The following is a 131,372-nucleotide window of genomic DNA, read 5'->3' as shown; positions in this document are numbered from 1 at the left end:
TTTGGAGGGCTGGTGAGTCACTCAGCAAGTCCTGGGAAACAGTCACAGGTATGCACTTTACGAACTGGAAAATGTCGCCATGGTAGTGAGGGCCCAGGGCATCAGGGACTATTGGATAACTGCCCTATGCTGAGAATTTGGGGGAAACTGCTAGATTCCCTGCCTTCGCTGCCCTGGATCTGGGCAGGAGCCAGGGTCTCTGTTCTCACCAGCTCCCCCACTGGGCGAAGCCCCCGCCCCACCTCCAATGAAGACAGAACCGGTTTCCCTGGCTTTAGCCCCAAGCCACTTGCCAAACTGCTCTGGGATGTTCTGGACAACACCGCCAAGCCTCTGAGAAGCACAAGGTGTGCGGTTCAAAAAGCAGAACTGTGTGCCACGTGATGGTCCCTGTGGGCCAAGGGCGTGGACGGCGATCTCCCACCCTTCCTGGGGCATCTACGCTCATTCCTGAGTAGGCTGTCTCTGCCCCAAATGCCACCAATTTCCTGAACGTCTTGTGCGTCGACTGCTTGAATCTAGAGCTGTTTGTTCCTGCTGACGAAAGAGCTCCCGGAGTCTGGAGCGGGATGACCTCGGCCAGGGGACAGAGGGCTTCAACGAATGGACGATGAAAGCATTAGGGCCCCTGCCCCCCACGACAGCGACAGAAGGACATAAGGAGGAGTGGGGAGGGATGACGGGCACAGGCGAGGGACCACCCACCCTGGGCTGCAACTGGGCCGAGCAGAACAACCGCGAGAGCCTGCTCAGGCCCAGAGGGCCAGGAAAGCTGGCCAGAGCGCTTCCTGGTTAGCGGAAGAGAGACACGCATCAGTTAATTCCACAAACACCTTCTGCCACTTAAGCCACAGAGAGTGGAGCAAATTCCCCAAGTTCCCCAAAGTCTCCACTTTCTCATCCGTCACATGCTGGTGGGCGGCGGGGGCCCCCACTTCAAGGGAGAGGCTGGGAGAGTTGAGGGGGAGACTGTCAGCCCTAACTCCAGGACCACGAAGGGGAGGCCAGCCCCGCGGAGAGCCAGGCTGGCCCCAGCTCTGCCGGTACCAGCTTGGGGCGAGGGACAGTCTCTCAGGGCCTCCAGCTGCTCATCCGTAAAATGGGCAACGACCACGGAGGGCATGGAGAACAGCGCTGGACTGTTGCAGGCAGGGCCTGGGCAGTGTCTCTCACTGAACTGCCCGCTGCCCCGAAGCTCCAAGCACACTGAGCACCTGTGCGTGTCCGGCAGCAGGAACTGGCCACCTTTAGCATCCTGTTTGCAGAAGGGCCCAGCCCCTGGAGCGGTGAGCTAGAGCCAGGAGGCACAGCCCCATGAGCACCTGCAAACCTGGGGTCAGGGTTTAGTGACTAAGTGACTCAGGTGACAGGAGCGGGTCATGGAGCCAAGAGGCTGAGAGCCTGTTACGCAGCATCTCTGAGCCTCAGGTCCCTGCTGGGGAAGAAGCAGGTGTGAGAGGTAAGTGAAACCCACAGCACCCCACGGAGCGCAGTCCCGGAGCTGTTGACCCTGCACTGCGGTCTCCGCCCCCTTCCGGGAGGACAGAGGGACCTGCGGTGAGAGGCGGACAGGCTGCCGTGCTCTGCTGACCTCTGCTGTCCGCTGTCCACTGCCCACTGCCCTTCCCAGGAAGGAGCCACCTTGGCGTCAGCCCACCCCTCCTGCGACCCCTCCTTCTCACCCGCACCCCGGGCTCACCTCCTTGGCCTCGCGGACCCTGGCCAGGAAGGCCCGCAGCTCCAGCGTCTCCAGGAAGAGGGCGCGGCACACGGCCTGGTAGTGGGCCTGGGCGCCCCGGGGGTCGGTCAGGCGGGCGGCACAGAGCCGCATGGCCTGCGCAAAGCTGCGCACGGCCCGCGGGCCGCCCTCGGCCTCCTCCTCCTCCTCGGGGCCCCCGTAGCCCTCGTCGGCTGCCCCGCAGCCGCCGTCCTCGCCGTCGTTGTTGGCCATGAGGTCGATGAGCTGTTCCAGCTGCGGGCTGAGCTCCCGCTCCTCGCTCTCGTCCAGGCCCCAGTCCAGCGCGCGATAGATGGCGAAGCCCAGCGACTGCACCATCTGCGGGAAAGGCCCAGACCGTCAGCAGCGGGGCAGGGGCAGCAGGCCGGGGCTGGATTGCAGGCTTCTCAGGACGGAAGCAGCCAGCGGTCGCCCGGAGGCGGCACAGCACGGGGTCCCCGAACATGGCACCAGAGCAACAGGGCGCTCGCCCAACAGCCCAACAGCACAGCCACTGAGGGAGGCGGCGTGGCCACTTCTCACAACGGGACGTGCCCGGCACGGGACCGCGGCTCCTCTCCCAGGCACTGACTCAGAGAAGGGAAATGGTGCGTCCACACAGGCCTGCACTGGGAGCACCCAAACCTGCAGGGCCCACCTGCCATCCCAGGGGATCACACACAACTGTGGACCCCCTCCCAGCGGAGAACGAGGCAGCTCTATGGGGGAGCAACCACGCACAGTGCCCCCCTCGAACGCGGTGACGGAAGCCAGCCCAGTCTCCCCACTGCGTGGTCCCTCGACCGAAACGCCAGGCAAGACGAGGCTAACCAATAGCCACAAAAAGCAGGTCAGGGTTCTGAGCCAGGGCGGGGTGGGGAGCAGAAGGGCACAGGAACTTTTGGGGTGATGGGAGAGGTCTGTGTCTTTGGTGCTGGTGAAATGGGTTACGCATTTGTCAGGACTCAGCAAACTCAGGTGTAAAGCAGACCCCAGTAGATAGGATTACAGAACACAGACACGACCTAATAAATGTCAGCTTTTCACGCACTGTGAGAGTGGATCGCAAAGCAGAGGACAAAGGCTCGCTCATTCATTAGAGGCTCCTGGAAAAACTGCGTAACTATACATGATGAAGTTGGGCACCTGAACTCATAAAAATTGACTTCTTCTCACCTAGATATTTTAAACTGCATGTAAGTTTCAGTATGTGTAAATTTAACCTGAAAAAGAGAAACCTAAAAATAATTGTACCTGAGTGGGGGGAGGGCAGAGGGGTGGAGCTTCTTGGGAGGGGGCAATCGGGCTGCTCCTGTTTGCTCCTGTAGACTTGAAATGCTCCATAGTGAGTTTTTTTCAAAGTGCATTAGCACATTAAAAGTCCGTGAGTCTGGCAGGAGAGAGACCTCTTAACTCAGCATTTCTCAGCTTTACTTGGCAGGGAACCTCGTTTTCACGGACTACCACTGACGTCTGGGGAAAGTGCTCCTGTTTGAAAGCCATCTCTGCACCCCGACACCCTGCTCGCAGGGGGTCTGCTCGGACAGAGAAGCACCGTGTGGGGTGCGGTTTGATGAGGGCCAGTGGTGCACCTCAACACAGGGAGGGGGGACAGTGACCATGACGATGCTACTTCCAGTTTGCACAGAGCTCTGCATTTGTGCTTTAAGCGGCTTCAGTGTTTTCTCTTTGTGACAATGACCCAGAAGGACAGCTCTTCCATGTGTGGCACTAGCCGAGCTCCCTGCCGCTCACCCTCGCAACGATGCACAAGATAACCACTCGTGTCGTAGGCAGGGGACAGAGGCACAGAAGTCAGGTCGCTTGACAACAGCTGGGAAGTGGTCTGTCTGTGGCCTGTGTGGCGGGTGGAGCCACGCCCTCACCAACACGCCTTCCCGCCCCCGTCTACCTGACCTCAGCGGTTCCCGGCCTCTCCCCGCATTTCCTGTGTCCCCGCCAAGCGAAACCCAGGTGAGCCAGCCTAAGCAGAATGGAAGGACAGGTGGTAAAAGCCAACTCTGAGCGTAGACAGGGTGCAAGAATAGGGCTCTCTGTCCTATAGAAATGCCTTAGAAAATACCCTGAAACTGGAGGCCTGGCGGGGAGGGTCCGTGGGTTCACGGGGACCAGTGGGGAGAGCAAGGGTCTAGCCTAAAGTCAGCAAAGTCCCAGACCACTCTTGGTGGCGATGTCACCTCTGCTTCAGGAAGACAAGGTCACAGACCCCGCTCCGAGTCATGCCCAGAGATCATGAATCAGAAGGCAGAGGCCTGAAGGCTGGTGACACTTGCCAGCAAGTGCAGGGCCCTGGCCAGGGCCGAGCGGAGCCTCCCAGGCAGTGCGCGAGAGCAGCACGATGCCCCTCAGCACTACTGGGCTGGCAAGAGCCACCATGCCCGCAGATTCCCACCACGTCTTCCTTGGCCCCCAGGTAGGTGCCAGGAAGGAGACGAAGCTCACACTGCCAAGCGGGCCCCACAGGCCCTGCTGGCCCTAGTGCTGGCTCTGACCGTTCTGTCAGAGGGACAACCCTGCCACACGCAGCAGGACAGGTGGCGGGGGTCGGGGGGGCACAGGAAAGCCCCAGCCCCCGCCTCTCCCTTTCTCGGCCCGCTGGCCTCAGCCAGCGGCACAGCAGGGAGAGAGCCTCCTAGCAGACAGCTGGCGTCGAAGCTGCTCAGTGTCCCGCAGGCCCGCACATCCGGGGGCCCGCGTACTCCCTCCCTGTAGGGAAGAGTCTGGGCAGCCAGCCAGAGTTTAGGACCTCCAGCCCTGCTGCCGGGGACCCAGCCAGTGGGGTCCAGCCCAGTGGCTGAAGGGGGTACAGAGAGGAGCTGAGGCTGCAGCCGCTCCAACCAGGAGCCAGTGGTGAGTCTAGGCCAGCGTGATCCGTGTCCCCTTCGCCATTTCCTGGGGTGGGGCCATCAGGTGGACTGATGGGCCGCCAGGTCGGACCCCGCCGACAAGTTCCCTGTGAGTGGCTTCAGCACCCATCACAGCAGACCTCTGCAGTGGCAGGTGCGGCTGTGTCTCCGTGGGAAAGCTGGACCACAGGACGGCCCCCGAGCACTGCCGGGGGCGCTGGGGAGCATCCCCTGGCTTTAGACAAATAAGGTTATCAGAACAGTGTGCCACAGCGAAAGAGAGCAACAGCCACGCAAAGCGACGAAGACGAATGTTGAAGACACGTTGTCCCCGCCACCAAATTCCAAGAAACGATGTATAGAACAATCCGGAATGCAGAGTGAGCTAAGCAGCGTGATGTTGAAAAAACCCCGGGGGACTTCGTCACGGACACTGTTCAGAGTCCCCGGCACGTGGTGACGACAAAGGAGGGCAGCTTCGGGACGGTTTTACTGCTGCGTTTAAGTTCTCGCGACAGATGCCGTAGCCTCCCTTGGCCTACGCCCACCCCTGGTGTAACACTGTTTAATGTGCACATATGTGCTGGCAGAGAACCGGCATCGAATATCAAATTGAGGACAAATTACGGGGGGCTGGGGGAGGGGAGTGGCTGGGAGACAGGCAGGCGTGTGCCCCGTGGCTGAGGTCCGAGGTTCTGCAGGTGGGGTCCGGGCTGATTTTCTTGCCGCCTCCCCCCCCCCCCCCGCCGACTTGTACCCAAGGGGCCAAGCCTTGCCGGTACCATTGCTTCCTGTCCCCTCAGGGCCACCAGGCTGGCTGGGGCCCTCGCTGCACCGAGGGCTCTCTCTCCTCACCCGCCCACTCTCAGAAAAGCCTCTTCATCAAGCCCTTTGAGAATTCCACCCTGTCCTGCCCTGTCCTGCCCACAGAAACAACTGTATTACTTTGCAGCTTCCAATTTACATTACGTGATGCACAGAAGTTCTAACATGTATCAAGCAAACCTAAAAATGGTTTTAAAGTACCTGGGCTTCCGAGCTGGCCAGCGACAGCACCATCGTCGTGGGCTCTGCAGGAAGACAGACAGGCAGTCAAGACATGCCTCCCACCCTCAGACCTGAAGAATGGGGCCGCCCCCACACCCAGAAACACACCACACACCCCCAAACCCTCCGTCAGACACCAGGAGCTTGCAGCAGGCCGAGCCCCTGGGACAGACGCCTACAAGACTCAGCTCCAGGCTGGAGGCCCAGGTGCAGGGAGGTCAGGAGGGCCCCACAGGACCCTTGCCCAGCTCACACGGAAGTCTCCCCAAGTCTGCCCGCCCCCACCAGGGTGAAGCGAGGCTGCAGGCAAGAGTGGAAAAAGCCAAGAGGAGGGAGGAGGGGGCGGTGGATTAAGTCGCCCCTGCGTGACTCACGGTCTAAGGCTCTTGGCGCAAGAATCGCTTGGGCACCCCGAATCGCTCAGACGGAGCCCAGGCTCAGAGCGAAGGGCTGGCTGGCCTTCCGGAGCCGAGCCGGGCAAGTTGGCCGCAGCCAGCACCCTGGATCCGGGGCTTCCCCACAGACCGTCAGCACCTCTGCCAGACCCAAGGTCCCTAGCTGAAGCCCAGATGCTAAACTGGTCTCTTGCACTTTATTATGTTTATTATTAAACATGGCACTGAGTTAGCATGTTAGCGAAGGCCATTTGTGTAACCCACGTCCAGCTTGGGAGGTAGGTGCTTCTGGCACCCATTTCACGGATGAGGAAACAGAGGCCCAGAGGGCCGAACTTGTTGGCTGGAAGGTGTCACAGCCGGGGGACCCCAGGATCTGTGCTGCAGCTGCTCCCCGAGCTGCTCCCCAGGGCCTCCCAAGCCTCCAGGCTGGATGAGACGTGGACTCCCAGCCTGTCCGAGCCCGGCAGACCCGTGTTAGGACGGGGACCTCGGCTGCCTTAAACTGTTTCTGGAATGAGGTGAGATATAAAAAACACAAACCACGAAATTCCTTGCTAAATGAACCTGCTAACTATACAAATATTTCCACAATGCCATCAAGCTCCAGCAAGGTTGCCAAAGGCAAAGGGAGTTTGCGTTGGACGGATCCATTAAAATAATGGGATCCTGCCTGCTCCTGGCATGGGCGGAGTTAACAAGACTGAGCAGCCAGCAGCTCACTGTGGCCTGGCTGGTGGCCCCCCGTTGTCCTCGCTGTGACTGGGTGGAGGCGGGGCAGCTGGGGGAGATCAGACCCTGAGCTGAGGTGCTTGCTGGAGGGGACCAGATGACCAGGAAGGGGGCCTCCAGTGCTCTGAGCCGAGCCAAGGCCTCCGGGCCCCTGCAAGTGTTCTGGGCGGAATGACTGTATTGCTTCCGTCCCTGGCTGATGCAGCCCACATGTTAACAAAAGTAGGTGTTCTTGGGCATAACTGTACGCCAAGTTGCAAGAACTTGGGGAGTCTGGGTTTTGGTGAGCGAGCTGCCCTTTGGTGAGGCTGGGGGCAGATGGAAGCTGTGCCAGCTCTTTGGATGACTTATTGTGGCTCCAATCTGCACAGCCACCGCCTGGAGGTGGGTGCTGTGACCTCTCTTTACAAATGAGGAAACAAGCTCAGGCAGATGGAGAGATGGACTCAAGACCATGTAGCTAATAAACGGCTGAGCTGGGACCCATGCCAAGCACTGCCAGACCCCAAAGTGTACCCTCCTACCCGAGAACCCCGGAATGCCCAGGTGTAACTGAGGGGGCTACCATAACTTCCCAACGTGGTCACACAGCATTGTGCAAAGTACCTTTTGCTTATTGAAAAAGTATCTGGGGAGCGAAGACCCAGAGAGAAGCGGATGGCGGCAGCTGGGACTGAGGGGCTGAGGGCACCCCCTCCCCCGGCGAGCACCTCTGCGCCAAGGTGCACTAGAAGGGGAAGCCTCTCCGGTTTCTTTTGTATAAAATAACAAATGAGGAGAAATCAAGAAGCCAGAGAGTTTTCTTTGATGTGCTCCTGTGTCTCGTGGTGAAAGACGAAAGACGTCACTCGGGAGAGCGAAGTCCTGGGGACTTTGCAGCCTGGAGTCCCAGCGACTTTGAGAGGAAGTGCTTCCGGCTGCCGAGCAGGTGGGCGACGGGAGGAGGGCACCCGGCAGGTTCAGCCCGGCTGCCTGGGGGGATGGGTGCAACAGCCCTGTTGAGGGACCTGCCCACCTGTGCCACCTGCGGTTGCGGCTCTCTGCCCTCATTTCCTCACCTGCAGATCGAGGACACCTGCCCAAGCTAAGCGAGAACAAGCAAGGTAGTGAGTGCAGACCCTTCCCACGGCACAGTGCTCTTCAGGGCTGTGGCACCCACGAAACTGTCAGGGCCTCCCGGCCAGGGTCCCAGGAGACCCCTTAAACACAGACATGAGTGGGCACTGTGAGGGCAGAGTGGCCTCCGAAGCCCAGGGGCTCCTGCCTTTCACATCTCAGGCTTGGGGTCGTCGGATGGCAGGGGGACGGTTGGAGGACAGTCCCACGCGATGACCGCCCGGGCGGTACCCGCGGCTTCTCAGAATCCCACCCGCTCACCCCCCCCCACTTGGCAGGGGGCCTCGGAGGCGAGCCCACGTGGCGTGACACTCATCGTCACCTCCTTCCTAACAGCGAAACACCTGAGTGTCCACTGAGACATGTGGAGACATCCACAAGGGGACAATGGACAGCCACTAAGAAGAGGAGGTGTCTTTTGTGATGAGGCGAGCTGAGCCCCCACTGGGAACAGCCGAGGGCAGCCCCTATACTGACAGGGTGTGCACACAAAACGTGGGCCCTGAGCCTTCTGCCATGGTGACGAGGCTGGCGGGATGCCTGTGTTCCCTTCATGCTTTCTGAATTTGGAGCATGGGGCGTGCTACAGAGTCAAGATTAATGTGTGTGCGTGTGTGTGTGTGTGTGTGTGTGTGTGTGTAAGCAAAGGGACAGCGTCACCTCCTCACTTGGCTCAGAACAGGAGCTTGGCATTGGACAACCTGTGTGACTTAGAGCAACTTACCAACTTTCTCTGAGCCCTCCTATAAAACAGGGCTGTCACCCACCATACAGGTTACTGCACAGACTAAACACAACACACCTAGAGTCTGGCGTCTAGTGAGCCATCAGTAAATGCTTGTCGCATCACTGAGGAACCAACGTTACAGCTTGCATTAAGTAATGCCCTAGACGGGGTGCTGGTCTCCAGAAGTGAGCGGCGGCAGCAGGGAGGGAGACGCCCGCCCGTTGCAACCACAGGGGCTGTGCGTTTGCTTAGCAAACCCAGAGAGCTCTCTGAGTCAAGGGCACCTGTGTGTCTGTGGCGCGGCCGCCACCCTCCACCTCACTTCCTCTAGAGCACACCTCACACATCACCCACAGGGTGTGGGCTCCTCCCCCTCAAGGAAGAACCCAGGAATCGAGTGAATCCCAGTGGAGACCCCAGTCGGGGAGACGTGTGCTGTCCAGAGCAGCCCTAACCCCAGCAATAAACGCTCAGTTCATCTCTGCACCTTCACACAGTCCCGATGCCTTTCTGCTCCAGCGAGTGTGTCCTGGGACAACCTCAGGAGACCCCACCGCCGGCCCCAGCAGGCAGGCAGCAGCCCTACAAGTCGTCCATGACAGTCCAACGACTGGGCGCCCCCTACCCCGCTCAGCTAAGGGAGGCCCACTCGGGCTTCTCGAGGGCTTTTCGGGGGCTGTTTCATTCAGCCCTCTCTGTTGACCCACAATGCAGCCTAGAGAGGGCGAGGGCCCTGCCCAGGTCACCTGGCTGAGCATCAACCCCTGGCCCTGCAGCCAGGCCTTGGCCCCATACTGACTATCTGAGTCATCCTGGCTTTGGGGGTGTCCTAGCAAGGCTGGGGGCCCCTTCTTCAGGTGTGGCCCAGGGAACCCCACACAGTGGGCCCACGGACCCAGAGGGGCCCCAGGAACTTGCCAGACGTCACTGTCAGGCCCGCCCCAGACCTGGGTGGACCAGATGCTCCCGGCGGGCCCCGTGTCAGCGTGTCTGTGCAGGATGCCCAGCAGGGGACCCAAGTGTGTGAACTGCCCCCTCAAGTGCTGGGTGCGGCTCCAGGGCCAGGGCCGTGTCCTGCTGATGTCGCCGAGGTGGGTCCAGGTGGGAGAGACGGCATCCCTTCCACCCGAGGTGTCTCCCCTGCCTGCTCGGCAGAACACCAGCCGCCAGCCCGCCACGGGGACATACCCCGCCCACGTGAGCGGACTTGGGGAGCAGGTGAGGTGACCCTGCGAAGCGTCCGGCCCGAGGGAGACCTTCTTAGGTTGTGACCTCTGACTGGACGAGAGTGAATATGCCTTGTTGTAAATCCGCGCAGTGTTCCGCAGCCAGGGGACACCACACCACTCCGCCTCCTCTGTCTCCAGTCCCTGGGAGAGGCCGCAAGGCGAATGCCCTCGAGAGGACACAGCGACGGGGTGCCCGGCGGCACTGCGGAGCGGGGCACGCCCTCCAGGCCTGGACGCAGCGCAGGCTGATCCGCCTGACCATGGGGACACCACTTCTGGCAGCCTCCCTGCTGGCCGCGGCCTCGCCCGGAGGCCTAGCTCCCTGAGGGGTCTGACAGGGTCAGAGCGAACCCCCGGTGTCTTCCCATGGCCCATACTCACGGGCGCAATCTCTTACGTGGCCACATCTCCAGTGTCCCTTCTGTGGGGCCAGTCACACACTTTGGGGTGAAGGCCGTAACCCTCACAAGCCAAAACTCCCGAGTGCACAGGGATCCCAAGGACACCTTCTCAAGTGGCACGGCCTCCCCTGAGAGCACAGGGCAAAGCTCAACAACAGAGAAGGTCAGGTGACACAGCCACACAGGCTAAGTTGCCCCCGGGGTCACCTGTGACATCTCCATAGAGACACAGCTGGCCAGGGACAGCCTTCCTGTGAGGTAACTCTTGCTCAGAGGTGAGGCTAAATCGGGAGTCCTATCTGCAAACACTCAGTCACAGGCACGCCCAGGGCCGCACCCTCCCCCACACCCAGAGCCCAGGCACCCTTGTGGGCCACCTGACCCTGGCACCTTTAGCCCTTCCCCGTTTTCTGAAGGGGAGTGCCTCTCGCCAGGGCTGAGAACAATATGCATCCCATTTCCTGAAAGCACCCTGCAGGTGCCGGCTGCTGTCACCTGGCCCTGGGCCACCCGGCTTCATGTCCACAGTGCGTCTGTACCAGGCCCCCCTCATGCGGTGCAATGAGAGCACAGAGCCCCAAGGCCTGAGCATCCTGTGTGATAGTGAGCGTGGGGACCAAGGAGCGGGAGACAAGAGCCACTTGAAGGGGGCCTGGCCGAAAGGGATACTGGCTGCCAGAGGAGGTCCAGGGAGAGTCATGACGGGGGCAGCATGGTGGGACAACGCCGTTCAACGCTCACCCGTATGTTCACCTGTGTTGAGAGCCATTTACAAAAATAGAGGCAAGCTAGGGAGACAGTCCCATTACAAGAGCGGACTTGCCCACTCCCGCTTGAGTGCCCGAGCCCACAAGACACACGGGGCTTCCTGGAGCACAAGTGGTCCAGTGACAGTCCTCACTGGCCGTGGACCCACCTCAGCTCCTGGGAGGGGACACACTGGGCCAGGACACATTCGTGTGGGCATCTACAGTGGGGACAGATGGCCCATTTACATGCACAGTAACAGTAGCCCAAGGTGGCAATGTGGTGCCCGTGTGTGTGCACACACGTGCCCCCTGGGCCCAGGGTGGAGGTGGGCCCCCCACCGACATTCCTCGTCGGCCCTCGCCCTCATCACCCAGTCTGTGGAGGACGGACAGGGGCACCTGCTCTCTGGCGCCGCTGTTTCTCTAGCCGCCAGGCTAGAGGGAAAGAGGAGGAAGGAGAGTTCCGGGCCCCACGGAACTCGTGACACAGGGGCTGCCATGCAGGATGACGCAGGACGGACTGGGTAGTTCACATATTTGGGACTCAGGGCTGCACCATGAGGCGATTGGGAAGGTCCTGTGTCGTGCAGTGTGGCTATACCGAGGGGCTGCCCGCAGGAGCCTGACACTGGAAATGGCACCTAAGGGTCAGCCGGCCTCAGAACTACAGGCGGGAGGGGCTAGAGGGCAGCTGTGACCCCCCGGACAGAACACGTGAGGCACCCAGGGGCCTGCGAAAAGTGTTAGCGTCAAAACTGACGAGAGAAAAAATCAGAAACGTGGGGCGGTGTGTAAATTGGCAGAAGCAGAACAGAGAGATGGGAGGTGATGGAAGGGACGAGGTGACAGGCTCGGTGACCTCCCAGGAGGACGTGCCCCTGTCAACACCCACCCCCGGCCCTCGCTGCTGCAAAGCCCGGGGCCTGGAGAAAGCATGTTTCGCTGGCAGGTGTGGGCCAGAAAGGCAGAGGGCTCTCCACTAAGGTGGGGCCGAGGCTGCTTTGTGGGTGAACTATCCGGGAGGGTATCAGGTGAACGAAAGCTACTGAAAGGGTTCCAGGGCCACCTGGTCACTGACTGAGCTGTAGTTAAGAAATCAGCTTTGCCCCGGGCAGTGGCTCAGCACACCAAGGCACAGTGACGCCTGATGGGGTTTCCTGCACACTGACACGAACAGGGACCCTTTCCCCGTTAGAAGGCTCAATTCCGGCTTCTTAAAAATAACGTCGCGCATTAGAGTTTTCCTTTCTCCTACTTCCAAACGATTATGAGGGAGCCTCCCCCACGTTCCTGGAACGGCGGGGAGGGTGTTCCCGCTTTGTGGTAAGATGCCGTTATTCATCTCCCCAAGTGTGGCTTAGTTTTGCTGCTGACTTTCTGAAAGTTAATTTAAACATATACTGAGGGTCCACTCGAATGCTTTCCTGATTGCAATTAACAGCAGGAAATAAGCACCCGCTTTCCTGTGAACTCACCAATCATCACTCAGGCCCCAGAGAACATTGGGTTACCTGCCTAGACAGACAGTTGGTCTAAAGGTCAGAGACAGGAAAGAAAGTTCAGGTAACCTACTTCTTAATCTTGAGAGAGACAGCAAGCCATAGGCCTCAGCCCTCACAAGGCACGTTTGTGAACAGAACCGAAGATCACATAGAGTGGAAAATGAAACTGGGCTCCCGATGCCACTGGCTGTGACCCCTCCCCCATAAAGGTCAACACGCGTGGCCGGGCTTTGAACCCCAGCCTGGAATTCCAGCCCAGCTGCCAGCAGGGAAACAGCAGGAAGTGCCGATGGATCTTTATGACCAGGAAAAAGGGACAGTATGTCCCTGAGGGCTGGGGAGCTGGGTAGCACCGGACAAGCACCACCCCTGAGCACGGCAGTCTTGGCCATTTAGGAGAGTCCCAATGAGAAACATGGTGTGACTCCCCTGGTTAGAGGGGTGCAAGGTGCGCCTCAGGTCTAACCAACTTCTATGATCAGTGGCAATGACCTACCACCCTGTGCCTCGGTTTCCCCATCTTTAAAATCAGAGGGTCAAAGCAGGACCCTACAGTCCTGCCCCGCTCTGCAGTGCCAGGAGCCAGAGCCTAGGTAGGTCATATTATCTTCAGGGCTGGGGAGGAGCACTCGGATGGTCTTTCAATAAGGAAAACACAGCTCGAGAGAAGATCTTTGTGAATGTGCAGACTCCGGGGCCCCACAGCTGAGTTGAGGTCATCACGCACAGGGCTCTGACCCCCACCTTTAAGGACAGTGTACTGAGTGCTGAATCCAAACCTTGCCGCTTTCTGTGTAACTTTGGGTCAGCCTGAGCCTCAGCTTATCCGAGTGTAAAGTGGGTTACCATCGGAGTGTCAACTCTTATATTTTCACCTGTCAAATACATTGGTGCTTTCTGTGCAAAATACAGCAACTCACAGGTGTCCCACAAAGAGGGAGGTGGGAGCAGGGCACAAGGACAAGGAGAAACACAGCGATGGCTCGGGGCGGGACTCCGCAGACCGCTCCTTGTTACAAAGCAACTGTCGCTTCTGTCCACCTCTGCCCTGGTCCTTCCCGGTCTTCCCTGACGCCTGCCCGTGCGGATTTGTGCAAACCCGCAGCTCTCAGGGCTAGCTGGAGAGAGTCCAGCCCTCCAGCAGCACACACCGCCAGCCTTTGTGCTTACCCGCAGGGAACTGGCTTTGGGGTAATATCATCATATACTCCATACCCGCACTCTGGTTCTCCAGAGAAGAAAGTAACTTTTTCCTGAAGAAGCTCAAACTCGCCTAAACTGTGAAACTAATAATAAAATTAAATAAATAAATAAAAACTCACCTAAACTCACCATCCTGAATAGACTTCACATACCTTTCAAGGGCATAAGTGTCGGCTCCTGTTAACGGTTACGGGCAGAGGACCAGGCAAGTCGTCCCCCAAGTTTTACACACTCTCCTTGTTCCCCATCAACACAGGACATTGGTGGCCATTTGGCAGGGATTCTGCGTGACGCACAGTCCTGTCCTCCTCCCACCCTCTTACCCATGAGAAAGAGCCCAGAGAAGACATGTGTCCCCTTCCTGCCTGAGGCACAGATTCCAGACCACAAATCACCGGCGAAGAGGACCGGCTGAGGGCTGCAGACCCGCAGAGCCCGGGGACCCGCCTCCCGCGGAAGAACCGGAGTGAGGAGAGGCAGAATCCAGCCTCTCCACTGAAGGTGCACAGCCATCAAGCCAAGGTCCCTCTCCTCTGAGCAAACATACCCAGCGGCAGGCAGCCAGCCTAAAGCAGCTGTCCCTGATGCGAAGTGATGGCCTCTCGGTTGGGGGATGTCAGACAGGGGGAGGGGCTTCGAGGTAGAGAGAGGGAAGGATGGAGAAGAGCAGGGGACTGCCAGGTCCAGCAGAGGGAGAGAGGGAGAGGCCGGGCATGGGACGGAGGTCTAAGTCCCAGCACAGAGCTTGGGGAGGGCTCCCAATCCAGAAAAGAGGGAGGGCAGAGAAGGCCCTTCCGGTCCCGCAGAAAGAAGGCGGAGGGGGCTCCAGGTCCAGGAGAGGAGGCAGGGGTCGCAGTCCCTTCCTCAAGACGGACGCCGGCCCAACCCTCGGCACCCCGACTTTTCGCGCGCTGCGCCGGAGCGCCCGGCCACACCCCCGCCGGCCTCACCTGCGGTGTCGGGCTCCAGGCGCGCGCTGACCGAGCCGTCCCTGCGCAGGACGATGTCGGCCGTGTCCCGGATGCGCCGCCGGCCGCCCGGCGCGCCCCGCAGCCCGCGGCAGCCCTGGAAGCACACGGCCCACGCCTGCTCCTCGTTGATGGGCTGCTCGTACGCCTTCAGCACCTCCTCCAGGGACAGCTCCCACGGCTCCGGCCGCCCCGCGCCCGCCGCCCGCGCCCCGGCCGCCGCGTCGCCGCTGGAGCTGCCGGCCCGGGCCATGGCCGCCCCATCATCGCCTCCTGCGCGCCGGGCCCGTTTCCATAACAGCCGCGCCCGGGCGGCCGACGCACCCGCGGAGCGCGGGGGGCGGACCCCGCGCCTCCGGCCGCTGCTTTGTCATCCTCGGCGGCCCCGCCCCGCGCGCGCGGCGCAGGTGAGGGCGAGCGAGGGCGAGCGAGGGAGGTGGCGCGCAAGGACCCGCGGGAGAAAGGGGGCCGGGAGAGGCCGGGGTGCGGTCGCGGAGCCGGGCCCTGGAAAGCGGGGACCCAGAGCCGGGGCGAGGGGAGCGGCGCTCCTGGGGGAGGCGCGCACCGAGACACGGTTCTCTGCTCCCCGGCGCTGCCGGGCAAACCCAGACGGCGGGCGCCCACGCTCTTACATGCGTATTTAGGCCGGCATCCAGCCCCAAACAGTGCGGTGATTGCCGGGCTTCGGGCACGTTGGACGCTGAGATGCGGAACGCAGCCAGGAGGGCTGTGAATCAACACCCCGCGCCCCCCCCCCACAGAGGCTTACAATGTTGGAGGAGCACGTGATGCCTGTTGTGGCCTCTGTGGAGGGCCGGCTAGCAAGGTGACCTTAGGAGGTTACTATAGGGTCATGAGAGCGAGGGAGACCCCACGGTATGAAGCACTTAATAAACGACCCTTTCCAGCAGGAGACCTGTCTGCGTTAAATGCTCTCGTGTCTCCAGGAAAAATAAAACAGGCACAGTTCACCAATGCGCCAGCGCATTCCCCTTTGCTCACTCCCTCCGTGGGAGGGGTGGCCCCTGGGCACCCAGGTCGCTTTGTTCAGGCTAATCTGGAGACCTCTTGAGCCAGTTTTATATGGACAGAATAACAGAGACAAAATGCAAATAGAGAATAAATGGCAATAAGGCAGTGGGCCCCCAGCCTGGGCCCCCTGGGGAGCACGCAAAATGCAGATTCCTGGAGATTTCAACCTGGCTGGAGATTCTGTGACAGGTCGGAAGTGAAACTTGGGATTCTAAAGTTCCCTGGTGATTCTGAACAGCCAAGTGTAGAAGCAGCCACAGCCATGGGGCAATTTCATCTCATTTGAAGGAAGATCGAGGTGGGGGGTAGGCTGTCGCCTGGGGCCTGAGTGTCAGGTTATCCCATCTGGATTTTTTGAACAAAAAGGAGTTTGATAAAGACAGATTGTGCCAAAAGTTTCTCTACTCAGTACCCAGGCCTCCAGGCGACACAGCCCCAACAGCGGACCGCTGGCACTCCAAAGGGGGAAGGGGCGGTGGGATGGGTGCTCTCTCCTGAACAAATGCTGTGCAGAGCTTGGTACTGGATGAATCTTTTTGCCTAGTCTTCGCGTGCACACACGTGCACACACGCACACAGGCCATCCATAGTGGTCAGTGAGCAACTTCAAGGTCTGCCTTAGAGCAGAGGCGGTAAGAACCCTTAGGTAGGGCACCCTCGCATGCAGGAGCAATGGCGGTGGCAGTGGTTCAAGGAAAGTCCCTCCTGACTCACGTCACGCAATGCCAGGTGTGTGTGATCCAGGAACTGGCCTCCCCCGCACGGCGAGCTTGTTCCTGATGGGCCCACAGGAGGGCTGGTTTCTGCTCTCAGACTCCACAGGGATAGGGCCTCCCTTTGCAACACCTCTGGTCACGAGAATGCGGCTCCTGCCGCAGGCTGAGCCACCCCTCCCCATCCTGGGTGTCCAGTGTGAGTGGGCAGACTGGAAGGTGGTGATCACCCTGGTAGAAGCTGGTTGGGTCATCCCAAGAAGCGCCTTCCCTGTTCTTCAAAGGGCCTCAAATTCCCTAACCGACCGCATGGCTTCAGGATCGCATTGGATGAGCAGGTAAGGACCTCCTGAAGACTCACACCTGGCTGACCCAGCAGCCCTTGAAGTCACTTGTGTAAGGGTACAATACCCCTTCTGGTCTGGCCTTGATCATTATTTTAGGGGTCCCTGTGCACCTTGTAGGACATCAGCCAGCAATATTTAGAACAGTGAGGTTTTACTAAAAGTTTTTAAAATTAGGTTTTACTTACTTATCTTAGTATCTGAAGGTTTATCCCCCTAGCCATGACCAAAATGAGGAGGCAGATGCATCAGTCAGCTCTCCAGATACTCCTAGAAACCATCTTTCTTTCCTCTCAGGTCATTTACCCCGCATGCCTCCAAAAGGTACCACATGAGACTTAGAAATGGACCCAAACTGAGAAGTGAGCCCGGTGCAGCCTGAGGGTGGTGGTGAGAGGCAGAGTCCAGCCTAGTAGACTGGAGCCCAAAGTAGCTAGTAAGCCAACACTAAGAAGCAAAGCTGGACTCTCCCGGAAGAGAAAACTGCCCACGTGGGCCCATGGCTCTGGGTTCTGATTGGTTCTGGGTACAGGGATAAGTTCCACCCACTTGTCACTAGCAAAATCAAGATAATCGTTTCCTTCTCGTGGTTGGGTCCCAAGCACGGCCCATACTTTTGGTTAAAAAGTCTAATCAGTATTTTAAATCAGACCGAGGGCTCCACTGTAAGCAACTCCTGTGAGTAGCTGATGGTTGTCTGGGCTGCACACCAGGGGAAGAGTGAACACTAGTCTCTTACACATGTGCACTGCATGTGGCACCTGGTAGGGATGGGAAATGGGGTTCATTCCATTGAACCTGGCACTAGGGTTAAAATATTTAGCTGTTTGTCCATGGAGTAGGCAACACAACATCAGAATCAAAGCAATGTTAGTTCTTCTCTAACTTGAACCTGCCATTTGGATTTTGGAAATAAGCACTGTATTTCTGGCTGTTAAAAAAAGAGACTCAACTGAAATATGGCAGGGTTGATTGTCAGCCATTAACTTGGAAAGCTCTGGGACAAGGTCAGCTCCACAATTCTGGGACCGCCTAAAGGCACTTCTAAAAACGCGTTCTTAGTACTTCATTGCCAGTAGTTGGGAAATCCCAGGGGCGGGATGTTATTCGTCACTGTGGGCTGTGCTTGGGGACAGAAGAGAAACGTTTAGTGCAATGACTAATCCACCAGTGCTTGGAATTGCAGAATTGCTTTGTCAGGTTATCACATTTGCAAAGACACTCCCCAAATACTCATCTTACAGTGTAGGCTGTTCATTCACACGTATTTGCTGAGCGCTGGGCACTGATGTCTTATGCCTGGGAAAGGCCAGTGAAACCCAGGCAGGTCCCACCATGGCGATGCAGTCAGAGGGTGGGTGGTGCATGACTGCACATGGCCAAAGGTTTAAATGCTCTAGGAATGATATCTGAGCAGCTTTGCAGACACAGAAGCTACAGAATCCTAACTTTAGGCTTCTGGAGGCCAAAAAGATAAATTGGGGCTGGATCGCCAGGTGTGCTGTGGGCTACAGTTATAAGATTCCAGGAGACAGGTCAGGGCTCCAGGGTGCAAGGTAGCATAGTGAGAGCACTCTGTGCTGAGACAAAGGGCACACTGAGTCAGGCACATGGGCAAGTGGGTTTAAGACCAAGGACGATTTGTGGTCAAAGGCCCGTCCGCTCCCCTAGACCCTCACAGAAGGCTTCGGCCACGGCTCTCTCGTCCCCTTACTGATTCCACTTCAGATCGGAAAGCAGGCCGGCTTCCCCCAGGGATGGAGCCGTGCACAGTAAGCAGTGCGCAGCCAGGCCCGTTGCCGCAGTGCAGAGGCTCCTGAATGCCCTCTTTGTCCCGCTCCTCCCAGCCAGGCCAGGCTCAGGGGTCCTGGAGGAAAAGCTGAAACTCGAGAAGCCCTGGTTTTGTGCTGTAGGTTTATTTTGGGATAATGATAAAGGCCATGAATCCCAAGGGATGCCAGATGGAGCCGGGCTGTACCTGATCTCTGAATGGGAGCCCAGAACGGGGACTGGGCAGCAGGGTTTCTAGGCTGGTGGTGGAGACAAGGAGGGAGGAGCCCCAGGGCACAGGACAGACAGTAAGGTCTTAGCGCCCAGTCAAGAGGATGACAGGTCTGTCCTGTGCGGGGGCAGGACAAGGGGAGGGGTGCTAACCCCAGGTTCCTGACCAGGAGTCAAGAAAATACCAGAGGACATGGTTTGCCTCCCATTGAAGACATTGGAGGTCATTTACATTGTTGCAACTTTTCGTGAACAGATAGTGCAGAGTGGTTAAAAATAAGCCAAACACTTTCCAGGTGCATGACTCACTGCAGCTGTGTCAGGGACCTCTGCATGCACCGGGGCTACCTCACGGCCTAGACTGGGGGAGGTTTATGTCACAGCTGACATTTTCATAATGTTACAGAAGTGACCACAAATCGGTGTTGGCTCACTTGACATGGCCTGATGTCCAGAAGTATAAACTGAGGGGTCTCCCACCCTAGCCCAGACACAGCCATGTCCACTAGCCTTTTATCCCTCTGGAGTTGGCATCTACCCAGCTCCCATACCCCCTTTTCACAGGGAGAACAGCACCTCGTCCACCCTGTCCTGTACTCAGCTTTGTCACTCCTCAGGTGTGTGTGTGTGTGGGGGGGTGATTGGTATTGGCGTGTAAAGAGCTTGTGTGTTCTCTACACGCCCCTGCTGCTGGGCATGTGGGCTGGTTCAGTCTTGAGTGAACACCCTTGTACACAGCATGAGCCCCACACGGGCAGGGTCTTGTTGGCTTAGTCTTGTCGGCTGCAGTCCCACGACCTTGGACCCTGGAAGAGAAGTGTTGTTACTTGACCTCATGTGTGTGCGTGAGGCTTTTTAAGATGTCAAAACATCGTAATGAAGCATACATAAAGTTAAATATATAAAAATATTCAACACGAAACCTGTATTCATATAGTGGACTACTATACAGCCAGGAAAATGAATGAGCTACAGCTCTGCACAACATAGATAAATCTTACAGATACAATCGTGAGGGAAAGACACCAACCACTGAAGAATACAGTAGGACTCCCCACCCAGAGCGCCGCCTTACTTTGTAGTTTTGACACCTGTGTATGCATGACCGAATGACAGCGCAGCGCTAGGAGGGGGGCGGGGGACGACGTGTGGCCATTTTAATTCAAATTAAGGTCAAATGAAAGTAAGCATTTAGTTCCTCAGTCTCACTGGCCGCCTCAGGAGCTAGCTACGGTATTGGACAGAATGGACACAGACCATTTCTGTCATTGCAGGTCTTCCTGGGCAGTGCCGGCAGGCTCAGTTCCCGTTTTCAGGTTTATACCGTATTGTTCTAAATGACGCTGCCTGCGGTTTTTAGCGTCTCTCTGGATTTGGGTTTGTCATGTTGTTTCTTCATGACCAGCTATGCGTCATCCTTGGTGGGAATAACGCATTAGGGATGCCACAGTTTTCTCACAAATGTGCCGTTTTGAATCCACTCGTAACCGTCAACTCGAAACCGAGCTCCACCTTGTGCTCGCTTGGGAAGCGCGCGCGCGCGCACACACACGCGCACGCGCGCACGCACACACGCACGCGCACGCACACACACACACACACACGCGCGCACACACACACACACGCACGCACACACGCACACCGAGCTCCACCTTGCCCAGGTGTCGGGTGCTTCCCGCGCTCTTGCCACCTTAGCAAGATGGCCGCAGTGCGAGGCCTCCGCCCCAGGGATGTGCGGTCAGGCAGCCGCCAGCCAATGGGTGTGCGCGTCGGGCCGCGGCCAATGGGAAGGCAGCGCGGGCCGCGGCCAATGGGAAGGCAGCGCGGACCCAGCCAATGGGAAGGCAGCGCGGGCCGGACGCTGGAGCCGCCAGTGGGGCGCAGCGAGCTTGTCATGTCGGTTTCCAGAGCGCCGGGCGCCGCCACACACCAGCGGCCCGGGAACCGGAGGAGGACGTTGCCCGAACTGCTAGGTATGTGGACGTGGGGGCCGCTGGAGTGAGCGGCGCCGGGCCCCGAGGCCCCTTCCCTCCCGAGACTCTGCCAGCCCGACCCGGGGTCCTCCGCGCGCAGGCTGCCTTCAGCTTTCACTGGCCCGGATCGCGTTCTCTCCGCCGCTCGGTGACAGCCCCTCGTCTTTCGTCGCCTTCCTGACCAGGCAGTGGGAGGAGTAGCCATTCGTGGAACGCCCCTCTTTGGTTGTGTCTGACCTTTCCGCGTGGTTAGGGGGCGTCTGGGCTCGACCCCCGCCGAAGCAGAGTACGCGTCAGGGGTACGCGATGTCACCAGGTCTCGTTTAAGTCGCGCTGTGGTTCTTAAAACTGATTTCTCCCCTTAGCCGGAAGGGCCAGGAAGATGAAGTTGGATCCCGAGAGGGAACAGAAGTTGAGAGACTCAGCAGTGCGCCTCCTGAGACGCCAGCTAAACCTGAGCCACCTTTTGCTTGAGGTAAGAAGAGGTTGGCTTGGTCTTTGCAGGTAGGTTTAGGGTTGGGGTTTTTGAATCCAGCCAAGGCATAACCTTGGAAAGATGCTGGGAGAGCCTCTATCAGGTAGAAGCCCCCACTTAATGTTAACTGGGTGAGAAAAAAATCGGGACCATTTATCTTTTGGGAGATAAAGTTCAGAAATGAATTTATTAATTCTGAAAAGGCTCTAGTAAGTTAAAATTTTAAAACGTTTTACCTCAAAATATCTGAGAACAGGGCGGTAAACAAGCATCATATACACGCAGGTGGTGTTTATGCACACACGGCTTGAATTTTAAAAACGGAGTTCTTTGTGTTTGGTTCCCAGGTGGAAGGTCCGCCACATAAAAAGTTGAGTCTCAGCCAGTTGATTGATCGTGACAGTCCTAAGGCCCACACGGGTCTTTCTAGTTCACTCATAGGTAAGTTAGAGCTGCTGCTGCTGCTGCCGCTGCTTCTTTCCTTCTTCCTTCTTCCTTCTTCTTTACATATTGAGTTATAGAAGAGCTTTATCTAAAGCGGCCTTGATTTGCTTACAACAGCAGAAATTTAAATTCCCCCAGATAATGGTTTTCTACTTATATGTGAAGTCATGAACAAGTCATGTTTTTGTGACTTGACTGGGGCTTGTTATGAGGCTGTTATTTTAAAACAATGTTTGACTCAGTGTGGGCCTCAGAAGCAGTAGGAACCAAAGTGTCCCTGGAAAAACATGGGACAGTAATGTGCACATTCATGGAAGTGGTGACAGCAGGTGACACTGGGTCGGGAGAGCAGGCAGGAAACTAGAAATATGTTTCTAGGCGCCCCACCCTTCCATTCAAGAATACGAGATAGGGGAAGTTCTATGGAAATAACATTCACATTTTTATGATTTAACGACTGTCATTTCAGAAAAATGTCAATTCATTAATTTGTTTTAAGTTTCTGTTAAAATAACCTTAAACAATAAGCTTGGTAAAATATATTAATTTTCACTGCCATAATTTTATTTGAATTTCACAAATTACACATCAGCATTCCAGTGGGCCAAGCTCAGTTACACACTTCCTTGTATGGACTTTTGGATCAAGGCATAGAGCTTACGTAAGAAGTTCTTAGCCTTGACCACAGAATATAAATAGCCCTTAGTTCATGAATTTTTTAGTTTTTCCTGCTACCATACTTACTTGTACTTATGTAGAAAAGATAAAAGCCTTGTCAATAAAGACAGAAATAACTTTCCCATGGAGACACGTTGGAAATAAATGACTAGAATTTAGCATTTTTTGTCTTTCTACTATGAATTATTTCTTGGCCACAGCAGTTGATCATTTCTAATGCTGTCGTTTGGAAACTATAACTACTGTGTTTTCACTTTACGTATTGGTCTGTGTTTTCAGGGTCTTGAAGTTAATTGGCATGTGCTACAGTTTCCTGTTTGTTTGTTTGTTTTTTAAAATAGTTTTGGAAGTTAAATAAATTAGAAAACAGTGTACTTGTAGGTACTATGTTTCCAGGCTGCCCAGGAGTTTTCACCTTATTGAGTGCAGACTAGACGTAGGTGGCTGCCTGCGCCCCAGCACCCAGGCTCCCCCGGTGCCCAACAGGGGTGCAGCACAGCCTGAGAAAAGCAGACCCCGTTTCCTCTCGGACATCATTGTAGACTCGGTGGGAGCCGTTCTGTCTTTGACACTGAAGCAATTAGAGAAACAGGAACTCATTAAAGAGCCTGCTGTAGTTTTCGATTTATTGTGCTCCTTTGGGAAAAGGTCGATAAAATTCTTAAGCAGAACATAGCTGCCAAGCTCCCTCGTTTGTGTCCCACAAAACACACAAATACGTGTGTGAACTACGGGCTTCGGGTGCTGCCCCTGATGGTCTCATGGGACACTTCGGTTGTGGAATTGTCTTAATTTTATGTCTTGTGTTTTTCCTGTAGATCTGTTCTGCCCTTCAAAGGGCACTTTTCTGTAGCGCTACAACTTAAGGCATTTTACGTTATAAGTCTTGTTTTAGATTTTGTGGTGCATCTCTCGTGTTTTGTGTCGTCTCTAAGGCTCTGCTCTGCGGGATCAAGCCTCGCAGCTGGGGGTTCCAGTAGCAGTCCTGTCCAGCCAGGTGGTTGCCTCGAGCATTGTGCAGATCTGTGAGGCAGGCACTGAGCCCTCCCATGGCGTGCTGTTGGACTTGGAGCAAAGAGTAAGACACAGCATGAATGATGAAACTGCTACTCGTTACTTTTAAGCTGTTTGGGAAAATAGGACATTTCTTTAATTTTGTTTCAAGTATTTGCCTATATCTAAAAAATGATTTAACCTCTCTTTTCAGAAGAAACTGTCTTCCCTGTTAGAGATCACTCAGTATTTATTAGCACACAGTATGTTCTCCCGTCTTTCCTTCTGTCAAGAAATGTGGAAAGTACAGGTAAATTTGAGATTGTAACTCTGACTCCAGAGATTTTTCAAAAAGTGTTCTGTTGATTTGGGTGAAGCCAACAGCTTCCCTATGTTTTCTTAGGGATCCCATGAAGCATCCCATTAATTACAGAGTGGGGGAAAGCTTTCAGCAAATGCCTCTGGGTGAGAAAGAAGTAACCTCTGTGACCCTGTTTAATAGTCACCCGTCATTAGTAATATTTATTAGAACATACCACACCATGGAAAGATGATGTTCTGCCCTCTTAGTGTTATTATTATGGACAATTTCTAGGGCAAGATAGTAAACTAGGAAAATAGAATTTAAAAAATTATTCTAACCTGTTCTTTCTTGAAACATCTTGAACTCATTAGGCTTAGAGATTTTTGAATAGTTGAAAGAACTCAAACTGCTTGGTTCTTAAATTAGATGAGTAGGTATACAGAAAAAGGAAAGAAAACACCAAGGTGACGGCACGTTTATGGATTTTCCCCATTCTTGTATTTAGCATACATTACAGAGTTCCATTGGTTTGTCAGGCTTCAGTATGGTCCCTGTGCCTGCTGGTGACTGCCTGCATGGGGGAAGGCAGCTAAGTGCACGTGAATTATGATGATGCAGGTGCTCACTGGCGCGCGGATGGGAGTGGGTAACTGACCAGAGCTGCGAGGGCTTCCTAAGAGAGCGGAAGGGGCGTGGAGTGCAGGGAGAGTGAGGGTCACTGCGTGAGAAGGCGACCGGGGGTGTCCGTGCTGTAGGGGGAAGTGCTTCATTGGGAAGGGACAGAACGAGAGATGGAAACCAGATCACAGAGGGCCTGTGCCATGTTGAAGAGGCTGAGCTTCGCCCTGAATACTGTGAGGAGCCACTGAAGGGTTCTAGGAACAGAAAAGATGGACATGGCCAGTCTACATTGTGTAATCTTGTGTTGACCGCATGGAGAAGGCGAGACGTGGATTAAGCTAGAGACTGGTCAGGGCTCACATCTGAGCGTGCAGCACACATGGTGATGGGGACGGGCTTGGTGAGTTTTAAAACCAGTGGATAAAATATATACTTTAGGCTGTGCTTATTACTCCGTTTTAATTTTCAGTAGAACGTGGCGGTTAAGTACACTGAACATGTAGGAAAACGTCGTAAAGGACTCATAGTACTGTTATTTTCTTCAGAATTCTTTGTTGCTTGAAGCTGTGTGGCATCTTCATAAACAAAACGTCGTGAGCCTCCCAGAGCTGCTGGAAAGGTAGTGTACCAGCGATCATTTAACATTGCCAGGGTGTTCCATGGTTTACCGTTTGTAATCTGGCCTAGTATGACTTCGTATAGCAAAGCCAAAAATCACCTGGAGAAACTATTACAATTCACGATTCAAACAACATAGGTTTGAATGGCGTGAGTCCACTTTTATGCAGATTTTTTTCCAGTAAGTACAGTCGGCCTTTCGTATCCATGGGTTTTGCATCTGTGGCCTCACCCAGCTTAGGATCAAAAATAGTATTTTGGATCCACAGCTGGGAACTGTGGATGCGGGAGGCCCATTGTACGCGTTGTTCTCTGTCACTTTACATAAGGGACTTGAGCATCCACGGATTTTGGTGTCCACGGGGAGTCCTGGAACCCATCCCCACAGACACTGAGGGACCAACTATACTTAAGTTTTAGGGGCAGTTAAAGTTATATGCAGATTTTCAACCCCTGTGTTCAGGGGTCCCCTGTACTTTATTACTTAGAGCAAATTGGAGTCTTACCATGCACAGACTTGGTAATGGTTTCTTTGTATAAGATATATCATGTGATAAAATATTTCTTAAAACTGAAAAAGAGATGTTCAGGTAAATATGGTTGCTAGAATGTGTGCTAGTACTTTTTTATTCCCTCCTCAAATCTCACTAAGAGTTAGAAAGGGGATTTTATAAAGAGGCATGACCTGTAGAGGCGGAAGGGTACGGGAGAGTTAACAGAGGCAGATGGGCCAGTGGGTAACTTAGCAAACCTGAGGTAGACTTGTCTCAAGCCAGTCCAGTTTATCCTTTCTTCCTAAAAGACTCAAGGATCTGTGCGCCAGGCACCTCTCGATCTAGGGGTGAGGGAGAGAGGGACTCGGAACTGATTGAAAGCATGTTTAAGAAGCATTTGGAACCTTAGATCGATCGCTGTCCTTGCTCTAGATATCCAGGCAGCTGTTCCTCCTGCAGCCAAGCAGAAGCCTGGAGGTTTCTGTTTATTTTCCGGTCAGGAAACCAGAGGGCGTCTGGTTTGGGGGACTTGAAAATGCCACGTTGAAACCACGAGTGGTGGTACGCGTGGGTCACATCTGGATTTAACAAGTTGGATCTTTATAACAAAAACATTCTTGATGAGTCAAAGAAGGGAAAAAAATGAAATTATAAAAGTGGTAGAAGAAATCATGGAAGAATGTTTTTATAATATTGAAGTGGGGGGGCTAAATAAACCAATTAAAAATAGATAAAGGATTTCAGTAAACATTTCTACAGAGAAGACATACGAATGGCCAAGCACATGAAAAGATGCTCCACGAAACTCACATCTGACAGGCGAGGCAGGCGAGGGCTTTCCCAGTCCAGGGCTCTGCTAAGCACACGGGTTGTTCTGCATGGCAGGTGCCCTTGGTGACAGCCTGTGGCTCGTAACTGCCGCTGTCCGTTTTATTTTTCTCTGATTATTATTAGCAAACTTCTCTCCCAGCAATAGTAAGCTACTCCAAGGAAATGAACTATTTGAAAATGATGATATTTAACATCAGTCGCAGCCGTCCCTGACAACCCTTCTATGTCAGCCGTGACTTCTTGGTGCAGAAAGGCTCAGACGATTGCTAGGTCATTCTCAGTGGCTTAGGCTTCCTAGTGAAATGAGTGGGAAAGACAGTGGCTGGATGGCTGTGGAACAGTGGGATCAGGGTGTGCTGTACGTTTGTGTCCCCAGCCACGCCGACGTGCAGGCTGTGGTGGCATGGCTCTTCAGGAACCTGCACGGTCTGTGTGAGCAGAGCGAGCAGATGGACACGTCCTGTCCCCAGGCCGACATCGCCAGGGCTGTGCTTTCCGGTGAGTTCACAGTGCAGACAGATTCTGGGGAAAATTCATTTAGATCAGCTTTTGCTATTTCGATCTGTAGGAAACAAAACAGGCTCCCCACGCCACGCAAGGTAGTTCGGGACAGAGGTCACTAACTTCAGGGCCTCTAATTGGTTATTTTAAAAGGTGCCCCAGGAAAAGCAAAGTGGGGACTTGGGGTGGGAATTCTAAGTTGAGTCCTTACCTACGTCCAGATGCACTGTCAGCAGGGTTGTCATAGGCACCTTTCCCTTAGAGTGGGCCCTGGCCTGCTGCTTTCATGCCAGCATACCCTGCCATCGCCAGTGAGCCCTGAGGGACGAAATCTATGTGTGTATGTAAGTGACAAATTAGAGGAGAAATGGAGTGTTCCATACAGATTTTCTTCTTTCGCAAATGATGCGTTCCTTTTTCCTAAAACTTCTTTGGTAATGTCAGCTACTTATGATTCCTGAAACCTGCGGGCGAGCCCTAGACAATTGAAGTTTAAATCGAAGATTAGACAGGAAATCTTTTTAATTTTAGCCCTCTTGATTCTCATAGTTTCAGAAGGTGTGTTCTTTTCCTGCTCGGTCTCCAGAATGTAAAGCTTTTGGGTCCTTCCATAAAGATTCTGGGTTGTTGGTGTAGGAGATTGGCTGGGGAGGCAGCCCACAAGAAACTCTTAGAAGCTGCTGCTTTAAGGGAGAAAAACCTTCACGTATGAACTTGACTGATTGTAAGCACAGTTTACCTTGAATGGCGCACGGTCAGAGGTGCCGACCCCTCACACTGCAGAAAGTCAGCGAGAACTAAAGTCGGCCCTGTGCACATGCGGGGTTCCCAGTTCTGGAAACAGTTCTGACCGGAGCTGGTTGTCTCTGCGGGTGAGAAGCCCGAGGGCTGGACAGAAGTCCGCATGTGAGGGCCCCGCGTCACTCGAGGGCCAGCTGTGTCTCTTTTACGTGGTATGGCAAGTCAGAGGGTCTGGCTTAGACAGCCATGTGGTTGGGCTGGGACACTTGTGTGCCTACCTGCTGGGCCGGAGCTGGCAGGCCCCAGGGCGGGAGCACGGTGTCCGGATGGCTCCGTGTGGGTCCTCGACCTCGAGCCCCTCTGAAGCAGGCGGTATATGTGATCCTGGCTGCTCAGAGACCAGTGTCTGTAAATGCCTGGCTTTTGTGGTTTTCAGATTTTGTGCAACTGTTGGTCTTGAAGGGATTTCAGACAAACTCGGGTCTGAGAGGAGAGGCGGAGCCTGAACGTATGCCCCAGGTAGGGGAGAAGCGCAGCGCGGCCTCAGGGAATTGCAGTGCGGCTGGGAGGGCGCCTGTCCCCCAGCATCATTGCCTGGGGGGTTCCGGGAGCGGGGGTGCCCTCTCACAGGGCGACCTGAGCAGGGTCATTCCCTAGGCCAGCAGATATGTGCGTGGGAACAGGCAGTGCCCCGAGTCTAGGCGGAGGCCTCCATCCTGGCCAGAACCGGGTCCGTGCTTTGAGGCCAGAGGCACAGGCAGGGTAGTGGCAGCAGAGCCCTGGCAGCACCGAGCGCGGGGCCGGCAGGCGGGGGGCCGGCGGGTGCGGCCAGGCCCGCAGTCTTGGGATATCACAATGGACCCTTCTGGAAAGCCCACCTCTGCACTCTCTCTGGCCTCCCTGGTGCTGGGGTGATGTCGTAGATCTAGGAGGGGGTCTCGAAAGTGTGTCTCTTGGAAGTCAGTTTCCTGTTTCACTTTCGGGTGACAGCTGGTTCTCTGTGTGGTGCAGGTATTTGACTGAGGTGACGGCAGCTCCATTCTCTCTTTACAGGTCGCCGTGGCGGTGCTTCAGAGAATGCTGGCTTGTGAGTCAACCGCTCTGCCCCAGACCGAAACTGACTTAGCTTGCTGACCAGGAATTTCTTGGTTTTTTCCTTTCCTTTTCAAGTGTTTCACCTGTTTGCATATTTGTCCCTTTAGAAATAGTCCCATGCCGGAGATACCTTTCTCGGTTGTAACTTGGTATAAAGTGACGCTGCAGTTTTTCTCCTGGCTCAGCTCCTGCTGGCTTCACAGTCAGTCTCCAGGGCTGTACATGGTCACGTTTAACAGGGATGTTTTATTGTCTGCATATTTCTATTGGTTTTAAAGTCTTCGCTGAGACACTTGTACACCTGAAGGACTTGTGTCACCTGGGGGTTTAGGTAGCCTGAGAGGTCTGTCTGTAGCTTGGAAATGAGGGGCTCGCACTCACCAGCACCTGACTTCCAGATGCGCTTAGGGTTGTTTCTGCGGGGCTGTGGTGGCTGACGTCTGTTTTCTGCTCCCCGCTCTGGCACCAGCCGCACTCGAGGCCTTGGCCGCTGGCGTGCAGGAGGAGTCCTCGGCGCACAGGGCAGCGAGGTGCTGGTAAGTTCCTGGGCCGGTTCCTGCTTCGTTAGCGGTCCTGGTGTTTTAGGCGCTCTGCATATACAAACAGGTGACTCCCCAGCACACTTCCCTGCCATCGTGTTAGCGTCAGGAGAGACGGCAGCTGGGGACCCCTGGAAACCTGGCCCACCCACTACTCCTGTGGACGGGGCAGGAGGCCGGCACCGTTTCTGTGGGCCCTGACCCCTCCAAGTCCGGGCTCCCAGATGGTGACACTTCCCCCCCCCAGCCCCTATAGTGGCAACCTCCTCATTGTCTTGGCTCTGCCCCTCGCACCTGCCCCCCTTGGCCCCTTTGTGGCTTTCTAGAGCACACGGCCGTGGTCACCCTCCTCTGACTCCGCTCCAGGGCCCCGCCCACACCCACGGTGGGCACGCTCCGACCTGGTTACTTACTTTCTTCCTTTCTTTTACTTTTTAGACCTACAGCACCTGGTCTTCCTAGGTCGTCTCCCATCCAAGTACTAACCAGGCCCGACCCTGCTTAGCTTCCGAGATCAGATGGGATCGGGCGCATTCAGGGTGGCATGGCCGTAGACTCTTGTTACTTTCTGTCTCTCGCTCCAGAGGTCCATGTGTACACACTGGATTGCACATTGGGGTGTTGGGGTTGCTTCAGTCCCGTGGGTGAGGCCAGCCTGGAAGCTGACTCTCCCCTGGGAAACCAGCATCGCCCAACCTTGTAAATCTCTCTGTTCTTTAATCGTTTTGCCCCTGAACTCCACAAGCGCTTGATAGTCCTTGACTGTGCTGTATACTTCAGTACTTTATTTCACCAGTGAGGACACTGCCTCGTTCTCTAAATTTTATGCGTTTTTACGATGTGCCTGACTAGATGGCTCAGACTCATGTTCCTGGAGTCGGATCACGATCATCGATCGCTTGTTTCTTTTAAAACTTTTTAAGTAGTTGCTGGTACTTCCATTAAAATCAGACGTCCCCTCACAGTCTGGGTGGCAAGCTGGGACCCCACCCTCTGGAAGCAGCAGGGCGCATGGGCCCCAAGTCTGCCCTCCTACCCGATACGTTCTTGTTGCCGTGTAAGCTGGGGCCGCTCACATCACTGCTGGGACCCTTGACCTTCTTCCCTGAGGAATCACGGCAGGGCCAGCCCTGGCACACACCTCACTGTCTGCCCTGGTCACCCTTTGTCCTTCCTGACCTGTTGGTGACGTCCTGCTCCCTCTGACAATGGCCCTCTCTTTCTCCCTCCCCCCTCTCCTATCATGGCACACTGTTGACTTCAGGAGCAGTCACTGCATTCGCGTGCCTGCGTGAGGCTTGGCACAGCCCTGCTGTCTCTGATCCCCATTTCACAGGTGGGGAGACTGAGGCTTTGTGGCATTGGCAGTTTGCTGGGACCGGGCCCTCCACTGGGTCCAGGTGACCATGATCACTGTGGCCTCTGTCCCACTGGGGCTCTGTGCAGGCCCAGCCTTCCCGATCTTCCTCTGACTTCTCCTTCGGGGCCTGACAAGTGTCTCTGTTGCCTGCTTGTGGTTTCCTTTCTTGTCAAAATGACACTTCCCTGGGTTCTGTTTCAAGCCTGTGGTATGGTGGCCCAGCAGAGAGAGTTTCAGGGTTATGGAAAGGGCATGCCTATGAGACCGTGAGCCGGGGGTCAGCGCGTCAGGGTCCATGCTTGCTTCGCTAGACAGAAGTGCATTTGATGAGCTGTTCTTGTGTGTGGGAACGATGCCATCAGCTGATGTGATGTTGGAACCTGGTGCCACCTCCTTTCCTGAGAGCCTCTTTCTGCTGTTTGCAGGTTTAGCATGCTCAGTGGACACACCTGCAGTATGATTTCAACAGATTCTCCAAAGAGCTTTTTCAGGCACACCCTTACTCAAATCCTCACCCACAAGCCTGTGCTAAAAGGTGGGTCCCAGGCCCGGTCTCTGGGGACCAGAGTCTTCTTTGGCAGGAGCTCAGGCCCCATCTTAATGTTTGGGAACCGGTGCCTCCCTCGATGGGTGCTCGGGCCTATCTTAATCTGTAAGACACTTTGAGATCACGAAGGACACATTGTCATTAACTGTCCTTTCATTTGAAAGTAACTCATTTTCATAAAGAAAACTTAGAATTAAAGAAGAGTAGAAAGAATGGTCACCCCTTTTGTCACCAAAATAGAATATCTTTAACAGAAAACCTTTCTTCCAGCCTTTTCTAAGTAGATTTTTGAAAACATAGTTATACTTTAAATTCCACAGTTCTGTTTCACTATGTCTAAATCGTAAGCATTTTCTTATGTATTTACATAGTTTTCATAGAGTGTTTAATGCTCATGTCATCTACCAGTGAGTACCCTTTGGCTAATATCACCACCCATCAATGACAGAATGTCTGCCCGTTTTCACTATTATTAAGACCGAAATGAACTCCTCGTCCACCCAGCTTCCTTGTGCGGTGGTACATCTCCGGGATGGGTCCTCGAGTGGGACACGGATGCCCCTGACAGGCTATGTTATATTTCCTGAGGGCCTTTCACAGCGTCCTCACTGATGGCTTATTGATAGTTAAAGTTTAAAAGCAGCACAACTAAAATGTAATTGATGCATGAGAAAATACAGCAAATATGATAAAGAATTCTCCGCAGGTAACTGGGCCAAAGACACAGGCACTTCACAACACAGAAAATGGTTAACAAACAAGGAAATGGTGAACTACTAATAATCGGAAAAATGCAAATTAATACAATGTAGTTTTTTGACATCGAAGCTTTAAAACACAGCTTTTCGATGATTGCTGACTTGACATCTTTCTGTTTTCCTTCTGAATGAAGTCTCTGACGCTATTCAAATGCAGAGAGAGTGGAGCTTTGCGAGGACCCACCCTCTGCTCACCAGCCTATACCGCAGGGTGAGTTGCACTGGTGTGCACGAGGTGTTGATCTGAGACCTGCTTCTGGAAAGCCCTGTGCTTCCTGGTCTTGGTAAAGTGAGGCCTGGGCTCTCCACAGATGGAGCTGTCCATGTCTGGACCACCAGAGAGTCCCCCCAACTGATACTGGCTGCTGCAGAGGGGAGAGACACAAAGTGTCCACTGTTTCAACACCGTGTCGTGTCGAACGGGAATGGGAGGGAGGTGAGGGTCTAGCTCCTACCAATGAGTGCTGTGTTTTGACGGCCAAGGGGGCCTTTCATTTCAGCTCTTCGTGGTAGTGAGTCCAGAGGAGCTGGTTGGCCATGTACAAGAAGTTCTGGAAACACACGAGGTGAACTGGCAGCATGTGCTGTCCTGTGTGTCTGCCCTGGTGATCTGCTTCCCGGAAGCACGGCGGCTGGTTACCGGTATGCTTTGGTAGAACTGTGGTGTACAGGTGCGTGTGCATGTGTGCATGTGTGTGCGATTCGTGTGTTGTCAGCATTTGGGGCGAGTCCATCGGGAATCACAGTGTCACAAAAGTCCTTGCCTACCCTGGAGGTGCCCTGCGTCCTGGGATCTGCACTCTGTCTGGCTGGCCCATGGCGCTGCCCACTGCCTCACAGAGCAGATGTGTGGCTCCCTCTGATCATCATCCGGTCCCTTGGAATTGGCACTGGGCATGCAGGTCCTAACCAGAACGCGTGCTCCCTGGCAGAGCACGCATTGTGTTTCTGCTGGATGCCCATCTACTAGCTGTGACTGGTCCTTCTCGCCTAGACTGGGCGGCCCGTTGGCTGGCCCGTGCGTTCGAGAACTTTGACCTGGACAGCATGGTCACCGTGTTCCTGCTTGTGCGTCAGGCCGCACTGGAGGGCCCTTCCTTGTTCCTGTCTTACGCAGACTGGTTCCAGGTGGGTCACCTCTACTGACTGGCTGGTGTTCCCCGTCGGTTGGTAGCATGTCCCCTTGACTTGCTGTCGGAGGAATGAATGAGTCCCAGCACCCGGGCCCACAGTGGTGGCCCTGGCCGAACCCTTATGTGCCTCTCAGCCTCCCTCCAGGCCCAGCCGCTTCCCAGGCTGCCACCTCACTTGCCTGGTCACCTCCTTCCCCATCTTACAAGAAAATGAGGGCGTTCAGGAGTGAAAACTATAGGGTGTGGGGGCGTTGGCCGTTTTCTGTCAATCTGGGAGGAGTGGTCTTCGGAGGCTTCCCGGGGTCTCCCTTTCTGTCCCCACCTTGTCTCTGCAGCTGTTTCCAGCTGTGAGCCTGGGCCTTGCCGCGGGTGGGGGCGTCTTGTGGACGTCGGCTTTGAGGGTGCGGCACGGCATGTGTAGGTCTGTCACGGCTCTGGGTCGAGTGGCTGTGCCACTTGGTAGGGCGCTTGCCCTCCCCGGTTTCTGAGGGTGGCCTTCCGTCGGCCTGCTGTGGTGGCGAGGGTGGGTGGTCACGGTGTTCATTCCTTTATTTGCCATTTCTTCTCTGCTCTGGGCAGTTGGCCCAGGGGTTCCAAGTGCATGTGCTGAGGGGTCCATGGCTGTGCCCTCAGGGCGCCAAGGGACCTGCCCTGAATCCAGCCCCGCACTCTCTTAGCAGCTGGGCAGACGGAGCCGACTGTTTCCCGTGCTTGCACGCTCCATCTGCTGAGTGCTCTGCCCAGGTGACTCGGCTACGCCCAGGTGTCTCTGAGCTTCACGTTTGTTCAGCTCTCAGGGCGGCACCTGTGGGAGAGGAATACTCTGCAGTGCTGTGTGGTTTTTGGCTTTGTTCATTTTCTTTTTTAAATCACATTTATTAAGGTATAATTTACATAAAACATACTCAATCTCAGCGAATAGGTGAGATGAATTTTAAAAGACATGCATCTGTTCAATATTTGAAGATGTTTTTAATCTTTTATTTTTGAAAATGCTTATGTAAATAGAACAATGTAATGACTGTAAATTTGAGCCTTTGGGGTATAATTCTTAGTTTCTCAGAGCAGTGATTTTACTTGACAAATTACTTGGGTGTAATTTTTTAATAATGGAAGGAACTGCCTTTTTCCTGGAGTGACACCCCTTCTTTGTAACCGCAATCTGGGGATGTGTGTGCTGCTCTAGACACTTTACATAAAAACATTAAATGATCTGCATGTTCTGTGGGCTCATTTCTGTTCCCGTTTTCAGTGACTCATTGAGGCTCACTCTCTGCTGAGTGGATGTTCCAGGACTCAGGGGCCCTCTGTGTAGACGGGTTAAATGGAGGGCAGCGACGCCCCTTGTACTCGGGCGGGAGCTGAATGGCGATGTGGGGGGTCCTCTTTTCATCGCTGGCTTTTGCATCTGTCCATACCGTCGCCACGTTCGAGAGAACCGTGGCCTCTGCGGGGAGGAGATGAGGCGGGGTCCCCTGGCGCAGCCCCGGCAGCAGGAGCCCGGCTTTGTGGCGAGGGGGCTGGGTCTGTTTGTGCTGTCAGTGATGTGTTCAGGGCCAAGGCCTGGTGAGAATCTCTGTCCCCCACAGTCCTCCCAGGTGCCCTCGGCTCCTGGAGGTCTTGCGTGTTCTGTGGTCAGGGCTCTTTCAGTGACGTGACGTCCCCCCCTTGGCCACCTCCTCTGCAGCGATGTCATCTACTGGGATGAGTTTGGAGGTCGTGTGTTTATTACTGTTCAGAAATGGCTTTGTCTCCCGAAAAGGATCCTTGTTGGGGTACAGAAGACACTATAGTGCTGTTTCAGCCCTTGGCTTTAGTCGGCTTGATGATGACGTTTGGCAGTGATCTGAACCAAAATGGCTTTGTGGTATCCCTTTCTGAGGCAGAGACAGTGGCAGCCGGCCGCTACGGTGACCAGCCTCTGCGTGGACAGCAGGGTGGCCGCCGCCGTGCCTCACGCCCCGTCCCCTCCAGGCCTCCTTCGGAAGCGCACGGGGCCTGCACGGCTGCAGCAAGAAGGCGCTGGTCTTCCTCTTCAAGTTCCTGTCGGACCTCGTGCCCTTCGAGGCCCCGCACTACTTGCAGGTGAGAAGCTGACCGCTGACACTCTCTGCTCGCACCCTCTTCAGGCCAAGGACGTCCTCCAGGGTACCCTTACACGACGCAAACCCTACGAGCAGTGATGTGTGCGCGCTCAGGGAAGGCGTTGGCATGGTAAAGTGCCAGCGGCCAGCTGCTTGGCCATCCCTGAGAGGTGGCCACGCAGGGCCGCGCCCGCCCTTCCCCAGAGCTGCTCCGAAGCTGCTCCGAAGGCTGCATGGAAGAGCAGCTTGTGGGACACACGTGCCGTGCGGTCGGTCCCGATTTTGTTTTTTAAGGATGCGTTTTCACACTGAAGGAGAAGAATCAGGAAGGGTTCTGCCAAACTGCCAGAGGCCATTAGTTCCAGGCTTGGGAAACTACATGTTTTACAACAAGTCTGTGGTGATCTCGAGTGAGCTGTGCCTTTTTGCGAGCTTTCTTTTTTAACCCGATAACTATACCCAGCGTGTGTTTTGGAGGTAGGGCACCTGGAAACTGATTCTCCCCATCTGTTTTTAGTTAAGGAGTTCGTAGAGCAGGCCGAGGGGTGCATACGAGGTAACAGCAAGGGCAGGACGAGCAGGGTGCCCATCATGGGGAAGCCCAGAGCCCCGCTCTCGCTCTCCGCGCCTCCCCTTCCCACTGGCCCTGAGTGCTGGAGCCTGGTCCCCCCGGGCACCACCTCCAGGCCCATATTTGTGGCTGCAGCCAGCACGCAGCCCGTAAGATGGAAAGGTGCCTCATGGGGGGATGTGGATCCCACCGGCAGCCAGAGAAGGCAGGAGGGGCGGGCCCAGGGTTTGGTGGCCACCTTCCCCCAGCCCGCCCACTCGTGGCGGAAGACCTGCAGGCGCCTGTGGAAAGCCTCGCCCAGGATTCCGTCCGTCACAGCTCCAGCTTTCGTCCTTGTGGTCTTTGGCTAATTCTTTGACTTTTCCGTCATGAATATGTGTCTCCCCAGAGAATCACCAACAGTTGACAGATGTGTCCTGCCCTGTCGTCCGCCTACAGGTGCACATTCTCCACCCACCACTCGTCCCCAGCAAGTACCGCTTCCTCCTCACGGACTATGTGTCACTGGCCAGGACACGGCTGGCTGACCTGAAAGTGAGCCCCGGCCTCCCCCCACTGCCCTCTCCCCGCAGCCGCCAGTGCCCCCTGAGCCCTCACCTTCTTGTCGTGCTGCTTCTGCAGGTTTCTATAGAAAACATGGGGCTCTACGAGGATTTGTCTTCCCCAGGGGACATCACGGAGGTAACTCAGGCGTCTCCCTGCGTTCCGCAAGCACATTCTTGTCCGCTGTGACTGGGTTGGGCGTCTGAGCCTTTTCTGTCTAGGACCAAGTTTGTCTGATACAGTGACCCTGATGGGTTTGCTCTGTAAAACTGTTCAGAGAGGCCCAAGGAGTCCCAGCGCATAGGGAGGTGTGTCTAGTGGGCTTGAACAGAAGGAGTGGTCTGTGGGACGGGGGGGAAGGTGCCCTGTTTTACCAGGACTGACAGAAAAAAGTGTTACCTGTTTATGTCACCCGGTGTCAGATGGCCATACAGTGTGTGTGTGTATTTTTAAAGACCCTTTTGCTTAAAAGTTGCGAATTGCTGGAGAGTGTTTATAAATGCTGTTAAAGTAAATAATTTACAATACTTAATTCAGTTTTTCCATTTAGGATTTATTGCTGTTCATAAATTGCCATTTCATAATTTTTTAAATATCAAGAATTTAGTCTCTGCTCCTTCCCACCTAAACATCTTATGTTGGAACCCTTTACTGTCCGGGAAGAGCAGCAGAAAGGAGGGGCAGGAAGGGCACACAAGGCTGGGACGGTGGCAGTGGCTTCCCAGAGCCGCTGCACTGTCGCCAGGCTGCTCGTCGTCTGCCTTGCCGGGGGCAGGCAGCAGCCGTTGACCCCTTTCTGCGGTTCTGCCAGCATGAGGGAGTTTGAATGTTCCCTGTGTGCCATGCAGCTAGCTTGTCACCTATTACCTCAAAATGACCAGAGTCTTTTCATTCTTCTGTTCTCTTTCCTGTCTACCTGCGTGGAGCCAGCCCCACAGCCAGGCGTCCCAGGACGTCGAGAAGGCCATCGCGGTGTTTGAACACACAGGGAGAATTCCCGCTGCCGTGATGGAAGCCAGGTAGTCAGTCCCCCCTCGTCTGTTCTCAGGATGTGTGGTGGGGACACCGAGGTGACAGTGTGAACGTCCTAGCTAGGGTCCTGTGGCTGGCTGGTGCTGAGTCCTTGCCAGGACACGCGTTTTCTTGAAAAGCATGTGTCCGTACCCACCCCCGTCAGCAGGCGGAGCGCAGTGGAGCCTGCCCTGTTCCCTGCTCAGTGGAGCCCTGTTTGGCTTAGTAGAGGTGGCTTTTTATGAATGCACCACCAGTGACCGGCGTGAGGCCAGTACTGGGCATCGAATAGCACAAGTTTGTTGAATTTGGTGTGATCCCACACGTCTTGAATTCTGGTTGCTAGCGGTGTGAGGTGCTGTCCCAAGGGTTCTTCTGAGAACTGTGGTCCCACCTCCTGGCATTTCGAGGTCAGCTCCAGGGAAAAACCCACAGTGACCAGCAGTGATCCTTGTGGCCTTGATTTAACCCAGATTTCATGGCCACGCCCGGGGCAGGGCATTGTCCCAGTTCCCTGGGACACGGGGTTATCACCAGCATAGACTGCCCTTTGCATGAAATATCCCAAAACTCGGAAAAGGGACTTAAAAATGTGATCTAACATAGCCGTGAAATAAGACAAGCCATGTGGTGCACCCTCGTAAATGCAGGGACTGACTGGAGGTGACGTTTTCGTTGTCACCGAGGCGTCCTGACGCTGCCTCTGTCTGAGCCTGCTCTTCTGTGTTGCAGCATATTCAGGAGGCCCTACTACGTGTCTCATTTCCTCCCCGCCCTGCTCACACCTCGCATGGTCAGTACGCACCCTCACGACCCGGGACCCAGGCAGCGGAGGGCGAGGCCTTCCTGTGCGGCGTCTCACTGGGTTCTCGTCCTTCCTCCCGCAGCTCCCGAGAGTCCCCGACGGCCGGGCAGCCTTCGTCGAGGCCCTGAAGAGGTGTGCGCGGATGTCTGTTTCTAGCAGGGTTTTTGAAATGCGAGAATTCCAGTTCTTTAGAGACATGTATTTTATCACATGTGTTTTATTTATAAAATACTGGCTCAAAATTACTGGTTAAGATTTTAAAAAGATAATTTCTCTGAATCTGAATATTATCACCTAGCATCATTTTTTCGTGAACATGTAGGTGATTGGTCTGGGAATGAAAGAAAGCGGTGTTACTGGCCCGTAATCATTGTGAAAAGAGGAGACTTTGAGCAAAGAAGGAACAGGAAAGGGGGACGAGCTGCCTCGGCTGTGGGGTTGAGTGGGCCCAGCCCGCCCGCCCGCCCGCCCACCTACCTAGCACCCTGGGACACCTTCAGGAGCAGAGAGTTGGCTGGATTGCAGGAGGTCACCTTGAGAGAAGTAGAAAACGATAAGTCCTGTCTTTCAGTGGCACTCATAAAGTGATGGGACCTGTAAGAAGGAAGAAAAAGAGGAGAAAATCAGCATTTTTGTCTTAGAATAAGACCATCTTTGAGATCCCTATTTTTATTTATTTTTGATATACAGTATTCCAGAAGTACAGAGGCCAGTTAACAAAACACCCGTGTGTCTCACCCACATTAATATTTTGCTTTTTTTGCCCCGAAGTGAAGTATACAGAAGAGTTGAGCCTCTCAGTCCAGCTCTCTGACCCCCTCCCCTTTGTCCTCTCCAAGGAGACCGGATCCCGAAGCGGATGTGTGATTTTTCCCTCTATTTTCTTACATGTGTTTGCAGCTATACATTGTGTACACACATCACAGTGTGGTTTCGTGTGTTTTTAAAGTGGAATTGATACAGTGTGTCTTTCTGTGATTGACACTGTCACCCGTCCTGTCCTCCGTGTGCTCTGGTCCGTTTATTTGACTGCTGTGCAGACTTCTGTCGTGTGACTGCTAGCTGCCATGTGCACTGCCCCAGCGTGCAGGTCACAGGTGCTACAGAAGTCACGCGGTAGGGCTGCGTGCTCTGTGACCGACTCACTCGTCCTCTGTCGTCGGACTCCTAGGTGATTTCTAATTCTGTGCTCTTCTTTCAGAGCTTCAGTGAACATCTTTGGGTATATCTCTATGAAAAGTCCGAGAATTTTGAGTGGAATTTCATTGATAGAGATTAATTTAAGAATAGTTGACTTCATTGTGATAATGAGTTTTTCCTTCCAGGAATATAATACATCTTTATTTATTCAAGTCCTTTAGGAGTGCTTTGTGATTTTTCTTTATGCAGATCTTACAAATTTCTAGTTAGATTTACTATACACTTAGGGGTGTTTTGCTGTTGTAAACAGCGTATTATTTTCTGTTGAACATTTTGTTGGTTATTGGGTCCTCATGTGCAGTGACTGCTGGACTTCGTGGTGGTGGCTGGTTAGATTTTCTGTGCAGATAATCACGTCGCCTACAAGAATGGTAGTTTGTCTCCTTACCAGTCTTTACGCCTCTTTCTCACACTGGGTAGGACCTTTGGCATAATGCGGAATTATAGGAGAGTGATAAGCTGGCATCTGGTCTTGTTCCTGACTAAGACAGGAATGCTTCTGAAGTTTACCATCAATGCCGTTTGCTGTAGTTTTTATATAGATGTTCTTTACCGCATTAAAAAAATGTTCTCTCTCTGAGTTTGCTCGGGACTTTCAGCATGAATCAATGTTTCTGCACCTCTCGGGGGACTCTGCTGTCCTGTACTCTTGTGTGACAGACAGATCACACTGACAGATCCCCACTGGCCTTGCCTTCCTAGGGCACCCCTGCTTGGTACCGACTTGTTCCACATCGCTGCTAGATTTGGTTTACTGATGTTTCACTTCGGGCTTGGCGTCTGTCTCTCTCGTATTCATCTTGCGGCTTTGGCGTCCGGTTTTAGCGCCTCAGGGAATGAATTGGGCGGCCTTCTCTCTCCTGCCCGCTGAAACAGTTTGTGTAACAGACCGCGTGGCCTAAGGTCTGGCAAAACTCAGCTGAAAAGTCATCTTCCTGGTGCCTTTCGTGGAGGCGGAGACTTTCAGCTGCTGATTGAGTTTCCTAGATGGTTATTGCTTTAGACAGGTTTATTTCTTCCTGAGTTAGTGTTTTTAACAGTTTTCTAGAAAACTGCCCATTTCATCTAAGTTTTCAAATTTATTGGTGTAACATTGTTCCATCATATTCTAGTCTGATTTTTAAAGTCTCCCCGCCCATCTATACTTTCCCTTTTTCAAAAAATTATTCCTGCTGGTGTTGATTTTGCCTTATTTTACAGCTCCCTCTTATTAAAGATTTGTTCGTTTTAGTGCATTTTATTAATTTTACCATGTGGCTACTTTTTGATATTGTCATCCCTGCCTTTTTAAAATTATCTATATGATTTCCTTTTTATTTTTGTTGGGTTTACTCTGTTGTTCTTTTTATAACTTCTTCAACTGGTTATTTAACTCATTGTTTTAAAACCTTTCTTGTGTTTTAATACAAGCATATCTTAATAAGTTTTATTTCTAAGTATCACTTTAGCTGCCTTCCAAAAGTTTCAGTATTCAGTTCTGAATAATTTACCATCTTTGTTGATTGTCTCATAATTTATAAGTTAGTTATAAGTGAATTCTAAAAATTTCCAAATATATAGGTGTTTGCTCCTGAACTTCTTTATTGTTTCTAATTTAATTGCATTGTTTTCAAAGAACATGATTTGTTTACGGGTTTTTTTGTATCTCTTACGACTTCCCCTTGGACCTGGTCTATGCTCAGCCTTTATAACATTCCACACTCAAAAACTGTACATCCTGTAAACTGAAATGTAGAATCTGTAAAATTGTGTTCTCTTCCAGTGATCAGTTTATTATGGAGGTGGCTGTGGTTTTGTCAGTTGCTCCTTGTAATTCTGTCAGATTTCTCTTTATGTTTTGAGGGCTACATCGTTAATTGCAAACAAGTTCATGATTGTTAAAATGTAACTTCAAACTGTAACCTTCTTGCTGGGTATTTTTTCATTCATTATCATGTAATGTCTCTTGGTCTTTTTACTTTGTTTTGTCTGATATTGATCCCCGCCAGCTCTGTGTGTGTGTGTGTGTGTGTGTTATTATTATTGATGATGATGACTGTATTATTAATATTTTGCATGGTATAGCTGGTTAATTTTTTGACATTTATCTCTAGTCTTAAAAAAGTGTTTTGTCAAAGTTAAATATGGATATAGATAAAAGAACCATATAATTCTACAACATTTCTTCAGAAAAACAGCTACTCCCCACCCCTCCCAGCTACTTCTTTCTCTCTGGGGGCAACTATTTTCAACTCTTAATTGATTTTTTGATATTTCTTTCCATTCTCTAAATAGCATTTTTATTTTGCTGCTTATCGTTTTTTCTGTTTTAGGCAATAGCAATTGACTTTTGCTGTGCAGGACGACGATCTTGCTTTCTTCCAACAACAAATAGCCGTCCTTCATATAATAGTTTTTAAAAATTCAGCATTTACTGTTTGTTTTTAAGGCTATATGAACACTATTCGGAGTCGACCATTAGGAATCCAGTTCCTTTGCCTTCTGTTTTCTCTGGGGTTTGTAATTATCTTTGTCTTCTTAGTTTTTCTCATATATATCATGATTCAGCTTCAAACTCTGCCAGTTGTCTAGATGTCCTGTCATTCAGAATCAAGCATTCTAGCAGTTGCATCTTGGAGAAATCTCTTACAGAGCCTCCGACCTGCTGCGGTCCGGATTGCCAGCTTTCGCCCTAGCATCTTCCTTTGACAGCACCTGGGGACATCTTGCCCTGACCTGTGCTGACCTGTCTTTTTTCTGTACTCTAGATCATCCTGTCTTGATTTACTCCTTAGTTTTGGTGGAACACATCCTATTGAACCTTCTTAAGAAAGGGTGGACAGGAGGCAAACTTTCATGGCCCCTTATTCAGCCCTCACATTTGCTAGGTAGTTGGGTTGGGTACAGAAACCTAGGCTGGAAGTGATTTTCCCTCACTTCCAATTTTGGAAAGTATTGTTTCATTGATTTCTAGCTTCTCGTGTTGCTGTTGAGATGTTAGAAGCTGTTACGATTTGCGATTCTTGGCACATGCCCCACGTTTTTCTCTCTCGAAGCCGGTAGTGTCTTTCTTTTTTTCCCCACGTTCTGAAATTTTACAGCAATGTGTTTTGGTGTGAGTATAATTTTATTTCTGGGCTGGGTACATGATGGGCCTTTTAACCTAGAAATTTGTGTCCTTCAGTGCAAAGAAATTTTCTCTGATATTTTAAAAACTTTTGTTATGAAAAGTTAAAAGACAAATAGAATAGTATCTATCACCCAACTTTAATAGTTAGCAGCACATGGCCCATCTCGTTTCCTCTGTAGCCCTCAGATCACCTCGCACACCTCTGCTCACCCTTCCTGGGTCCTTGATGCAACCCTGACGCTAATCATCCCATCGGCTCATTTCACGGCGGCTCCCTCCCCCGTGCTCTTTCTCTTCTTGGAAGCCCTGTGTTTCAGACACGAGGCCTCTCGGATTGTCGTCTGATGTTTCTTTCTGTCATTTTACACGTCTGGTCTTTGGTTTCTCTCTCCTTCCTTCAGGTTTACCTGCCTCTCCTTCCAGTGAGTGTTTTGCCACCGGATGCCCTTTTCCATGGCAAGCCATTCTCACGTCATCGCTGCAGCGTTTTGTCTCGCCTCTCTGAGAATGTTGACGACCGTGATGTCTGAAGTTTTCTTCTCTGTGAATTTCTCCGTTTCTGTGAATTCACTGTCCATATTTGTACTGGTTCCTGCTTTTCAAGCTAAAAGCATTCCAGTCCCTTGGGCAGCATCCTCCAGCTGTGTTCTTTGCCTCACTCTGGTGCCCGTGACAGGTCTCACCCCGAGCACAGCTGTGTCTTCCTTCCGTTTGTGTTGTCATCCGGGTGTGTGGCACCATTGGGTAGGGTACCCTTCTGCTTCGCTGTCCCTGTGAAGGCTTCCCGTCCTACAGGTCAGGCTGCTGTCCACGCATCCTGTACCTGGGCTGCCACTCCTGGCTCTTCCTCTGAGGGCGATGCCATGGTTTTTGTTCTTGGACTTGGAACTGTGTCTTGAGAAAGTGCCAGCTGCGAGTCTATGCCCTGCAAACGCCCCATGTTCTTATTACGTTACTGATTCTGTAATTCTTTGTATTTTTAGTGACGTTAATTGGGTGTTTTTTTAGTATTATTCAATAAAAGTAATAAAAATTCACTTTTAAAATTTGTAAGTTCCCCAAACTTGAATGAGAGAAGTAAATGTCATTTGTAATCTCTCTACCCAACTACACTGTTGGCAGATGTTTATGTATGACGTGTTATTCTGAAACAGTAAGAGCCATTTAAACCCACGTGTAGAATGTTTTTTGCAGAAACAGGCTTATGCTGTATGCAGTGTTGTATGATTTAGATTTACTATACGTATTTTTGTTTTATGATAGTCTTTTGGAATTGTAAGCTTAAGAATTAACTTGAGTTATTGTTGACTTGATTTTAATGATTTCTTCCGATCCAGAGCAGATAAAATTCCCCCATCTCTGTACGCCACCTACCGCCAAGCCTGCTCTGCGGCTGAAGAGAAGCCGGCAGGTAAGGTTAACTGGTTTTCAGCTACCAAGACGAGCACCTTCCTACCGCCTGACCACAAGATGTCTCCGTGACTCCTCAGTCCTCCCTAGTTTCGTTAGGTCATACTGGGTCCAGCCAGAGCTGCGGATTTAGAGACTGCCCAGCACTAGCACCAGACATGACACCAGGTGGGCCAAACGTGATGCCATCAGCTCCGAGGCTCCCAGTCGGAGGCCCCCAAGTTACCAAATGGAGCACTTTCCTAAAGCAGCACATGCTGTGTACAAAGTGCACTTTACCGTTTTTTACCTCAGCGCCCACTGAGGGTGTGACGGCCTTCTCTTTGCCTGTCCTGAGTTCAAGCTTTAAATTTAGGTGACCTCTCAGACACAGCAGCGAGGCTCCTGGCCTGTAGCGTTGACTGAAGCGTGTCGCAGATGGTGGTCTGTGACAGCTCTCTGACTGGACAGTTGGGTTCTTCGGTGGTGGATTGGAGATCTTTCTGCTTCTAGGGAACAGCGACGTAGACCCAGGTCAAATCTGAAAGGTTGCGGCAGTGAGGTGGTTGTGTTTGGAGCATTGGAGCAATGGGCAGACTTGTTGGTGTGTTCCGGCCCACTCTGCTCTGGCTGCTAAGGTGACTGAGAGGCATTGTCAGGCCTGGTTCCTCAGCAGTGTCACTTGACAAGTGGCAGGAGCAGCGCTATTGAAGCAGCTGGTGTCGGCTAGTTCACGTGTCAGCAGGGCCAGCTGTGCTCACAGAGGCAGTTGTGTTTTCTGTTTCGGTCCGGCAGAGCCCTCCTCTCACAAGCTGGGGCCACTTCTAGCAGCCATGGAGGCCCAGCGACCTGGGTGGGCAAAGGGCGGGTCCCAGACCTCACGCTGACGACAGCGGGGCTGGGGCTGCGGTGCGGGCCGCGCTCTCCCTCCCCGGCCCGTGGTCCCCATGTGGGGCCTTCAGAACGTTTTCTCCCTTAGAACCTGCTCCGATGGGCACAGAACAGAGCCCGAGGTTCTGTGTTGCCTGGTGTCACTCACGGGGGGGGCCTGTGTGAGGCCACTGCGCATACCTAATGTCCTCTCCAGTGACATCAGAACTTAAACTTGTTTTGTTTTAAAACACTGATTCTTGGTCTTTCATTTTTATGTTTTGTTTTTAACATCTCATGGCAAACAGTAATAGCACGGTGTTCCTCATCCCCGCCCTGCACCGTGCGCCGGGCTTCTGGCCTGTGTCCGTCAGGCACGTGCTCTGCACGCTGTGGCGCTGGACGCGCAGGACGCGCTTTTTCTGAAACTTGTGTACGAAGGCTTTGGTACCGAGCCTCAGGGCGGAGGGATCATCTCCTCTTTGTGCGTGGAAGTGGATAGGTGTGTGGGCAGCTGTGTGTGTTGCCTGTCTGGACTGGTTGTTGAAGTGACCCCCCGTCCCTCTGCTGCAGGTCCGGGAATGAAGGCGGACCCCAGCTGTGCAGAAGGACTGCTGGGACCGCTCACGGCCGCCCTGCAGGAGCTCAGAGCTGCCATGATGGACCCCGCCCAGTATGACGGTGAGGACGGGCGCGGGCAGGGCCGTCTACGTGGTGCTCGTGGGCCGGGCAGGCATGTCTGGCCATTGCTGGCGCTCAGTAGCCAGGCCACTCCCTCATTGTGCTAGTGGCCACTGCGTGTTCCCGCAATTCAGCATTTGGTCACAGAAGCCTGGCTGTGTGCGGGCGGGCGGGTTCAGTCAGCATGGGAGACCGCCGGGTTATTCAGGCCATCGCAAAGCCATGGTAGAAGGTGAATATTCTGCTGTCCGGCCCCCAGGAGGACAGTCGACGGGGAGGAGGCTGAGGGTCATTCCTGGGTGTGCGGTTTTCGCATCCCAGCTGCCTGAATCCCTGTGACACCCAGTGTGGGCCTCTGCTTCTGAGAGCCGGGAGGGCATGGCGGCTCTGACCACGGAGCTGGCACACCAGCGTGTGAAGTGAGACCAGTCCCGTGCCTCCTGGTTTCCGCCACGGAAAAGGCAGAACGCACAACACATGGGCCCCGCCTTTGCCTGGGAACTAGTCAGTTTTGCATGTCATGAATTCACCCCACCCCGGTAGCACAGTCCCTGTCCTATAGAGCCTCTCGGGGGAGACACAACAAACCGCCCAGTCCCGCTGCTCCCTGGGGCCTGGCCTCGGCGTGCCCCTTCAGAGCTGAGCTCCTGCAGAGCAGTGGCCAGCGGCCCCTCGGGTGCCCGACTTTGGCGCAGGCTCTGTGGCTCTCCGCGCTGGGCAGGCGCTGTGCAGCTGGGATGAGGAGCCTTTGGTTACAGTGAGGGGGAGTCGACAAGTGACTTCAGATGGGGAATTACCAAGTAAAAGTGCGCTTTGTGACAGTGAAGTGGTGTCTTGGCCTCTCACCTGGTGCAGGCGAGGCCTCTGGCCCTGGTCTGTCCGGGTCACATGCTCGTAGCAGTCTAGTCACAGCCGCCTGCAGGAGGGACCCTGAGTGGCCCAGGGTCCACGGCAAGTGGTGCCTCTAGGTGGCTGTGGTCAGCCGGCCCTCGGCCCCTGCCCCGCACGCCCCTGACCAGCTCCTGCATCTGCAGCAATATCTGCCCGAGTCGCGGTGATTTCCCAGAGACTCAGCTCTGCCTTGGGCCTCAGCGAAGACGACAGCAGCTCTGAGGTCACAAAGGTCCAGCTCAGTGTCCTTGTGCCAAAACTGGAGCAGCGGGAACAGAAGGTGTGTGCGGGACGCCAGCAAGGCACGGTGCGGGGAGGGTTGTGCGGGCAGAACGGAACACATGGGCCCGCTCTGCACTCTGATCGCCGTGTCAGGTGTGTGTGTGGAGACAGGACAGAGAGGGTCAGTGGCCCTGGCCTGTGTGTGTACTAACGTGACGTCCTTAAAGAGACCCAAAGCCTAACGTATTTACTCTTGGGCCTGCTTCCTGCTGTACAATTCCAAGAGTGGAGTTGGTGTGACACTTGCCTGTCATGTTCCTGGATGTGGGGATGAGGATCCTCGTACCAGTTTGCGCGGGAGCTTTCTCTCCGAATGCGGCCTGCATTGTGGTCTCCTTATTTCCGCTTTGGTCCTGCCCGTGTGGTTCGCGTGAACAATGCAAGGTCAGGTGCACACACGGTGCCCTCAGTGACATGTCTCTTCTCTCAGGTCGTGGATCTCCTGCTGACATCTTTTTGTCAGAACCTAATGGCAGCCTCCAGCTTTGCCCCACCAGACAGGTAGAGCTGGGAAGTTCCTGGGGACAGCCTGGTGCTCTGGGTGGGCCCTGTGTGGAGCACACCTCCTCTCCAGGCTCCAGGATGAGAGGCTGGCAGTCCCTAGTCCTCTGGCTTCCTGCTGTGCCAGTGACGTTTATCCGGTGGGGATATGGCAGAAGTGGAGCATTGCCACAGGAGACCCCGCTCTTTGGGGAATGGCCTGGTTCTTTCTGAGGCCTCCCATGCTGACTGTTCGTCCCCCAGACTCAGTGGGAGGGCTGGGCAGAACCAGGACTGGCCACTGTCTCTGCAGGCAGGGCTCCTGGGCCGCCCGCTTTGTGACGGCCACGTGTGGACACAGGCTGCTCCCCGCCGTGCTCACCAGGCTCTGCCAGTTGCTCCGCCACCAGGTAGGGCTGCCGCCTGTGCAGGGGGAAGCGGGCCTCGCCCCGCAGCCCGCACACCACTGGTCTCTTCTGCTCAGGGCCCGAGCCTCAGTGCCTCGCACGTGCTGGGGCTGGCCGCCCTGGCCGTCCACCTCAGCGAGGCCGGGCCTGCGTTCTCGGATGTGCATGTGAGCCCTCCTGCCCCTGCCAGGGGCTTGTCCATCCCCGACTTCTTCAGCAGCCTCCTGACCTGCGGGACCAAGGAGTCCACTCTCTTTTGCCTTAGGTGGGTGCGTCCTCCGCCTTGGCTGCTGGTCCCCACTCTGCCCACAGATTGTCACTCTTTACCATTTTGCTGTGTATCCTCCTAGAGTCTTGTTTGTGTGTATTTGTGTTTGTTTCTTTGTTTATAAAAATGAGATCGTACTTATTTGTTAACCTGCTGTTGAAGACGTTGACCCCGGACTGCAGTGTCCTTGTCCACTGCCCAGCATTCTCGGGGTCAGGGGTTGGCTTGCTCTACCCAGCATCCTGGCGCTGTGCTGTTCCCCAGGGGCAGACTCTACATGGGGGTGCCCTGTCCAAAGGCGCACTCTCCTAGAGGGTTCTGAGGTCACCCTGCGCATCTGCCGGCTTACACCCCACTGGGCCCTCACTGCGCCAGGCCTGGGGTGCAGCCAAGAGGCAGATGGCCCAGGACCCACCATGGTATTTTTGCAACACCAGTCAGTCCCCAGTGGGAGTCAGTCCTGTAGGGATTCCGCCCCCACTCTCTTCCTCGCCAATTGCCTGACTCCGCCCGCTTCTCTTCCCCCGACTTCACAGCCAACCAGGGCTGAGCAGGGGCTGCCGTGAGGCTGTGTGTAAAGCTGAGCATGCCTCTCTCTGGCTCCACGTACCCCTTTAGGAGGACGTGACTATTTGCTGACCCTGGGGGTCACGGAAGCCCTTTTACCCCCACCACTTCTCCCGACATCTCCTTTGTCCTCGTCGTGGGTCTTTCTGCAGAGAAAGCAAGCCCTTATTTGCAGAGTCCAAGTGTTCACACATCTTCTGAGTCTCTGCCTTCGGTATGGACAGAGCTCAGGCTGGACGCTGTGCCGTGGGGGCTGCTTCCCAGTGCTCAGAGGGCTGAAGCCAAGGACTGACCTCAGGCCACGTGGTTTCAAATGCTCTCAGTTCACTTGTGACATTTGGACTTTTTTTTCATCCCTTATTGTGCATGGATCACATTTGTGCGTTTTAATTTCTGCTTTCTATTTTCAGATTTTGTACGGCGGCAATTTCTTACTCTTTGTGTAAGTTTCCATCTCGGTCACACGACACTTGGTACAGCTGTTTATCGCCAGGCCTTATAAAAAAGGTAGGTCTGTCGGGTCCTTTCTTCCGTCCCCCTGTGAGTCTGCAGCTTTCTGCAGGAGTCCGAGGCCCTTGCTCTGTTATTCACCTGCTGTTTCCTAGGAGCAGCCTCAGCTGCCTGCTTGGGCCGAACGCTGCCTTTCCTCTGTTCTCTGTGTTCAAATGAGGGGTGTAAGACAACAACTACAGGTGCCCTCTCTATTCTTAAAGAAGCATATGCTAATATTTATAAAACAAGTGAATTAAAAAATAAATATTCATAAAAAGTATGTCCCCGTTTAAAGAATGCCAAATTTCCTTTAGAGTTCCCTCGTCTACTGAATGTTTGTTACATTCAGTAGAAGACGAGATACTGAAAGATGCATGCTAGAAATCTTAAACATCGAAAGTGAAGGCGAGGTCGTGGCGGAACCGGTGTTCCTCCTTCCGCGGGTTCTTAGGGAACGTCCCTGGTGAGGTTTAAACCTGGTTCTCGAGTCCAGGCTCCACAGTAGTATCAACTGAGAGGCTTTTAAAGGCACAGACTCTTGGTCGTTGGAGCTTAGTCCCAGATCTCCGAATTTTAAAGCATGGAGCAAAGCGTAGGAGTCCAGACGGGGAGGTCCCCAGCTCCACTTTCCAGTTCCACTTACCGTGTGACCCAGCGCTGTCCCCATGGTCCTCAGTAAATACGGGGCAATGTCACCTTAGCACATCCCCGGTCAGCTTATCCGATGGGCACACTTTTCAGTGCCAGCGAAGTCTGCGGGGCGGCACCACCCAGCAGAAGGGGCTGGGACCCAGCACTTCAGCTTCCCAGCGCGCAGCCCAAGAGGACTTGCCCGCATGCACCAAGCCCTCCCTGAGGGCTCCTCGCCTGGACGCAGTCTGTGACTGGACAGCTCGCCCCGCGCGAGGTTGCCGAGGCCCCAGCAGGTGACACAGGGTCTCTGCCGGGCCTGGCCGGTCGTGCGTGCGTCCTCAACCTCTCACAGCGAACACGTCGCCCCCTTTCAGTTTCAGTTCACTGTGCTCAGATTGTTCTCAGAAGCCCGAGACCCCCTCTCCTGGGGCGACGCAGCCAGCCCTCCCTGGAGGTCCTTGTACCCGCCCCCTGCAGACTGGCAGCAAGCTGCCCTCCGTCTCTGGAGACACAGAACCTTCCAGGAGCTGCTGAAGGAGAAAGGATTTCATGTAGGTCCCCTGTCCCCTCCTTGCTTCTCACCTCGCCGGCTCTCGGGTGCGCAGGTGCAGATCTGCGGGCTCCTGGCCTGGGGCGCCCGAGCAGCGCTGACGTGGCTTTGGTGGAAACTTCTAGGGATCATTGTTGGTTCATATGCCAGTGTAGGAGACCAGACAGAAAGATGCCCAGTTTCCCCCGACAGTCACAGTTTGCAGAGAACTTTAAGGGTGGATAAAAATGTCCTTTACATCCGCCAGGATCTGTTTGGTGCTGGCCTTTTGGAGTGCAGCCACTGGGAGCCCCTGGCGCGCCCCCGCCCACGTGCACACGCCACCCGTCCCTACCGCCTGTCACAAGCTTCACTTATTCTTGGATGGTTGCCTGCTTGTCTTAGTCTTCAGAGAGAAAGTTCTCAATTGGCTTATTGTTTTCAATTTTTTTCTATTCTCTGGCAACTACCAGTTACATGCGAGGTCCGACGGCCTCTATGGGGCGGCAATGACATGGAGCTCAGCCGGTGCCTCAGCTGTGCCGCCGAGCCCGCGTCGGCTCTGTGTCACCGCGGCTTCGCCCCTCCTGGTTTTACTGCACGTGTCCCTGAGCAGAGCGCTGCTGCGTGCCACCCACCCTTGGCCTTCACTCTGCTGGGACCTGCTGCATGCACGTTTCTACGACGTGCTTTCCTGCATGCAATGTGAGGTCCATGCTGATGTGTGCAACCGCTCCAAGAATTTTAAAACAAGAAGTCCGCCCTGTGGATGCTGGAAGCATGTAGTGTACCAAGTCTACTCTTTGGCTGGTCACTGAGCTCCAGGGACTAGGTGTCGCTGAGCAGAAGACGGAGGTCCGCGGACACCCGGGGGAACCACCCGAGCCAGCAGGACGCCCCGCCTCGGTCAGCTCCATGTCAGGGTTCAGTTGAGCAGCACGTCAGCTCTCCATCAGGCCCGGTGTCAGTGCCGCAGTCCAGCGGCGGGGACAGCTTGAGGACAGGGACCCTAACACGAGTGAGGGCACCATCCTGTGCGATTCACTTCGGCTGCGGCGTCGGCACAGTAGCGACACACTTGGCCTGTGTCTGTCATCGCTGTGGTGTTGAGCCGGCCCTTTTCTCTCAGTTAACTTACAGAGACTGGTTACAGCTGGAACTGGAAATTCGCCCTGACATGGATTCTCTTTCAGATATGGACAGGTAAGTGTTTAAAGCGTTCTGCCCTTTAAAACGTTGCATAGTTTCCTACATTGTCTTAAATCTCGAGTTCTGTCATATCCTCAATCAAACGTTTAGTTTAGTGTATTAGCTATGAGTACAATTTCATTCATCCATTCCTTTCTTCAAGACACATTTATTGACCTCCCATTTGCTGGACACTTCTAGGATGTTCTAGAAGCTGGGGATGCAGCATAAATGAGATAAGCCTGCTCGCGCGGCAGACAGGCGCGTGTGAGACACACAGGACTCTCCACTGGCACTTCCTCCCCCAACACTGCAAACCGGGCAGTCTGGTGCCGGGGCACACACACTTGTACACCTGTGTGGGCCTGGGGACAAGCAGGGGATGGGTTAGTGGGAGGGGCGCCCAGGAAGACAGCAGACTGGGCCGTGAGAGAGAATGCCTGGGGCGGGGCAGCAGGGGCAGCGAATACCCGTCCCCGAGGTGGGCGCAGGGAAGTCTGCGTGTGTGAGGGGCCGCGGCAGGGGGGCCCGACCGTGCTGAGTCCTGCTGCGGGAGCCCGCGAGCGTCCTCGTCGGTGGCCCTGGGTCCATCATCCGTATGGGAAGAGCAGACTCAGCCTGCTGAGGGGGCAGAGGGCTGGACACGTGCCACGTAGAGCACTGGCCCTGAGTGGTGGCACCAGGAGTAGCTAAATCAAGGCTGGGCCCCTGGATTTGGGGGTGCAGAAGTCAAGGTGAAGGGCAGGGAGAAAAAAATGTGCTACGGGGAGCCCCATGGGGGATAGGATCCCAAGGGGGCAGCCGCGTGCCCAGAGACCCTCCCGCACACGCACGTGCTGCCTGTCCCCACCCTCGTCTCCCAGGGTCAGGTTCTGGACGGAACAGGTAGAGACGGTGAGAGGGGGACACAGCTGTGGCGATAAAAACAGCAACTAATTGCTTTTTCCAAGAAAATGGCTTTTCGTTTTTCTGTTCTGGTTTGCACGCCCGCCGTGGGAGTGCTTTATGCACACGCTCACGTGTCCGGGGGTCCCCTCCCTTTCTCACCTCTCTCGTCTGATGTGAGGGTCCTGACCCTTTAACTCACCCTGAGCCCCTGCGTGTGAAGGTTGTGTTCAGACCTGGGCTGGCATTTCCCTCCTTTTCTTCTTGAGTCACAAGCAACACTCGGATGTGCCCCGCGTGGGTGCCGGGGGCAGCCCAAGCCCTCATCATCCCGGCCCCTCGCCCACTTGCCCCCTTGCGGTGTTGGAGCTGCGTCCGGTGCGGCCTTCCTCACACTGCAATGTGGGCGGTTTGCAGTCCGTCTTTCCTCAGACCTTTCCTGTGGGCTCCTGTCCAGACCTGACACCTTCGCTGTTGGACCTGGGGGCAGGTCACAAAAGCCTGGCGGACTCTTCAGCCTCTGTTCCCCAGCTCAGCAAGCGAGCCCCGGCAGTTGCCCAGCTGGGTGGCCCCAAGGGGACCATGATCGTGGTAGAGGGCCTTCCTGCAGCTCCGGCACCCCTGGCCCCCGTTGGTGCTTGCCCTCACTGTGGGCTCCCCTCCCGGCTCCGGGACCCCTGGCCGGTGGCCTTTCGCAGCACGGACCTCACTGTTCCCTGCCAGGTGGCATTTCCACCATTGGGCCATCCACGAGCGTTTCCTGCCCGAGCCATCTGCTGCAGGCGGCTGCGACGGCGACCTCGAAACAGCATGCACCGTGCTTGTCGACACGCTGCTGGACTTCTGCCACAGGTCAGGGACGCTAATGCCCCTTCGTGTTCCCAGCAGCCTGTGGGAGTGCCAGCTCCTCCTCGTTGTCACCAGCACTGGTTACTTGACTTTGCTTTTCCTAGCACATGTGCAGTGACGTACGTCATTTACGGTTTTGATGTGTTTTTTCTCTATGGCTAATGACACTGAGCACCTTTTCATTTGTTGAATTCGTGTGTTTTCTTTGGAAAACGTCTACTCAGATCCCTTGCCCATTTGTAATCGGGTTATTTGTTTTACTAAGTTGTTTTTTGTGTGTTCCGGACAGCAGGCCCTTGTTGGATGAGTGAGTCACATGTTCGCTTCCATTCTGAGTCACCTTTTCACTCCCTCGGTGGAGTAGTTTAATGCACAAAACTTTAACATTTTCGTGACGCCCAATTCACTTGTTTTTAGCCTTAGATCTTACACTTAGGCCTTTGACCCATTCGAGTCACGTTTTGTGGATGGCGCATGTCAGGGACCCAGTGCTGCTCCCGCATGGGGATGTCCACTTTTCCTAGCACCTTTCGTCGAGGAGACTGTCCTTTCCCCACTGAACGGTCTTGGCACCCTCGTCAGAAATCAGCCCAGCATGCGTGAGGGTTCATTTCTGGGCTCGCGTGTCGGTCCACGTGTCGACCCCACACTGTGTTGTTACTGTAGTTTCGCACTTAGGTTTAAATTGGGAAATACGAGGCCTCCGACTTGGTTCTTTTTCAAAATCGTCACGGCTATTCCGGGTTCTTTGCAATTCCATCTGAATCTAGGGTCAGCTTGTCAATGTCTACAAATCAGCCAGATTCTGATGGGGCAGCGTTGTATCTGTAGATCCATTTAGGTGGCATCGCCATCTTAACGCTCTTTTCCTATTTATGGACATGGGTGTCTTTACTTTTATTTAGGGCTTTTTAAAATTTTTTCCAACAGTGTAGTTTGAAGCATATGTCTTGCCCCTCCTTGGTTAAATTTATTCTTAAGTATTTTATTCTTTTTAACAGTATTGTAAATGAGGTTATTGTCTTAATTTCATTTTTGGATTACTTGTTACTAGTGTGTAGAAATATAACTGATTTTTATGTGTTGATTTCCTATCTACAATTCACTGAACTAATTGATTTGCTTTTATACTTTTTTATTGTGGGTTCTTTAGGGTTTTCTATATATTAGATCATGTCATCTGTGAATAGAGATGGTTTAATTTTTACTTCCTTTCTACCTGAATGCCTTTCCTTCTCTTTCTTGCTGGAACCTCCACTGTAGTGCTGAGTGGGAGCAATGAGAGGCGACATCTTTGTCTTTGTCCTGATCTTAGGAGGAAAGTTCCAGTCTTTCCTCGTTACGTGTGACGTCAGCCGTGGTTTGTCATCGATGCCCTTTATTGGGTTGAAGAAGTTCCCATCTACCAGTTCGTTGTGCGTTTTTAATCATGAAGAACGTTGAGTTCTGTCTGTGTATATTGAGGTGATCCTGTGGGTTTTGGTTTTTATTCTATTGATATATGTATCATTTTCAGATTTTTAACCAACCTTGCGTTCTTGGGATAACTCCTACCAGGTCATGGTTCGCGATTGTTGCTCTGTGTTGCTGGATGGGGGTGGCGAGTCTTGGGTCACAGGTTTTACGGTTTATTGGTTACTGCGTCAGTGGTCCCCAGTGCCGCCTTGGCCTTGTGGCCACGCACCACTGGAGACAGGAAGAGAAGCAGGGACCTCAGCACAGTGGGGAGACACTCAGGCTTTCCCTGCGTTTGCGTTTCAGTTCACAGAGTCGCGAGCACGCGGAGGATTCTGGTTTGGTTCTCGGGGGCTGCACGTGGAATCGGGATATTCTCTCCAGGCTGCAGGTGAGTTAGAAGATGCGACACGCGGTGTGTTCACCGCTTCGGGACACCTGTGAGATACTATGAATGTCCGTAACAGGCCCCAGGCAACTGAGCAGGATGGAAACTGACGTGACGCACACGATGGCAGAGCCAGGGCGACAGTGTGCTCTGTGAGTGAACCCAGGGAACGTCGTGAAAGGACAGGCACAAGAGCTGTATTTCTGGAATCACCTCCAGGCTTTGGGACGTTGAAATCTGAAAATAGAGGCGATTAAGAAATGCTGGTGTTGCTCACGACGCGGTCGCTGCTCCACTTGTTCTGGTCCATTTGTCTGGCGCAGGCCCTGGCGCAGGGTCACGAGCTTGCGGGGTTTGGAGGTCAGAAGACTGCTCTGTCCCAGTGTCGTTTGGTGCCTCAGGCGGCAGGGGCGCGTCGCTCTCCTCAGCCCTCTCCGGGGCACCAAGTCATCCCTGAGCGTGAGCTCTGCGTCAGATCGCAGGCCGAGGCCCCGCCCGTCTCCGCGGCCCCCTAGTGCAAGGGTCCAGTGCGGTGTTCGCTTCCTGGCAGTGAACTTGCTGCCGCTCTTTAGAAAATGTGCGGAATGGAAGGGAGACCGTGGAGGGCGTGCTTTGGAGTACTTGGGAGAATTTACTTACAAACTTGTAAAAACCCTACAAAAAAGAAACCCTATTCCCCGCCCCTCATCTTGACCTCTTGCCGTCCATGTCTGTGATACTGATGTGGAAGGGCGTGACGGAGGGACAGGCACAGTATGAGTCGTGCGTGGCGGGTGATGACGGGGCGCGTGGCTGCTTCTCCGCATCAGCGTGTGCAGGAGATGTGTGCCGGTGTCACACGTTTACCAGGTGCTCGCTGTGTACCTGCCTTGCATGTAATTCACCCTCAGGTGTGTGCACATACACTACGGGGACAGAGCAAATGAGAAATGGGGTAAAATGTCAGCTGTAAGTGAAGCCGAGTGAAGGTGTCCTTTGTTCTAGTCATATTTTTGCAAATTTTTGCAATTTCCCAATGATTTTCAAGTGATAAGGACTTGTGCCACTTGCTCTTCTTAGCCTTGGTAGAGCCCTCCCTCCCAGGCCCATCTCAGGGTCCCCACTGGGACTGACAGAAGCCCCAAGGACTCTGTTTTCGTGTCTGGGAACAGATGAAAGTATGCGAGCGCCTTGGCCTTGCTGTTTTCCAGGAGATGGTGGTCGACCTGGAGCAGGGCCCAGCGGCACCCCATGGCCCTTCCCCCGCTGGGGGGCACTTCCTTTTCAGGATTTTCCGCAGACGGCTCCAAGCTCTGGCAAGCGGGTGGGATGTGGCCTCCCGTCTTCAGAGACAGCGGGAGCTACTCATGTACAGACGGTAATAGCACCGTGCGCCCCCTGCTCCCCAGCCCATGCCGGCACCTCCTTGGGGTTCTCAGAGACAGCAGGGCCTAGGGCTGTAGAGAGCACTTGGGATTAAAGCCTCCTGCTCAGACTCAGGAATCTGTCCACTGAAAGACACAGCTTAAAAGAACTCTCGTCAAGACAGGGAGACCCGAGGTCTCAGATGTCACGCGGCCGCACTTAACGACAGTGACACGATGCCGTTTCTGTTCCGGGGAGGGGGGGGGCTGCTCTCTTAGACCGGTGTGTCCTTGCACTTGGTTCTTCCACAACTTGCGATTTGGCTTTTGGGTGACACATTCTGAGTGTCTGCGGTGGGGCCCAGGTGCTGAGCACAAGCCCTCGTGGGGACAGCGGGGCTGCAGACCCGAGGTGCTCGCGGGAAGCAGAGGCAGCCATGCCTCCGCCGTGGACACAGTGCCTTCTCTCCAAGGATCCTGCTTGGCCTGCCCCCGTCTGTTCTTGTCAGTAGCCCCCGGGCAGAGCAGCCAGCTGCCCCCAACTGTGACGAGTTCTTCCACTTGGTCAACTCTGAGCTGGTAGGTGCAGGGCAAGTGACCTTGGGACAGAAGGGTGATGTATTTTCCTGGTTTTCAGAAATGCACAAGTATCACGAGAGTGAACTAAGGTTCCATCCAGTCAGGCAGAGCCATAGAAGGGGACCCGGGAAGCAGAGGGGACGTAGCAAGTTTACATTTGTACCAAAGGCTGTTTTCCTCGGAGTTCCCAAATGCTGTTGGAAGCTGTCAGAGGAGGTCCAAGGACAGCAGAGACGTGCAGGCTGAGCCGCCAGGCCGCCCTGCCTTCCTGCAGCCCGCGTTAGCACGAGCTGGCAGGCGGGGGTCTGGCGCACAGGGAGCCATGTGCAGAGGCAGTGAGTGGGGACGGTTCCTGACAGTGTGTGCTGTGACCAGGCCGCTGTCTTCACAGCTGTTTCCCCAACAGCTCAGCCCTCTGAGCAGATGCTGTCCCGCGCCCTCTTGGTCCCTTCTCACTGGACTGAACTGTTTTGCAGAGAAACTTGTATTTGCACGGAGGCACCCTGACCCACGCGGTCGTCGTCCACTTCTTCCGGGTAAGTCCCTCTCCCTCTGCACCTCCCACGTGCTTGCTCAGACCCCCCGGCTCCTCGCATCTGGTGGCACTGTGAAGCCAGCATTTCAGGGCCCACGTGAAACCGCTAAACTTCTGGCACATTCCCTTCTGCAGGGACTGCTCAACGCCTGCTTACGATGCAGAGACCCCTCCCTGGCGGCCAACCTGGCCCTGACCTTGTGCCAGACCGAGTGCCCTTTGGTTCTGACCTCCGCCCTGGTAGGCCCAGCCGCCCTCGGGGTGTCACCAGCAGCTCAGGGCCACCTGGGGCTTCCCGGTGACATGTCCTTTACCCCACTTAACCCTCACTCTAGTTGCTGTGCTTTGGGAACAGTGGGGGGAAGAAGGACATGTGAGGACGTGATGGGGGGGGTGACAGGTCCCCTGCCTGCATCCCTGCGCCCCTCAGGAAGCATCGAGACCTGAAAACAGCAAAAGGCTTGTTCAGCCACGTGCTGTCATCCTGCATCGGCTGCAGTTGGGCATGAGCGCCCATGCCGTCCCAAGATCTAGGCCGTTTGCTCCGGCCGCTGTCCCAGCTGCTGTCTCGGGACTTGCCGGCCCTCGTGTGAGCAGACGTGCCAGAATCGAGGGCGTGCGTCCTCTCCTCCTCCCCCACAGCCACACGCTCCAGCCCAGCCGGAGCCTCTGGCTCAGTTGGGCGGAATGCCCTGGAAGCCAGCTGTGCTGTTTGTAACACACCCACCCGAGTAGGATGTTGGAGGGCTGGACCCAGTTCTGGGCAGAGGGGCCAGCTGCACACACACAGGGTGAACCTCAGGCAAGGCCTTCCCGTCCAGTCCAGTGTCCTCTGCGCATGGGGAGGGGTGTGCCTCGTGGAATGGCTCCGAGCCTTAACCGGGGTACGTGAGCCTGCCCTTGACGTCATGAAGCGTTGGGGCTGGCGCCCATCTCTCCCCCTGACCTGCCGTGGTCACGAGCACAGTCAACCCGGACGTGCTGACGTGTGATCTTTCTCTCCGGGAGCTGTGGTGGCCACGCCTGGAACGCGAGCTCCGCTGTCGCTGGAGGTGCGTCCCGGGCCCCCTGCCCCGAGAGCTGCAGAGGCTGCACGAGGCCCAGCGGTTCGCCCAGAGGTGGGTGCCGGCGCTGGGTGCTCAAGGGGCCTGCGGGCTGGGGAAGAACTGAGCTCACAGGCTCCTGAGAAGTTCCAGAACATTCTGGGAGAGAGTCCAGCCTAATTAACTAGTTAAACCGTGCTGAGGCTTCCTGGCCACCTGCCGTCTCCCCTCACTCCAGAGTGGGCCCGCGGACTGTCCCTCCTGGCACATAGGTGGCCCCCTGACCCGTGCTCTGCTTGTTCTCTCTAGGATGACCCTGTGAGCCTAGTGCCAGGCTCAAGTCCTCAGTGTCCTGCTGGACTTGGGGGTGACGTGTGCTTAGAGGTGATCAGAAGGACTGCTGGTCTCCAGCCTCCTTACATCTCTGTGACGCGAGATTTCATCCCTAGTGGGCACCTGCGTCTCCCAGCAGGGTCGGGGTCTGGGGTGCTGGGACTCTTAGAAGATCAGAGTGAGTCCCGCCCACCAACCCTAAGTCCACAGAGACGCAGCAGATGTCAGTCTCCTAAGTCGCTGTGCAACTCCACCAGTAGCTTCCAGCCATTGTGAGCCGCTGGGGCGCCTTTTTGAGCATCAGACTGCGGTCAGTAGGGCTGAGCAAGCAGGAGGGTAGGTGCACCAGGGTCCAGGTGCTGCACCCTGGGTGACGAGCCTGTGACCCATGACCTCCTTTCAAAGCTCAGGCAGTTCGGACCAGGCGCCTCACCAGGCCTTCCTGCTTCACCGTGTCCTCGGCACAGAGGCATGCTAGCAAGCCGGAAACGGTCCTATACCAAGGTCGGGCCCGTGACAGGCTTGGCCTCTGCAGACTTGGCCTCTGCCGGCTCTGAAGCTCCTCTCCAGCCATACTGGGGGTGGGCGGGACTGACATCGGGACAGTTACAGGAATGAGGACTTTAGGTTTTCGTGGCGACATGGTGGTGAGGCTCCTGTGATGACACATCTCTTTACCTCCCAGCTTCCTCTCCCCTGACGCAGCATCTCCAGCGTCCCCCGCACCACGCCCGGCCTGGGTCTCTGCTGCCGCGCTGTACTTCGCAATTCAACGAGCCGGGGAAGCAAACCGGATCGGCCTGGAGAAGCTGGTCTGCCAGGGGGAGGAGGCAAGGAGAGAATTCTTCCACTTTTCCTTTTCCTGGCAAGCTCGTGTCCGTGTTCTGATCAGCGCTGTTTCTCAGGGTTCACCTAAATGCACTGAGCTTTTCTGAGGACGGACGGCAAGTTTGCAGTTCTTGTCACTTTATTCAGAAGTGAAACTTACTGGGCTTATAGGTTTAATAAGACTGACTCTCAAGTTCACTGGTAAAAAGAGTGCCTTACGTTTCAGTTTTGAAGTGTTTCTAGTTAGCATTATGTTTGCCACAACCCAGGGCGGGGCCGTCTGCTGTCCAGTGGAAGCTTTGTGCCCCATTTCCGTAGCTCGGTCTGCGGTCTGCGTGCACTTAGGCTGCCGAGACAGGGCGGTGCGAGGAGGGTGGGGCAGCTGGCGCCTGGGGCCGTTCTGAACTCTGGACTCGGAGCCCCTCACTCAGGGGAGGGGCGCCCGTGAGTTAGTGGACAGCCAGCCCTGTGGCGCTCCCACCAGCTTCTCCCCCGCTAAGCCGCTGGCTCTGTAAACGCGAGGGTCCTGTCAGCTTGGCACGTCAGCGCCCGCCTGACAGCCGAGGCCCCTGCCGAGCCTAGTCTTTCTGGTAATTATAACCTACAGTAAGCAACCTCCAGAGGTTCTTCCAAGTGTGCGTTCAGGTTGTGTGTGTCTAAAGGGCTGTGAATGACTCCAGAGTCCCCAGGCCTGGTGTGCCGAGGGGACAGGGTCCACAGAGACCCCACACAGCGGGGTATGCCCCTGGGGCCCCTGCCTGTGGGTTCGTCTCCGGGGTGTAGACACTTCTGGACGGGGAGTGAGGCTGGGCAGCTGGCACGGCCGGTCCCTCACTGCTGTCGCTTTGCCGTCGCTTAAAGATAAGCGTGAAATGACCCGGGCAGTGCTGCTTTATTCTCAATTAAATTGTTTAGAAGGGATCGGAAAGTTTTCTCCCTGAGATCGACTTAAAGGAGCGACTTAGACCCAGACCTGCAGATGCTGAGGAGGGACACGTGCGCCCCTGGGTTGGGGTCACTGGGCGGGAACAGAAGGCACAGGCAGCGATGTTCTCAGTGTCCCCGTCCGCATTTGCAGCTGTTGGTTTTCCTGTTCTTCTTTTCCTTGATGGGCCTGGTGTCGTCACATCTGACCCCACACGTAAGTCAGCCCTCGCTGTGGGTGGGCGTCTAGGTGCTTGAAATCACAGGTCCCGTTCCCTGAAGACCTCCAGAGTCAGGGTGGGGCTCTGGAAGCCCATTCTGAAGGGTTCTCAGGAGAGTCGGGTGCTCACTCAAGTGGCAACACCTAGACCACGAGCCTCTGTTCTGAACTTGGGCACTGAGGACCCCTGGTCGCCTCCTCCTGCCCGAGCCCCGTCCTCTGGAGGCCTATGGGGCATCAGCACTCAGACTTGGGAAGGGCTCCCATCGGTGTTGTTTCTGTGATGGGGTCGTCCCCTGCCCCACGCGTCCAGCTCTGCAGACACTTTTCATCTGAGTCATGGTCCCTCTTCTGTGGCCACAGGCTGCCGACTTCGTGAAGGCTATGGGCGTGTGCGCCGAGATCCTGGGGTGTCTGCAGGAGAGGAACGTACCCTGGTTGCAGCTCTTCCAGTTGACCGAGACAGGTAAGAAATCCAAGGACACCTGAAAGCGAATGGATGACCCGTGTCTGTCCTAGTTACCGGCCATTGGCTAAGGATGCAGGTGACCCACCAGAGTCAGGCTAGGACCCCTGACGCTTTACCTCTTCAGAAGCAACTTTCAAATGGTTATCTTTGTGCAAAGCACGTGAACCCCGCTTCAGTCAGGATCAATGCAGCATGAGCTCATTTAAACAACCAGAGAATGTGGTGGGGTGCCAAGGACCCCGGGGTGCCGCCGGGCCGTCATGGCTCCCAGAGGCACACGAGGGGCCCCTGGAGACACTGACCCCTCGGATTGCAGATGCCGGCCTGGGGCGCGTCCTCCTCCGCCTGGCCCCCGACCAGCACGTCAGGATGCTGCCACTCGCCTTCTACAGGTGACGGCCCTGCGGCCCCCACGGGGCCCACGCGCTTGCCCGCCCCAGCCCCGTGTCTCGGCACTACTGTGGGTCTCCACCCAGGTGGGAGAGGGAGCCGTAACTGTTCTGTGCTGACTGCCACTTACCTCTGTGACCTCTTCCCTTCAGCCTCCTCCCGTACTTTGACGGAGATGCCCCCGTCCGGGAGGACACCTTCCTGCACGTTGCTGTGGACATGTACCTGAAGCTGCTGGCCCTCTTTGTGGCCGGGGAGACAAGTGCAGCCTCCACTCTGGCCGCCAGGAGCCAGGAGCTCCAGGGCCAGGCAGGTGCCGGGGCCGGGCATGTCCCACGGGCCCCGTGGCAAGCTGTGTGGGGCCTGAGGCCAGTGACGGTCCCTCCTGGCACATAGGTGGCCCCCTGACCCGTGCTCTGCTTGTTCTCTCTAGGATGACCCTGTGGGCCTAGTGACAAAAGCCCGTCTTTTCCTGCTGCAGTCAATACCTCGGTGTCCGAGAAGGAGCTTTTCAAACATGGCAGAGGTAACAGCCAGACGCTCACCTAAGTGGTTTTAAACACAAGTCACTATGTAAATCTGAGGACGCGGAGGTCCCATACCTTGTGTAAAATGAGAATTCCGGCGTCCAGCACTTGGCATTGTGGCTGCCATGGCCACTTATGGGTCAGCTCGGGTTGCCAGCTTCCCTGTCCTGCGCCCCTGGTGTGTAGGATCTGGGCTGCACTGAGCACCCTGTTCTCCTGCAGCTGTTGGCCACTCATGGAGACTGTGACCCAGAACTGAGAGCTGCCCTCCTGAGCAGATGGCAGGCCACGCCCGACACTGGACTCTCCCAGGAGCCCCGTCTCTTCTGAGTGGACCCTGCACAGGGCACAACCAGCTCCTTTGTAAATAATTTATTACGCGTACAACGTGCAGCTCTTGTTGCACTAAAGAATGGATTACAAATGTCCTCAATTGCTTTAGTGGGGAAGAGGGATCAATTATTTAAAACCTGCGTCTGGCCCCAAGTCTCATAGAGTTTGCATGAAAATAAGCTGCTGGTCCCGGAGTGGAGGCACCAAGTCTGCCCGTGCCTTGCACGGAGCCCACACCACCCACGCAGGGCTGGGGTGCAGAGTGGGGCTCTTGGGGCTGCCATGAGGAGCCATTAATCGTTTCAACCCCATTTCCCACCCAGCGCCCTCAGGTGGGCTCGGGCTTCACAGCCTGGCCCTCCGTGGTCCCAGGCGGTGGCTCCAGGGGCCGGGCCTTGTCCTGGGTCTGCGTCAGAGGGTGGACCATGGACATGTGCACGTTGAGGTTGTGAGCCTTCTCAAACCGCCGGCCACACTGGTCACAGGCGAAGTCCAGCTCGGTTTCGGCCTTGTGTTTGGTCATGTGGTACTTGAGTGACGCCCGCTGCCGGCACTGGAACCCACAGACCTCACACCTGGGAGACAGGGGCAGGTGAGCAAGGATGCAGGGGCCGGTGTGGCCACGAGGAGGCACCGGCCCACACTTACTGCAGAGGCTTGGCTCCGGAGTGGCGCATCTGGTGGACAAGGAGGTGCTTCCGCTGCTTGAAGGTCTGTCCACACTCATCACAGATGTAGTTCCGCACCTCTGAAGAGAGACAGGGTGACTACTGGCCCCGCGAGCCCTCCCGTGACACGGCAGGCAGACAGACAGTGTCACCTGGCTAGGCTCCTTTCTAAGTCAAGGGTCCCCAATCCCTGGGCAGTGGACTGGTACTGATCTCTGGCCTGTTAGGAACTGGCCTGCACAGAGGAGGTGAGTGGCGGGCGAGCGAGTGAAGCTCTGTCTGTGGGTGCAGCCGCTCCCCAGCGCCAGCATCACCACCTCAGCTCCACCTCATGTCACCAGGCATTAGCTGTTCACAGGAGCACCGGTCCTGATGCCAGAAAGGTTGGGGACCGCTGCTAAGTCACTGTGTGCACGTGATGCCTGCTTTTTAAACATCAGGCCTCTTCCCTTGAGCACAAATTCTCAGCAGAAACCCGGTCAGGAGGCGTCGCCGGTCACTCGTCACTGCCTCTGCCACTCTGGGGCTCGCCCCCTGTTAGACTCACCTGGGTACCCACGTTGGAAACAAGTTTCTTACAGTCCGGAACAAAAATGAACGGTCAAACTCTAGAGCGCTGAATCTACTCCTGGCCAGGGCCCCGGGGCAGTGCCGCTCACGGCCCGCCTGCCCACCTACAGGCACCGGAATCAGCCCCGCAGGTGGGCGTGTCCCTGACGTGCCATCGCCCGACAGTGTATAGTCATTCCTCTACTGTGGTCAGAAAACTGCTAATGGTTGTCACCACTGGTGTCTGCACTGAGACACAGTTCGAAGGCCCAACCTGAGGGAATTTTGTGTCAGGAGACACAACATGTACAAGAACGCTTAAAGCAAAACACAGGAAAAGTTTCATGATGAAACCCCTACAAGTAAATGCGATCCAGCAATAAAGTGGACAAATCTGAGTGAAAAAGGCAAATCACAAGGCTTACTGAGTTAAAAAGGGGCAAGACCACCGGCTGAGACTAAACGCGGTATGCCACGTCTGCCTGGGGAGCCACCATGCACAGGCATGTGCGGTCCTCGCGCTTCCCGACGTGTCGTGTGGATCAGGCACTAAAACCGATGACCCTGAGCCCAGGGTTGTAACGTGTGTGCAGAGAAGTCGCCGTCAGTGCTGACGGCCGTGCAGGAGGGGCACTTACTGCCATCTTCGTGCTTTACTATTTTTCACAATTTCTACAGTGCACATCGGTTATTTCCGTTATCAATAAAGCACGTCATTGTTTTAAAGTAATGATTAAAAAAAAAAAAAAAAAACACGATAAACTCCTAGAAAGGCCCTGGGGGTTCTTTGCCGCCAGTTCCATTCTGCCCACACTGCACACCAGGGATGCACAGAGGACCAAATCGGGCTTGCTCCCGTGGGGGGTCAGGACACACCTGTGTGGATGAGCTTCACGTGGCGCTGTAGGTAGCGGTCGATCATGAACACCTTGTTGCAGCCAGGGTGGGGGCAGGGCCTCTCGCGAACCTCCTCGTGGTGCTCCTTTATGTGCTTCTGCAGGGACACATGGCCCTGAGTGCCCGGCTGCAGGTCACGCAGCACCTGCTACCCCCAGAAGGAGATGGGGCTGGCCCAGGGCCCAGCTGCTCGGCGCCGCTCACCTTCATGCCGTCGGCGCCCCGGTACACAGCCGTGCAGCCCTGGTAGGGGCACTTGTAGATGGTGGGCAGCTCTTCCCTGCAATGGAGCACACGCTGGGGCCGTGGAGCCGCTGCCCGTGGGCGGCCCCCCACCCCGGCCCCCGCCTCACCTCTCACAGCGCAGCTTGGCCTTCCAGCCTGGCTTCGGGCCGGGCTTCTTCCGGAGTTTGGGTTCTTCAGACTTCTTGGCTTCTTTGCTTTCACTCTTCTTGCCAGAGACCCTGAAAAAAAAGACAAAGTCAGGTCGGGGACGAGAGACCTCGGGACCCGGTCCTCATTTTCCTCCTGTGCTCTCCTCCCACGTGAGGCGGGGTTTTCCCCAAGCGTCCGCGGCGAACCTGCGTCCAGCTCCGTGCTGACAGGGCCCGGCTGTGGGACCTCGGCCACCAGCGCCGGAACGGCCCGCAGGAGGGCCAGTGATGGGGTGGGGGGCTCCGGGCAGACGCCTTAGCCCCCAGTTCCAGTGTTTGGAGACGCCGTGAGGGATGGCGCAGCAGGGAGGCCTGGAGGGCCAGTCCCTCTGCCAGAATAGCCATTGAGCGAGAGAAGGTCAGAATAGGCCATTTTGGAACTCTGGAGCCTGGTGGGGGGACTCACAGCCACCAAGGGTCCCAGAGGAGAGAAGCGCCATCTCTGAGAAGAGCTGTGAGCTCCACCAACTGCCACCCCCACTCTTCAGCCCTGCCGCAGGGGCCAGGTGGCGAGGCAAGCAAGGGGGGCCTTGTCCTCCAACACGGTGGGGCTGTGCACCGTAGGGACGAGCCCCGACGCAGCAACGTCCTCCTGCAGCGGCGCTCGAAGATTTAAAGAGACATGCACACTATTTTTCCCAGACAGTTAAGGAAATATGTCAGGAGCAGAAGGGAATGTCTGGGGCCGCACAGGACAAGCCTAGGGCTGACCTCACCCTTCCTGGTGACAGACCGAAGCTTCCCTCTGAGGCCGGGAACAAGACACACCATTTCTACCACTGCTGTTAAAAACAGTGCTAGACACCCTAGCTGGGAGATTTGGCAAGGAAAAACAGCCGAAGAAAGGAAGGGGGATTACCCCTCTTCACAGATGACATGATCTGACACGTAGAAAACCCTAAGGAATCCACACCCAAGATAAATTAAGCGAAGCTGCAGGGTACAAATCAACACACACAAAAAACAGTCTTTTTCTATATGCTAACAAGGAATAATCCAAAAAGGAAACAAAACGACTCATTCAGTTGTAATAGCGTCAAAAAGAATAAAATACTTAGGAAAAAACTTAACCAAGGAGGTGAAAGACTCATACACTTAAAACGACAAGACTGATGACAGAAATGAAAGACTTAAGTAAATGGACCCCACGTTCATCAATTAGAAAACGATATTGTTAAGGTGGCAGTGGCAAAACCAATCTATAGATTCATTTCCTACTAAAATCCCAATGGTGTTTTCTGCATAAATAGGAAAAAAGTCCTAAATTTCACGGTACACTGAACCATTTTGAAAACCATGCTGTAGGCCTCACACTTCTGACTCCAAAATTAACTACAAAACTGCAGGAATCGAAACAGGCTGGCATAAAGACAAGTGACGTGCAGACCAACTGAAAGGGACTGAGAACAGAAATGAGCCCTCAACTGATTTCTGACGAGGGTGCCAAGACCGTTCAGTGAGGAAAAGACAGTCTCTTCAACAAAAGCGGGGGACGCTGGGTAATCCACACGCAAAGGAGTGATTTCGGATCCCTGGCCTCCGTGACACACGAAAAGCGACTCATGGATCGAAGGCCCAACTATAAGAGCTAGAACTATAAAAGTCTTAGAAGAAAACGGGTAAATCTTCATGATCTTGGATTTGGCAGTGGTTTCTCAGAACTGACACAAAAGCACAGGCAACAAATGTAAAATAGTAAATCGGACTTTAAAATTAAAAATTCTGTGCACTAAAGGACATTCGAGAGTGAGAACCATAAGCCACTGAATAGGAGAAAATGTACCCTACAACTCAACAGTGAAAAGACAAACAACCCAATCAAAAAACAGGCAAAGGACTTAAATACAAATTTCTCCAAAAAAGATGTAAGCGCGAGAAAAGACGTCCCAGGTCACTCATCGTTAGAGAAATGCAGATCAGAACCATAGTGAGACGCACCGGATGACTGTCCCAAAGCAGAGGCAGTGACAGCGTGGGCGGGCTGCGTAGAGCCTGGGAGCCTCCTGCACTGGGGGCGGGGATGCCAGCGAGCGGCAGGTTTATCGCCCGACCCCGTTCTGCTGCTGGGTGTACCCAAAGAACTGAGAGCAGGGACTCATCCAGACAGGTGTGCACGAGTGTTCAGAGCATCAGTCGCAACACCCAGAGGTGGAGACAGCCCAGACGCCAGACGGCTGGGTCCACAGTGTGGCCGCCTGCGCGAGGCAAGACCGTTCCGCCACAGGAAGGGCTTGTGTTCTGACGTGTGACGGAGACGAGTCTCATGCAAGAGGCCAGGCACAGAACACACGCTGTCGGATCCTAACCCCTATGAGGTCCCCAAAACGAAATGGGCTCCTAGGGTAGGGGTTGCTGGGGCCCTGGGGGAGGGGACGTGCCATTTAATGAGCAGTTTCTGTTCGGGATGCTGAAAAGTTCAGAAACCGTGGTGACAGCTGCGTGACTACAAATGTGTCTAATGCCATGGTGCACTTGAAAATGGCAAACTTTGTTATGTGTGTTTTACCACAACTAAGAAAAGGTTACACATAGCTGTCCCTCCCTACAGAACCTGTGCACTGCACAAGCTTCTCCCTGTCTCTCACATCACTGTTCTCTGAAGGCCGGCTACGTGTCCCCTCCTCCGTGTGGCACAGGCACCCAGTCTGAGCCACACTGTGACGGGCGGTGTGCCGTTCCTCGCCAGCCCCGGGCCGCACGCCCCGCGAGAGCCCCTGGGTTTCACGCGCGGGTCACTGCGGACGTGGAGGGCGCGGCGCTGGCGGCCCTGTGTCCTGACCGCCCCCCAGACCGCCTGCTCCCGCGTCTCCGTGACCCACATCAGAACCTAAAGGAGAGGGGAAGTTGGGTCTGCTCACCCAGCTTGGCCTGGCGTTTTCGGGGCCGGGGAAATGGTGCTCGTGTCTGCACTCTGCTGGGAGATGCTCGAGGGCAGTGCCCAAGCCAGCCATTGACTGACTGCAGGGCCCTAGGTGTTCCTGGGCACAGGGCTGGGAGGAAAGTGACACAGGCAAAAATCCCTCCCTGCCAGGACCCTACGTTCTCAGTAAGGGGGACAACATAAATCCCTGAAAACGGAAGGTCAAGACAAGGTCACAGGAGCAACTCAACAGGAAGTAGTGTAGAAATCAATGCCAGAGGCAGAGCTGAGAGCAGGTGCAGGGTGGGGGCCGGGACTGGCACAGGCGGAGCAAAGGAGCTTCCAGAATGAGGCCGGGTCATGCCCACGGGGCTCCTGCCGCCCTCACATGGCTGTGTCACCTCACGGAGTGACACGCCGGGTCCCAGAGCTGACCTTGCAAACACCTCGGCTCGCTCAGAAGGCACACTGCCCTGGGCCGGGCACACTGACTTAAGACACACATGCCGAAGGAGGGTGCACGCAGGCTTTGAGGTTACCCGAGCGACATGGCCCCCAACCCTGTGCACCTGCAGCGACACTGTCCCCCTTACTTCTTTTCCGGGTAAGGCTCAAAGGACTCGTCTGAGGACTGGGTGTTCTGCTTCTTGTCACTGTCGTCTTCGCTCAGGAAGTCTCTAGGGAAGAAGAGAGAACCTTTAGCAAAGCCCTGGGGTGAGTGACAGATCCAGTGCGACTTCCTGTCTGAAAATACCATGCGATCCCCGTGCTCCATGTTATAGTTCTCCCGAGAAAGTCTTAAGGACCCTAAAGCCCCCAAACCTCTGACCCCATCTCCTAATGGAAAGCTGACAAGCCCCCAGAAGCCACGCTCTCCTCACACCAGAACCCCGACTCGGAAGGAGCCTGTGTGGGGGCCCTGGGCCGGGCGTGAAGACCCTCCCAGAAGGGGGCCTTCTGAGTCAGGGCAGGTTCCAACATCGCCTCACCCCATGGCTGAGCGCCTGTCAAAGGCAGCAAAGGTCGGAATGGCTCTGCGTGTCCGGAACCCTCACCCCAAAGCCCGGGTCCCCACCCGCTCGCTTGGCAGCGGACGGAGCCTGGCGGGCTCGCCACGGCCCTCCCCCACAGGCCGCCACCCGTCCACACAGAAAGGCTCGAGGCTGGCTGGTGGCCTGCAGGACAACCCGTGACACGCCTGGTCCCAGGGTGTGTCTTGCACCCGCACTCAGTCCTCCTGGCACCTCTGCAGCTGGCACCCCACTGGAGTCACACTCGAACTGTTTTCCTCCCCGTATGGACAAGGGTGCATGTACGCTCCAGCCCTGGCTCCCAGGGAGGGCACAGGGGTGTGACTGCGTCCTGGCTCAGAGCAGAGAGTGGCCCAGGAGCACGCGTGTCACGACGAAGGGCCAGAGTCTGGCTCCCCAGCTCTGGGAACACGAGGGGTCGGCACGTGGCCGAGGACCTGGACAAGTAGACAGTCCCAGGGCCCCACGCTCAGCTCCACAGCGCCCGGTCCTGCTCCCCTGTAGTTGCACCGGGGCGAGTACCCTCTGGGACCCGGGAGCCCCCAGCCAGGACGCGGGCAGTGAGCCCCCAGGGTGGCGGAGTCTGGTTTTCCAAGGAGAAATTTTAGGCTGTTCAAACCCACTCTTCTCTCACCCCTCAGAAAGGTCACTGAACTCGTCTTTTACCCGATCATCCGCGGCTGAAGCCGGAACCTGCTTCTCACCCAACTGCCCTGAGAAACAAAGAACAAGGCTGCTGTCACCGACACGCGGTGCGGGCACGGCTCCCGGCAAGGAGGCGTGGCCTGTGACGACACAGCCTGCCTTACGGGGGCCTGGGGTCCCCAGCTTCAAACCCCACACCGTGGGCAGCGCTGAGCACCAGAAGCCCCAGCTGCCGGCCGAGGCCGGCTAGCCCTTTCCGCGTGGGACGACTCACTCTTCACGGATGTGTCGGCACACTTTAAAACGTCCCTGTTACCGAAGCACCGCATGCGGCCCTGAGGCCCTCCGACAGCACCCTCGCCCAGTGTCTACGTGTCTGTCCCTCCACCCTCCCATCGTCTTCCTGGGAGCTGCGCTTTTCCAAAATGCCACCAGGGACTTGCACGGAGACAGGTGTGCCCGAGGAAACCGACAGAGCAGGTGGGAAGCCAGCCGGACCCTCCTAAGGCGACGTCCGTCAAAAGCTGCACCCGACCCACAGGGCCACGGGCCCGGGCAAGGGCCCTGTGTTTCCCCTCAGCCACTCAGCAGAGGAGCCTGTCCCTGCCGGTCCCACTGGGGTGTCACCAGGACGCTGGGTAAGGCCCAGGAAATGACCCAAAACAGCCTCAGAGGCGCCAGCTGTCCTCCCCCACACCCACGGCAAGGGCTGCACCCTTCCCGCCCTCGGTCCCTCGGCCCGACAGCGATGAGCCCCTGCAGAAACTGCTAGGATTCTCAGCCCCCCCCTGCTGTCAAATGCCCACGGGGAGGCACTGAGGCCAGCTCCTGTCATTTTCCCTGGCCCTGCACATGGCACAGCCCCACTGCCTACAGTGGCGCAGACACCGCTCCCTGCTGAGGGCCCTGCCTAGCTCAAGACTGGAAATCCCGGTCCGACAGGCCAGAGGAGCCTCCTACCTGGGGCCCCACTCGGGGGGAGGCCTGGGAGAGGCAGAGGGCCCGGCCCAGGCCCCACAAGGCTGCCATCTGCAGGAGGCTGGGCTGTGTCCACGCCAGGCAGCGTCTCGGTCTCGGCCTCAGCTGTGCTCGCTCTGCCCCAGGAGCTCTGAGGGGCAGCCCCCGTGGGGCTGGACCCCCGATGCTGGGTGAGCCGTGGGACCACCTCCTTGTCCCACGTCCATTTGACCGCCAATGTGCTGTCCAGCAGGAGAGCCCGGCAGCTGGAGTCAGCGTCCATGGTGTAGTCGTGGCCTTGGTCACAGCCCCACACAGCCTGGATGACGCTGCAATATTCAGAGGACAGCGTCCTCTGGAGGCTGGGCAGGGCCCCACAGCTGGCTGCGTGTCCGTGCACCCACCCCACCAAGCCGCGCAGGCCTTGGGGGCTGGAGGTGATGAGGTCCACTGAGGAAAGGCACAGAGAAGCGGCCCGTGGCTGGTCAGCACCCAGCCCCTGCGCGCCCGCCCACCCACGCGCCACGCGCCACGCACCCCGCGCCCCGCGCAGGGTAGGGGGCACTCACCCAGGCACGCTCCCTCCTCCGCCCCTGTCGGGGGCTGGGCACCGACCCTGCAAGGATCAGCGCAGCCGTGAGTAGGGCCGGGCAGCCAGCAGGCCCAGCCCCGCGCGCCCGTCACCAGCCTCTCCACGTCCCGAGCTACAAGCGGCCCTCACCTCCCGCACACCAGCTGCACTGGTGCTCACAGCGTCTGCTGTGCCAGCACCGTGGTCTCCCCACACCAGAGGTTCCCACCAGGCCCTCCTCGTGCCTAGAACAGCCACAGCACACAGGGTGCGTAGCCCCGGAACACCCCCGAGTGAATGAAGGAGCGCGCGCCTACTTCATGCAAGGCTTCCGGTGGCCCGTCGGGGAGGCATTGACTCTCTGCAGGAAGGACTTGAGGAGGCCGTGGCACTGGTAGAACTGGGCGTGGCAGTTCTTGCAGACAAACTGAGACAGAGCTGGGTCCTGGTGGACGGCCACCCCCAGCAGGCGCTGGAAGTCCCGGGTGAAAACCCGCGCCCCTGGCGGTGGTCTCTCTGAGCTCTCCCCTGGCGCCCGGCCAGAGATACTGCGGAGACTCCGGGAGGAGAACTTCCCGTGGCAGAGGCGACAGTGCCCCATGGCAAGAGGCCGGCCGGTACCTGGGCAAGCACAGGAGACACTAAGCCAGCCGGCGAGACTGCTTGCTGAACAAGGCACACAAGACACAAGCTCCCAGGAGGTGAGCAACGTGGCCCAGGGGAGGCAAGGCCCAAGCTCTGCCAGCCTCCCAGCCCCTCCCCTGGAGAAGAGCCCTCCGTGGGGCCTCCTCGTACACACTCCTAAAACACAAGCCCATGTCTGGGCCACAGGCAGGGCTCCGGCTATGGGCTTCCAGCTGAATGTACAACCTTTTTTAAGATGTGGCCAGCGGAGGGCCTTCTGGCCCAGAAAATCTTTCGAAGAACTCTAAATGCCTCTTAATGAATTCTAAATGCTGGTAATGGACAGCATTACCTCGAGACCAAAGCCAGACAAGGACACTACAAGAAAAGAGAATCACAGGCCAATGTCCCTGATGAACACAAATGCAAAAATCCTCAACAAAACATCAGCAGACTGAATTCAACGGCACATTAAAAGGATCACACACCATGTCCCAGTAGGATTAATTCCAAGAATGCAAGGACGGTTCAACATCTACAAATCAACCGACGAGATACAGCTCATTAACAAAATGAAGGATAAAAACATACTATCATCTCGATAGATGCAAAAAATGTGTTTAACGAAGTTCAACATTCACTCATATAAAAATTAAACAAACTGAGTTTAGAGGGAACATATCTCAACAGAATTCGGGCCAGAATAACAAACCCAGAGATGATGTCATACTCAGTGGTGAAAAGCTGAAAACTTTCCTCTCGAATCAGAAACGAGACAAAGTGTCCACTCTCACCATGTCCATTGAACATGGCAGTGGAAGCCTTGGCCAGAGCAGCCAGACAGATAAAAGGCCCAAATCATAAGGAAAGCAAGCAAGCTGTGTGTATTTGCAAATATCATGTTAGATATAGAAAACCGTAAAGAATTCAGCGAACACTGTAGAACTAATACACAAATTTAGTCAAGTCACAGGATATAAAATCAATATGCGAAGCCAGTTGTGTTTCTATACACCAATAATGAACTATCAGAAAGAGAAATCAAGAAAATAATCCATTTACAATCGCATCAAAAAGAATAAAATAACTAGGAATAAGTTTTACCAAAGGCATAAAGGACCTGTATGCTGCAAAATATGACACCGATGAAAGAAACTAAAGACGGAAATAAATGGAAAAATACTTTGTGGACTTGAAAAATTCATATTGTTAAAATGTCCACACTACCCAAAGCCATCCACAGATTCCATGCAATCCCTATCAAAGTTCCAATGGCGTTTTTAATGAAACAAAACAACCTTAAAATTTATATGGAACCACCAAAGACCCCGAATAGCCAAAGCAGTCTTGAGAAAGAAGAACAAAGCTAGAGGCATCACACTCCCTTATTTCAAACTACACTACAGCTATACTGTATTGGCATAAAAACAGACACACGGATTAATGGGAGACTAGAGAGCCCAGAAATCTGCACATATGCAGTCACTTAATTTATGACAAAGGAGCCAAGAATATACAATGGGGAAAGGACAGTCTCTTCAAGAAATGGTGTTAGGAAAACTGGACGACTATCTTACACCATACACAAAAATCAACTCGAAATTTTAAAGATTTGAAAGACCTAAAACCATAACATTCCTAGAAAAAAACACAGTAAACTCCCTGACAACGGTCTTGGCGATATTTTTTGGATTTGACATCAAAAGCGAAGGCAACAAAAGCAAAAATAAGAGGAACTACTTCAAATTAAAAAGTTTCTGCACAACAAAGGGAGCTATCAACTATATGAAACGGCAACGTACTGAATGGAAATCGCTGCCGATCACACATCCGGTGAGGGGCTAAAATCCGAAGCACATAAAGAACTCATACGACTCAGCAGCAAAACACAAACGATCCAAGTAGGAAACGAACAGAGGGTTTGAATCGACATTCCTCCAAAGAAATCCAGATGGCCAATAGGTACAGTAAGTCTTCGTGTGAAAGGACGTACACAGAAACCAATGTGACCACAGGCTAACTGATATAAACAAGTTAAGTTCCTATGGCATCTAATCGACTTCATAACAAAACTATGCTAAATGAAGCAATGTTACTCTGGGACCTGCTCAAGGTCAGAACCATGAGGGCAAAGCAAACCTAAACCACGAGGAGCTGCCACCCGCACCTGTCAGAGTGGCCATCATCACAAGAGAACAAATAAGTGTCGACAAGGATGTAAAGGAAAGGGAACCCTTGTGTCGCCCCTATGGAAAACAGTATGGCCGTTCCTCAAAAAATTAAGACTAGAACTAGCTTATAACCCAGCAATCCCACTTCTAGGTGTTTATGCGAAGGAAACGAAAACACTAACTCAGAAAGGTATACGCGCCATGTGCACTACAGGATTATTTACAGTAGCCAAGACGAAAACCACCTAAGTATCCGTCAATCCATCAGTGGATATTTGGATAAAGATGGGATATATGTAAATATAAATATAGATATATACATATACAATATTATTCAGCCATGAAGAATGAAATCTTGCCACTTGTGACAACATAGATGGGACCTTAATGGCATTATGTCAAGTGAAACAAGTCAGAGAAAGACAAACACCATTGATCGTACTTATATGTGGAATCTAAAAAAAAATCACGAACTCATAAAGAGAATAGAGCGGTGATAGCCAGGGTTGGGAGCAGACATCGGTGAACTGGGTGAAGGTGGTCACACGGTCCGAACTTCCACTGGTAGAAGCCACGGTGATGTAATGCATGGCAGTGACTACAATTAATACTGTATTGTGTATCTGGAAGCTGTTAAGAGAGATCTTCTCAGCATAAGAAAAAACGACGTGTGATGCGTTAACTAGACTTACTGTGGTTACCGTTTCACAGCATATGCAGATACTGAATCGTTACCTCGTACACCTGAAGCAATATAATGCTGTGCATCAACTACAGAGCAGTAAAAAATTTTAATTCTAAAAATTTTTTTGAGTAAGTGCCTCCACGACTATGTACGTTCATAAGCGACGTTGGAAACTGGATTCTTTCCAACCACCCTCCGGAGACCAGAGCGCAGGGGTGGTGTCCACGCGCTTTCTGCCTCCGGGTCTCCGCGCCCCCGGAGGATTAAAGCAGAGCGGCGTGAGGCCGAGGGGCAGAAGCACCACGTCCACACATGCCAGCCGCCAGACGGGGACTAGGCACACACACTCCACTGAACCCGCTTGTTCTGTTTTCACGGGCAGGCGTCTGGGGCTCAGGGACGCTGAGCAACTGTCTCAGGCACAGAGCGCGGCGCCAAGCCAGGACTGAAAGCCAGGCCCGTGGCCGGCAGAGCTCGAGCACCCAGGACTTAAAGGGCGCGGAGGTGGCGGGGTCAGCTGTCTTGCGAAACACCACCCCCGGCGCGCTGCGCGGACGCCAGGGAGGCCTCGCCTGCTTCCGAGTAGCCCAAGGACTCCGAGGGAGAAGGGCCCCGGGGACGTGATCACTGAGGGGCCGTGGTCACTGGCGCGACCCACCTGCCTCGTCGGCGCCATCCTCGCCCGCGTCCCCGCAGGCCCGCGCCGGTCCCCACCCCAGCCGCGCCGCCACCAAGGCCGCCGCCTCATCCACGCTCGACTCGCTACGGGCGGGTCGGCCCCTGGCACGGCCGCCGCCGCCGCCGCCGCCTCCGGAGCCCGCGCGCTGCCCTGTCGCCCCCGGCGACAGGAAGCGGCCGAGCCTGTCCCGTTTCATGGCGGCGGCCCCGGCGCTCCGCCCCGCTCCGCCTTGCTCGACCGGCTCGGCTCCGCCCGGCTCCGTGAGCCCGGCTGCTCGGCCCGGAGTTCTCGGCCGCCCGGCGGGGCTGTGCTCGCTCGCTCCCGCCCGCGGGGGGACCGCGGCCGGCGACGAGGACCAGGGCACGGGCGACCGGGCCGGCGAGCGCTGAGGGGGCGCGACCCGGGGAGGGGGCGCGCGGCGGGGCCCCGCGGGTCGGCGTGGCGCCTACGCGCTCACGCACTCGCGGCAACTGCGCGGAGAGGCCAAGCGCTCCGCCCCTTCGGCCCGGGGCGGGGCGCGCGGCGCGGGCGGGGCGGGCGGGGCAGCCGGAAGTGCGCGCGGCGGTCCAGCCCGTCCCGCTGCCCGGGCGGCGCCGGCTCCCGCGCGGCCTCCGTTCCGGCGTCCCGGCCGCCCGCCCCGCCCCTCGGCCGCCGCCGCCGACTCCCCCGCCCGGCGCCATGGCCGCTGCGGCCGGGGACGGCGCGGCGAGGCCGCTGCAGTGCGCCATGAAGCTAGCCAACGGGGCCATCGAGCTGGACACCGGCGACCGGCCCCGGGTGAGGAGAGGCGAGGCGGGGCGAGGCGGGGCCGGCCCGCGACAGGACGGGGCCGGCCGGGTGGGCGTGGGCGAGGGCGGGGCCTCGGTGGGCGCCGGCCGGGACCCCTCCGGCGGCTGCGGGGGGCGGGCGCGGGCGCCGACCGTGACCTTGGACAGCTCCCAGCCCTCACTTGCCCTCGGTTTTCCCAGCTGTTAAGCGAGTTGGGAACTGGAGCCGCGGTTCTATTTGTCCCGGGGATACAATAGCGTCTGCGAAGCAGCCCTCCAGATATAACTGTCCAGCAGTTCCATGTGCATGTGAATTGTTCTGGGCAAACACTGTAGGTTTAATCAGATTCCCACGAGGGACGGAATCCAGCGAAGGTTAACTGTGGTTGGTTCTGCGGTGCCTGTCCAGACCCCTCAGAGCTGACTGGGAAGGCAGTGGCGGCGGGGGAGGGGTGCGCCGTGTACCCAGATGGGTGTTAATTACAGGGTTGCAGCAGGTGGAAGAGCCGGCCGAGCCACACAGGGCTGCCTGAGTTGAAGATAAGGCTGCGTGAGCCTAGAAAAAGCGTCCTGGCCCTCCTCCACGGCTTTTCTCAAGCTGCTTTTCTGGGGGAGCAGGTGCCCCCGCAAGTCAGAAATTCTTTCCGAAATCCACTTTATCCTTGTCTCTGAGGTGTAGACTTAAAGATGAGTAATTTGAGAGCTGGGATGCAAGGAAACAAACAATAAACACTAGCCTGTGGTTCCAGATGCCATGGGCTCTGTCGGGAGCCCGGAGCAGAACGCCCACACCTTTTAAACGCAATATTCTCCTGTTCTAGACTCCTGCGTGCCCAGGCGGTACTTAACCTGGAGTTCAGGAAACGGACTTCCCAGAACCTAAGCCAGAAAGTGATTCTAAGATTTGCAACACCACTTCCTCATTAACCTCCCAGGACTTTTTTTTTAAATCACTGAATGAACAACCTCTGAGTTACCCAAGAAGGAAAGTTGTTGCATAGAGTGAAAAATGACAGCAACTGTCAGAGCTCCTTCCCGGCCCTCTGCGTGAGAATCGGTTCTTTCCTGTGACGGAGGGAGAGGCAGTGGGAGCGGGGATGGGTGCCCAGCTGGAGAAGTGGGACACTATCTGCGCCCCAGGTAGAACATCACTGATTAGACCAGCGAGCTGTCTCCGGTGTGTCTCAGAAGCACGCAGACACCACTGTTCCTGTGTTTCCCACGAGGGCACCAGGCAGGCGTGATGGCATCGTTCGCCTCTACGGGCCTGAGCCATTTCTCTTCCCTGGTGCAGGAGGCATACACTGAATACCTGAGGAGCGTCCACTACATCTCTCAGGTGCTGCTGGGAGAAGCGGAAACCCCCGAAGGTACAGCTCTCAGTCTCACCGCTATTCCCATGCTGGGCAGATTTTGGACACCTTCGCCCTTGGTGGTCCCAGGCCTGGGGGTGTCCTATGTCCTACCCACTTGGTCATGAGCAGAAGCTGAATGGGTGGGCACTCAGTAAGCATAAACTATCGTAGTGTGAAGGGACAGGTTCCATAAGGGGATGGAGATGGGGCAGGACATGACCAGAGACCAGATGTTGGACCCTAGCCCAGGGAGGAGTAAGCCAAACAAAGGTCAGGGATGAGGGCAACATCCCCAACAGAGCGTGGGGTCACCAAGGTCCGAGGTGAGGAGGGGGTGGGGTGGCCCACGGGTCAGTGGTTCGGAGGGGTGAACTTGCCCTTATTTTAATCTCACCTAGAATCTGATTAGTGATTGAGTCCTCTTGTCCCTTGCTCCCCAGAAGCTGAGGAAACTGTACCCCAGGACACCCTGAAGATGCTGAAGCTGGCAGAGCAGTGTCTGGAGAGAGCCCAATCGACAGCTGCCAAACTTGGTGCGTCTCCAGCAGGAGGTTTTTCTAGGGCATCCCCCCAAGTCCGGTTCTCCTCTGTGGAATGTGGGGCCCCGTGCTGACCCCTGGCTCTGTATGTCTTGCAGGAAAAGCATGCCTGAAGCCAGCCGTGCTTGTGGCTGCCCCTGTCCCCTCACCTGCCAGCCGACACCGCCGGGTGTACTCCGACGAAGGGGGGAAGCTCCTCCCATTTCTGCCACCCGAGGTCTTCCAGAGGCTTCAGGCGGTCGAGTCGAAAAGCTCCAAGAAGTAAGACAGGCAGACGGGAGGTGGGCTGAGTCTGGGCTCGGAGGCCAGACAAAGAGCATGAACCATGGTGAATTTGGTTAAAATGGGCACCTAGAGTGGAAATTCCCTGTGCCTGGAAGAAATAAATGCAAATCATCTTTGGAGAAAAGCACCTTCAACTTTCATAAAATAAGTGGCACAGTCAAAGATAACCAAGCACGAGAAACTATGAAGGGTTGACAGCAGAGAGAGACCTACAGAGTTTGCAGACAGTTACCAGACACGTTATCAAAGTGCTCTCCTTATTTAGAAAACCACAAAGCAAGCTTGAAAATACCTGCAGGGAGCAGAGAACTATAAAGTCTAGCTTAGCAAATACAGAATCAAGTAGAAAATGAAAAATATATTAAAATTATTTTTAAAAACTAATTGGAAACAGCAACAACTAATTACAGTTGACCGTTGATGACTGGAGGTTAGGGGCACTGGCCACCCATGCAGTTGAAAATCCAAGTATGACTTAAGATGGCCCTCTGCATACGTGATTCTCAGCAGCAGATCGAAAATACAGTTGACCCTTAACACGGGTTTGAACTGCGCGGGTATATGTGGATTTTAAGTAAATTTTTAATTTTAAATAAAACCCGTGTATAAGTGGACCCGCGCATTTCAGTGTTGTTCAGTGGTCAACTGTATATCCTCCAGAAAGATCCACACGTGCACAAAGTGAACAGACAAGTAACAGCAGAGTAGTCATAGCTGAAGAGAATTAGCGATCTGGATAAGAAGTCAAAAGGTACCCAGAATGACTCACAAAAAGGGATGATTTGGAGGAGAGATGGAAAGTCTAACATAAGATTATTGGAGGTCCAGAAAAATAGGAGGAAGAAAACAGTGGGGCACTATGTTAGGAGATAACAGTTTTCTAGAACTGATGGGGACATCAAGACACACAGCAAGCAGCCCAGATGGGACGAACAAGGAGGCCCAACTCCTCCTGGGCCACTGCTGCTCAGGTTTCAGGCCCCCACTTCTGCATTAGCGGCTTGGGGGCAGGGCAGGCACGGAAATTCCACCCCACGACAAACGTTCCCACTCTCACCCATCAGAACAGGGAGACGAGGGACATAACTTTGGTGGGGGTGACTGTTGGTAGACATGGTTTTCTCCTTCATGGGTGGTAAGCTAACCTGTTTGGCTCACGAAGTGCCTTTAAAGAGATTCACGTTGTCAAACACATGACCGATTTACATAAAGGTTCAGCCTCCTTGCAAAGTCTGGAGTCCTGGCAACAGCACACTCACAGTTCAAGTTCAGTGATCTCCAGTCTGCCCCAACCACCTCCCTTCCTTACATTTCCTGCCTGACCCCATCTCCACCTCCTCACTTTCCGGTCTCACGGCTGGGTCAGGAAAGGTCCGCAGGTCACCAGAGTGTTGCTGGGCTTCCCGGAGCCTGGACAGCAGCTTGTACCCATTTCCAGGGAGCTGACACCTCTGGAGGAGGCCTCCCTGCAGAATCAGAAGCTGAAGGCTGCGTATGAGGCCCGGATGGCCCGTCTGGACCCCAGCCAGGCCATGCAGAAGACATCGCTGGTGAGTGGGAAGCGGGAGGCTGAGCGGGTGGGGAAGGCGGCCGGCCTCACTCCTGCCTTCCTTTCCTAGACCCTGTCCCTGCAGCGGCAGATGATGGAGAACCTGGTGATCGCCAAGGCCCGGGAGGACACAGTATCCTTCCCATCCGTCCACTCATCCTGGGTGTCCAGAGGGGGAAGTTCAGAACGTGGCCTTGAGCTGAGAGAGAAGGGCTTGGGGGGAGTAAAGATGACAGGGTTGGGGTGTGGGGACAATCTCCCAGCTTTGGGAGAGGCATGCCCCTGGGGACTGGCTTCTGCACAGCCCCTTCCTTTGCAAAGCCGGTCCTGTCACCCACCGCCACCCCGCCGGGAGAACGCCTCTCCGCCCTTCAAGTCAAGTTGCCTAGGACTTGCCTCCCTCCGTGAGTGGGCGCCCGCCCTCCAGCCCTGCCATCTCCTCCCACTGGTCTAGACCATACCCCCCCGAGGGCCGAGGCAGAACCCCTGACCGCCCCTGCCCCTGTGTTCCGTGCGGCGATGGGATGGCCCCTGCTCAGCGCACGAGCGCAGCGCCCCTTCCCCGCGCCAGGTCCGCGGCGGCCTTAACTCTGCCTTCCCAGCTGCTCAGGAAGAAAGAGGAGCGCCGCCTGCGGCTCCAGGAGGCTGCTGACAGGTGCGCGCCCTCCCGTTGGTCCTGGGCACTGGGCAGCCCAGGACGGGTGGGGGTCCCCGCCCCTGCAGCCTGCAGCCGGCAGCCCCGTGCTTCCTCTCCAGGAGGTTCTGCAGTCAGGCCGCTCTGACCCCAGAGGAACGGGAGCAGCGGGCACTCTACGCAGCCATCCTAGAGTACGAGCAGGACCACGTGAGTCTGCGGGGCCAGGTGCAGCAGCAGGGCTGTGGCGGGGTGGGGGGCCAGGATCAGGGTCACTGCTGGCTCCCATTCCCGGCCGGCGGTGGGGGGTGCGGGGTGGGGGGGTTCCTGTAGGCCTGCTGGCGTGGGGTCTTCCCTCCCCCCAAGGCTGGGTGTCAACAGCAGGCCTGGTCTCCTGGGGTGCAGCCTTGGCAGGGGGCGTCCCACCGTGGGGGTCCTGCCGAGCTCTTCTCCAAGGTCTCCTGCCCTGCAGGACTGGCCGAAGCACTGGAGGGCCAAGCTCAAGAGGAGCCCTGGGGACCTATCGCTGGTGACCAGCTTAGTGTCCCATCTGCTCAGGTACCAGGGCCTCAGGCCCCCACCCCTAGTTGTGGCTGAAAGGATTATAATGAGGAGGTCCGGGGGCTGGTGGTGCCCGGCCTGTGGCCCTGGGCCCGCCCACTTTGCTCAGGGTAGTCACTGGCTGGGCTCTGCCTGCAGAGAGGCTGGGTCAGACCTTACTGCCACCTTCGCTGGAGGAAACAGCATAGGGTCACTTCCCTGGCCGGGTGGATGTGGGCAGGGGCCAGCTTTCTCAGCCCCCAGGCCAGCGGCAGCGCTGGGACTGCAGCCCCTCGGCTGCCAGTGACACACGCCTGTCTTCCCTCCGGCTGCAGCGTCCCCGAGCACCCCGTCACGCAGCTCCTGAAGAGGCTCCAGTGTGCGGTGTACCAGGCGCTGTACCCCATCGTGAGCAGGGGCGCTGCTGCTGCCTCCGCCCCGGGCTGCTGCTCCCTACCCCCCGACGCCGATGGGCTGCTGGCCCCTGGGAGCCGGCGGCTGAGGCCCTCACAGAGCCTCTATTGCATGCTGTGCCCCCCAGTGGGCCCACGGCCCCTGGACGGACCTCCTGCCGACCCCCCCCCCCATCCCCCCGGGCCCCTAGAGAGAGGGGCGGACAGCAGCCCTAAGGGGCCTCCATCACCTCTAGTGGGCAAGGACAGCTCCTTCGAAGACCTGGAACAGTTCTTGGCTACTTCTGAGAGGTGGGGCCGGGGCCCTGGGGGTCTGCCTGAGCCTACAACGCCAGGGCTGAAGGAGCCATTGCTGGAGCAGCTCAGGAGCACAGTGAAGGACATACACAATGCCATCGGTGAGGCCAGGGGGTGGATGGGCCCACGCTGGGGTGGCCAAAGGAACATCCTTGCTCCGCATGGCAGCCAGGCGTCCCTGGCCCAAGGCGCCTACCCTCCACCCTCTGGCTAAACACCCTGCTCAGCAGCCAGGCAGACTTGGCCCCTGGGAGCAGCTGGGCTGGCTGCGGCCCAGACCTCCCTCCACCCCTGGCTGCCTTCTCACTGGGCTGCAAGAGACGCAGCCATGTCCACTGCAGTCTTGCGTTTGGGGAGAGGTCTGCTGTCAGGGCCTCTGGTGGCCGATGGTCCTGGCTCTCTCATCAGGTGGGACTCACTGTCCTTCCAAACCAAGCAATGTCAGATGTGTGCAGCCTGGTGGTGACCATGGGCTCATTCCCTGGCTTTTCCATTCTGAGAATAGTGTGTAGATTTCCTAAGGGTTTCCTTGGGGCTCAGGGTGGCAGGTGACTTCCAGGTCCCTTCCAAGGAGGAAGGCGTCCGGGTTTGCCAGGAACCAGCACAGGAGGCCCAGCAGCTGGGCCTCAGTGCTCTCCGTGGGCCCTGACTCTCCAAGGGGCCTGAGCGGGCCCCCTCCTCCCTGGGCAGGTCCCTGCATCTCCCCCGGCAGGTCCCCCTCCTCCCCGGGCCAGCCCTGTCTCTCTGAGCCTGAGATGTCTCGTCTTTGAATGTGCCTCTGAAATTTCTGCGTGTTCCCGTGGTTTGGAGTGTGAACCTTTTTCAGAAAGAGCCCGTTCTCTGCTCTTCTCCCTGGGCCCCTTAGTGGGCCGCTCAGGGGAGCTGGGCGTGGACCCGTGAGCACCTGGGGGAGTGCCCGGACTGCCTGCTCTGACCTAGGGCCACAGGAGTGCAAGAGGGGGGCACCCAGACAGCCCCCTCCCCACTGAACCAGGGCGCTGTGGCCCTGCCCACACAGATGGCTTCGGGAGGACCAGAGGGGATGTGAGGGGGGATATCTGGGCACCCCAGGATGGCTGGGGGTGACCTCCATGGGCTGCCAGCCGGCCCCACAGGCCACTGTGCCGGCTCTGCTCCCGGCAGACAGGCTGCTGTCGCTGATGCTCCTGGCTTTCGAGGGCCTGAACTCAGCCGTCTCCAAGGACCGCTGCCTAGCCTGCATCGAGGAGCCCTTCTTCTCCCCGCTGTGGCCCCTGCTGCTGGCCCTCTACAGGTGCCGTCCCCATATGCGTGATGACCCCCTTCTTCGTCCCTGGGGCACACTGTGACTACTCCCACCTGGTGCTTGACTCTGAGGTCATCCTCAAGTGTTTCTAGTTTGCGTGTGGTGCCATATCCACCCTGCCGTGACTCGGCATGGCCAGCTTTCCCCGGCCCTGCTTCTGTCCTGGGGGCAGTGTCGCTCAGGCAGCTGAGCCTGGCCTCTCCCTGCCCCAGGAGTGTGCACCGCCCCCAGGAGGCCGCCCTGAGCAGGAGCATGGAGCTGTACGGGAAGGCGCCCCCAGCAGCCATCGGCATCCCCAGCAAGCTGCTGCCGCAGGGCCCTGAGGCCGCGGGGACAGGCACTTACCCGTACTGGGCTGCAGCGCAGGAGCTGGGGCTGCTGGTTCTGGAGAGCTGCCCCCAGAAGAAGCTGGAGTGCATCGGTGAGCACCGGAGCTTGGGAGGAGGGCGAGGGGACGTGCTCAGACAAGGCGCATCCTGTCCCAGAGGGCGACATGGAGCCCGTGCTCCTTGTCTGTGGGATGCAGGTCCTTCTCCTGTCAGATGGGACGTGAGAGTGACTCCCCGGGAGGGGTCACCCCCCACGCCAGGGTGCCGGGGTTGGACTGCCCTGCACCTCCCCCCACACCCGGCTTCTGTGCTGCAGTGCGTGCCCTGCGGGCTATCTGCGCCTGTGCGGAGGGTTACTACCGCGCCCACGAGCCTGCGCCTGAGGCCGAGCCACAGCCCGGCACTGCCGCCATGTGAGTCCCCTGAGTGCACGGTCTGGGGGGGCTGCCTTCACAGGCCTAAGGGAGAGGGAACCCTCCCCCACTGCCCTGAGCACCAGGACACGGTTTTGCCCCCCAGGTCCCTGGGCTCTAGGCCCCAAAAACAGCACACCCCCCTCCTCGGGGCTCAGATGCGGGATCCCTGGCTGACCTGATAAAATTGGAGGTTGCTTGTCCTGGATCACAGGCTTGGTCCCTCAGATGCACACGTGGGGGAGCAGCCTCAGCCCCGTGATGAGCCCACTCCCTTCACTGGGCCCCCAGCCCTGGGCTTCCTGCCTTGTGCCTGCCTCACACTCCTGAGGTGGGCTGGGGTCTTCCCCACCAGGTTCCGCAGCCCGGGGCTCTGGTGTCTGGTCCTGCCTCAGTCTCACCTGGACCTGCCTGTGGCCTGCACACCTGCTGTTCCCTCAGCACCTGCAGGGGCCCCTCCCACTGCCACTCTATTCCAGGGACCAGGGCCATCCTGAAGGCACCTGTCATGGCAGCCAGGCGGGTGGGCTGTGGCACCCTCCCCACCCCCAGGGCCTGCAGGTGACGGCCGGGTAGCAGTCAGAGCAGAGTGCGAGGTTAGCAGGGAGGGGCTCCACCCAAGAAGAGGAAGACAGATGTCACCCCCACCTGCAGGGCCAGGGTGCCGGGCCTCAGCTGCAGGGCCGGGCTGGGGGTCCAGCCTGGGGACATCCAGCCCAGCTCCCAGCGGTCCCTTCACCAATGTACTGCTGGGCTCCCGGGGGCGGGGGCAGCTGTGGGTAGCAGGACTGAACACTTCCAGGACCGAAAGCACTTCCTGGTCTGGCCACAGCCCTTCGCTGACTCCTCCCTTGGGGCCCCAGTCTGTGTCCCTGCAGGTGTACGGCTCCTGGAAACAGGGGCAAGGCCACGAGCTGGAGCTCGGTGTGAGGCCTCCCGCGTCAGACTCGGGCCTAGTTTGTCCCGAGGCTCTCCCAGAGCCCACTGGCCTGGGGCCTCAGGTCCCGTCAGCTCACTCAGACACTTCTCACAGAGGGTCTGGGTGCCAAGTGTGCTGAGCTGAGTGACACCCGGTCTTAGGAGTGAGCAGGCTGCCCGGGCCACAGGCCATCCCCGCCATCGTTGTGTCCCCCAGGCTCAGGCAAGCTGCTGAGGCTCCACCACCCTTGGGTGCAGCCCTGGCCTCTGCAGCACAGGGCCCCTGTCCAGGACTAGCCTGGCTGCTGCTGAGTGCTCTGTGTGGACGGATGCAGGGGGCTGAGCGGGGGCCGTGGGCTTTGGGGCTCGAGCAGCACTGCTGGCCTGAGCCTGCTGGCAGCTGTGCCCTGTCTCGCAGCGGCGCCGACGACCTGCTGCCCATCCTGTCGTTCGTGGTGCTGAGGAGCGGGCTCCCCCAGCTGGTATCGGAGTGCGCTGCCCTGGAGGAGTTCATCCACGAGGGGTAGGAGCCCTCCGGGGAGCCGGCCACGTACCCCCAATTGGAAGTCCGCCTGTTGGGGGTCCACAGTCCCTCTCCCTGTGGCACACAGCCCGGGCTGGGGCGCCGAGTGCTGAGCAGTGTCTGCCCGGGGCCTGGGCTTCCCCTCCACCGAGCCTCCCTGACGGGCCCCCTGGGACTTCAGCGGCCAGGTCCTGCCTCCCAAGGGCAGCTACCCCTTCCAGAATGCCAGGCCCTCCTCATGTCCCCACCCTCCTGGTGACAGGCGCCACCTCCCCACAGGTATTTGATCGGGGAGGAGGGCTACTGCCTGACCTCGCTGCAGAGTGCCCTGAGCTACGTGGAGCTGCTCCCCCGGGGTGCCCTGGGTACGCAGCAGAGATCGGGACCAGCTGCAGTGGCGGCTCCACAGCTTTCGCCCCCACCCTCACCCGACACCGGTCCCTGGGGCTCAGGGAAGGCCCTCTGCTCCTGATAGGCTGGGGCTCAGCTGCATCAGCTCCCAGGACCCAGGCCTCTCTCTGTCCCCAGCCTCTGAGAGGCCTCGTGCAGGGCTCCCCTGGGCAGGGCGGGGGTATGGACCTGGCTGAGGGCAGGCCTGGTGTCTCGCACTCCATCACCTGGGACAGTGAGAGCTCCCCGAGCCAGTCCCTGTCAGCCTCCTGCCCTGAGGCCCAGGGGTTTGAAGCTGTGCTGCTTATTTATTGGGTATCGACCACCCCACGCTCCCTTGGAAGCCCAGGTGTTTCTGGGGCACCCACCCATATCTGGGGGCTCGGAGCCACACCTCCGCCCTCGACAGTGGCATCAGATACCCCTCCTGGGTCCTCCCGGAGGGTCAGTGCCTGCCTGTTCTGACTCTGTGCCCCCGGAAGTCACTAACCTGGCTGAAAATAAAGAGGTCACTGATGTCTCACTCCACGAAGCTTGCTGAGTCCCCACTCCCTGGCCAGGCGCAGGCCTAGGCAGCACAGCCACCCCTCTGCTGACCAGCAAAAAGCAGACTCCCAGAGACAGCTGAGGCTCACCTCTGTGTGGGGCTGGGGCTGCCCTGGGCCTGCACCGCCAGAGACAGCACGGTCTCGGGTCAGAGGTCACCCCTGGGCAGGACCTGAGCCTGGAGCTGTCCCTGGGGCCACTGTCCTATCAGGACCCTTTGTGGGCTAGCATCCCCTGCCCACCAGCACCCCAGGGATAGGCCAGCACCCACTCTCTTAACCTGCCCTCGAAGCTTTCAGTCCCTGGGTCCCTCGAAGCTTTCAGTCCCCTTGTCTCCTCTCCTCCACCCTCTCCAGAGGAAGGCCATGGCCCTGCCCTTGGTCCTCCATTCTGCCTCTGCTCCTGTAAATGTGGAGTTCCAAGTCCCCCGTCCTGGACATGAATCTCAGCCTTGCGACGGGGGAGTGTCTGCTCCAGGCCCGGCATTGACCTGTCAAGGCTGGGATTTTAAAGCCCCTAGCACCCAGCAGGTGGGGGTGAAGGTACGCCTCGAGCTAAGCCTGGTAGTGGGGGCACCTTTTGGCTTTGTGCCAGGGACCACGTGGTGGGGGGGGGCAAGCATTCTGAGGGTTGTCTCCTTGGCATCCTGCTGTGTTCACTGTGGTCAGTCAGGCTTGTGCTCAGGCTGCTTCTTGCTGTGTGATCTTGGGTCAGTTCTTAGCCTCTCTGAGCCTATGGCTCCTCCTTTAAATAGAGAGGAGTGATCGATTCATCACACTGGAAATCCCACAAAGCAGCAGCAAAAATGTAGGTGCCCCAAGTAAAGAAAGAACAAAGGCTATGAGCAGACCACCCACAGAGGCGGAAATAAAATAATCAGCATAGGAAGTCATAAAGAATCAAGAAATACAAATTACAACAGTAACAAGGTAGAACTCTGTATGCAATGGACTGGCGAAATGAGACAGCTGGACATTGCCCAGCATACTGTGTGAGATGGGGCCACAGGCACAGGGTGGCATGGACAGGTCAGCAAACTCGGCCAGCTGCAGTCTTGGGCCAAGTGCAGTACTGATGGGCCCTCTGACCCAGCAACTCTGCTCCTGGTTGTAGCCCAAGGTCGTGTACACAGATGAATTAGAGCAATGTGGCATCTGTCCTCAGGAGAGTGGGTAGGGGCACGTACTGTGTTGGTCCCAGCCATCCAATGCTGCGTAACAAGCCGCCCAAACACATGACAGTTATTTACTCTGCTCATGAATCTAACATTTGGACAGGGTGCAGTGGGGACAGCTTGTCTCTACTCCCTGCTCCCCAGCCCGGCATCAGCTAGGTCAGCTTCCAGGTTGGGGTGGCCCAATGTCCAGGAGTTGTAATCATCTGGATGTCTGCCCACATGTTTGCAGTGGATGCTTGTCAGCTGGCGCCTCAGGGCTGTTAGAACAACTATGTGAGGCCTGCATCAGTTTCCTGTGGCTGCTGTAACAAAATACCACAAACTGGGTGGCTTAAAACAACAGAAATGTACTCCGAATTCTGCATGACAGAGTCAGAAATCGAAGTGTCGACGGGGCTGTGCTCCCTCGTCTTGGGGAGATCGCTTCCTTGCCTTGTCCAGCTTCTGATGGCTCCCGTAATCCTTGGCTTGTAGCTGCATCACCCCAGTCTCGGCCTTGGTCACCATATCCCTTCTCCCCTATGTAGCTGTGTCTAAACCTCCCTCTTCTTGTAAGGCACCAGTCACATTGAATATAGGGCCCACCCTAATCCAATATGACTTCATCCTAACATGATCACAACTGCAAAGACCCTTCTTCCAAGACCCTATGTCCCCAGCTCCCAGGCGGACATGAATTTGGGGCACATTATTCAGCCAGCACAAGGCCTCTCCGTGTGGCGGCTGACTTCCTCACAACGTGGTGGCTGGGTTCCAAAAGAGAGCCTCTCAAGATAACAAGTTTTTATGACTTAACCTGGGAAGCACACAGGGTCACTTCCATTCTGTGGGTGGAGACAGGTGTGAAGCCCCACCGAGGTTCCAGCCTCACTCGGAGGAAGAGCCATGCTTCCCGAGTCAGGAGCGTTGATAACACACAGCAGCGGGAACGGATGCCTACTGACAGCAGGAGCGCAGGCGCGCAGGCGCGAGGCACAGGAGCATGCACTTACGACCCTGCACACGCAACGGAGGGTGCACGTCCACGCACAATCCTGCACACTGGACAAGAACGCGCCTTCATCGCACCTCGGCCCCCAAACGGTGCTCTCAGGGGCCGACGGCTGACAGCCACAGGAGACCAGGAGGCGGAGCCTTCCAGAAGATGCCTCCTCCCCACTCTTTTCTGGGGAATCCCCATTAGGTAACACGGGGGGCTCCGCCCCGCGTCCCGGCTCCCAGTAGACCCCTGGCGCTCCCCAGCGCGTGGCAGGAGACAGCGGGGCGCGGTCGCTCTGAGCCTCAGGGCCGGCTCTGTGGGAGGAGCTGCTGGAACAAACCTTTATTTTGCGCCCGCTGTGGGGATTCGCCGTGAAAGGCACCGTGGGGAGACGGGCGACGCAGTAACAGGTGGCCGTACAGGTGCGTCGCGCAGGTGCTCGGCGGGGCGGGGCCGCCGAGGTTCTTCGGAGCCGCCGTGAGGCCTCGCCTCGCTCCGCGGGAACTCGCGCGGCCACGCCCCCGGGCCTGCCCTGTCCCCTGGGAGCCTTACGGCCACGCCCCTGGCAGGCCCCACCCCGCCCGTGTTGGCCGAGGGAGCGGTGCCTGGAGCAAGCCCCGCCCCAAGCGTCACGGCCGAAGCCGATGGGCGGAGCCAGCTCCGGGCGGAAGCGCCCTGCTTGGGGAGAGGCCGGAGCAGAGCGGCGGGCGCTTGGCGACCGCTGGGGACAGACAGGTAGTGGGTTCGCCTGCGGGGCCCACAGAACGATATGGTGGTCGACGGGTCTGAGTTCGGGATGGGGGACATCAGCTGGCGGGGCGTGTTTCCAGGAAAGTGGGCTGCTGTAGATACCCGGGGCCATTCAGCGGGCGAGGACAGAGCCGCCAGGCTGGAGGGAGACCTGTGGGTGCTGGGCGAGAGCTCTGGGGACACACAGCTGGCGGGGAGGGGTCTCTGTTCCTAAAACTCTACCCCTGCCCGCCAGGATGGGCAGCAGCTCGCTGTCCGAGGACTACCGCCTGTGCTTGGAGCGCGAGCTGCGGCGCGGCCGCGCGGGCGTGTGCGGGGACGCGTCGCTGCGCGCCGTGCTCTGGCAGATCCTGGTGGAAGACTTCGACCTGCATGGGGCGCTGCAGGACGACGCGCTGGCGCTGCTCACCGACGGCCTGTGGGGCCGCGCCGACTTGGCCCCCGCGCTACGCGGCCTGGCCCGAGCCTTCGAGCTGCTGGAGCTGGCCGCCGTGCACCTGTACCTGTTGCCCTGGAGGAAAGAGTTCACCACCATCAAGGTAGGACTCCCTGCCCAGGCCTCGGGGTTGGGGGTTCAGGTGTCCTCAGCCCCGTGGGTTTCCGGGCTCAGAACGCGCTGAGGGGTCTTGTGTGTGTCGGGGTAGCTTTGGGCCGAGTTCCCTCTGGGCACTCCCAGGGCTGAGAACATGGGGTGGGTGGAGGCCACACATCCCCAGGGGCCTGCTTCCTGGGGGGTCCTTCCCCTTAAAGCTTGCATCACTGCCCTCCCCAAAGTGGCTTGGTAGCTCCAGTTGCCATGAAAATCATAGGACAGGCTCGCGATTTTATGGTCACTCTAATCCCTTCAGGATGCAGGCTGATGCCATTTATAGAGAAGGACACCAGGTGAGTGTTCCCCTATGAAGCAGGTAGGGGTTGGAGGGCCAGGCTAGGCTCCAACCTAGTTTACCCCCCATCCCGGGTAGAGCTGTGCCCAGGGCTAGCCTGGCTCCTCTAGGTGAGCTGTGGGCCAGCAGGGGGCGGGCAGGTCGCCAGGTGCTGAGCTGACTAGCAGTAGGAAGGTGATGATGTCAGTGGGCACTGTGGGCGAGCTGCCTCCACCGGTTGCCATGGCAGCAGCAGCCTCTCTGGGGAAGGAGCTCTGGAGCCCCTGCTCCTGAGGACACCTGCTGGTTCTGGGCTTTCATTCATCCATTCAGGCAATAGAGTGTGGGGGGGGGTGTGTGGCACAGAGCCACCCCGGGGGAGTCTGGAAGCAGGATGCAGGCCTGCCTCTGGGGCACCCCTGGGCTTCCAGGGTGGGCAGGCCTGGATGGGGTCTGGTTCTGCCCCCTCCTGGCTGTGTGGCTTGGGGCAAGTTGCCTGTTCTCTCTGGACCCATTTCCTCAGTTGCCCAGTGGACACGAGGGTTGTGCAGTTCTAGGTCTGTTGTGGGGGGCGGCGCACTGTCGGACGCTGCAGCAGGGGAATGGTCACAGTCCCAGAGCCACGCTGCTCACCCTGCCAGGCCCCGTCACTGCCGTCTGGAAAGCACTGGCCCATTATTCCAGAGTTCTCAGCCAGCCGCACGTGACAGTGGTCACCATGCTGCTGTAGGATGGCACGCAGCTGGAGGGAGTGGCAAGCCTTTGTGGGGAAAGCTCTCTGGAACAGTACCTGGAAAGCAGAGCTCAGGGCAATGTGTCCAGGAGGCTACCTGTCAGAGGAGCAGCGGCATACGGCACCTGAGTGGGTGACTGCACACCGAACTCAGCAGGCACCTCGGAAACGAGCAGCAAAGCTCTGGGTGCGGGAAGGTGTGGGGACCGGGCCGAGCCAGTCTTCGGTTTGGAACTGTGATGCCAGGGCTGGCCCAGTCTGTGAGCTGAGTGTCTGGGGGTGCCCTGAGCTCTTGTTTTTAAAAAGTTCCCTGGAGGGAGTGTCAGAACAGCCAAGAATGTCTGGTCACGTGGCACCACGTTGCCATCCGGAGTGAGGGTGGTGGCCCCTGAAGCTCAGCCCAGCTCGGGCCTCAGGTCCAGGCTGCTGCTGACCCGGTCCCTCCCTTGCAGACCTTCTCAGGGGGCTATGTGCACGTGCTGAAGGGTGCCCTCTCGGAGGACCTTCTCATCCAGAGCTTCCAGAAGATGGGCTACGTGCCCAGGGACAACCACCGCCTCACGGTGACCGCTCCACCCCCAGCCTGCCAGCTGGTGCAGGTGGCCCTGGGCTGCTTCGCCCTGCGACTGGAGTGCGAGATCCTGGGTGAGGTACTGGCACAACTGGGCACCAGCGTGCTGCCGGCCGAGGAGCTGCTGCAGGCACGGCGGGCCAGTGCGGATGTGGCCTCCTGTGTGGCGTGGCTGCAGCAGCGGCTGGCCCGTGGAGAGGAGCCGCCACCCCTGCCCCTGCGGGGCTCCCCAGCTGTGTACCGGGCCCAGCTGGACCTGTACCGGGCCCTGCAGGAGGACGAGGGCTCGGAAGAGGCCAGCCTGTATGGAGGGCCTTCTCCCGGCCCAGGCTCGCCATCCTCGGAGCTGGCCTCGCAGCCTCTGCTCTGGGAGCAGAGTGCCAAACTGTGGGGTGCTGGGGGCGAAACCTGGGAGCCCCTGGAGGAGGCTGAGGTGTCGCAGCAAGCCAGTAGTCCTCCCTATGGGGCCCTGGAGGGAGAGCTGGAGCCCGAGCCTTTCTCCTTCGTCTCGCTGTGCCGAGAGCTGCCGAATCAGCCAGGGGACCTGGCCACTCCCAAAGCCCCCAGGAGCCCTGGGCGGGCCGGCCCCCAGCATGTGCATGGGCCCATCCCCGAGCCCGCCAGCTACCAGGCGCACAGCTGCCTGGCCCCTGGCGCCCTGCCCACCCTCTGCTGCGACACATGTCGCCAGCTGCACGCCGCCCACTGTGCCACCCTGCCTGCCTGCCGTCTGGGCCACGTGTTGCGTGCATTTCTCAGCGACACCCAGCGGCGCCTATGGCTGCAGCGTGCACAGGTGGACACCCTGCTGTACGACAGCCCCGGGGCCCGGCCTTAGGCCCAGCCAGGCCCTGGCCAAAGGCTTTCCAGAGTCCGTCTCTGTGGTGCTTCTCGGGACCTCGTTCGTCCTCAGGCCTGGGCCACTGCTGCCCAGGATGGGGAGACAGCCCCGGCTCCCAAGCAGGAGACAAGGTCTGGCCTTCTGTGGGGAGCGCCCAACTTGAGCACCCAGACACAGACCCAAGCCCGAACATGCTGGGTGGACAGGTCTAACCTGCATCTGTCATCACCAGAACCTGTCCCGGTGATGGACCCTCATCCCCTCACCCCTTCCCCCACCCCACTGTAAGAGCCCAACACTCAGCTTATAGCTCTTGACCTGCACCCTGCAGGTTGTGACTTGGGACTTGCTATCTCCGTCCACGTGTCCAAACAGAGTTGACACCGAGCCCTGAGTTCCATGGGGTCCAATCTGAGGGCCCTGCCAGGCATGGCTGACCTGGCTGTGGAGACATGGCCCCTCCCTGGGAGGGTCACAGGCCAGCACTGAATGAGTACCCGCTCAAGGCTGGGCCACATGCCCTGGTCGCAACTGCAGGGAGGCTGGGTCAGTCCATGGATGGAGACCAGTAAGGTGTCCAAGCACCCCAGAGAACAGGCAGCAGAAGGCAGGTGCTGACAGTCTGGGCAGGCTATCACCCCACTCTGGGCAACCAGCACCCCAGTACCCTCCCTGCTCTGCTCCCTAATGTGCTGGCTTTGGAAGGTGTGGGGCACAGTCTTACAGGCTTCCCACCCCAGGTCCAATGGGAAAGGCCTGGCCGGGCTCTCAACAGCCACCACTAAGGCGGATTGCCAAGGCCAAGGCAGGCGGGAGCAGCCTCTCCTCCCTGGGGTAGGCGGAGTCCTAGGAACTACTAGCTCGCAGACTGGAGCGGGTCTGCCTGCCTCGGCCCAGGGCAGGTGCCATCCCTGTGCTGCCTCTCCTCACCAGAGTCCTGCCCTCATCTGTCCATCCCATCTGTCCTTCCCAGCACACGTCATAGGACAGAACCCCATAGTACATTAAAAGACACTGAACCCATCGCATGTGTCAAGAAAGCTTTTATCTCTGAGTTCCTATCAGCACGAACCATACCCCAGCCCAGCCAGGCTGGCTGTACCCTACACCGCTCCTCACCTTGGGTCCTGCCAGCCCTGCCGAGGGAGTCACCACAGGCTCTCCCTGCCCCAGAAAGACCTTGGTGGCCAACCAAGGACACGAATAGCCATGAGTGGTCTGCATATTTCAGCGAGTGTGGCACCGGACGGGACCTAGCATGGCTACCACAGCCTGGGACGGAGCAGCCTCAAGTATCCAGGCCCTTCCGAGTGTACCCAGCTGTCACCCCACACCCACACCCTGCTGTTCCAGGGCAGCGATGGGCAGAAATGGCAGGACGCAGCGTGGTCAGTCCCAGACAAGGGACGAGCCGGGTCCCGGAAGCCTTCAGGGCCTGCAGCGCTTGCTCTGGCTCTCGGACGTGGCCGGGGCAGCCCGCTTATTCCGATGGTGGGGGAAGGTGGGCATGAGCTCCGGCTCGCAGGCTGTGGGGAGGGGCTGTCAGCACTGGGGTGTCTGAACCCCTGGGGCCTCCCCCTGCTCCCCTCCCGTGACCCTCAGAGGGTGTGTATGGTCAGCACCCAGCCCCGGCCTGCCCAGGGCCCACGGCCCACCCGACGGCCCTGCACTGGGAGCCATGACAAGCCTCGGGCTCAGGGCTCCGTGAGGCTCCGTCCTGACCCCCACCCTGGCCAGCAGCCCCGCCGAGCTGTGCTGAGGGGCCGGGCACTCACGCAGGGGTTTCTCCTTGAAGTAGGAGCTCTCCAGGCAGTCCCCGGCCGTTGCCCTGGAACAGAGGGCCCCCCACGCCGTCAACATGGCCCCCGGCCTCCCTGAGGCTTGGAGCCCCTGCTCCCAATTCCCCAAAGACAGAAGGGATCTGGGGCCCAGGGACCAGCAGGAGCCTCAGAACAGGCTGCATGACCTGGGTGGGCTGAGGCCATGTATCAGGTGGGCCGTTCTGATGGCAGCATGGCCTGTTCTGAGACACCCGCGATGGGTCCCGGCGGCAGGCGCCCCCAGAGGACAGGCCAGCACCTTTTCTTCGGGTCATACATGAAGAGCAGGTGCAGCAGGCGCAGGCCGGCCTCCGACAGCCACGGGAAGCGGTGCTTCAGGTTGTTGTACGGCTGCTTCCTCAGGCTGTACTGGCCAACAAGCGGCAGCTGGGAGAAGCCCTGCGGGGTGGGGCGGGGCGAGAGCTGAAGCCGCAGCCGCAGGAGGGCAGGGCGCCGGTGGCCGGGCGCGGGTGGGCACGTACCGGCCAGATGTTCTCGCTGGGCGTCCCCAGCAGCTGCACGATCAGGTCCACCTGGTGGATCTCCGAAGTGCCGGGGAGGAGGGGCTTGTGGGCCAGCAGCTCAGCCAGGACGCAGCCCATGGCCCTGTGGGTGAGCAGGCTCTCACCTTCTGCACTGCGGGACGGGACCCGCAGAGAGCGCACGGGCTCCCATGGGCTAGGGTCAGAGGTCACAGCGGACTGGCCATGGGACTGGGTCCCAGCCTGTCTGGGTGACCATGAGGGCAGGGCCTGCCTTCTGTGGACCTCAGCGCCAGGAGTCCGTGAACGGGATCCCAGGCTTAGGCCCACCTCCTGGGAGCTGGGAGCGGTCAAAGACCCCAGCCCCACTCCCGTCCCTACCTGCTCCCACTTGACCTGCCCTCCCCTGACCTTCCCGAGGCCTGACAGCGGCCCCCACTCCTCACCACATGTCGATGCTGGTGGTCTGCGTGGCAGTGCCCAGCAGCAGTTCTGGGGCTCGGTACCTGCCAACGGAAGCACACCACCTTGTGTCCGGCAGTTCCTCTGCTCTGGCTGGAGCCCACAGGGCACGCACGGGGGACCTGCGCCAGCCTGGGAGACGGGGCTGCTAATACCGACGCGACCGCCGCTTCCTGTAAAGCTCTCACAACATGGTACGCGGTGACAGCTGCTGTCGCTGAGTGGCTCTGGTGTTATGCAGTGTCCCAGGTGTGGCAGACACCACCAAATCCTCAGTGCTAACCGAGTGCCAGTGGTTCCAGAGATGGTGCTGAGTGTCTTGTGGCAGACAGCCTCTGACTCCAACGTCCTGCCCTGACCCACGCCCCTGCTCTGCCTTTTGCAAACGCAGCGAGAAGTCACTCCAGAAAGCTCTGTGAAGCGCCGTGCCAGTCAGTCGAGAGTGACCGAGGCGGCTCAGAGCCAGGCTGGGCTCTGGTGGCTTGGGCAGGGCAGCGACCCAACTGGATGAAGCAGGTCCTCTGTGCCACCAGCCTTGCTGTGGCCCTTCCCCTGTGACAGCCCTGCTCTGCTGGAGCCCTTCCCCACCCGCAAGGTCCTCTGCAGCTTCAGCATGACATCCCGAACTTCCCTCCACTATGCTCTCTCAGTCCCCAAGGACTCACCACAGAGTGACTACCTTGGGAGTCATTGGCTTCACTGGGATGCCATAGGCCCGGGCCAGGCCGAAATCCGCTGTGACAGAGAGACAAAGGGAGAGTGTCACCAGCAAGGGCTAACAAGTCACCGTATGGGGACAACAGCTCTTAGCCTGCAGGGTGTTTATACAGACAGACCTGCCCCCCAGCCCCACAAGGTGACACGCACAGAGACACCGACCTCAGAGCCAGCACCCCACACCCACCTGTCTTTACACAGCCCTTGTCGGTCATGAGCAAGTTGGAGACCTTCAGGTCCCTGTGAAAGAGACATGAGTGGTTCCAAAGAGTGAGCTCCCTGGGGTAGTCAGGTTGTCACCATCACAATGACACTCAGAACACTTCCCCACACAGCGGCTCCTGTTGGAATCTCTAAAAACGAGAGCGGGCAGTACGAGGCGCTGGGCAGCTGGGAGCAGTGCCAGCGGCGAGTCTGAGGACGAGGCAGAGCCGGGTTCCCAGCCAGCTCTGCCTGCCAGCCTCGCCCACGCTCCCCACCCAGGGCTGTGCAGGCCACTCAGGGCAGTCCAGCTCTCAGCCTGGAGGATCCTCCACTCCACCCCCTGATCCCCAGTCTTGGCCTCTCCTGGCACATGTCGCAGACTCCAGGAAGGCCCTCCACTGCGGGACTTCTCAGAGCCTTGACTACATTCAGCATCAGCTCCGACGAGAAGGCAGGCACTGTTTGGTGCTGGATTCCCCAAGGAGCAGTGAGAGCCCCCCACACCGAGGCTGTGTCGCTCCTGTTCCTGCTCCTCTAGTGGGGACTGGGCAGTGACGCGCTGGAAGCCAGTTAGTCCTGGCGGTCACCCTTCTCCCATGCCATGGCCCAGTGTAAATGTCCCGAGGCCCCGCCCCATCCAGAGCCCGGCCCACCTGTGGATGATGAAGTTCTGGTGTAGGTACTGGAGACCCCGGAGCACCTGCAGCACAATGCACTTGACCTACACAGAGGGTGGGGCACTCAGGGCGAGTCCGGTTTGGTGCAAAAGTGCTAAATGAGGGCCCATGAAGCTCCGCGCCCCCCCCGCCCCCGCACCTGGGCCTCTGAGAAGGGCGTCGGCATGTTCTCCAGAAGGCTGGCCAGGTCTTGCTCACAGTAACCCATCACCAGGAATATGCTAGAAGAATAACGGGGAGGACACATGCCACACCACACCTCCCCGCACCCAGCAGTGAGCTCAGCAGGGCCAAGTGTGCAGGGCCAGCAGACTGCTCACCTCTCCAGGTGGTTCCCCACGACCACCTCCTTCAGCTCCACGATATTGGGGTGGCGAAGGCGCAGGAGCAGCGTGATCTCTCGAAGGCTGCTGATGGGGACTCCTGCAACCAGACATGGCCTCAGCAAGCCTCCCTGCAGACGGGACCACTGACAGCTCAGTGATCCTCACCCCGGAACACATGGACCCCTGTAGCCAGCCACCTGCGGCGAGCCTCCCACCTGCCCACGTCAGGCCTCAGCAACGCCCAACCCTATGATGGTCCGGGCTCTGCCCGCAACCTCCGGAGAACTGAGGCCGTCCCAACAGGCACCTTTAACCCCCTTCCGTCGCCACATGCCAGGCTGCAGCTCTGCAGGGACCACTGTGCTCAGCGGGCCAGCCGTGAGCACGCAGAGCTCTGTGCGCGCAGGCCGCCAGGGAGGTGTGGGGTGGTGAGCAGGGGCGGCATGGGGCACACAGAGGCCACTGGCCAGGACTCGAGTGGGGAAGGCCCGTGGCGGGGGTGAGCTGAGACAGAAGGTGGGGCAGCCGCCACACGCAGGAACTGCACGGGGCTCGGGGAGCCGAAGCCCAGAGCGCGTGGAGCGCCACGCGGACGTTCTCGGAGCCGGCGTGCTCCCGGTACCGAGGGGCCCGTCCCACGGGAGCCCTGTCGGCCGCACCCTCCCACGGGCTCGCGGGGCCCAGCGCCCCTGCCCCGCTCACCGTCCTTCTCCTTGTCCATGCGCACTTTCTTCAGCGCCACGATCTCGTCCGTCTGGGTGTCCCGGGCCCGGTCTGCAGGGGGAACCTCTGTGACGGACTCGGAGCCGGCACGCGGCCTCATGCCGCGCCCCAGCCTCTTCCTAAAATCGGGGGGTTCCCTCCCTCTTTCTTGGCAACTGCACAGTGGTGACGCTTGGGCCCCCTAGACACATGCCCCCGTGGAGTGCTCCTCTGGGCTGGGTACCGGGAGCCCGGCTGAACAAGCTCCCTGTGAGTCTCTCTTAGAGTCGGGATGCGGATCGCTGCTGTGTGCTGTCACCACGTTCTAACGGCATATGAGGTACTTTGTGTAGGAAAAAGGACCCTTGTTTTGTGCAAAGATGGCTCCCCAAAGCATTGAGCTGACTTGTGCAGATTCCGAACACTTAGCAGCGGGAGCGCAGACGCTGCACCTGACTGCTGTGACAGCTGCGGCCACTCAAGGCTACACGTCAGCCATCTGATGCTCCGTTGTTCAGACAGGTAATCACGGGTACGGGCTTTTGCCCGGCTGTGGAGCGGCGGTGCTGACCTCCCTCCAGCCCTGGCACAGCTACGACGGGACTCTGCCGAGCCCCCGGCCTCCCACGTGGGCCACTCACACACAATGCCATAGGTGCCTTCCCCGATGCGGTTCAGCTTCTCAAACTCCTTCACACTTCGGCACCGGCCCAGCTGAAAGAGAGGCGTGGGGGCGGAGCGGGGATGTGGCAGCTAACAAAACTCAGGATGAACACCTCGCACTTCATTTGTACTGAGGAGCCCACTCGCGCCCTGCTTACCAAACAGAAAAGTTACCACACGCCTGGGCTTTTCAGAGGAGAAAATGGAGACGATGAAACTGGGTCAGCCACTTTGAAGGTATTATCAAAGGTAGCCTAGCTGACTCCCTTCCAACCCCATGGCCCAGATGTACGCTGTCTAAAAAAGTAACCATACGCCAAGTATGGTTAAAATTAGTTCAAAAGTAAAAAGCTCATTTCGTCAGCTGCACTAGCCGTGTGTGGAGTGATCAAGGGTTCCACGTGCTCGGAACGGTTCCGTCATCACTAATGGACTACCGAACAGCACTTGTCTAAATTATACTCTGCAGATGGAAAAACTTGAAGATCTTCATCCGGTGTCCACCAAACGCAGTGGAAATGTTTCTATGGCAGAGACCAACTGTCCCCAACATTTGGACATTACTTCAAGTTACGAAACACTGCCCAGTGGTGTGTAGCCACGTGGTTGGGACCCTATTTCCTAGCCTTCCCTGCAGCTGGGTATGACCATGAGACTAAAGTCTGGCCAATGGAATGTGAGTGGAAGAGACAAGCGTGACTTCCTGATCAAAGGGAGCTGGTTCCTACCCACCTGAGGCCGGCTGAGACTTGGATGAGCAACAAGACACACAACTTGGGAGCCTGGCCCACCATGTGGAAAATGGCTGCCTCTCTCCGGGGTGTTAGGGGAGAGAGAATTAAAGTTCTGTACTTACGGCACTGTTTTAGTTCTCTGTCCGACACCCGAGGAACAGAGTCAGAATCACCTGGCCTTGGACGAAGCCCTTGTGATCTCGTCTCAACCTCTTTTCGCACCTAATCCCCCTTCTCACATCCTCTGTGATTCTGCTCCTGCTGCTCCCTCTCTACAGCCGGCGTGCCATGCCTCATTATTTCTGCGTGCCCGAATCCTAGTCGCGCTTCCTGGCGCAGCAGAAATGCCACCCCTTCCACAATTTCTTCCTGGCCCCAGGGGTGAAAACAATTCTTTCTCCGAAATGCTGGTAGCTCTGTCCTGCAGCACCTATACTGGGCACTCTACACTTAACTAATAAGAGTTAAGGGGAGTACATCTTAACTCCCCTCCGAGAGCACGGTTCCCAGCACGCGCTGCACTGCGCTGCAAAAGGAGCAAGCACCTGCTGCCTGAGTGATGGACGATGGTCAGCGGGTGGCTCAAGGGTGGCTCCTGGCGTGCACTCAGCCAGTCAGTCAGTGATCCTTACTGGATACGTGACTTGCCTTTTCAGAGCAGCATCAAGTAGTTACCACATCGCTGCCACCAGGATGCAAAGCTGCCCCGCTGCCAGCGGTCTACCTTGGTAAAACCACTCAACGCTTCTAAGCTCCGCTTGCATCTTTGCAAACGGTACCTGCCACAATCACTGAGAGGCCTTAAAGGACAGGGGCGCAGGCAGAGGCCCGCACAGAGCAAGGCACAAACAGAAGCTGCCGGGTCTCAGGTGGGGCCCAGCCCGACCCATTTAAAGCCCAGCGGGAGACCCCGCCTCCAAGGCTTCCAGCGGGAAGCCGCCTTCGCACAACGTGCTCCCGGGTCAGCCTGCAAAGCCCGTCCCGGGCGCGACACTGTGAGATGCCCGTGTTGGAGCACGGGGCCCGCTCTTCCCGGGCCGGGCGGGCGGCGACCACGACCCCGGGCCCCGCACGCCTGGGGCCACCGCGGGGGCGCTACGGATCCTGGGACTGTCGTTCCCGCCCGCTCCCGCCGGAAACCTCGGCGCTCGGCGCGACACCGAAGGCCCCGGAGCGTTGCGGGCCCCCCCGCCGAGCGACTCTCCGCATCGCACCCTGTGCTCTGGAGGCACCGTGAAGAAGCCTTCCTTACGGATACACTTCAAACGGATCTGCTCGGGCGCAGCCTCCGGCTCCCCCATGCCGAGCGCGGCGCCGCCTCCCGCGCGCGCAGGCGCAGATGGGCGTCCGCGGCGCAGGCGCGGCGTCTACTTCCGGGGCGTTGCCGCGGCGGCGACGGTTACCTGGGGAACCGCGGGCCGCCGCGGACCTGGGCCCCCGCGTGCGCTCCGGCTGCCGGTCTCCCGCCTGCTCTCGGGTTGAAGCGCGGCGCCCAGCGACGGCCGCGGCGGGAAGGGGCCGTCGGGTGCCGCCTCCCGGGGCTCCACGCTCGGGGCTGGGACGCTGTCCCTGCGGCCACGGGAGGGCGACCCGGAGCCGCGGCAGGACGCGGCTCGGGGCCGGGCCACGGGCGTGGCGGGCACGGGACGCGGCTGAGAGGCGAGCAGAGACATCCGGACCGGGCGCGGCGACGGACCTGCCGTGGCACCGCGGGGTCACCCACCGTGTGCTGGGGCCGTAGGGCTCTGCCCTCGCGGGCCTGGCATTCTAGCTGGAGGCAGGCAGACAAGGTCGGTGAAATAGATGACCGGAGAGTTAGGCGTGCTAAGCAGAAAAATGGGAGCTGTGAGCGGGAGGCGTGGGAGGGTCGCCGCTTTAAACAAGAGCGCCAGGACAGGCCTCCTGCGGAGGGGACTATGCTGTGAAGGCTCAGACAGATAGTGACGTGTGAAGGACGTCGGATAATTATGAAATTAATTGTAATGAGTCAAAATCATTTTTCATTTAAACTAATTCAGTTAATTCTAGCTTTAAAATGTTTTAATTTTAATTAGAGTTGACATTCAAAATTGTACAATATAGTGATTAGACATTTGTATACCTTACGAAGCCATCCACTGATTAGCAACCTCTGGCACCACACAGTTTTTACAATATTTTTGACCGTCTTCCCCACGCCCGTGGCTGTTTCGTAGCTGCCGATTTGTACTCTTAATCCCTTCACCGTTTTCACCGAGGCTCCCAACCCCGCTCTCATTTGGCAGCCATCAGTTCATTCCAGCCTTTTTGAATTCATTCATAAGCTAAGCTTATAGCTAATAATGAGATCAGAATTCGTGCCATGGTAAATATAGTTTTTAGATTATTCAAGATGCTGGGGTAGGGGTAGGAGGAGGGCAATTTCTAGGTCAAATAACAGCACTGTAATGGCTGCTAGAGATTTTATGGAGAAGGGTAGATGTGCTGACCCTATGGGGTCAGATTCACATTTGTATGGCTTGATCGTCTGTATAAATATTTAGTTGTGTCAATCAGAATGTATAAATAAATGTGGTGACTAAACACAAATCATGACGCTAATAACATGTTAGTAAACAATGTCAACAGATTTATTACCCTATCTCAGGTTAGACCGAAACTGATTGGAAGTCAGCTGTACTATTTAGTACTAAAGGAACGTAATCCTCACCGACTACGAGGGCAGGCGAAGCCTGCTGACCACCCTAGCGGCCAAGGAAGCGAACACACTGTCACCTGACTAAACGTGAGACCAGCCAGTGCAGGGCACTCTCTGCAGCCTGACCTGAGCACTGCTGATTGGGTGGGACAGCCATGGGGGTCTCCTGGATGGCCCTCACCACAGGAGCCCTCATTCACAGCCCGGGGCAGCTCTGACAAAGCCACGCCCAAAGTTCTAAGTACCTTGGCTGTTGCCCCCACCCCACGTGCTCCTTTTGGGTTACAGTCAGTCTAGGAGCTTTGGGGCCTCCACGGCAACTGTGTGCTTCCCTGCTCTGGAACGTGACACCTGAAAGGTTGGTGCTCAGAGCCCCACCTTTGTCCAGGTGTTGGGGCACATGTCCCTGGCTACGGCCTCCCCGTACTCACCGCACACTCTGGAAGTCAATGGAGATGTTCACTGCCCACCGAGAGAGAGATTGCATCAGTGCCAACGGGGCTATGCTAACTTATTCATTTCATGTCACTCAAGAGTCACTCTCAGCTTCGCCCAAGATGCCAGCAGCTCTGGGGTGAGGTGAGACCGAAGCGGTCAGTGAAGGGCGCCTGCAGCTTCCCACGGCCATTGCGGCCGAGACTCAGCACAGGAATGAGGACAGCCACTCAGGGGCGGTCGTTTATTCTTTGGTTTGTAAATTATAGGCGTCCACTGTACTGGGGTTCCTGTGTCGGGAGTAGGCGCCCCATTCAGCCACCTCCCGGATCGTCGTCTGCTCTTCGCTTCCGATGGTGTCGCCGATCAGGGTCTCGTTGGAGGCTGTAGTGATGGTGATCTGTGGGATGACGACCTTCTTGCTCGATTTTACCTTTATGTCAGGTTTCTCTAGAGGAAAGAAAACACCCATGAAGTTAGTGAGTCTGTGGGAAATCTCTTCCGTAAAGCAGGCGTCTGTGGTCGGCCCAGGAGTTCGATCCATGGTTCAGGAAAAAGAAACGGGCCTGGCTGAAAGCAGTCCAACCGTTGGTGGGCAGCCACACCTCCAGTTAGACGTCTCCTTCCAGACAGCGAGCAGGAGAGCCACGGGGCCCAGGTAACAGATGAGGGACGGGGGACAGGGAGAGGCTGCGAAGGCAGGGCCTGCCTGCCCCACAGCTGAAGGTTCAGGGGCACAATTTGCAATGGGTTCAAGGTCAGAGTCAAGCTCTCTGTACAGAACTTATCTGTCAGAATGCTGCAGAGATAGGCTTTCCATTTTAATTTTTCAATTAGAGTTGACATTCAGTATTGTTTTATGTTTCAGGGGTACAGCCTAGTGGTTAGACATTTTTATAACTTACAGAGTGGTCCCCCTAGTGGCCACCTGGCACCACAGTTATTACGGTGTCACCGGACTCATTCCGTGTTGCCCTTCACATCCCTGCGACTCCTGCAGAGATGGACGTTTTGGTGTTGGCCTCCACGTTGTCTTAAACTGGTTAAGGTCGCAAGGGATGCATCTAACTTGTGAAATGCTTAGTTTGTCAGATGTTACAAAAGACAAAAGCACAAGGTCCTGTCTGCTCCCCAGGGGTGAGTAGTTCAGGCCTCTGGTAAGCGTTGCCGACAGGACTGTCTGTGCACACGTTCACACGCATCGTCAGGCGCTCGGTCCCTAGCGGCTTACACTGCTCCTGCCGCTTTGCCCACTTAACACCTCGTGGACCCAGCCACACTGGGGAAAAGTTGTTGCCCTTCTGTGCCAGACGGCGTGCCGAGTCCTGGGGCGTCGACAGTGAGTTAACGGCCCTCCGTGAGCTTCTGAAGTCTGTCCTCTGCTGGCCTGCGTTTCCCAGAGGCACAGGAAGGTGGTCACCTGCCCCAGGCTGGTGGCAGAGGGAGGTGCTGGGGTCTCGGCCAAAGGATCTGGAGTCCTGCCAACCTCCCACGCCACACCCACAGCCTCCCCTGTGTCACCCGCTGTGGAATGACGCCGGCCTGTGCTAGGCACGGGGACGCTCTCCTTTTTATTTTAATCATTAAGCCAAAAACTGTCATCGTATCGTGCATTGAATTTAAATTGGGGAGCTCATTTCTTCACATTGATTTATACAAGCTTTTTATATATTAGATTACTTAAAAGGTTATGGGCATTGAATTAAAAAGAACACATGTTGATTAGAAATTGCATATGGCAAGAGTCTCCTTGCAGACCGCCCAGGCGTGCAGCAGGGCTGGGGGCGCCCCATCCCTCCGTGGAGGCCGAGCCTTCGAGCGGAGCACTTGGCTTGGCTCTGTTGCAGGAAGCGACACCCGACGGAGGAATCTGGACGCTCAGACAACTTCCTTAGAGGAAGGAGAATTTATTGCCAGCCGAGAGCGTGGGGTGAACACCAAGCGCGAGCTCCCCTCGGTTCGATTTCTAACACTTCATAGACCTCTGCACTGTCCCTGCAGGGGGCGTGATTCCTTCGTCTGAGGTTCTGCTGCACCTCGGGACTCAGGATGGGGAGGGGGAGCTTCGGGGGGGTGCTGCGAGGGGGGAGGAATTTCCGGACCAGGGTCTTATCTATTTACAGATTGTCTTGCCTTGTAGAACCCGTGACCTTGGCGTTATCAACACCGTTACAGGATTCTCGAACAGAGAGACGGGACTCCTAGGCCGTAAGCGGGGAGCAGCACTTACTGACACCGGCACCGGCTAGCGGGTCCCTCTCCAAAGGCTGAGCCCCGGCTGTAGCGTAACAGGCAGCTTTACACGGGCTTGTTCTTCCCGCACAGCTGCAGAGGCAAGAGCATGAGCTGGTCGGCGAGCTGCGAATCGGCAGATGTGAGCGAGCAGCAGAGTCCTGGGCGGGGAGGGCGGTCAGGAAAGGCCTTGAACCGGCGGGGCCGGTCCTTTCTGCAGGCCTTTCCTTTGCGTTTTTCGGATGCCTCCTCCTCTCTGAGCTCAGCCGCACGGCCGTGCGCGGGGCACCTGCGCGCAGGGGCAGCCCCGCGTCCCCTGCAGGCGGCGTGCTCCGAGCCCGAGCTCGCGGCTGGGGTTGTGCTTTCACAACGAGCTCTGAGGAGCGTCGGTTCGGCCATCTCCAGTCTCGCCCTTTTCAAACAGTGCTGCCGTGAGCATCTCGCGTTCCTGTCCCTACGCCCTGGTGAGCGGTTATCGCTGGGGAAGCTACTAGCAGGAAAATTTTGGTAAATGTTGTCGATTGTTGTCCACAAAGATTATATCGATTCGCATTTCTATTGAGGGGCTGTAACAGGACGGGTCTCCACTCCCTCCCCTGACCTCTGCCTCCATGGTCACCATCGCCTTCCCTGAGACCTCGCCCGGCCCGCGCCCCGCCCCAGGAGGCCAGCGCCTTCGCTCCCGCGGGAGCCAGTGGTGCCGACTTTCAGGGCGCACATCCCGGTCGTTCCGTGTTCTCTGCTCTGAGCTGCTCTCCGGTGAGCGCGTTGTACGTGTCCGGTGGCGCGTGCTGCAGGTAGTCCCCGGCTTTCTCCTGCCCTTGGTGGCTCTTGCAGAGGGTCAGAGGCATCCGTCTTTTCCGTGTGGCTTTGAGTTTTTCAGACTGAAAGAAGGCATCGTGGACCCCAAACCCATGAAGATGTTCACCCAATAGTACTTCTATGGTCTTGTTTTCTGTTTAACTTTCTGACTCACACTGAATTTTCAGAGTCAGGATTGAGGCAAAAATATCAAGCTTCTTGTATTCTCAACTGTCTGGTCTGTAGGCCTAGCACCACCTGGTGACTGTCCCGGCTCCCCATCCAACACGGTACCTACCCAGAGCCCCACGGGAACGGGACACGGCCCGCCCCGTCCTCTCTGCGTCAGGCACTTCCTCGCCAGAGGGCTCAGTCCTTGTCACACCTGTGCTTTCCCGGACGTTTTCTGCTACTCCTACATTTTTGTTCTAGGGGAGCTGTAGAAGGATTTGGTTGTGTCCCCCAAACACCTGGGGTGTTCTCATTGGGGTTCTGTTGATTTCGTAAGTTAAGGTAGAGTTACCGTCTCACATGCAGGCTTCCCAGTCCAAAACAAGGCTGCTTTTATCTTCTTCAGAATTTTAAAGCTTCTCCGTTTATGAACATGAGTCCTTTTTGGGTCCCTGACACGTCGCCCTGCCCTTGTCCCATCTCCGTGTAACAGCGACCACACGTTTAGTGGCCAATGCGGAGCAGCACGTTTGTGATCTCAGGTCCTGCAGGTCGAGTCCAGGCTGACACCAGCTGTCCGCCGGGCCCTGCCGTCCTCCCGGCCGCCCGGGTTGTGGGGAAGAGCGCGTCTTTGTGGGTCCAGGGCTATCTGCAGGGGCGCTTGCAGCTCCTCTCGCAACGTGGTAGGATTTGTTTTCAAAATTTTTTAAAAACTGCAATTGACATGGTGGCTTCTTCACAGCCACCTCACACTTCGCCTTTCCTGAAAGACCTCTCTGATCAGGTCAGGCTCACCCAGGATAATGTCCATTTCGATTACTCCAAAGCAGGGGATTACTAACGGGAGTGACGTGCATCCTGTTCACAGGTCCCGCCCACACTCACAGCAGAGGCGGGGGGGGGGGGGGGCAGTCTGAGAACCCGGCCTCCCTCGTTCCCACGGCGCCTCCAGGTGGGAGCCACGCCTCTACCTCGCTGGGTGCGAGTTCCCCCGTCTTGTGCCTGCGGTCTGGCCTCTCACTTGTGCTGCGAATATTCTCTGAGCTTCCCACTTGTTTTACATTTCTTTACAGAGGACTCGGGGAGAGATTGTACATTTTCGCGTAGTCAAATCCTTCACTGTTTCATGTCTTTGTTTTGAAGCGTAGGAAGGTGTCCCCCAGTGAGGAATCAGATTAAAACTTACATCTTACTTTTTCGTAGTCACTTTTTATTTTCATTCTCATCCATCTGGAATTTATCTGAGCATACCGGTTAGGTCTAACTTACGTGCTCCCTTAAAATGGTAAGCGATGTTCCTAGTGTCATTTATTGTGTAACCCTTCCTTTTCCCACTTAACTTTTGGTGCCACTAATTTTATATACATGCGCCTACATATATCCACATGAGGGGCTCATTCTCATCTATATTTTCAATTCCATTGGCCTGCTATTCTTGTTCTGCAACTACATGAATTTAATTAATTTTTGATACACTTTTAAACTTTTATTTTGAAATGATAAATTCACAGAAAGTTGCAAAGGAGCACAGAGGGGTCGCGTGGACCCCGCCTGGTCTCCCCCGGTGGTGGCACCTTATAACTCCAGCACGAGGCTGATGCCAGGCGCCGGCCCTGGCACAGTGTGTGTGCTGTGCCATCCTATCACCTGTGACCGTCACCAAGGTCGAGACACAGCTGTCCATCACCGCAAAGACCTGCCGCATGGCGCCACTGTACAGTCACCCCCTCCCCCCGCCTCCCCTGCCCCTCATCCCTAACCCCTGGCAACTCCTGGTCTGTTCTCCACCTCAGTGATTTTGTCATGTGGAGAATGTTATGTAGCAGGAATCAATAAAGCATGTGACCTTTTGAAATTGGTCTTTTTCACTCAGCCTATTTTTAATAGCTGATAAATGTTCCTTAAATTTCTCTTTTCAAAACTTTCCTGCAATTAAGCATACTCTGCCTTAAAACAGTAACTCATGGGAGTATTCAGACACACAGCGAGTATAACGAGTACCATATGTGCGTCATCCAATGTTTCCAATATTGGATCAATCAATATGTTATTTTGTTTTGCCTATCACTTGTTTTTCTTCAAGCAAATTTGAGACATAATTTTAAACATAAATAACACAGTATATACCTGTCAGATAAGGATTTTTTTTAGCACAACCGCAATGGCATTGTCACATCCAGGAAAATTATTATTCATCCTTTACTGTCATCTAATACTCAACGTGATTCTCTCAAGAGTGACTTTGCTGGGTCCACACACTGCATTCGGTTTACAGTCTCTCAAGCCTTGTTATGAAAGTCCTCTCTGCTATGGACTGAATATCTGTCCCCCAACCCCCTATTCACATATCGAAGGCCTGACCTCCAGGTGTTCAGAGGCGGGGCCTCTGGGAGGTTAAGTTTAGATGCAGTCACCACAGTGCAGGCGCCGTGGTGGGATCAGCACCTTTTGAGAGGAGGGGAGACCACAGTCTTCTTTTCTTTGGCCACTTGAGGACACAGCAATTAAACGACCAGGGAGGGTCCTCGCAGGAGCCCAATCGGTGGCACCAGGTCGCGGGACTCCCAGCCTCCAGAATTATGAGATGTCTGTCTAAGCCCCCAAGCCGGGGTGTTTTGTTATAGCAGCTGGGACTAAGACGCCCTCCTTTTTTCTGTTACTCGTAGAAACATTGGGGTCATTTTTTTCAGAATTTCCAGCATTTTGGAATTGGCTGACTGCGGACTTGTGGCACGTGAGCCTGCATAATGCGCACGCTTGTGGCTTTCCTGTACATACAGAAGTGTACGTATAGGAATAGAGCAGTCTGTCCATCACACAGCTGCCAGGTAACTCGATGGCAGACAGCATCTTGGCTGCGGCACGCACCCTCGGTTCTCGTCCCCACCGCTGCGTGACGGCAACTGCGAACCTCCGCAGCCTGTGACCAGCATTGTTTTCTCAGAACTTTATGGGTTGGGAATTCAGGATGGGTTCGACTGGGCGGTGGTCACTGTTTTCCCAGGTGACTGCAGTAGGGTGTTGTCTGGGGCTACAGTCACCTGAGGCTCAGCTGGGCCGGACACTCAAGACACAGGTGCTGGCCACTCCAGGGCTGGTAACTCACAAGCCTGGGCCCCAGGCTGGAAGGGTGCAGAGGTCAGGACACAGCCACCAGGGGGCAGCTCAGGGTTCCAGTGAGCCAGGCAGGACGGCGCCACCTGTCAGGGCCCAGCGCCACATTCTTTTGGTTACAAGAGATGTCAAGCCACAGGTGCTGGCCACTCCACAGAGATTTAAGGAGAGGGGCAGAGACCATCCCCCCAGGTGGGAGGAGGGTCGAGGACACACCATCGAACACGTGGGACAGGAGCGTGCCCGTCCTTGGGAAACACGTCAGCCCCACGCACACTCCCCGCCTGCAGCGAACCTCAGGTACTTTCCGCACCCATCACATCCATTTCATCCGAAACAACTGGGGTGCAGCTCCACGGGACAAACGCCTGCGAAGATCTCGTGCCTCTTTCCAGGCAAACTTCACACAAGATAAAACGCAGTTAGGTGCCCGGCTGGGTGAGTGTTCACAACTGCACACACGTGTGTAACCACCCAGCACAGCGCCGACCCTGCCACCCCCACACAGATCCCGCAGGCCCAGTGCCGCGGTCACCCTCCGATCTCTGCTCCACGGCAGTAAGCTTACTTTCAACACTTGTACCGTGCACAGAATTCCTGGCTTGTTGGGTCTCTCCATGTCCCTAAAGCTTTTACAATATTAGGCTAATGAAAGAAACTTTGACTTCCCAAAGATCTAATTTGGAAATTCCTCAGCTTTAAAACACAGATGTGAAAGAGAAGACCCTCCCCCCGCACCGCCCAGTTCAGACGTCCTTCCTGGCAGACTGTCTTTCTTCACGGTGGATTCCTGGACGCCGTCCTCTGTGAGGCCGAGAGAGGCCAGACCCTCGCCGCATTCCCTGGAGTCTTTTCTGGGTTTGCTCAGTCTCTGTGCAGCATGTAACCCTGCCCCTGAGTTCGTCTTTCCTTTCTAACAGCTTTATTGCGTTATAATTTACGTGCCATAAAATGCACCTGTTTAGAGCATACAGTTCAATGACTTTTGATGAACTCTCAGAGTTGGGCAGCGGGTTTCAGGAACATTCCCATCACCCTCAAAGAACTCTTGTGCCTGTTTGCAGCCAATCCCCGTTCTCACCCTTAGCCCAGATTCCCTCTATATAAACTTGCCTTTTCTGGACATTTCATATAAATGGAATAATAATGCACGTGGTCTTTACTCCTGGCTTCTTTTATACAGTATCAAGCTTTGAAGTGTCCCTGGTGTAGCACGTGTCAGCGGCTTGTCCCTTGTTATTGCTGAGATGCTCCATCATATGGCAAAAACACATGCTCCACCTCCTTTCCTGAAACTCCATCCTCACCCTTGCTCTGATCTTGCCCCTCTGTAACGTCTTCTCTCCACCCTTCTAAAATGACAGTGTGACAGACACTGTTGGTGCCTTTGCAATGGGAAGTCCCCTGCCCGCACCTCCCCTGCTGGCAGAGGCTCAGCCCTGGGATTTGCAGACGAGCATCCTGGAGACGGCGAGCACGCACTACTGCCACTGCGGCTCAGGGACCAGACGCAGTCCTGTCGGCTGTGACATAACCTGGGGACCGTGGATACTGAGGGTGGCAAAGTGTAGACGCACACAGACCCTCTTAGACATCAAACACCTCAGTACAGCCACGTCTCCTTGGCATTTCTGTGACTTGCAGCCAAAAGCCTCCGCCAAAAGCTTCCGCCCTCCAGCGAGGGCCCCTAAGTTGGGACTGGAAATCCGGGCCCTGCCCCCACGCCCAACACGCTCGTTTCAGACTGCTTCCTGCCCCTCACGGCTCCACAGATGCCTCCACCTGCACCGCCCGTGCCCAGGTCCTCGCCCTGCCAGGCCCCTGCCTCCTGTCTTCCTTCCTCGTCTGACCCACCAACTATCAGCCTCGTGGTCACTGAACCCCACCCTTCTGGCTCCCCTGTTTCCCCCAAAGCTCAGCAGACAGCAGGTTCCACTGCTTTTCCCTCCTGGGTCCTTGCAATTCCTACTGCCACCGCCTCATTAGTTCCTGCTTAGTAACAGCAAAGGGCCTACGCGGTCCCCTCGCAGCCTGGACAGCTCTGGAGACAGGAAGATTTTTCCAAGGCGCAGAGCCCATCGCAGCTGCCTTACTGTAGTTAACAGTTGCATTTCCACGACCCACACAACATAACGAATAAAAGACTTTGTATTCTGGCTGCTTCTGTGGCCTCGCAAGCCGCTCCCAGGGGAAGGTCTGGCCACAGTGGGCCGTTACAAAGTGAATACATTTGTCAAACTGTGTCACCCCTTGTCCCCTGTGCCCAGGCAGAGAGCTCCTGCGTCCCTTCTCCCACGGCACTCCAGAACGGGGTGGCCTCCCAAGCTTCTGTTGCAGTCTTAGGATGTTAAAGGAAGGACGGTGGTGCCAAAACACGTCCCCGTCTGGGACAACGGCGGACACAGTTTATGCCTGTGCACCGCTAATCCCCTCTGGACTACTGGAGATGCACCTATCACTTGGCAACTTACCTAAACCTTTACTAACCTGATATTTCCCACCTGGAGTTCTGGGACGTCACCTTCTATGTGAAGGTCATGAAACCCGTCCATCGTAAGGTCGTGCCCCTTGCTCTCAGCACCCCTTTGCTTCAGCCCTGTTCACCCCGCCCCCAAGCTCCTTGAAGCTGCAACCTCCATTGCCCGCTCCGGGCGTGGCCTACCTTCGACTTCGAACGAAGGCCGCCGCTGCTGGGCTGCACCTCTCCTCCAAGAGAAGCCCTCCGCAGGCTTAGTGTCTGGAGGCCTCTCAGACTCTTGGGGATGCCTGTCCATCGACCTTTGCTTAGGCTTTGGGACTGGACAGGTGCACCCCTTCTTTTGCTCTTCACCTGGAACATATGGATAATCAATTAGACCTACAATTTATCGAATCTCGGGCACTGGATCCATCTTTCGTTTGCCTGCTTTGGTTCAGAATGAAATGACAGCTTGAAAGGCTTGGGTCACTCCATTTCCCTAAACACGGATATGTCCACGGACGGAAAAGTCCTGAGGCACTGTCATCGGAGAGGGCTCAGCGCAGGAGGCGTGTGCAGGGGCGGGGCGCCCGGCACCCCCAAGCCCCTCGCGGGCGCGCACCCCGCCGACGGCGCGGCGGCCCTTTACCTTTCCCGGGTCTGGGTTTGCTTCTGCAAAGCCCCATAGGTGGGCCCAGCCCCGCCGGCTCGGGCCGGGCACCTGCACCTCGGCGGGCGCGCAGCCCGACTGACTCACAGAGGCGGCCGCCCCGCGGGGCCCGCGCGGTCGCCACGGCAACGCCTCACTCCGCGCGCCGGCCGCGGTGCTCTCGCGAGAGGGGCCGGCCGCCGGAAGTGGGGAGCGACCCGGAAGTGTCCGCGGGGCAGAGCGGGTCGGTTCGGTCGACGCCTGCTGCAGACCCCGTCCCCGCGCCTCTGCGAGCGCCGCCGCCGCCGGACCGGCCATGGACGGTAAGAGGCCGGGCCTCGGGGCGCGGGCGGGCGACGCCACCCCTTCCCCGCCCTCGGCGCTCGGCTGCTCCCCGTCCCCGGCGCCGGCGAGAGACCCGGGCGTTTGGGGCCCCGGGGCATCGGGTCAGCGGGCACCGGAAAAGGAAGGGGTTGCGCCCGGCCCCAGCGCCACGGAGAGAAACAGGAAGCGCTCGGGCCGGGCCCAGGGCGGGACCCCGGGCGGACCCCGACGCACTCGGTGCGGCGGGAGGCCCGTGCCGGCTCCCCGGCGCTGTCCCCCGCCGCCAGCCCGCCCCGCGCTCAGGGACTCCACAGGGGAGGATCGTGATCGAGGGGGCGCCTACCCTTGCCGCGATGTCGAAGGGCCTGTGTGATAGAGTTTTGAAAATCAGTTTGTGAAATGTGAAAAGCTGCGCAGCCATGGCTTTGTCAGGAAGGAAATTCCGCGCAGATCGCCTCGGCCTCACGATCCCCACCCCGCAACACACACACACACACACACACACACACACACACACGCGCGCGCGCCGCCTTGGGTTTGCGCATTATTTCCATAATTTAGTCTGCTCTCGAGGGGACGTTTTTTTGCCGGTAGCACTTTTCAGCAGATTAAGTTTTTCCTTAACGAATTTTGCTCTTCAGTTTACTCCTACCGCTCAGGTCTTGGTGACAAAGCCCAGGCGGCGAGGGAGGGGGCTTTGGATCCCAGTGACCCAACCCTGTTTCCCTGCTGCAGACACACAGCCTGCCCCTCTGTGTCCGCCCAGCTGTTTCCTAGAGCCAGATGACTTTGCCTTGGATCAGGTCTGCACGAGGCGCTGCCCAGAGCTTTCCTGAATTCCTGGCACACCTGGGCGCCTCGGGCTGCAGCTGTGGGCACTCGACATCAGTTCTGGTTGCAGGATTTTATTCCTTCGTTCTGAGCCATTGTGCTAAACACCTTCAGGACTCATTCTTCAAATTTAGAAATTGAATAAATTGTGATAGTTTTAAGGTGAACTTGAATTTCCCTGGCTCTTGAGCTTGGTGAGTGAGTAGCAAGTTCAGATATCAGGCGGTGAGCCAACAGTGCGCTCAGATCTCTGGTTCTTCCTGGGGACGGGAAGCCGCTTGGCCTGATTTGATAGCTCAGAAGCACAGTGGCCGTGGCAGTGGGCTTTGTGAGCCAGCACTTGGACAGCATAAGAGTCATCACCCTGCTGTTTTTATCAATTTACCTTTGAGGAAGACGAGTATATCAAAAAGAGACACAAGGACTGAGCCTTATTCACTTGGGAAAGAATTGCAAGGGTCTTTTCTAAAGTTGCAAACCACCGTCTTGAGTTTTCACCACGGGCCACACGCTGCATCCATAACTCAGTTGCCTGCATACTAGTTCTTGAGGTCAGCTAGTGCCACCATGCTGGTCACCTGAGAGGAGTCATTGGTTTGGGAGGCTCCGCGGTTGCCCGGGCTCAGCGTGCCAGTTCACCTTCCTAAAGGCCCCCGTCAGTGCCGTCTGTGCTGTCCCAGCTCTGCATGTCTAGTGCTTTAGTGACCCCATCTGCTTGTTAGAAGTGTTGCGCACCACATTTCCTAAAATCCTTACACTGTCTCCTCTCTTTGCAGATACCCTGTTCCAGTTGAAGGTATGTACTCTGGCCGTCAGCCCCAGCCCTGCCCTGGTGGGTAGTGTATGGGGACGATGGTGGAAGTCGCACTCAGAGAGACAGATTATAAACTGGGTGACCTCTGCACAGTGCTCAGGCAGACCGATGACGGGATTATTGAGTCGGCGCGGTTGCATGTTCTTTCCTGTCAGGCTCAGCAGAAGCAGACCTCCTGGCTCACCTGTGAGAGAGTGGGCATGCTGTCTTGAAGGGACATAGTGGGTGTCAGGCGCCTCCTTTGATGTCCCACGTGGCAGTTAACACTGTAGCTTGCATCCTCGAGGATCACGCTGAAGGAGGGCACGTGGGCGCCTGAGCAGCTGTCTGGGTGGTGTGTGTGCTTCTTGAATAATGGAGGCGGTGTCCTCATGGTCACCCTCCGTGGCTGCTTCTGAAGGATGGCAAGACAGGTGTGTGCGAGCTCCTGCTGCTCTCAGCACGCTGGCTTTGCCATGGAGAGGACAGGCAGAGGGTGTCTTGGCCTGTCCGCAGCCTCAGGCACTTGGACGGCACCAGGGTAGGTGGCTGGGGCCAGGCTCAGGGCATGGAAGCTTGTATCTTTTAAGGAAAGCGGGGCGTGAGGTAGACAAGCAAGAAGCCCCCTTCTGTGTGACAAAGTCTCAGTGCCAAGTGTGTGGGGGACTTGGGCTGTTGGGAGAGCCTGAGGGGCCGGTGGGCCCGCCTAGGCAGGTGGGTGTCATAGGCTGGGACACCGCTAGCAGGGTCAGAGGTGGGAGACCATGGGCATTGGGGAGCTCACTTGGTCGCTTGGCTCACCTGAGCATTCTCCCCTGTTGGTTTCCTGGCCAAGTGAGGCCTGTTTGGGGGGTTTGGGGGCCTCTGGGAGGGAGGGCCTGTGAACAGGGTCGAGGCCGCCGGCAGCCGGGGTGAGTGAGGTCATGCATAGGGTCGCTGCCGCCGCCACTGGCAGTGGCCCCCAAGGCACCTGGCCAAGAAGTGGTCTTCGTGTGGAGGCAGTGGGAGCTGCCTGGGGCCCATGTGAAGGAGGGACGTGGCCACATGTGCACTTTGGCCATTTGGGGGCTGTTGGGAGAGTGGGGGAGCGGTGAGACTAAAGGCAGGTGGCCTGTGAGGACAGTGAGGCAAGGTGGATGTGGCAGGGATGAGGAGGACAGGACAGGGCACCGAGCGTTAGAGGTAAAGGGGGCAGGGCATGGTGTGTGTGGGGGGAGGAGGCCTGCCTTTCCAGCCTGGGGGACAGAGTGTCCTGCCGGGGTGCCCAGTGTGGGTAGAGTGGCCTCAGTTCTACAGAGCAGCGAACAGGTGGGGCTGCAGATGTAGGCGGGGCCGGGGTCCTGTCCACCTGCAATGGGCAGCGATGACTCTTAGGTTGGCGCCGCCCACTGCCGGCCACGGCGAGCACTTGAGTTTAAGCAGTCACGTGTGGCCGGTGCCTCCCGCCCTGCTCGGTGTGGGTTTAAAGAGCTCGTAGAAAAGGAACGAGGTCAGTGTCTCCTACTGCAGACGCTGGTTTCAAAGCACCTGGCGAATGAGTTGGGTGACGAGGAGTTGGGGGGTGACCTTTGAGAGGAGCCCTGTGCCCTGAGCCCGGCAGTCGGGAGCATCGATGTCAGGGTTAGACCATTGCAGTAGGTGGCAAGGGTCATTTGCCCGAGGCCCAGACGGCCAGGGTTTGCCCGCTTGTTTCGGCACGTGCAGGGGCCGAAGAGCGCGAGGCCGTGGGCGAGGGACGGTCTGAGGCAGCAGGGCTTGTGAGGCCAGTTGGCCGACACCCAGGGCCAGTGTGCCCTCTGCCTGGGCAGAGAAGCCAGCAGGCGACCAGTCGGGCTTGCTGGGAGGCAGCGCTGCGGAGAGGCTCCTGGCGGTGGGATCGGGCTTTGCTCGCAGAGAGGCCCGTCCGTGGAGGACAGCGCCGTCCACTCCTGACCAGCGTACGGGTGGACGTGCGTTCGAAGCAGACGCCCTCACCTGGGTGACTCCCTTAGTCTGTGATTTGTCTGTGGATGGGACTGACCGGTGAGAAGACGCCCTCGGGAGGGCGCTACTTGCGGGGGCAGGGCCGGCAGCCCACCCCCCACGCACCACACCTGGCAGGTGGGGACCGGGCTTCGGCCTGCGCGAGCCGTGTGGCTGGCCTGTCCTCTTGGTTCCAGACAGGGGTGGCCAGGAGGGGCGCAGAGGGGGCTCGCTGAGCGCGGGCGTTGGCCAGGAGGCGCCAGGAGCTGGCGCGCCGTCCGCAGCCCCTCGCGGGCGCGGTGCGCTGTGAAGTGAAGCTTCCGGGGCTCCTCCTCTGGCTTCTGGGTTGTACTTGGGGTGGCCTGGACAGTCCGCCCAGCTTTTCTAGGAAGTCGAGAATCCGTCCGCAAGCAGAAGCCTTCCTTCCGCTCCAGGGGGCGGGGGTGGGGGAGCAGACATTTAGGGAACCCTCACGGCCCCTCCCTGGCAGGCGACAGATGGGGCCCCTGGTGCAGCCCCCAGGGTGGAGCGTGCAGGGCCCGCTGGGGGCTTGGTGCCTGACCCTGGCTCCCGCCTGCCTGTGCTCAGTTCACAGCGAAGCAGCTGGAGAAGCTGGCCAAGAAGGCGGAGAAGGACTCGAAGGCAGAGCAGGCGAAGGTGAAGAAGGTGAGGCAGCGCCGCCCTCCCGCCCTCCCCGCGGTGGCTCTGTCCCCCCAGGCGTCTCGAGCAGAAGGGCCACGCAGTGCCTGTGCTGCCTCTGAGTGACCGGGCCTTTATTCGTTTCCCGTGTTCTGAACTTGCTTTGTCACGTTGCGTGGGACGTGGGCTTCGGCCGCCACCCTCCACCCCGTCACTCTCAGCTGTCTTCCCTGGGAAGCAGGTGCCTCGGCGTCGGAGCCTAGCAGAGCGGAGGCTCCCAGGGCCCTGTGCCCGGCAGGGCCTCTCCAGGGAGGACGGGGGAACTATGACAGCTGTGGGGTGCAGGTTTTGGGGTTGGCGACCTGTCACCAGTGGCGGCTCCTGGGGCAGAAAGGAGGCCAGACAGTGGGCTGCAGGTCTGCCTCCTTGTCTTGCTCTGCCACTGTGACTCCCTCGGCGTCAGGTCGCCCACGCTGCACTGTGCAGGTGACAGTATGAGGCCGAGTCGCCGTGGGCGGGAAGGGGCCGGGAAAGGTAGCCGTATTTTCCCGGGCATGGGGCCTGGGCCTCCGCATGTTTGTGAAGCTCACGGACGCTCCTGGCGGGAAGGCCCGCCGAGGGCTGGCAGGCGCCCTGGGGAGGCCGGCGTCCTCCAGCCTGCATGTCCCGGCTCCCAGGCCCTGCAGCAGAAGAGCGTGGAGTGTGCCCGTGTGTACGCGGAGAACGCCATCCGCAAGAAGAATGAGGGCGTGAACTGGCTGCGCATGGCGTCCCGCGTGGACGCGGTGGCCTCCAAGGTGCAGACGGCCGTGACCATGAAGGGGGTGAGTGCTCGACGCAAGCTGCATCTGCTGCCGCCGCCGGCAGAGGCCAGGGCTGGCCATGGGGGAGTTGTCACACCAGGCCCCTTTGCTCTGTGGTGGGGACTCCGTCCACACAGCAAGTGCAGTGCCAGAGAAGGCACGGCCCCAAAGACCCACGGTGTCCTTGGACTTTGACCACGTGTCGTGGCCTGGGCTCCTCGTATCCATCGGGTCATCGATGGCACTTCCTGGGGACATGCCAGCAGCGGCCTGAGCCCAGCTCTGCTCGGCCTGGCCTGGGGGCTTGTCGACATGGGTGGAGCTCAGGGGGCCTGTCCCTGGCGGGTGCCATTGTTTCCTTTCATCCTATTGTCTCTCCACCCCCCATGCCAGGTGACGAAGAACATGGCGCAGGTGACCAAAGCCCTGGACAGAGCTCTGAGCAGCATGGACCTGCAGAAGGTGTCTGCGGTGATGGACAGGTTCGAGCAGCAGGTGCAGAACCTGGACGTACACACGTCGGTAGGTCGGCCCGGGGCCAGGCGTGAGGGCAGCTCACGTGGCTAGCCACGCACGTGTCCCCTCCCTCGTGTCACCAAGTGTCCTCTGCTGGGCCCTGTGGGGGCCGCCTCCAGGGTACCTGACCCTTGTCAGGGTCCAGCCCGCATACAACCCTAGCAGACGTGACGCCTGGGGCCGGTGCTGGCACCTAGGTGTGGGGCTCGGACCAGTCTCACAGGCAGCAGCTTGGCTTGGCACCCAGAGGCCTGAGCAGGCCGGGGACGTGGGCTCGGACGCGGGAGCGAGGAGGCTGGTGTGGGCGGGAGGAGTAGGGCAGAGCAGAAAGGTAGTCGAAACGGGGTGATCGGAGCAAGGGCTGATGGGCCTGTCAGGCTGTGGGGGCTGCGGGGGCTCCAGGGGCCCAGCCGCCCAGAAACTGACCACCCCCAGGTGATGGAGGACTCCATGAGCTCGGCCACCACACTGACCACGCCGCAGGAGCAGGTGGACAGTCTCATAGTGCAGATCGCAGAGGAGAACGGCCTGGAGGTCCTGGACCAGCTCAGCCAGCTGCCCGAGGGCGCCTCTGCTGTGGGCGAGAGCTCTGTGCGCAGCCAGGAGGACCAGCTGTCACGCAGGTGGGTGGTGTGCTGTGCTCCAATGTCCTGTGTGTCCCGTGGGGGGAGGTTGTGACCAGGAGTCCTCCCCCGCACCGCCTCTGGGCCCCTCACCCTCGCTCATGGAGCCACTGTGGATTGTAGGCTGGCCGCCCTGAGGAATTAGCGGGACCCTCCAGGGTGCCACCTCGCAGCTGGACGTGCAGGAACCCAAGAAGGAAGGCCCATCCACACCTGCTACGTCCTGCCTCTGCTGACCCTGCAGCAGCAGCCGTTGACCTCACTGCCCTCAGCCCCTGTCACCGCCAGCCTGGGGCGTGTCCTGTTCTCTCAGGCTGGGCAGGGGTTCCCTGTCCTGGTGGGTGCGTCTGCACAAACTTCTGTTTTGTGGGTAATTTCTGTGACCCTGTGCCAACCAGCTGGAGGATCTGCAGGCTCCTTTCTCTCCCCCGCCCTCCAAGGAGTCGATGGGGACTGGGTAGTGGACGGCGTGTGGTGGCAGCTGGCCGAGCCCTGCCGGGTGCCCAGCTCCGATGCCGGGTGTGTCTACTCCAGGAGCCATGTCCTCTTTCCACTGCCGCCTCTGGAGGGCCCAGGTGCACCCTGTGACCTCTCAGACCCCAGAGTGTGTGCACAGGCCCCTCCTGGCCACCGAGCAGGCCACCTCGTGGTCCTCGGTGTCGTCCCTGTTGCTGTCTCCTGGCCCTGTAGGTTATGGGGTGCTTCTCCAGGCTGGTTTCTCTTGCCTTGCGTGCTCACAGCATTGACCTTGAAGCCAGGCTGGCTGATGGGGGCTCAGGACAGCCACCTTCAGGCCACGCCCAGGAGGGAGCAGCCGCACTCATGGTGATAACGGTGATGGACGGGCTGTAGTTTCTGTTTTTCTAGTTCCTGATGTTTACTTTGTTTTCTTGAAGATGTTTTGGGTTTTTTTGAGGGTTTTGGGGTGGGTTTTTTTGTGGGTTTTTTTTTGCCAAAACAGAAGGAGCCAGTGGCGGATGGGGAGCGTTGGGCCTGAGCGCCCCCCTGGCATGACCTCGTGGCAATTGCATGGCTAGTACTGACGGAGGCCAGCTCCGCGCACAGTGACCGTTCCCGACCAGGCCTTTCTCAGAGGCTCCAGCTGTCTCGTCTGCCCTCACGCGGTGGCTCTTGCAAACAGAATATTGTAGACTTTTATCTTGACGTCCGTGTGTGCCCCTTCTTGGACTGGGGAGCCCGGGGTGCTCCGTGCAGTGCGTGGTGTTGGGGCGGCCCTGCTGGGCCCTGGCTGTGGGTGCGACCTGAGGGCGTAGGCTCGGGGGGCTGTCTGGCGTTTGTCCTGCAATGCCGGCCTTGCCTTACATCCTGGCCTTGGACCATCGGGACGCCCACATGCTGGGGGTCCAGAGAAGGTCCTTGGTGTCCTGGTCCCCAGCTGGGGAGAGGCCAGGGCTCATCGGAGGGCACTGGGCATGTTTGCCCTTTGCCTAAAATGCTGTTGTAAGTAAACTAATTGACCCCTGAGAAAGCTCTCTGGTTTTCTTTACTGGCCTTAGGGTGGGGCTTCCCTCAGTGGCTGGCTGGCTTCCCACAAGGGAAGCTGAGGGGAACGGAAGCAGGCTGTTGTGGGGGATACAGGTTCTCGGGCCCCACCAGATAGCAGGGATCAGAGAACGCAGTTTTAATTTTCTTTTTAAGTCTTACCTGGAGATAACTCAGCCTACATGAGAGTGGCAGAGTGCGCACCTTGGTTGTGTCAGCCAGTGTCACTTCCCTTCCTGGGTGGCCGTCTGTGAGCAGGAGGCCGCCAAACGTGACTGCACACATCCCAGCACAGGCGAGACCCCCAGCCCCTGACGCCCTGGGCTGCCCATGTGGGGGTGTGGCTGGGTGTCATGGAGGAGTCTGAGGGAAACCTGCTGCCCATCAGGCCGAGCCCACCCCGGAGCCCAAGCCCACGCCTGCCCAGCGCCGTGTCCTTGGGCCTGGAGGTGCAGCAGTGACTCATCAGGGTCCCGCCTGGGGCTGTCACCAGTGGGTTATCCATCTCAAGGCACATCACCGGATGTCCATTGAGGGCTGCTGGACCCCCGCCCTTCTGATGATGCTCTGCAGCTCTGCTGGGTGGGGCCGGGTGGGGCCAGGCCACGGTGTGTGAGGGGACCCTGCAGGAGTGGGCCCTGCGGAGCTGCGGTGTGGGCACGTGTGTGAGTGCATGTGTGTGGGTGTGTACCTGTGTGTACATCGTGCAGCTATGTGAGCGGTGTGTGTGTAGGTATGTGGGTGTGGGTTTGCTTGCATGCGTGGGTGTGTAGAAATGCCCCTGTGCGTATGTGTGCAGTTGTGCATGAGTGTGGTATGTGTGCAGGTGTGTATGGCTGCACGTGGATAATAGGCCATAGGGGTGTGTGTGCGGGTGCGTGTGCAGGTGTGTATGGGTGTGCGTGGATAGCAGGCTGTGGGGGTATGTGTGGGGGGTGCTGGAGCCCGGCCCATGTGTTTTAAAGGCCCCCAGCACTGTCCGTGCAAAGCCCTGTTCCCAGCCCCGCCCTTCCACGACTCGGGCGCTCCTGGCTCTGAGCATCCGGCCGGGGCAGTTGCACAGAGCTGCTGTGGGGCGCGCAGGCTCCCCCCGCCCAGGGCCAGGGCACCGACGGCACACACCCACAGGACTCCCGGGGTCACTGCCTTTATTGAGGGCCCACCATGGGCCTGCGCCCCAAGCTCTCCACAGCATGCCCCCAGGGGGCCCAGGGGCCTGTGCGTAGGGCAGTGCTTCTGGAGCCTTGGCTGCTCCCAGGCCCAGTCTTCCCTGACTTCGGAGCCTGAGGGGTTGGTCCCCAGGTGTCACAGAAGATACAGGCTGAAGAGGAGGGGCACGAGGGAGGCCAGCAGAGTTCCCGGTGGGCGATGGAGGCTGGGGGCCCCGGAGTAGCCGTACGTAGTCCTGCAGGAACCCTCCAGCTTGTCCAGTGGGATGGGCTCTTCCTCGGGCGTTTGTGTGTGATCACTTGCCTGGGGACAGACACAGGTCGTCCCCTGCCTGTCTCCTGCGTGGGGAGGGGCTGGGCGCAGGAGGCAGCTCCTCACCTGCTCCACGGCTTCAAAGACCCTCAGCAGATTTTCAGCCAGGGCGCCCTTGACCTCCGCCTCCGTCCACTGCCTCCTGAGCAGCTCGGCAATCAGGTCCGGGTACTTGGACACGTCCTCAAGCCCTGAGGGGAGCCTGGGACGCAGGCAGAGAGGACCAGGTGTGCAGGCCATGGGCCTGGGACTGGAGACCAGGGCCTGTCCACCCCCCCGTGAGCCACTGACCTGCCTCACCCCCATCCTCAGGCTCAGGGGCCAGGGGAGTGGCCTTCAGAGCAAGACATGTTGGTACGGCCCGTGGGACACACTTCTTTCCAGCCCCTCAGGACATGTTCGTGGGGGGCCGGGACCCTGCCAGCTCATCCATAGGACACAGCTTTGGCCCTTACCTTGAGACGCCATCGTAGTCCCCACCAAAGCCCACCGCTCCGGCTCCTGCCACCTTCTTGATGTAGTCCAGGTGGTCTGGCGGGGGGGAGCAGCAGGTATGGGTGTTGGGAGGGATGCCCTGCTCGGCCGCTCGGCTGCTCACTCCCACTTACCTGCCACTTGGGACAGGTTGGCCTCTGCTCTGCAGGACACATAGTCATTGTAGAAGTTCACCATCACCAGGCTGCCCGTCTGGTTCTGCACAGGACAGAGGAGGGGCTGTGGGCACCGCACGGGGCACCAGGGACCATGGGGACCGTGGGGACCGTGGAGGCCGAGCGGACGCCCTCACCACCAGCTCAAGCACGTCGTCTGGCACGTTGCGCCGGTGCCCACACAGCCTGTAGGCCGAGGAGTGGCTGAAGATGACGGGGGCCTTGGACAGCTGCAGGGCGGCTTTCATGGTGGCCACGGACACGTGGGCCAAGTCGATGATGACGCCCAGCCGGTTCATCTCCTTCACCACGCTCTAGGGGAGACGGGGCTCGGGACCAGGCCACAGGAGACATGCACTCTGGGGCGGGCGGGCGCACGGTGCGTGCTTGTGCTCGCCCGGCAGCCTGGGGTTCGCTGTAGCACCCCGGAGGTCCAGGCACGGGGGAGGGCGTTTGGGCCGGGGCCCCTTGAGGCCAGGTGTTGATAAACTCTTAGCAGCTAGAAAGTTGGGACCACACTGTTGACCAGTGGGTTCCAGCTGGACGCCCACCCTGGGGCCACCCGTGCCAATGCCATTTGCAGATGAACAGGCCTGCAAGGTGAGATGCCATGTCCTGGGTCATGTCCCCTCTGATGGTGACCGCGGTCCTTGCCCCCCACTCACCTGCCCAAAGGACGACAGGCCTTGGCTCTGGGCCTCATCTTCCCCTGTGTCTACCAGCCAGTTGTCGGCCCTGGGAGGAAAGAGGGCAGAATGGCCATCGCGGCCTGCCCATGTCGGCCATACGCAGAGATGAAGGGGATGGGGCCCACCCACACCTTCCCCTGGGCGCGGCCTCCCTGGGGCCACTCACCAGGGTGTGTTGCAGCTGTGTGTGAGGGTCAGATACCGCATGCCCAGGTGGTAGAGCGCCCGCAGGACGCCCAGGCTGCTGTCGATGGAGTGGCCGCCCTCCACGCCGACCAGACTGGCCACCTTGCCCTCCTGGAAGGCCTGTCGGATGCCTGCGAGCAGAGCCCAGCCAAGTGGTGGGCATCTGGATGGCAGGTGTGCCCGAGCCTCTGGCTTAACCCCGTGGAAGGCCAAGCCGCACCATCGCCTCGGCTCGGGACAAGGGCAGGGGTGGGTGGGGCCCAGGGAGGTGGGCCGGGACCCACCTTCGCTGCTGGTGACACACAGGAAGGTCTCAGGGTACATCTGGCACATGCGGTGGATGACGTCGATCTGCTCCAGCGTCCTCTTCACGGCATCTTTGTTCTGGGTGTCGCAGGGTGTGTACGCAGACCAGAACTGGGGGCCACAGGCACAGGGACTAAGACCTCAGGCCCCAGGCCCACCCCCCACACGTACAAGTGAGTGTCTCACTCCCCTCCTGTCCTCAAAGCCATCCCCACAGCCCGGGGCCTTATCAGAGACCCCTCCAAGGACCCGTGGCCCCAAGGGGGTCGGAGGTATGCTGCCACCAGGGAGGGGCCGCACCTTGCCCAGGACCTGAGGGAGAAGGGTGGACCCCAACATAGGCAAGTGCAGAGGCCACCGGCGTACCTGGCCCCCGACGAGCCCGGCCCTCAGCTTGGGGATGTTGGTGTGCGTGTGGGCCAGGCTGGTCAGGTTGGCCCTCGCGTCCCGCAGCTGGTTGTTGAAACTGGTCAGCAGCTGCCAGGGCAGGTCATTGTGCCTGCAGGCCGGAGCAGGGTGGGAGGCGGGTCAGGCGGCCACTTGGACCTGGGGCCTCCAGGCGCCCTCCCTGGCCTCCCTTCCGCTTTACTTCCGCTTTTCACGGCTTGAGGCCAGGGTCACAGACTGCTCCTTACCTGAATACACCTGAGCACAGGCGAGCTGCTCAGCTGTGCCCCACCCCTAGGCCAGTCGAGAGCCCTGCATGGGTGGGTCTTCCCTTCAAGAGCCTGTCCTGGGTAAACCCTGTGCGTGGAGGCAGCACAGGCCCCTGGTGGCTGTTTAAAATGCAGAGTCGCAGGCCCAGCCAGGCCCACCAGCAGGAATCTGACCTTTAACCAGTGAGCTTGCACACGTGCACACACCCACACATGCACGCATGTGACATGTACACAGCAGCCACACGAGCACATGCATGCACACGAGTGTGCACACATGCACACCCAAACTGGACATCTAGGCAGGCGCCCTCAGCCCCCTAATCTGTTCACAAGGAGGCTATGAGGACGGCCGAGCCTGAGTGGGGGCTTTGTTCTGAGAAGGCCTGGGGCCTCCTGGAGCCACCGTGCCCCGCCCCCAAAGCCATGTTTTCTTGTCTGAGCGCCTGGGAGCTGCCCCTGCTCTCTGGGAAGGGCTGGGGGGAGGGACTCTGAATTGTGATTTGATTGACAGGTTGGGGAGTGGGCTGGGAGAGGGATCATTTGCTGACTGAGGGATCCAGCAGGGCGAGGCCACAGCCTCTCTGCTGGGCTGGGTGTTGTCCCTGGGATGGGCAGGCGTGGCTTCCGGTGGGGACTTCACTCCTCTGCCTGAGGAGCCCCAGCCTGGCTAGGAAATCCGGCCCCCGCTTCAGCTGCCACCCAGGGCCTGCAGGAAGGAGGGTGAATTCACTGTCTCTCCTCCCCTCGGTCTCTCCACCCGACGGAGGAGCCCAGGCTGAGGACAGAGGCCGCATCTGCCCTGGGCTGCACCCTGCTAGTCTGGGTCCGCCCGATCCACCCTTCTTATCTGTGTGGCCTGGGCAGCATCCTCAGCAGTGGTGACATCGTGCAAAACCCAGAGGCACCTGCCGGGCAGTGACGGCCGCGTGCTCACGGGGCGCTCTCCTTGGCGCCCAGAGGAAGTGCCAGGGGCCAGGCACCGCGGCCCGAGCTCGGTCTGCGAGAACCAAGAGCTGCTCTCGGCCTGCGGGGCACCCACGTAGCGCAGAAAGCAGGACAGCGGGCTGGCAATGCAGGGTCTGCGCAGGGGACCGGAGAGGCCCACGGCTGCCGTGGGCCTGAGCACCGCCCTGCCGGAGCCGAGGGCAGGGACAAGGACACAGGCCAGGCAGGGATGGCATGAGGCCTGCCAGGAGCATGGAGGAGTGGGGGTGGGGGTGTGGGCCTTGGTGGCTGGGACTTAGTATCCAGACTGACTCCCTTTGGCTGCTCAGGCCAGACCTCGGCCAGAGGAAGCAGCGGAGAGTCAGAGGCTCAGAGGTGCCCAGCACGGGGCGGGGGGGGGTCAGTGCAGATGCATTGGCAAGTGGAGGGAACAGGCGCTGCCAGGTCGGCTGTGACCTCAGTGACAACGTGTCACCAAATGTGTCACCAGGGTCTTGGCTGGAAGTGGGGCTGCAGGAGTGGGCATGTCACGGGCTCAGTCTGGGGTGTGACATGTGACAGGATGTCAAGCACTGAGTGAGGTCAAGCTGACTCAGCACCTATGGGGTCACCCCCAGGTGGATGCTGGAGAGGGAGGGGCCTGAGGAAAGGGTCTCCGGGAGGAGGGTCCAGAGGGCCAAGAGGGGCCTCCCAGGAGCTTGTGGTGGATGTCACCCTCGCCTGCAGCATCAGGTGATGGAAAGCTGTGGCCTGCGTGAAGCATGACCTCGGCCAGGCCCCCAACGTCCCCGGCCCCAGCTGCCACTCTATGCTGGGACCTGGCCCACAGGGCGCAGGGGGGGCCAGGTTGCGGGGTGCTCCCTTACTGCTCCATTTTCTACAGGCCTTCATCTGCTGAAGCCTTTGGGGGCCCTACGAGACCCCACAAAGACCGGCTAGTGAAGGGCAAGGCCCACGTTACAGCTGGAGAAACCGAGTCAGTCCAGGTGGAGCTAGGGTGGCGCCTGCCTTGAGTCAGGGGCATTGGCCTTGCTCGTGGCCTTGCTCCTGGCTGCCCCAGCCCCAGGCCCCAGCCCTGTCCCAGGAGGGGCCGCTTACCCATCAATGACAGGTGTGCCCTGCATAATCCTTTCCGCCTGTTCCCGGAACTCGTCTGCAGTGCAGATGGCCACCAGGGGCCAGAGCCACCAGCTGGTCCACATGACAGTTTGCAGGGGCCCTGTCGCGCTTCTGTCGCTGCTCTGGCCCGTGCACGGGAGGACAACCTGGGTTCCGGAAGCGGGGAGCACAGAGGCCTTTGCTCAGGTGACTGTTGCCAGGAGCCGCCTTTTATCAGCAGTCAGCACATTCCCGGCGAGGGCGGGTGGACGGGAGTCCCAGACAGAACCGGGGCTGGGCTTCGCTGTCTGGGCCAGGCTGAGGGGTAGTAAGAAGCCGCTGCCCCCCGGGGACTGGGCCACGGTGCAGGTGGAGGGTGAAGCTCAGAGGTAGCTGGGTCAGCCTCCCCCAGGACAGGGCCGCCGATATCTGCATGCGGGAGCTACAGTCACACCACAGCTCAGCCACCAACCAGGGGGTCTGCCCCTCGGTCCTGGCTGGCAGCCCACCGGCCTCGCAGGGATCCTGCTGCGGGCTCTGACGGAGCAGGTCGGACTTCGGGGCTCAGGTCCCAAGTGCCAGCGCCTGCTCAGAGCTGGAGCCCTCTCCCCGTCCTCCCCCAGACTCGCCCAGGCGAGTCTCCAGAGCCCAGGCCCCAGGCTCGCCTGCCGACCTCCGAGGTCTGCCAGCCCCAGTCCTGCCGGCTCGAGCTCGGCCCTCCCACCTCTGTGACTACAGTGGCCCAGGGCGAGGGCGGGGAGTGTGAGGCACCCCCTCGGGGCCAGCTTCACAGTGAGGCCACGAAAACCTCAGTCATCGAGGCAAGCAGTGTTTCAACGCAACATTAAAAACATAAATTCACACAGAAATAGTCCTCGATGACCAAGAGAAAGGGCCGGCTGTCCTTTGGCCTGGCTCCGACACGGCTCCACACGCTGCAGTGTCTTGGGACTCTGTGTTCTGCTTCATGGCTTCAGCCGCAGACGGCTCTTGAGAACTGCTGACCGGGCAGCTTCTCTGGGCTCGGCCACGGGGGTGACTCCGCGGGCCCCTTCGTTGCGCTCTGTGAGTCCTTCCGCAGCTGGCTGTGGAGGCCGATCCTCGCACGGCCCTGGCAGTGGCTCGTGGGGAGGGCCTCCCCAAGTCCGAGGGTCTGTGCGCCCCCGCGCTGGTCAGCGCTCTGCCGGGTGTGAACTTCCGGGCTGCAGGCCAGTCCCCTAGAGGCTGGAAGGCCCGGGGGTCGTGCGCGCCGGGCTGTCACAGGGTGGCATCGGTCTGAGTCCCACGTCTCTATGACATGACCCGAGCCACCATGTCGTCCTCCGGGTCCTGCAGCTGGTCTCGCACGGCTGGCTCAGACTCAGGGCTGCTGGCGGGAGTCCCGCTGCCTTTGTCAGGGGCCGTCCTGCGCCGCCGCGGGCCCCTCTGCGGCTGTCCCCGCGCTGCAGCCCCCAGGGCCCTCGCCTGCTCCAGGAGCGTTTCTCTCCTGCCGGAGGTTTTCTCCCGTGTTCCCTCCGCGCTGCGAGGTGGCCTCGGTCTCGTCTCCTGCTTGGTACCTTCTTGGGGGACCGTGTATCTAATCGCTCAGTGGTCTCTGGTGGATTTCCGTTGCTTCTGCCCCTGCTCCGGGTTCTTCATGGAAACGGTGTTGCCTGGCGTCAGGGTTCCCGCTGGCTGCTTGGTCCCCCCCCAGGACTCATTTTTCGTTGTTTGTTTATCTGGACCTTCCCGTGCGCTCGCAGCCTCCTCAACCGGCTGGCGACCTCTGCTGCGTCCAGTCCGGGGCTGAGGGTCGGCAATGGTGGGGCCGGCTGTGCACCCCCAGGGTTTGCGTAGAGCGAGCGAAGGTGGGGGATCCAACGTGAGCACGAGGCCTCATGGTGCGGCGCCTCGTTCCCGCTGCCTCTTGTTCTGGTGGCCGTGGGCGGCACCCTCCTCTCATGTCACCGTGCCGTGGTGAGGCTCGGGGAGGCAGAGGCCGTGGGATTTGGCGCAGTTGGGAGGGGACTCGTGCTTCGCAATCAGCAGCCCCGGTGCAGACGCCTGGCCGTGACAGGTGGCAGTTTCTGCAGACGCCACAGGAGCCTCGCCCAGCCCGCATGCCGTCCTTGTAGTATGGCTGACCTCTCTACCCAGGCGGTGGCAGGCGTGACTCTGAGCTGCCACCGGGCTCTGTCTCCTGGATCCCCCTGAGACCTTGGCATAGCCGTCCTCACCGACAGCCCCAGCTCGGCTCGGCTTCCGCTTTCGTAGCTGGGGTCCCTGAGCACTGATGAATTTGCAGCTCGCAGGCTGGTGGCTCCTCCAGGCCCTCTTGGTGGCCCTGCTCCAGCCCTAGGCCCCCGGGGGGGGGCGCTGTATGCCTCGCTGCCTGTGATTCTTCTATTTGCCTGCTGGCGGGCCCCTCTCTTGAAGACTCCCCAGAGGAGGGTGGCTCAGCCTCCCCGACCCAGAAGCCAGCCTCTTTCCCCTCTGCCTGGCACCAGTGTCCCTTGCTCTATCTTGCCCTCTGTCCGTCACCTGAGAAACCCAGAACCCCAGCCTGTCGAGTCCTCCCCATCCCGACCCACAAAGCACTCACCTGTCTCCTCCACGTCAAGCTCAGAGGCCTCCCCGGACATACAGCAGGTGCCCGCTGATGGATGCACCCCAAACCCTCCCTATGCCTGGTGGCTCTGCAGTGCAGGAGTCACAGAGCCAGGCCCTTGGCCTACCTCGGCTCCCCAAAACTCACCCTGTGCCGGAAGGGTGCTGAGTGCGGCTGGAACCTGCCTCACGGTCACCCTGCTCCCAGATCACGAGGCTTGGGAGTTCGTGGCTGTTTTTCTCAAGTTCCATCCCTCCCCTGAATTTTCCAGCCAGCTTCCCTTGCACAAAAAAGCCACCTCTTTAAAAAAAACTTCCCCCCAGGGGCTTCACAGTGCCCCACCGTGGCCACAAGCAGCAAGGGGCTTAATGCCTCACACATGTCAGCTGGTTCTGGTTTCTGCAGACGCAAATGATGCCTCAGTGGGGCGTGCACTTGGCCCGGGGCACGCAGGACAGAGGGCCTGGGGTGGTGACAGGAATCGAGGTGCCCCAGGCAGTGATGGGGGCTGCCTCGGGCTGGCATCCTGCATTGCGTGGGAGGGCCGATGGGAAGTGGCTGCGGGGCTCCCCCGCATCCCAGACATCAGCGGCCTAAGGTCAGGGACGCAGCCCAGGTGTTTTCTGTCAGTGGCCTGCCCCACCCCCCCCACCTTGCTCCCCGGGGCCCCTGTCCCTGGCTGAGGACCAGTCAGCTGGCCGGATCTGGCCAGGGGGCTAGGGCCTGGTTAGACCATGTAACGGGTCGGGGGCTGATCTCCCACATTCCTAGCCACGGGGGATCAAAAGCGGTCAGGGATCGGAATGCGGAATGTCCTCTGGCAGAACTGCAGGGACTTTCGAAATCAAGGAAGCTCTGCTGCGTGGGGACCGGCCTGGCTGGGGCTGGTGGCTTCAGCATTCTGAGGCTGGGGCAGGGCACACCCTGGTGGGGTGGCGGGCGGCAGGCCATCCTGTTCCCAGCTGGGTGGGGTCACTTTGGGGACACACAGCCCCCACTCCGGCCCTCCCTCTGCCCTGCCACTCTCTGAGTGGGGACAGCCCCAGTCTGGGCACTGTGTGGGAGGGAGGGGATGGTGGCAGTCCTGGGGACAGGCAAGGGCTCTTCTCCCCGGGGGGGTCTGCAGGACCCAGGTGGTGGGCGGGGGGCAGCCTGAGGGCCCGGGGCGCTGCCCAGCCCTGGGCATCCCAGGCTGCACTAGAGGGCAAGCCACCTGATTCTGGGGTACAAAGCAGATTTCCTTCTGGGCTTGCCCCCACCCGGGCTCACGGGGGGTGTGTATGTGTGTGGGGGGGGTCCTCTGTGCGACCCCTGGTGACAGCAGGAGGCCTGGGTCTGTGCTTGGCACTGGCCTTGTGAGAAGAGCCAGGTGTGGGGGAGCGATGTGTACTTTTAATGTTATGACTTTTTGTGCTGTCCGGAATTTTTATCCTGTGCATTAATGTGGGAACATAAAGTTAATTAGCATGGAAGAGGGAGCTCAAGCAAGGTGGCCCATCCTGCGCCTGGTCCGAGCACCCCAGGGCCCCAAGCCCAGCCCTGAGCCCTCTGAGCAAGGGCCGCTCTGTGGCTTCCCATGCTCGCCCCCCACCCTCGCCTTGGGGCCGGGAGCCCTAACAGGACATGGGACAAGGGACCCCGGCAGGTTGCAGGGAGGCAGCTGGCTCATTTGTGTCACTACCCGCTTCCTGCTTCCTCCCGTGCGGCCCAGAGAGGATGCCAAGTGAGGCTGAGGGGACATGCAGACAGCCAGCCTCCACGATGGACAGCGCCCACCAGCCCCAGGCGCAGGGAGCCCTCGGCAAGCCTCCCAGAGGAAGTCAGGGTCAAGGTGTCCCGGGTCCCCCACACTGTCGCATGTTCGGCCCAGCGGAGGAGGCAGGAAGGAGCCGGGCCAGTGCGGCCACCAGGGGCCTGAGAAGGGCCACCAGGACAGGCCGGCTTCCTGGGCGGCCCCCGGGGAGGCGCAGCCCCCGCAGCCCCCGGCTCTGCCGCCAGCCTTGCCATTTCTGTGTCACCGCTCCATGCCCTGCAAGGGAGGCCGATGGGCCCGAGGCTGCCGTGTCGAGCCAGCTCCCTCCTCCCCGGCCACCTCTCAGCCGCTGGGCTTTGCTCGCAGCCTCGCGGGAGCTCTGCTGGCCCAGCTGCTGCTGTTCGGCTCCGGACCAGCGCAGGGCCACAGCGCCTGGCGGTGCAGTTGGCGAGGACCCTGCACCCTGCCCGGGCTGCTGCGCGGGACCGTGCTCCCCGGGGGCTCCGGGCCCCTCCCAGGCCGGCACTGTGCTTGGTGGGCTTGGGGTATTTGAGAGCATGAGACCCCGCAGGTAAGTCAGGACCCCCCGCCCGCGTCCCCTCTGGTCTTTGCCTCCAGTTCTGAGATCTGAGCTCATCACTGCTCCATCAGCAGATTCCTGTCCTGACAGCGCCAGTGTCCTGGGTGCAGCCTTCGTTTATTGACCCTTATCCAGGGCAGTGACAGGGTTCCGGCTCGTGACCTCAGAAGCCCGCCCCCTGTGGGGCGTCAGGGTCACTGCCCCCCCCCCCCCCCGGCAGGGCCCCCCACGGGGATGGGCCCGCCCCTGGGCTGCAGGACGGGGTCATTCTTCCGTGTGAAAGTGCTCGGGACTCGTAAGGGCTGTGTCCTCAGAGATGGGCCAAGAGCCCAGACTCGGCCTGAGGCTGGTGGACACTCAGGGGTGGGGAGGGTCCCCCTCGGGGCGGCACCCAGTGCCGTGAGCCCAGGTGGCCCCCACAGCCAGGGGCTCCCCACATCCAACCGCCGACTGGCCGCGCGCTGCCCTCTGGTGGCCGGTCAGGCTCCCGTGGGTGTGGCCCAGGACATCAGGTCCCTGTGGGGGCAGCACCTGCGGATGCTGAGGGTCGGGGAGCTGCTCAGGTGCTGTCACCCACTCCCCAGCTCTGGGCACCGAGGTACAGGCGGCGTGGGCCCAGGTGCCACATCCAGAGCTGGGTCCGGCCCGGCCAGAAGGGCTCGGCCGTGTGCCAGGTGCCCTCACTGCGTTTGTGTTTTGAAGACAGGGCAGCGGGGGAAGGGGTCGAGGCCACCCCGCCTGCCCTGTCCCTGGGGGCAGCTGGAACCCTTGGTTCTGCCCTCCGAGCCTCTCCAAACCACCCCTGCGGCTCCTCCCCAGTGGCAGTGCCTTGGCAGAGGGGACCCTCCTCACTGGCACTGCCCCCTCGGTCCCCAGCACAGCCACACACCCGATTCACCGGCGAGTCTGCCCTTCTGATGACAGGAGACTGAGGTGGAGAGGGACACGTTTGGGGTGCCGAACACCCCCTCCTACCCATGACATCAAACTGCCTCTTTCCTGGGGCTGGACACCGGTCAGCGATGCTTCTCCCCATGACAATGCTGCGCACGTGAGTTGTGGGGCCCCCAGCTCCCCCCCCAGCCAGCCCCCATATCAGGAGGGACACTAGGCAGGGGACAGCCAGGTGTGGGAGAGGATTAGCGGGAGAGAGGCAGCAGCCTCGACAGCCTCGGCAGGTCTGGGTGGGGTGTGAGGGGCACTTGATTTAAGGATGGGGTGCAGGGAAGGGTGCCAGTCAGGATGCACTGCAAGCCTGTTTCCCGCCTTCTAGAATGCCACGTATTTCTAGGCTCCCTGAGCCCCCCCTGTGTCCTGCTCAATCGGGAGCAGGTGTGATGCTCTGGCTGCCCCCCTCAGACAGCACCCTTGACCCCTGGCCTATTGACCCCCAGCCCACCCACTGTGGCCTCAGCAATGCAGGCTTGTCCCCAGCTAGGTCCTCCTGGCCGGGGGCAGGACCCCCACGAGACCTCACAGTGGCACTGGCCCCACCCCAGCTACCTGCCTCTCCCTTGGGCCTGTTCCCGGACAGGAAAGTGTCCCATTTCCGCCCTCAGGACCCTGCCCTCTCTGCGTGTGGGGAAGGAGGGGGTGGGCGTGGGAAGGAGGGGGTGGGCGAGGCTGGTCAGGAAGCCCTCCTTCTGCTCAGCTCAGCACCCTGCCAGCCTGCCAGGGCCTTTCACAGTCTCCCAGCCTC

At 57.7% G+C, this 131,372-nt stretch overlaps 9 protein-coding genes, 3 long non-coding RNA genes and 1 other non-coding gene across 52 annotated transcripts in view; 5 read left to right on the top strand and 8 right to left on the bottom strand.

The window, feature by feature from the left end:
- Positions 1–15,307, bottom strand: part of SPIRE2 (spire type actin nucleation factor 2) — a 27,594-nt gene extending 12,287 nt beyond the window's left edge. Inside the window, exons 1-3 of one of the 5 annotated variants that reach the window (XM_039846580.1) lie at positions 15,286–15,307; positions 5,611–5,654; positions 1,700–2,056 (exon numbers count right to left, since the gene is read on the bottom strand). In XM_039846580.1, coding sequence (XP_039702514.1) covers positions 1,700–2,056; positions 5,611–5,643 — 390 coding nt within the window. In that variant the 5' untranslated portion in view covers positions 5,644–5,654; positions 15,286–15,307. Of the gene's footprint in view, positions 1–1,699; positions 2,057–5,610; positions 5,655–5,746; positions 5,914–14,635; positions 14,972–15,285 lie in introns of those variants that run through there. The other 4 variants (XM_039846576.1, XM_039846578.1, XM_039846577.1 and 1 more) reach the window with 4 other exon arrangements.
- A 5,264-nt stretch (positions 15,308–20,571) lies between these two features.
- On the top strand, positions 20,572–63,888 carry FANCA (FA complementation group A). 15 transcript variants are annotated; one of them, XM_039846564.1, is made up of 44 exons: positions 20,572–20,716; positions 21,082–21,191; positions 21,539–21,632; positions 23,249–23,391; positions 23,521–23,616; positions 24,777–24,850; positions 26,551–26,672; positions 27,853–27,935; positions 28,470–28,503; positions 28,981–29,047; positions 30,836–30,945; positions 31,850–31,926; positions 32,216–32,357; positions 32,710–32,843; positions 34,823–34,933; positions 35,942–36,037; positions 36,125–36,184; positions 36,977–37,065; positions 37,790–37,850; positions 37,945–37,994; positions 43,509–43,582; positions 45,004–45,111; positions 46,146–46,282; positions 46,715–46,785; positions 47,078–47,174; positions 47,249–47,436; positions 48,417–48,513; positions 48,612–48,698; positions 49,506–49,682; positions 50,790–50,863; positions 52,457–52,585; positions 54,344–54,428; positions 55,616–55,782; positions 56,242–56,347; positions 56,824–56,883; positions 57,018–57,122; positions 57,891–58,000; positions 58,944–59,088; positions 60,165–60,227; positions 60,594–60,696; positions 61,016–61,091; positions 61,242–61,398; positions 61,523–61,615; positions 61,839–63,888. In XM_039846564.1, exons 1-44 carry the CDS (start codon positions 20,638–20,640, stop codon positions 61,944–61,946), a joined length of 4,449 nt encoding a protein of 1,482 aa, XP_039702498.1. In that variant the 5' UTR covers positions 20,572–20,637; the 3' UTR covers positions 61,947–63,888. The 15 variants fall into 15 exon arrangements, 9 of the variants coding, with proteins under 9 accessions (XP_039702498.1, XP_039702499.1, XP_039702500.1 ...); XM_039846565.1 differs by lacking the exon at positions 48,612–48,698; XM_039846566.1 differs by lacking the exons at positions 48,612–48,698; positions 49,506–49,682.
- Positions 29,488–29,606, bottom strand: LOC120589169 (5S ribosomal RNA). The gene has a single exon (XR_005649418.1). It is a non-coding gene; the product is annotated as a 5S ribosomal RNA (ribosomal RNA).
- On the bottom strand, positions 37,059–42,577 carry LOC120589154 (uncharacterized). The gene is made up of 3 exons (XR_005649413.1): positions 42,382–42,577; positions 38,357–38,456; positions 37,059–38,014 (listed from the first exon to the last, which is right to left on the bottom strand). It is a non-coding gene; the product is annotated as an uncharacterized LOC120589154 (long non-coding RNA).
- ZNF276 (zinc finger protein 276) lies at positions 61,974–75,110 on the bottom strand. Of its 2 annotated transcripts, none has more exons than XM_039846574.1 (11): positions 74,700–75,110; positions 70,879–71,182; positions 70,560–70,606; positions 69,994–70,319; positions 69,055–69,101; positions 67,951–68,034; positions 64,417–64,527; positions 64,268–64,343; positions 64,043–64,160; positions 62,598–62,697; positions 61,974–62,524 (listed from the first exon to the last, which is right to left on the bottom strand). In XM_039846574.1, the coding sequence occupies exons 1-11, from the start codon at positions 74,914–74,916 to the stop codon at positions 62,278–62,280; spliced, it is 1,677 nt and encodes a 558-aa protein (XP_039702508.1). In that variant the 5' UTR covers positions 74,917–75,110; the 3' UTR covers positions 61,974–62,277. The 2 variants fall into 2 exon arrangements, with proteins under 2 accessions (XP_039702508.1, XP_039702507.1); XM_039846573.1 differs by having other exon boundaries at positions 69,023–69,101; positions 69,994–70,440; positions 74,700–75,109.
- Positions 75,111–75,336: 226 nt separating this feature from the next.
- Positions 75,337–85,485, top strand: VPS9D1 (VPS9 domain containing 1). 3 transcript variants are annotated; one of them, XM_039846543.1, is made up of 15 exons: positions 75,337–75,497; positions 76,782–76,857; positions 77,286–77,375; positions 77,480–77,642; positions 79,105–79,216; positions 79,286–79,348; positions 79,818–79,870; positions 79,972–80,059; positions 80,322–80,407; positions 80,725–81,200; positions 82,243–82,372; positions 82,597–82,805; positions 83,030–83,126; positions 84,463–84,567; positions 84,847–85,485. In XM_039846543.1, exons 1-15 carry the CDS (start codon positions 75,399–75,401, stop codon positions 85,037–85,039), a joined length of 2,040 nt encoding a protein of 679 aa, XP_039702477.1. In that variant the 5' UTR covers positions 75,337–75,398; the 3' UTR covers positions 85,040–85,485. The 3 variants fall into 3 exon arrangements, with proteins under 3 accessions (XP_039702477.1, XP_039702476.1, XP_039702478.1); XM_039846542.1 differs by having other exon boundaries at positions 75,339–75,497; positions 77,283–77,375; XM_039846544.1 differs by lacking the exon at positions 75,337–75,497 and having other exon boundaries at positions 76,541–76,857; positions 77,283–77,375; positions 79,972–80,077; positions 84,847–85,039.
- Positions 85,486–86,425: 940 nt separating this feature from the next.
- On the bottom strand, positions 86,426–88,177 carry LOC120589150 (uncharacterized). Its single transcript, XR_005649406.1, has 2 exons — positions 88,000–88,177; positions 86,426–86,982 (listed from the first exon to the last, which is right to left on the bottom strand). It is a non-coding gene; the product is annotated as an uncharacterized LOC120589150 (long non-coding RNA).
- Positions 88,178–88,318: 141 nt separating this feature from the next.
- SPATA2L (spermatogenesis associated 2 like) lies at positions 88,319–92,443 on the top strand. Of its 2 annotated transcripts, none has more exons than XM_039846552.1 (3): positions 88,319–88,394; positions 88,645–88,948; positions 90,461–92,443. In XM_039846552.1, the coding sequence occupies exons 2-3, from the start codon at positions 88,646–88,648 to the stop codon at positions 91,415–91,417; spliced, it is 1,260 nt and encodes a 419-aa protein (XP_039702486.1). In that variant the 5' UTR covers positions 88,319–88,394; position 88,645; the 3' UTR covers positions 91,418–92,443. The 2 variants fall into 2 exon arrangements, with proteins under 2 accessions (XP_039702486.1, XP_039702485.1); XM_039846551.1 differs by lacking the exon at positions 88,319–88,394 and adding an exon at positions 88,401–88,442.
- A 5-nt stretch (positions 92,444–92,448) lies between these two features.
- Positions 92,449–99,579, bottom strand: CDK10 (cyclin dependent kinase 10). 8 transcript variants are annotated; one of them, XM_039846553.1, is made up of 13 exons: positions 99,422–99,579; positions 97,452–97,524; positions 96,811–96,882; positions 96,103–96,205; positions 95,922–96,003; positions 95,759–95,826; positions 95,089–95,141; positions 94,850–94,919; positions 94,169–94,228; positions 93,723–93,846; positions 93,500–93,639; positions 93,196–93,248; positions 92,449–92,946 (listed from the first exon to the last, which is right to left on the bottom strand). In XM_039846553.1, the coding sequence occupies exons 1-13, from the start codon at positions 99,506–99,508 to the stop codon at positions 92,849–92,851; spliced, it is 1,083 nt and encodes a 360-aa protein (XP_039702487.1). In that variant the 5' UTR covers positions 99,509–99,579; the 3' UTR covers positions 92,449–92,848. The 8 variants fall into 8 exon arrangements, 7 of the variants coding, with proteins under 7 accessions (XP_039702487.1, XP_039702488.1, XP_039702490.1 ...); XM_039846554.1 differs by having other exon boundaries at positions 93,518–93,639; XM_039846556.1 differs by having other exon boundaries at positions 97,452–97,623; positions 99,422–99,552.
- A 10-nt stretch (positions 99,580–99,589) lies between these two features.
- LOC120589149 (uncharacterized) lies at positions 99,590–108,799 on the top strand. Of its 8 annotated transcripts, none has more exons than XR_005649404.1 (6): positions 99,590–99,997; positions 100,834–103,276; positions 103,460–103,527; positions 103,645–103,693; positions 104,115–104,348; positions 104,930–105,371. It is a non-coding gene; the product is annotated as an uncharacterized LOC120589149 (long non-coding RNA). The 8 variants fall into 8 exon arrangements; XR_005649405.1 differs by lacking the exon at positions 99,590–99,997 and having other exon boundaries at positions 100,840–100,971; positions 101,764–103,276; XR_005649401.1 differs by lacking the exon at positions 99,590–99,997 and adding an exon at positions 108,334–108,799 and having other exon boundaries at positions 101,765–103,276; positions 104,930–105,206.
- Positions 100,795–110,887, bottom strand: SPATA33 (spermatogenesis associated 33). The gene is made up of 3 exons (XM_039846562.1): positions 110,745–110,887; positions 110,300–110,467; positions 100,795–101,769 (listed from the first exon to the last, which is right to left on the bottom strand). Exons 1-3 carry the CDS (start codon positions 110,779–110,781, stop codon positions 101,564–101,566), a joined length of 411 nt encoding a protein of 136 aa, XP_039702496.1. The 5' UTR covers positions 110,782–110,887; the 3' UTR covers positions 100,795–101,563.
- Positions 110,888–110,926: 39 nt separating this feature from the next.
- CHMP1A (charged multivesicular body protein 1A) lies at positions 110,927–118,724 on the top strand. Its single transcript, XM_039846561.1, has 7 exons — positions 110,927–111,067; positions 112,676–112,695; positions 115,243–115,320; positions 115,971–116,117; positions 116,490–116,618; positions 117,048–117,235; positions 117,359–118,724. Exons 1-7 carry the CDS (start codon positions 111,061–111,063, stop codon positions 117,378–117,380), a joined length of 591 nt encoding a protein of 196 aa, XP_039702495.1. The 5' UTR covers positions 110,927–111,060; the 3' UTR covers positions 117,381–118,724.
- A 1,145-nt stretch (positions 118,725–119,869) lies between these two features.
- On the bottom strand, positions 119,870–127,863 carry DPEP1 (dipeptidase 1). Of its 4 annotated transcripts, XM_039846550.1 has the most exons (11): positions 127,488–127,857; positions 124,754–124,920; positions 122,418–122,550; positions 122,030–122,162; positions 121,726–121,876; positions 121,536–121,605; positions 121,008–121,184; positions 120,829–120,913; positions 120,676–120,751; positions 120,287–120,422; positions 119,870–120,211 (listed from the first exon to the last, which is right to left on the bottom strand). In XM_039846550.1, the coding sequence occupies exons 2-11, from the start codon at positions 124,855–124,857 to the stop codon at positions 120,044–120,046; spliced, it is 1,233 nt and encodes a 410-aa protein (XP_039702484.1). In that variant the 5' UTR covers positions 124,858–124,920; positions 127,488–127,857; the 3' UTR covers positions 119,870–120,043. The 4 variants fall into 4 exon arrangements, with proteins under 4 accessions (XP_039702484.1, XP_039702479.1, XP_039702480.1 ...); XM_039846545.1 differs by having other exon boundaries at positions 119,870–120,422; positions 127,488–127,863; XM_039846546.1 differs by lacking the exon at positions 127,488–127,857 and adding an exon at positions 127,335–127,481 and having other exon boundaries at positions 119,870–120,422.
- Between the last annotated feature and the right edge of the window lie 3,509 nt (positions 127,864–131,372).

The sequence above is a fragment of the Pteropus medius genome, unplaced genomic scaffold (assembly GCF_902729225.1).
Source record: "Pteropus medius unplaced genomic scaffold, Ma_sr-lr_union100, whole genome shotgun sequence".
NCBI lineage: Eukaryota > Metazoa > Chordata > Mammalia > Chiroptera > Pteropodidae > Pteropus > Pteropus medius.
The sequence above is the reverse complement of the archived record's forward strand: the minus strand, read 5'-3'. Positions and strand labels throughout refer to the sequence as shown.

Excerpts from the sequence above, each read along its gene's own strand:
- VPS9D1 (XM_039846542.1), top strand. The coding sequence starts at position 75,399 with ATGGCCGCTGCGGCCGGGGACGGCGCGGCGAGGCCGCTGCAGTGCGCC. Across the intron at positions 75,498-76,781 it reads ACACCGGCGACCGGCCCCGG|GAGGCATACACTGAATACCT; the intron begins GTGAGGAGAGGC and ends TCCCTGGTGCAG. Across the intron at positions 84,568-84,846 it reads GAGGAGTTCATCCACGAGGG|GTATTTGATCGGGGAGGAGG; the intron begins GTAGGAGCCCTC and ends ACCTCCCCACAG.
- ZNF276 (XM_039846573.1), bottom strand. The coding sequence starts at position 74,916 with ATGAAACGGGACAGGCTCGGCCGCTTCCTGTCGCCGGGGGCGACAGGG. Across the intron at positions 64,344-64,416 it reads GCCAAGCTGCGCTGTGAGAG|GGAAGAGCTGCCCACCATCT; the intron begins GTGAGGCGGGGG and ends GCTCCATTGCAG. Across the intron at positions 62,525-62,597 it reads TCCGGAGCCAAGCCTCTGCA|GTGTGAGGTCTGTGGGTTCC; the intron begins GTAAGTGTGGGC and ends CCTGTCTCCCAG.
- SPATA2L (XM_039846551.1), top strand. Across the intron at positions 88,949-90,460 it reads AAGAGTTCACCACCATCAAG|ACCTTCTCAGGGGGCTATGT; the intron begins GTAGGACTCCCT and ends CCTCCCTTGCAG.
- FANCA (XM_039846564.1), top strand. The coding sequence starts at position 20,638 with ATGTCGGTTTCCAGAGCGCCGGGCGCCGCCACACACCAGCGGCCCGGG. Across the intron at positions 31,927-32,215 it reads TCACCAGCCTATACCGCAGG|CTCTTCGTGGTAGTGAGTCC; the intron begins GTGAGTTGCACT and ends CTTTCATTTCAG. Across the intron at positions 48,699-49,505 it reads GTGTAAGACAACAACTACAG|TTTCAGTTCACTGTGCTCAG; the intron begins GTGCCCTCTCTA and ends GCCCCCTTTCAG.
- CHMP1A (XM_039846561.1), top strand. Across the intron at positions 115,321-115,970 it reads AGCAGGCGAAGGTGAAGAAG|GCCCTGCAGCAGAAGAGCGT; the intron begins GTGAGGCAGCGC and ends CCCGGCTCCCAG. Across the intron at positions 117,236-117,358 it reads GAGGACCAGCTGTCACGCAG|GCTGGCCGCCCTGAGGAATT; the intron begins GTGGGTGGTGTG and ends TGTGGATTGTAG.
- SPATA33 (XM_039846562.1), bottom strand. The coding sequence starts at position 110,781 with ATGGGGCTTTGCAGAAGCAAACCCAGACCCGGGAAAG. Across the intron at positions 110,468-110,744 it reads CAAACCCAGACCCGGGAAAG|GTGAAGAGCAAAAGAAGGGG; the intron begins GTAAAGGGCCGC and ends CATATGTTCCAG. Across the intron at positions 101,770-110,299 it reads GCCTTCGTTCGAAGTCGAAG|AGAAACCTGACATAAAGGTA; the intron begins GTAGGCCACGCC and ends TCTTTCCTCTAG.
- DPEP1 (XM_039846545.1), bottom strand. The coding sequence starts at position 124,857 with ATGTGGACCAGCTGGTGGCTCTGGCCCCTGGTGGCCATCTGCACTGCA. Across the intron at positions 120,914-121,007 it reads ACGACGTGCTTGAGCTGGTG|AACCAGACGGGCAGCCTGGT; the intron begins GTGAGGGCGTCC and ends TGTCCTGTGCAG. Across the intron at positions 120,752-120,828 it reads CAACCTGTCCCAAGTGGCAG|ACCACCTGGACTACATCAAG; the intron begins GTAAGTGGGAGT and ends CCCCCCCGCCAG.
- CDK10 (XM_039846553.1), bottom strand. The coding sequence starts at position 99,508 with ATGGGGGAGCCGGAGGCTGCGCCCGAGCAGATCCGTTTGAAGTGTATC. Across the intron at positions 93,640-93,722 it reads CCAGCGAGAACATCTGGCCG|GGCTTCTCCCAGCTGCCGCT; the intron begins GTACGTGCCCAC and ends CCCACCCCGCAG. Across the intron at positions 92,947-93,195 it reads CTTCAAGGAGAAACCCCTGC|CCTGCGAGCCGGAGCTCATG; the intron begins GTGAGTGCCCGG and ends CCCTCCCCACAG.